Here is a 121,487-nt window from a genome sequence, read left to right on the forward strand (position 1 = left end):
TATTCCCCGCACACCACTACACCTGTCGGTGGGCTATGAAATATTAAACACTCTTGTTCATGTTGTTTACTTTCATCATTAAGGGATAGTCCTTGATAATAGAAAACTTCTCTCCTCTGGATCTGCAGCATAGAGTACCTTGTAAGGGTCTGGCACAGCCTCCACTTCTCCTGCAGGACCAGTTTGTTCTTGTCTAGACCCATGTGTCACGATGAGGTTGACGAGGTGTAAGAGCTTTAAAATAAGAGGGTTTTGAGTCAGCAGTCTTCCAAACCTCCTTCTTAGATTTGGCAGATTCTCAGTTAATAGGCTATGAGTAATGTGTGACAGTGTTTGTGTCTTTTTGAGTCACTGAGATAGACAGTGCATACATTAATGTATAGTTTTTAAAGTTTTGGGTAATTTTATTTGGGCAGTAGGTAAGTCATTAATGTAGGTGTATGCCACTAGAAGGGCATTTGAGTGTTTATAGATGTATAATATTTATCAACAATTATAACTTTTCTTATAAATACATATAATGCAAACTGTGTTTTACTACATGGTCATTCATTATCTTCACCTAAGGGTGCCCACAGGAGGAGTTATAGTTGTCTGTTAATATATTAATCATTATTTATGTCTTCTTACAATTGTGTGTTATAAATCATTTATTAAACATTATATTTCCTGCTTATAAATGCTAGGGTTAAAGTGCTATCAATGAAAGTACAAAAACACACAATTTATTTATTGTTTTAATGCAAAACAGCATGATGTGAAGGTATTATAGTATAAAACGAAAGTGTTAGCTGAACCATTTGATGTTCTTGTCTAATTTATTTATCACTCCATCCATCCATTATCTATACCACTTATCCCGTAGAGGGTTGTAGGATGCTGGAGTCGATCCCAGCTAACATTGGTGAGAGGCTGGGGTACAAGACAGGATGCGTCAGCAGTCTAGCCAGGGTTGACATACTGAGACAATACAAGCATCTGTGCACATACTGCATGCATATACTGTATAGGCCATTTAGGGTCACAACTTAACCTGCATGTCTTTGGACTGTGGGAGGAAGCTCGAGTACCTGAAAGCAACATAGGGACAGGGAGAACATGCTAACTCCACACAGAAAGGCCCTAGTCAACCCTGCCAGGTGCAAACCTGGAACCCTTTTGCTGTGAGGTGACAGTGCTAACCATTTATCTAATTTCTTAATTTTATTTTTCTACATGACATATTGCATTTGAATATAAATTAGTTTCAGTTAAATTTATGTTGTTTTAATGACTTTTGTGCAGATGTGAACTTGACTCACTGCAGAGAAATGAAGAAACAGGCAGCTCCCTGCTGGTCTGGTTGATCTAGCTAGGGACGAAATAGGATTCTGGAGATGGGGGCCAGTTAGCTCGGGGTTAGTTAGGGGTGTCAGAGAGCTGATCGATCTCCAACTGCAGGTGGCCAAGCTAGAGAACACCAGCAAATAATCCAAAACCTGCCCTGACTACCAAGTAAACTGCATACATAGGCACATACACACAAACAAAACAGCACATATGGAAGGACTACATGCTCCAGCAATCACAGGATCAGCCGCATGTACTGACTTGAGAAAATGGTTTGGAGTATGAGAGGTGGGTTCCTCATACAGCAAGTTTTTTAATTTGATGGCCGCCTAGAGCAACAGCTATGAGGAACACTGAACGGTCACATCACACAGTTAAATATATATATGTATATATATATATATATATATCTTATATAATAATATCTGATTTATTTGTCATCGTGTAATAAAAGGCTCAGCAAATTCCCTTGCTTACAAAAAAGATGAACATGAGCATATGTAAGAAACAATGTGGTTGATCATAAGAAACACATTCACCTGCAATACAATAGATAAATCTAATTCTTTCTACATATCCACAAAAGAGTGAATTATCAAGTTATACAGTGAGAGCTGCCCCATCCTCTGCAATTCTTTTTTCATAAAGAAATAGGTTACGCCTTGATGTTCAAATCGCAGGCACAGTGTAAATCTCCTAAAATCCTTTCATGCTTGTAAAGACAAAAGGTTGTTGTTTGGGTACATGGATCATAGTTTATAGTGGCAGCAACTAGATTAGAACCAATATAAGGTGAAGTGGTATACAGTAATAGATGGATGAAAGCAGAAGACAGAACACGGGAGCTAGAGAGTGTCAGACACAAAGAATTAGTGTATTCTACTTTAAAGTTTGTCTACCCTGAGAGCTCTGGCAGCTCTACAGATGTACAAGTTAGCTTAAAATGAGAGAATGATTTAGTGCTTGGGTCCCTGGGGATTGAAACTGTCTGGACATAGTGTGCACTCAATAGCAGATCAATATTGCTACAATATCAAGCAGACCCATCCTGGCTCCCTCCTCCCACTATCCCAAGCACAAACAACATGAAATAAAATTTCTTTTTTTTTGATGTTGCTCTCTGGGCAAATGATTGAAGGTTGCCTTAGGCTAAAGAAGATTTTGGTAGGAAAGGAAAACTTAAATACGTCACCAGTGCTTAATGACTTACTGTATTTACTGATGCTGCAGTGAAGAGCTCAGCCTCGTTCACAAGTATCTTAATTCAGGTCTATTGCTGCTTAGCCTTGACATGTCAATAAAACCTTTTTTATTATAGGGCTGAGCGTTCATGACCAGGAGGCAAAGGGGAGGTTTACTGCCTCTCCAAAATCAAACAAACAAGCTTTATTTCCTACTGATACACAGTGAGATTATTATCCACAGTATGCAGTAGTAAAGAACTGATATTTAAGCAGTGATGAATCCAGTATGTTACAGCTGAGCCTATCAGTCTGAGTGCTTGGTGGAATTGTTAGACCAGAAAGAAGAGAAAATTGGATCCTGCTTGAAACCCCGATTGCTCACTGGATACTTGATGAAAGTCATATCCTCAGAAATATATATTAATGCCCCCCCTCCCCAATCCCCTCCCCCAAAGACTTTATGGAGATTAGGAGAAGATATGTTGCAGTGACTTGAAATGATTCACAGGCTGCAACTGCCACTTCTCAGATAAGAGGTTCTTCCAGTTACATATAACAAATAAAGGCACAGAAAAAGAGGGAAATCATGTAGTTGATTAGAGGAAATGAGTGAAATGTCAAGGACTCTGCTTCATTACCAGAAAGGCCTTCTCAAAACTTTTCTGGATGAATTAGCTCCAGTGAATGGGCTGCAGCATTCACCCACTACTCTATGCAAACAAGCTGTCCAAGTACCACATTGTTTCAAAAGACCTTGTGACACACAAAAAAGTGGGCAATGTCTTGGACACACATGCTATCCCACACTCTTTCATGCCCAGGCTAAACGTTTAGCCACCCTGGCTAATTAACTGTTGTGAAAGACCGTGCATCAAAGGGAGGCGGAATTTGGAGTCTCACTGACCAACACTTGGGTCCAGAGGTCAGCCCTCTCCAAGACAGAAGTTAGAATGTCCTGGCCCTGGACCTCTGGATAGTAACCCTTAACCCCTGCTGGAGCATATCAAAGCTACGGCAGCAGAGGGTTGCACAGACGTCCCCCAACAATAACAGGAGGACATCAAAGGGCTGGTTGGAAAAAGACAAGAGGAAAAAAAAATAAAAGCGAGCCAATATTAAATTCCCTCTTATTCTACAGATATTCCAAAAGATGAATATAATTAATCTTTCCAAGTTGTCATGGGTCTAAAGGGCCCTTGCTGTGCTGCAGCCTCCTTGGGGCACTTGAGGAGAATTATGTGATTAAACAGACCTGTGAATTCTGGACACAGGCGGAGAGAAGAAAGCTTCAGTCCTCTTCATAATGCTCCTAATGAAGTGGCTGGTGGCTCCATCATCCCTGGCTGGGCCTTGTGCAGCCTGTTCACAATCTGTCTAATGACAGAGTGGGGGCTGCCGAGCGCACCAGTGCTTCCCAATGCACCACAAAGGGAGATCACAGGCTCCATTGTGGATAGGCATAGGAGCTTAGCACTCATCAGGCCCAATAAACCTGTCTCTAGTCAGAATAAGACACACCCCTCTGCTGCCAGCCAAGAGCCCCACACAGCACACTCGTTCACTTGTTCACTCTGTCATTATGACATCAGGGTGACATGGCCTTATCACCTGCTGAAATACAACTTACACCCTCTTACACTACTGTTTATATATACATGTTGACACTGGAATAACAAGCCTTTTTTCTTTCTTGGCCACCGTGTCCTCTGCAGTGCAGATAATGTATGGGTATGTATCTGCATACACTGGCTGTTTACTTGCCCACCCTTTTGCCTTCATTTTAAACGGGGCCACTCCTCTTGGCCTGTGCTGCCTCCCAGAGCTCCTGCCAAACGTATGCAAATGAGCGTGTCCACAATGGTGCCCACAGCTGCATGTAGTCGGCCAAAGACAGAGGACAAGGCGGCCGTCTCTTTCATCCGTAACCCCTGATCCCCTCTCAGTGACACGTCATGTTCACCCCGACACTGGTCCCCGCCAAACAACCATGTCGCCTCCCAGTCCAGATACCCACTCCCTACAGCTTTTCACTATACACAAAGATGAGCCTTTGGCCTGCCTCTCACAAGCGTTGGACAGAATGTCCAGAATCTGCTCAGATATTCTGCATTGTGATTCACATACCTCCACCCTTTCCAGTGGTCTTGAACTTCTGTCAGACCTAAGTGAAAAAGGAAATGTAGTGGAAACCACCTTGTACCTCAGTATTTTTGCACAAGTTCTCCTCTGTGGTCATTATTTGGCCTAAAATTACTGTGCCAAGCGGACAAGGACAGAAGGAAGGAGGAGGGAGAAGGAGGAGGGTTATCCAAAAAGAGTGGGGGTAAAGAACCTGATTGCTTTAATCTCAGTGCTCGCGGCGCACCCCTTTTCATAAAGCTCTTTGGCCGTGTGATTCAGACCCAGGCCCCAGTGTTCTGTGCTCCACTATTGTTCTCACATGAAAATCAATTCCCTTGAAGACCCTCCTTAATCCCGTTTTTGGCGTCAACAATGGCCACTTGTGCACGGCCCTGATAGACTAAGAGCTGGGATGATGCGGCTGTCTGCTCTGATTCCAGCCCATTCAGGTAATGGCGGCACGCATCACTTTGTAGTGCCAAGTGCAGGATTCGACAGGAAGACGTTTGCGATCATAATTTCCTGCAGAGCAGAGTCCCAGCCATCCTACACACCCACAAGACTTTTAATTAGGGCAGACAACCACAGAGATTAGAGATCAGCCTGTAACAATGACTGTCCCTTTGAACGGGCTTCAGCTTCTGTCCCCACTGAGCCCATATGGAGCGCATAGTGCCATGATCACGCTAATAACGATCACCTCCGTAATAGCACGCAGCAGTAGTCTCCACACTTGACCACATGTTCTGGAGATCTGCACAGTTCTCTGTATGTAAATATGAATTAGTAACAAAATATAGTAGTGATGTTGGCAGTGAGTCGACTGAATCCTACTCAGCAAAACTTTAATTTGGGTAAAAGTGTAAAAGAAAAGAAAAGAAAAGAAAAATTATTTATTTTTCATCTAAATTTTCCAAGACTGATCAAAGCTTCTTCTGAGGTGTCTTAATGACAACCCAGAATGGGTTCATACAAGAGTCTCTTCATGATTTTGTTTTTGGTTTCAGGTAGATTTTTACTTGAAAACAAAAACAGCCATGTCTTGGCCTGTCAAGCACTGGTTTTCGACAAGTTCTGATGTCCGCTGATCTTTTTTTATTGGATTCACACATCAAAACAGAGCAGTTGCCGTGATTGCTGGACTCCAGATATAAGCTTTGATGCACCCTTCCTCTAACTCTCCAAAGACCAACAGGAAAGGCAGCAGAGAGCAGCAACACAGCAACAATCCCCCTTAATTACAGTCAGAGCTATATCTAAAAATCCTGATGAAGGATACAAAGGCCTAAGTCCACAGAAGAGATTTCATTACTCGTTCCTCTCCTTACCTTTTCTGTGTTTGGCAAAGAAAAGGAACAAAGGAGGAACCCTACTGATTGAAAACTAGCAGAACAGTGAAACAACAGGACACAACTGATCGCTCATGCATGGCTGGGATTAGGATAAAAGTAGAAAGAGCATGAAGAAGAAAGCACACAACAAAAGAAACAGGGGACTAACAAACTTTTTTCTTTTTTTGTGGTGAAAAAAAAGGATGGAATGAAAGATCTGGTCATATGAAAAGATAAAGACAGAACGATTACCAACCAATGCCTCTGTAGCCTCTGTACGCCTCCACTCTCGCTCCTTTTAACCAGCTACATGAAAGATGAAGCTTGGTTCTCTGGTGACCAATATGAGACAAACATACTAGATAAAAATGAATTGTTTATCATGACATTAGTATTAACTCATTCATTATTTGTTTAAAGGCAAGTCAGTTGCATGCCAGCCATCTTCAATGTGAATTTCTAAGCGCACAAGAATGGAACATTGTGATTCCCATTGACCAACTGGCTTGTGAAAGTTGTTCATTACACACTAACTAACAAGACAGCACTCTTTTCAGCCCCTGCCTCCACTAAATGGAGATCATCCAACAATACTTAGAGTGCCTCCCCTGCCTTTGGCCTCAGTTCAAATTGTATTCTATTCTTTATTTATCTCCCTCAACAAAAAAGGAGGGGAAGGCAAGTGATTAGAATTTCTGTCTTTGACTTCTCCTCATTTAAGGGGGTATTTGTAAATGTGGGGAGGTGATGGCTACGCCTCTATTTCACCCTGTTCGTTTTAAGTGGTGAACCACTCATCCTCCCTCAGTTTGGACTAAGGGTCAGGGAGAGGAGGGGGTGGGGGGTCATGTAGTTAACTTGTCTAGAGGTGAATGAGGTTACGATGTGAGTGTGAAGTGGAGCACAAGCTTCCTATATACAGATGTAGGACTTAACTGCTTTTGTGGGCACAGAAGCAAAGACTTAACTCACAACACGTCTTGTTTGTCATTCAGTGAAATGTTTGTATCCAAAATTATTGGGTTAAAATGGTCCATATGGACAAAATGCATCAGATACCTGACTGTTTTTGCATGCTTTTACAGTATTATTACATAGGATACATTTGTTTGTGTGTCACATGTTTTATATTATGTGAAGATGTGCATGAACCAAGAAATATTCATTTTGCATGCCTGAAAGTAATGCAAAGTATTTTACCCTCCAGTTTTTTATGTTTCAGTTAATTTGGATCCTAATTCCCTGTTAAACTGATTGAACTGTAACAAATAAGATCTGGGAATAAATAGTATTAGTACACACATTGCTTCTCACACTGCAGTTCTTCATTTACTATAATAGTGAAAAGCAAAGTTTGGACATGGCTCTGATTAGGGTTATTGGTACGGTGATTGTGGTTCCTACTTCATAAGCTGTAGAATGTTGAATTGCATTCACAGAGCAGTGCACGCTCAAGCCTGTCCCACTATATGTTGATAACATTTTCATCAGGTTGATCAGGATAACGGGAAAATGTAGGACAGCACGGCCTTAGCTGAAAATAATTACAACTGTCCTTTAATTTTATAAGTGTCGCTTGTGAGCACTGATGGATGTGATATAAGGATGTGAAATAAGCCAACAATAGCAGAGAACTAAAACTGTTTGATAGATATTGTGTGCAGCACCATGCCAGTCAGTCTCTAGAGCGCATAGAAGATCCCAGAAATACAGTTCAGCATAAATCAGAGAGATGAGTTTTTAAGTGGTTGCTGCGAGAACATAGTCTGTCTCACTAGCCAGCTGTGCATACACCAAGAAGAATACACAGAGTAGTATGAAAGCTTTTTGTGGTTTGATCAACAAAAAATAACCAGAGGTTTTCACTCTAAGACATTTAGAATCATAAAAACAAATACTAAAATCGTACCTAAGGATTTTTGCTGGTTTATCATGCATTGTCAAACTTTTCATTTTACATTTTACATTTAAAATACGTATTCAAGTGTAAGAATTCATGGAGTAAATAAGCTGTATGCAGGTAGAAATCCTTACATTGTATGAAACTGTTACTACGCAGGGCAAACAGGCAAAGAAGAGCATGGAACACAATCAAAATGCTCCAGATTTTAGTCAACAGCACAGGCATTGTTGCATGTTATTTATATGTTTGCTTGAGTACCTCTTTCCTTTTTCAGGAAGTTCTTTCTATTATCCTGAAATATAAACCACGCATGTCGTCAAAGTGGCTTTTTGGAAGACAATAGTGTCTGTCCTCAAACGCAGGGGTCCATTGGGGATTTGTCTGTGCCACCCCCGATTCTCTCGCATCTTGTAGATGGCTCCTCTAATCGCCATGACTAGCTGACCTTTAGGTTGGTCCCTTTCTGGGATTTACAGCTTTCACTGGCTTGACCTTTGCCATCCAACACTCCTACAGACACTCCCTTCATGTGAATCCAGCCCCGAAGCTGGACAAGAGCCACTGCCGACCAGTGTGCAGGCTTCTACTGCTACCTCAGCATGTCAAAACCTCTCTAGGTGGTATGATTCAGTCAGTGGTTCATTAACCCCCACCTCTGACCACCCCCCTCTACCCCCTTCCTCCATAAAGAAAGTTTCCCCCTTGGCCTGGAGCAAGGTAGACCTGTTTAAAGCTCGGCCTAATGACGTGTGCCATGGTAGAAGAGGCTAAATGCCACCACCACCACATGTGGGGATGATTACAGGAAGTAGTGCAGAGTTGCAGGGGACCTAAGGACTTTGGGGGGTGGGTGTGGCAGACTCAGCTGGGTAACAGAGGCAATGAATTCCCACAGGTCATTGTATGGGGCAACTCAGCAAAAGCCCCATCCTGGCCAGGTCACGCAAATTTAGGAGCTAATGAAATTTATGTCTGATGGGGGGGGGTCGTGCTCTCATAATCTTTAATTAAACAGCCCTCACATTTTGTCTCAGCAGATTACAAAATGTGACCTTCTTTTAATGGTGTCTAAATGCAGTTTTTGAGTGAGTTTTTGAACAAAACCCACTGTGCCTGGTCGCAGGTCGAACTTCTTATTCTACAACACACAGTAGCTAAAGCAATACAGCATTTCCTCTTTTTGGGGGGGAGGGGGGGCAGTTAATCACCCCTGAGCAAACATGTGTATTGGAGCGTGAGGGCACCATTTCTTGCACGCTTCATAATGAACCTTGTTGTACTACATTGCTCCATCCTGGCACACTGGTCAACAAGCTAGACCTCAAGTTGCTCTTCTGCAACTGCATGCAGTCACTGGAAGAGAAAAACACAGCCTGAGTGATGTTATCATACAAGTTATTACGAGACAAATAACAGGTTCGCATTTTGCTGAGCAAACAGTTTCAACAGGCTAGAGGAGTATTTTTGTCAGCTGTTAATTAAACATGTGAAGCTCAATCTTCCCATTTCGAAGTGTCAAAGACTTCAGAGGTCATAAGTTATTATTTATGACCTTGTATGACTGTGGCTAATTAAATCCCCAATGCCTTAATAGAGCAAGTTGGTAACCTCCTACTCAATGAAGTGGTCTTTTCGGTCTTTTCTCACAGACAAACAAAAACAAAACAACAAAGAGAGGCGGTACATAAAGGAGCTTTGGTCAGATGGGTCACATGCTGTCCATTGAATCTCCGGTCCATCAAGACCATTCAGCAGGCTCTATAAAACCGTCAGGCTGCTTAAATACCTGACAGTAAAAAAAGAAACAAAAACAAAGAGAAAGAGGGGGCACAACAGATAAAATAAATAAGACAGCCCCTGTGACTGATGTGTATAGATGGTGCCAGAGAGTCACTGACAATTCAAGAAATGTGGCTCTGGCCACAAAAGGCGGCTGGAAAATACTGAAGGAGCTTGCTGGGCACATTTTTTAGGCCTTTCCCACTTGGACCCCCTTTTGAGTCTTTGTCTGTGCTCTGGGTCTATGAGAAAAGTCAATCACACACACTTGGCTGTAGGTTCTTGGTTGTCCTTTCCTCCAAGCAGTTACTTTTCCAGTATTAAACCAAAACCAAGATACTCTATGTTTACTTAACTAATTAAAGATGGGCATCTCCTTTTCCATGAAACAACAATTTAAGGAAATAGTAGTAATACAGTGCATTTCCTGTCATACCCCGATTAAGATGTTACTCATATTTTAGCCTGAAAATATGGCAACATCAAAAGATGAGTGGAAAAGAAAGATAAATACTGGGCAGTGATTAAAATCCATATTTATGCAGCCCAATTTTCCTTGCAAGGGAATTCACTGTGTTGGTTAGCTGGCTCCATTTGATCTGTGCTGAGAAAAGAGATGTCTGAACCTCGGGGGCCTGTGATCCCAGGCTAATGCATGGGAGAAAACAGTCAATTATATTGTAAATTATGGGGAGAGGGGCGTCAAAATGTTTGAACGGCAGAGTCTTTTTTTTTTTTTTTTTTTTTTTTATAGATTAAGAAAGTCTGCCGAACACAAAAAAACATGAAAATAAACAGGTTGGATCAGTGAGCATTTGGAGATTCGGGTTTATCAACACTGATGTTTAATTATAGCAGGATAATAACACAGTTTGTGCAACAGTGCATCTCTACTCAAGCAGACAAACAAGGAAAAAAAAAGCATGACCTTAAAATACCTCTTAAACTTCACACAGCACACAACAATGACATTGGAATTATTTTGAAGACTTTAAAGAGTAAAGTTTACGTCAGTGCATCGGCAATCTTCTTCTTCTTCTTCTTCTTGGCAGAATGAATAGGCTAAACAGTAAGATGCTGTTTAGATCTTTTATTTCCCAATTCCTGTCAAGTCACAACACCACAACAGCCCCACTTCTTTAACAGAGCCCCGAAAGAATTCAAGCTCCTCCACAACTCTAAGCAAAGATTTCACAGCCTCCAAAATAACAGTTGTGGCAAAGTTTACACTTTCTTTGAATGGGAAGTGTTTTCATGTTCAAGCCAAGGAATAAGTGTAGAATTTCCCCAATGCCCTATTTTTTACTGTGTTTGCGATAAATCAGCATGTATGTGCCCTTGGGCTGTGTGGAGAGCATTTACCTTTAGTGTGTCAGCCTGAAATCCAGCTCAGTCCATGTCTACCCTCATGGTAGTTATGTCTCAGAAGATATCAGTTCTGTAAATAACAAATATTAATTTTATGTTGTAATTCTCTGTCTGCAGACATTTATACACACTGATTAGTCTGACCCGCTAATCCAGATTTCCAGTGTAATATCTCCTTCAATGAGATGTAAAAGCACAGGACTTCATCAATACTGGGCCGTGCATGTGGGATGAGATATTTTGTCTTAGCTGTCATATTGATCAACAAAACTTTGGGCAAAGCAATAAAGTGATCAGTCAAGCTCAGCAGTGATTGATGAATACTAAAAATTAAACAGTGTAATGCTCCAGTCTTTAGTCTCTGTGGTCACTGTCACTAATGTCAGATCAGCTAATTATCACTGTTCTATCTTCAAAACAAAAAGAAATGTCGTTTGTTTTAGATCATTTTCCAAATCCATAAAATGAAGATTTCGATTTCAAAATCTCAACATTTGGAGAGGCGAGATTTCCACTGATATTGTGCTTTAATCGCAAGAACAGCTCACATATTACAGAGGACCAGTCATGGCTAAGATTTTAAACCCAATTGTAACAAGCAATGATCTTCAAGAGTAGGTAAATAAATTCAACACAATCAAGCAAACTAAAATGCAATACAAATGTAAAATAGCGTGTTGAAAAAATGTTCTGCATCTTGCCCACCTACCCATCCTAAGGCAAAGATGACTAATGATGATATGTTCATATTGTCATTGAGCTGTTTTGTTTCCCTTATTCTGGTTTGCTTCACATGTTCATTCCAAAATTGAAATTATACTTTGTCACTGTGACCAGTGGGGAAAAACTAAACACCAGTTAATTCTCTGCTTGAAATAGCATATACATGAGTAATCATCTGTCATAATCTTGGCAACATTTTTCAGTAATGGAATAGATATTATGTTATTTCTTGCATGATGAGATGTGGTCGGCTCTCTCTTTGATCTTGTGCACTCACCAGGAGTAGATTAAAAGGTTCATGAAATGAAAATAAATCCCGAATTGGTTTTTAGTGGGGCGCTTGAATAAAAAAATTAGCTTTATACAAAACATAAGGGGCATGTGCACATGGTGGCAATACAAACAGCTGTCTCATACTCACATAACCTGATATATTTGTGATGTTCTCATTTGAGATGCAGTGCCAGCCAGCTGGGTGCAGTTTTATTGAGGGATCACGTGTAACCTGAAAATCCACACTTGTAGGTTATGCTTTAACATGTGCTCAGAGATCACAGTCTATAAAATAATAAGCATGTCTTTGGTCGTATTGCTCTGTGGTCAGAGTAGTAAAGATGAGGGCTCCTTTTAGTGCAAGGCTGAAGTCAGGGGGGTGACGATTTGAAGTGAGCACAGAGAGCTGAGTCTGATTGGATAAATCTAGGGCTTCACAGAGGAGCTGCCCCTGGTACAGGAGGGGGAGAGTAGATATATTTTTTTCCTGTGGCATTTTTCCCCAAACAAGAAAAAAGATGGGCACTGGAGCTGGGCTGGAACATGATCATAGACCAGCACCAGACCAGAGCGCTCCCCATTAAGGTTCTGGGTTATAAACAGCATCTGTTTCAAATGGGGCTAAGACTAGAGGAGCACTCACTCCCTCTTTCCCTCTGCCTGTACCACAGATCTGGCACAAACTATCAAGTCTCTCTTCGCTCCTCTTGCTTCTCCCATCTCATCTCAGTGATTCTCTATTCTCCCTCCTCTTTAGAGTTTTATACGCCTCCTGCTCATTATGGACATTAAAAAAAGAATTTATTTAGTGCAAAAAGCTCAGCAACAGCACAGGCATACATACTGGGTTGTGTCATGAGTGATGCTGCCTGCAGCATAGAGAGCTTAGAGAGAACATAAACCTCAAAATCACCAGTTTTCTTAACTGGTTTCGGTACCCTTGTCCTTGTTGTTAGTGTTAGCACAAAATAAGGAGGACAAGGTCATTTCAAGCAGAAATGGAAATTACATGTGGCCTACAGAGAAAAATAGTTCTTACAGGTTCTGTGCAAATCTTAGGTAAATAGCCCAATATTACAGGATAAGCAGCTTTACAATTGCCTTAAACTGAAAACAGTCTGCCAGCTGAGGCCAATTCTCTTAGAAAGACTGAAAGAAGCTGCTTCCCTCTGCTGGTCAACACATACAATTATGTCTGTCATTGCAATGAGGTTTAGCTTCACTGGTAGATTGTTCTGGTTGTAGAAATCAACATTTTATTCCATCATTTGTGTTTGTGAATAGTTTTATATTTAATTAAAATGTACATCATTGAGAGGATCATTTACAAACAGCTCATTGTGCCCCTCATTTTCAAATGACACAACAGCATTGTAGTGTTGAGTATTAACACTGAGACCATATAAAGCTTGAGACAGGCTCAAGTAGCTTCTGCTCAGAGTCAACAGGAAGTGTGTTATATTTACACCAAAACCCCACTAATCCTTTCTCTGTGGACTGGTATCATTAGGGACTAGCTGTAGAGTGTTCTTGGCAAGTTGCCTCCTCAAATAACAGCTATTAGGGGGCTGGATCTTGTTTTTATCCAACACCAATGGACATTTGATGTCTTTCTTCAGAAAATGTTTGAACCTTTGCTCATTGGACATTTAGCTTTACTGGTAGAAAAGAAAAAAAAACAGACTTTATTTAAATTTGGTGTGCTTTTGTTGGCAAGTGATAAGGTGGCTGATTTTATGTTGAAAGGCTGAAGAGAAGGTGGAGGTAGGTCTTTGTTCCCAGCTTGCTGAGTGTGTGTGCAGAGCACTAAGCTGCACTTACTTGAACACTATGTATTAAAGTCTATAGCAGCTTGAGGTCCCTGGAGTGAGAGGAGGAGAAGATAGAGGGTGGAGGAGAGAGAGAGAGAAATAAAGAGTTTCCAGAAACAAAGTCGCTGCTTTGTCTATTCAGAAATGACATGACACAAAGTTGCTGCTTTGTTCCTCACCTTTTTACAATGTGACAGCTGAGCTGCAGTAAGAAATGCGTATGGGGGAGTACGTATGTACATTCAACCACTCTCTTTCTGACAACCATGTCAAAATAAGCCAATGCAAGACACATTTTTACCACTTCAGTCTCCTTCCAATCAGCCCAAGGAGAGAAAATGAAAGCATGTCAAATGGACTTTCAAAAGGACTTTCTGGGGAGACAGGGCTACCACAGAGTAATAGATTGGCCCTGATGCTTGGCACGAAAGGTTGGGTGAGGACTGGCTTACACTATCACAGGACACTGTCTGAGACTAAGACTGGCCAACAGATGGTCACCTGGATTAATAGAGCCAATTAATTCATCCCATTATGTAATTAAGGATGGAGTCTGATGCACAGAGGGCCAGTCTAGGCTTCCTAAGATGTTAAGCATCTGATTTATCTCCTAAAAAAGCAAACTGGCACCAGTTATCTATGAAACAGCACTGTGGGTGTGGAAAACAATTGTTCAAAACATGAGTGAAAGCAGGGCACTTGCACTGAGAGAAGCCACCCCTTTTTCAAATGATAAATCTAAATTTCATTTTGTCAAACATTTTTCCTTTATGTGTCATTGGTCCTAAAATATTCTTTTTACTTTGGTAAAAAGGATATAGTAACAGTCAGTGATGACAAACATTGGCTCTCCCTACCTTTCATTCCTTAGAATGGATGCTACTGAATGAGGGTGTTGTAAATAATTTCTTAAGAATGTGAAATGCAAGTAGAAAAAAAACAAGGTCATAGCAGTGTTTGTAAGTGACGTTCCACCTTGTTCATTGCATTACTCTATTTAATGTACACTGACTGAATGAAGCAGCTTTGATCATAATCACCTGTGCTTCTTTGCAGTGTCTGTAGTTTATCCACTAGAGGGAGCTATATTGTTGCACCAGCAGCTCCTTTGTATACATTGACTATTTGGGAGGTGAAGAGTGGATCTAAGGTGAAAATGGTGTTTTGAGGGCACAGCTGATGAAATGTTGGATCACAGTGAGAAAGGGATAACATGAAAGGGTTGATGTCTTACTGTTCGCTCTCTACCTTCCTTCCGTGAGAGCTGTGAGCACGTCTGTTGCATCTGGATTCTGACACAATTAGTAATCTTCAGTATGTGGCTTCCTGTGTTATTGCAGTTCCTTTATCAAGTATGTGCAAGCCTGTCTGTGCGTTTCAATTTGTGCTATTGTATAATAAATGCTGTATGTACTCATCTGGTAAGGATTCATGATGAGCATTACTGCTGCAATAGTCGGTGTGAATGATTTTCTGTCAGTATCAATACATTTGATCTTAAGCTGTCACTACTAACCTCATGTTTCAATTATAAATCTTACTTTCTTTCTGATGAAAGCTCTTTTACAACCTGTTCTGTAATGCAGGATGAAAGCAGAACACAACACTTTATGAAGTGCATGCATGAAAGCTTCACTCCTTTATCTTATTCGCTTTATCAGTTCGGTTAATTTACAACAGAACAAAATGTTTAATAAGCAAAATCAGTGCTCTGCACCAAGGTGCACATATCCTGCATTTAGATTTTAATCATACTATTTATTTGAGTGTATACAAAAGTGACATTGTGTTCATTTGGCTGAAAGGGAAAGATACAGAAAAGCAGTAACCTCCGAGACATGTCCCAATAGGGGGCATGGACTGTGGGGGTTTTGTCCAGCTAAAGACATCTTGTGGGTCTGGGGGTCTCTCTCTCTGTCTCTCTTTCACGCACATACATGCACACACGCACATGCACACACACACACAGATACAAGCATTTTGTAATCTCAGCTACTCCTATTAATTACCACTGTGTAATCTCCCAGGGTTTTCACACATATTAAGAGCTGGCCCTGTGCTCATTTAATTTAATGTAGGTTAGTAAGAGAGGATAAGAGACAGGACAGTTAAGCTGATCTCTCCACACACCCCCACCCCCTTTCCTCAGCATCCCATTTACAATCCATCCAGCTCAGCCAGAAAAGAGGATGCTGTCTTAGACATAACTAATCTTAGTGCAAACTCTTCGTCTAGCCTGTTTGCAAACTGCTAAATGTCTAGAAACAATGTTGCATCTGAATCCACTGATGTGTTTTATTTTTGGCTCAAAAAGACAACTATATTGGACATGATGGATCAGACTGCTTGTTTATGAGTCTGTGGAGCCTCAAGGTCTGAGTGATGCAAGGAAATAGCCTGGCCCTTAGTGTGGCCAGTAGGGTGTGTCTCACTTCCATAGCTGGATTTCATTTGCTACATCAAAGGGCCTTACGTTCTCTCTGCTAATCCTAGAGCACAGCTATCCAGTGTGGAGTTTAGTTCTCACTGGGGAGCATGGGGAAATGATGTTAGTGCAGCCCACTTTAGAGGTTAGAGGGGTAGGGAGGAGAGGAGAGGACAGGAGAGGACAGGAGAAGAGGTGCAATGAGGTGACACCAAATTTGTACGTTTTATTTTTAGCTTACACTGTTCAAAGCTGGTCTATGAGGTGCTGTAATTAAGCCTTTCAAAACTCAGATTCCTCAAATAGAAACATAACTGTGGCATGAAAGCCTTTCCTGAACCTCAGTGGAACAGTTGAAACACAAACCTGTCCTCCTGTTTGTTTTGATCCTAGTGAGATGTGCCTGCTGTGTAGTGTGAGTGGAGACATGCCTTTCAGATGCCAACTCTATATTGACCCTGAGTCTTACTGTGCAAATAAATACTGCACCAGATTAGAGATAAAACACTTCAGATTCAAAATGTAACAACATATTATACTACATTTAAAAACATATGGTAAGACTAATGTGTTTATCTATAGTTCTATGCCTTAACAGTAAGACATTTTTATCTCATCTCCTGTTTGAGATGGGTTTTTTTCAACATAAATCAGTTCCTTGTTTTTTCAGCAGGTGGCAGCATTGCACATAAAATGCAATCCATGGGAAGAGGGGCAGAGTCAGGGTCACAATTAATTCCCTGTATTCCCTTGATGTATTTATATCCACAATATTTTTGTTGTCATCAGATGACAAATGACACAGGTTCTTTTGTGGCAGCCAGATATTTTTTATGTTCATATAGCAATGACAGAATGAAAAAGAACATGTTTTGACATGAGTCTCGTGGGACTGTGACAATGTGCACCTCTGTCTCCTTATCATCCCAGTGTAACATCTTTCTTAGCAGTGGCTGCAAATAGACAAGCTGAAACAATTATGTAAATACATAAATAGAAAGCACTTTTAAAGAAGAAATGTGTTTCATGTCCATGTGTGCATTCAAAACAACAATAACATTGTTGTATATTAGTCAGTTGTCTTGTCTCCAATTATCTTCCCACTTGAATTGAACTGAGTAGTGGTTGAGGCTTGAATCGTCTGCATAGAGCCCTCAAGCCATATAGTTCTTAAGAGCCTTCACTTGCTCTTATGTCTTAGCACACAAAGCTGGTTATTGACCCTTCAGTGTGAAATGGATGAGACTGATAGGCTGTAACTCTACAGGGAACATTTCCATTTGTGAGGGCTAACCTCGGGAGTAATTTGGTGAAAGCACTAATACAGGCTGTGGTTGGTTGTACATGGAGGCCTAATGCACCAAAATGGAAATAGGGGTCAACCAAGTTGGTGCAAAAATGAGATGATGTGATGTGGCTGAAGAGGCGGAGGAGGAGGAGGAGGAGGACGAGGAGGAGGAGGAGGACTGGGTCACCAAGCTACTGGAGGAGCTGAAACACAACTCCAGGGCTTTTTCCCATTCAAAGACCTGTGTAAAGTGAGACTAGCTGGACCACAGGGGGAATTAACACTGAAGTCTCTGGCGTCAGCAGTTGATTGACCTGGGTTAAGTTCAGAGAAAAACATAAGACAGGATGATGGTGGATGGTCATGTATAGTGCTGTTGAATAAACAGGCTCATCTTAGACAACCTGTACATGGCTTTTTGCTTCTTCTTCTAAATAATATGATTCATGTTAGTTTCTGGGATTATATTTGAAAATGAAAAAAGAATGAATGGCTTGTCTTCTTTAACAATGTGAACTTGCTCATACAACAGCAAATAATGAAACCTTCATTAAATGTCAAATATATTACACCTTAAGTCTGTTTTATTTATAAAATAATTTTTCTTTTCAGTTAGACATCACAAACAAAAAGGTTCTGCATGCGTATGTGAATAAAAATGTAATGTGCATGGCCAGACACCTGCACACATGGCTACAAGAACAATACTGATTTGGTCCATTTACTATGTAATGTAAACTGCAAACGACAAGGCTTTCAGCATTCCCTGTGTGTACACTATCCTAATTTCTCCTGTGTCACTATTCATTTTGCTTTGGGGGAAGATGATAGATGTTGGGAAGATGTTGCAATAGCAACATTTGTGGCCAGTAGGAGGATTATACTAAATTCCAGTTAAAAATGTATTTTCTCAACATTTGCAAGCTTCTGAATTTCTATATTCTGACAAATCCATTCACTGTTCAATAGAGAACACAGTGCTATCTCATTCCTGCTTTTCTCTTTCACTGTCAGCAGAAGTTGCCTTGACATATTACCCAGGGCCCTGATCTATTCAACACCCATTCTGTTTGACTCAAATTGATTTTTTTTATATATGACGCCTCCTTCCTCACACCTGCAACCTCAGAAATATTCCAAATGACCAACCTCATTTAGGAGGTGTAGATGTCGCTCAAGTAAGTGCTTTCAGCTTTATAAAAGAGATCTATATCAGCAGCCTGACACCCAATGCTGTCAGCCTCCACAGACCCGACATGCTGTGATTACATAACCAGAATCTGAATATGGGAGAGAAGAAACAGGAAGAAACACACATACTGTACTGATGCTAATTATCTAACACTCCATACTAGCACTATAACAGGCTCTGATAATACTGGCAGTACAATATATCAGAGAGACAGACTTTCTTTAGATTATCTGAAACATGAATAGATCATATCTCTTTTTACAGTGACTTTTAAAATATTGGCTAATCTAATAATGATCTCACTGCAGTTAATAACAAGTATGTAGCCAAGAAATTAAGGGGTAGATCATTTAAATTACAGTACTACGATAACAACTAATTCATTGGTTTGAAACTCACAAAAGATGTCAGTATCAATTACAAAACAAAGACAATTTGAGATGTGACATTGAATAAGAGGAATAAGTATCTTGATGAATCCGATCTTATCAAGCACAGCTATGTATATTTAAAAGCCTCCAAAAAAGGGGGCCTTGTTGATTTCCTGGCCTGGGTTTGCCAGTTTCTTTAAGGAGTGGCAATAGATTTTGGTTTTCTTTTTAATGATTGATGAGAATAATTTTCCAATCTAGCCACCTGCCACCTGGCTAAAGCAAAAATGAGCTTCTTGTGCTGTTGTGGAAGACAATCTTTCTTTGCTGTTTGTGAAAATGCCAGATGTTTATACTGTGTGATGAACTGTCAATGCAAGCTGCTTAAATTAAGTTCTCTCCATGCTCTATAGCTCAAAAGATAAACGTCACGCTTTTAGACTTTTACACAAGGTAGAGTTTATGACACATTTGCTCCTCCACAAGTCACATTTATAGGACTTCAGTAACTGTGTCTGATGTCCTCCTGGGAGTGGTGAGTTTGGGGTTAAGTGCTGTCAAAGGTTAGGTTAGGGTTAAGGCCATGGTTGACATGACTGGCCTTGTAAATCACATGAAGGAAGCAAGGAAGCAATGAGAGGAAAAGAAAGTGAATACCAATCTGTGTGGAAGGAAGTCAAGCATTTTATGCCCCCTCTGCTATGTGTAATTCTATGACCAAAGGCATGCTACAGCAGCTTGGTGGGGTGGATGGACAGGGAGAAGTGAACGACTACCTTCTGATGTGTCAGAGGAGGAAACAACACTGACACAGACCCCTGGTATGTCCCCCTGTGGAACCTCAAAGGCCTCTAAGTCAGCTACGGTGCCATTAATCTCTATCCATAAAGCTGTACCTACGGTAGGTTTCTTGAACAGACTGTGACTTATTGATCAGAGTCAAGTAGTAAGAGGTTAAATTGAAGCCACCACACTTGAACATACCACCATGTAGAAAAAGAGGCCTTCCGGATAGGTTTGTAACAAAAACCTCTAGCAAAAAAACTAATTTTAAAACTTTCCCCCTTGTGGCCTCTAATTTGGATCGCAACAAAAATGCAGTTACGAAGAAAAAGTCCATTTAAAACAGAACAGTAGACATGTTATTAGAGATTTAGAACTCTGCAATGGAAAAGAACAAAAGGTTTCAGGTCATCCACATGATGTCAGACTTTTCTGTGACAAGGGCTGGTTTTAATACTGTGACTAATCCAAAGAGGGCAGCGATAAACTCTCTGCTTAATATTTGCAAGAACACTACTAATCATCTAAAACACCATGATATCATTCAGGTACTAAAACTTAAATAATTCTTTTGTTTTTTGCCACAGTTCTGTGACTAGTCACTTTGTGTCTGTCTGGTCTGTGTTGGAAAATTTTCTTGCTGACCACACCCTAGTCTCAGTCTCCCACTCTCCTTTCAATCTCTCCATTCTGTGCTGCCTGATCCTCCCACAGGATCAGCTCTCTTCTCCGTGTCTCCCACGGTGGCTCCTCAGCTCCTGTGCATGTTGTCCTGGGTGACATGAATTAATGATAACAGCAGAGGCTTCACAGACCAGGCTCATCCATTACATAACCCAGGCAGGTCTGCTGCAGATCCACACAGTTTTTGACACTCAATGCACAGTGGTGTACCGCACCTTCCACAGATGACCCTTTTTATCCTCTTTTCTCATCTCCTCTGTCTTTGCCACTGCACACAACATATGGTGCAGTAGGTATGCAGCCATATGGCAAGTGTCACAAGTATTTGTCCATAACCTGAGCAGTGGAAGTTATATTTTTGAACACCAAAACTCGGCTAATAGAGCACTGCAGCAAAGAAGGAAATAACCTGATTTGATGAGAAGATAATGCAGAAGTTCCGCAATCAGTCATGTAGACAGGGATATACTATAAAGGGGAAAGGTTCAGCTTTGCTACCAATTACATTGTTGGCAAGCTGCAAGTCAGCTCTCCAGTGCCATTAGGAAGCGCAAGGCTGTTATGTGTAATTGTTAATAGAAATTCTTCTGCTTCAACACCCCAGGGAGGCCGGAATACCATGGGTCCCCTGCACACCTGAATGCACCTCATTACCTATATGCTGTAAAACCACATAAGAGATGACTCTTTTTGTTAGGATGCACATCACAACATCTACCATGTTCTTTATAATATTCACCCTTGGGAGGTATTTACCAATGCAGGAGACAAAGTTTTCAACATGAAGAGGGAAGAGTGTATTTGCTAACTCTAAATAATAAATAATGCTCACAGTGTACTCCTGTCTGAAATGATGAACTAAGAATCCCACCTTTTAAAATGAGTGTTTGGAAAGTCTGAATGAGTATGCTTTATGGCAGCTAGTACTGAGGTGTTTAGCATAAATGTTAAAATTATGCCTTGTTTCAAGTCTCTTACTTAAGCACCATCAGCGGTTTGCCCATAAGGACCGTTTCTGTTCATCACACTTGTATATTCTGCACAACAACCTAATGAAATATTGAGTAACTCTGTGAAGAATAACAATCCTACATGTTCCTTGTCCTTGTTTTGTTACACGCTTTCCTTGTTTCTTGCATAATGGACAAAATGAGTGCACTCATATGGAACAAAATCTGTATACTCCTATACTGTGGATTAATAAAAACTAGATTGGATGTTGCAATATCTGCTCTACTATACACAGCTTTAATATCAGTAGACATAGAATCAAGTAAAGACTGGTACTCTTATAGTTTCCCAAGGATGCTTCAGGAAACTGCTGCCTGCCCACAGAAGAAAGCACCATTATATTCTCATAAAATTTTCCTTAAGTGTTTTTACTATTAGAAAATTTTCATCTCAGTGCATGATTTCTGAATGCCATGACATGAGAGTAAACTTTCATCTCATATCTCATCAATTATACAGCAATCTCTAATGAATTTCACAAATAATACAGCAAGCAGTGTCAGTGCTACAGTTCTGATCCAATTTCCCTGGTGATCAGTGAAAAAAACATGAAGTAATGTGCATTTGTTATTGTTTCTTTTTTTTTTATCTGCCTCATGTTGTTTGCAGGAATGTACATTTCTCATATGCGCCCATCCCTGTCTATCTTGACATAGTCTTAGTCTCTGTTTTATCCCTCTAGGTTCATCTGTCTTTCTCCTTCTCTCTCTCTGTTCCCCTCTTCCCCTTACCCGGCGTCACAGTTAAAAACTGCCATTAAAGCTGTGGTGAACCTGTGATAGACCATTAACAATGGATTAGCTGTAACAATTCCATTTCCTCTCTCCTCGTGCATAGTTATCACACAGCCAAATGCTCCAAACCTCTAATTATATACTGTTTGAATCATTGTCTCAGGACAAAGGGCTGGGTTGAATCAAATGAATTCAATTTGCACAACACAAAAGGTACATGTCAGTTATAACTTAATACTGTGTTATTGTGCTGCATATTGTTAAAACTGTTACAGCACCTGAACTGGGTGTACTGCCACTCTTATTTTTTGTTATTTAATTTCTTCCTTTTCTTTTTCTTCATTTGGAGTCCTGGACTCCAGTGTGCAATTCTGCACAGCCCCAAGAAGGCATAGTTTTTAATATACTCACTCACACACACACACATGCACATTTTATTGCCAAAAAGTCACCTTAATCACTTCTGACCTCTCTCTTGATGGCAAGTTTGCATAGCAGTTTTTAAAAAAAGTAGTAAAAGCTTGAAGGAACACTGTGGCTGTAATGGAAGTGTCATAAATAGTTCATAGCAGTGTTCCTGCAGGCAGCAGCACCTTGCAGCTTCTGAATTGTTGCTTGGCTTTACAGTGGGAACTCCTCCAGAATTACATAATGCACCAGAAGTGTGTTTTGTTTGCCAATATGCTGGCACACTATGCAAGCAGTGCAGTTATATTAAATTAGTGATCTCTCTCTCAAAACACTAAGTACATACACAATTTATGTACATTTACAATAACATGTATACCTACAGAAGATATACTGTATATTATATTGTTTCCTTTAATTTCTGCCCTCTTAAGCAATAAATGTAAGATAACATTATCTTCATTTATCTATCCAACAACTCTGCATTTGTGATATACACTAGATTTTTATATGTGTCCCAGCTGAAGTACCCACTTCAATGTAAAAATTCATCCTTCATGTATTCTAGGAAGACATTATGGAAACTACGCTGATTATTCTAAAGGCAACAATTGCTGAATGTAGCAGGGAGCTCAAATGGAGGCAGAGCAAGAGCACGGCTAGTGAGTATGTAACCCTAAATCCCCTGTCCAAATATTTTCATTAAACAAGCCCTTATTTAGACATCCCTTGGGGAGGTGCTTTTGAATGCTTGCCTGAATGTTTATTGTAGAGTTGAATCACAACTGAGCGTGAAAGAAGTTAATTGAAAAGAAGAGGGTTGTTGGGAAATAGACTTCACTGCCTCTGTCACGACTCACTGCTTCCCCCTCTTGCTGTTGCTGCCAACATTGAATGGCCATAAACAGTCAATGGGATGTAGTATAGAAAAAGAGGATAGTAATATGAAACCTGTCCACTCAAGGCTAACCATACTTGAATTAAAGTGACCAATCGAGATTTTTCAAGTGTGACCTTTAGTGAACACTAGGACATTTTCAGTCTAATATATTTCATCGAGCTTGTGAGTTCCTTGAGTTTCTCCAGGAAACACTAGACATAACAAAGGGAAAGGAAACCAGTACACATCAAAGCCAAATTTAATTAGATGGAAGGCAAGATAACAAGCTAAGATAACACATTCAGAGGCCTAATTTATGTCTACACACACGAATGAAAAATGTTTAAATAATGTACTACAAAACAAAACCTTAAGTAGCTTCATGGCTTTAATAGCCTTAAAAACTGTATTGTTTGGTGAAGCTAGCTCTGCATCCCAGCCCCACTAACTCCAAGATCAATAAGACTGTGCCCATAGTTGAAGAACAAGCCAAAGCAAAATTATCTACACTGTAGACCTGTACACTGTTAATTACATAGAACAAAGCAATCAGTGCGTGAGTCTTTAGGTTTCAGAGCTGATTTAAAACACTTATGATTGTCACACACAGCCACAGAGGGCAGATATAGAAAAGCCTAACTGATAAATGAGAGAATAAAAGAAGTTAAAAAGAAATTGACCAATTTCATGTCAGCATTTTCCCTTGAAACAGTCTGGTCATTGATTTCCACATTAAGCAAACCTTTACACTATTCCCAGACACTGCTCAGAGGGTTTATTGATTGTGCTGGACAGCCAGACAGCCCTGGTGCATCCTCAATCACCAATAGCAATATTAAACATGTCCTTATGATAGCTTGAAATCTAATTGTAATTTGAGTTTGGAGGAGGCACAAGCATTACTGTGCTCAGAAACAGAGTGACACAGATGAGAAACATAGATAGATCCACTGACCTCACATTACTAGACAATGGGGTGAATTACTCCTGCATGGAGATAAGCTCTTTCCATGTTGTTGTTTCCTCCATGTAAATGTAAAGCAATGAATAGTCTTTTGAGGCATAGAATTACTGAAAAGAATTTATGATGCTTGAGTTTTTAGTCATTTTCACTGCTCCCCCACACAAATCTGACAGTAGTTCTCTACTAAGTTGCAAGATATAAACATTGGCAGCACGCATTCACAGTATTGTGAAGAATCACTAATGGTGAAGAGGCTGTTGTGATATTTTGCAATGAATCTCTCCATGTTGTCATTTCCTCCATGCTTGAGTAGTTGATTATTGGCTTCATCCGCTCTCCTTGCAGAGATGCATGTCTGTGAGATTAATGCTAATTAAAACAACATTCTTTATTTCTCTTTGGGCGATATGACATAACAGAGCAGCACTCTGTCCTGTACGCTCTGTATATGATTGTATTTGCGTCATCAGACTTCTGTTTCCTTTCCACAATATACATGAACATTATTTAAATGATCTTGAAGCCCTTCATACACATTATGTGGAGACCTTAATTTCATGGTGTCTGTAATCCTTTACATCAAATCTTTTCCATGAGGGGTTGTTGGATTTGTTTCAAAGTTTATGGTGTCCTTTGATATTATTGTATTTATGTACTTGAAATCTACACACATATATATATATATATATATAGTGTAAAAATTCATGGTCTTTGTAAGACCAGCATGGACATCCATCAGACATACTCATTGTTCTTAAGACACAGAATATCAAGACTGAAACAAGCAGTGTGAGAAGTCACCCACAGTCTCCATGACAGCAAGATTTGAAGGTGGGCGTCGAACTATTCACTAGGGACCGTCCCACGCAGTATGACCCCGATCAGAGAAATCAGTGGAACTAAGCTACTTGGTTCTGTTGCCCTGTTCCTGAAGTCAAGCTCTGCGATGCCCGCTCCTCTGCTCCAGTCTATAGCCTTCTCAAAGGCATATTAAGTCTTGGTATGCTTTATAAAGGAAAACAGTTAACACACAATTATATCCTCTTGCATGGTATTTGGTGCAGATCGCAGAAGCAAGTGGGCAGGATGTGTGGGACTGGATCTGCATACTGTACTTAGCTTTCTGTGTGTGAACTGAAAGCTGTGATTAACTGCGATGTGGTTGAAATTGCCACACATATAAAATATGAATTTGTTTGAAAGTAGGTCAGGAAATGAGAAAAAAATTGGCAGTTTTGAAAATGTATGTACTGTACATATGTACTCTATGGGTATGGATACGTACTTATGTACAGTAGTTAAGTGTCTCTTTTTAATGTCTGAAGCTTGCCATGCCAGAATGGTTATCATTGTTGTACATACATGTATGTGTGCATGTATGTGTATATAGGTTTTACCTCCAGAATGTACAGTAACATGTGCAGTCTGTACAACATGTATATATTATTTATATATTACATATATTTGCATACATGTTGTGCAGGGATCACTCTGGCTCTGAGGCACAGTCACGTACCTGGTCTTGATCAGGAATAGTGGCAGAGTATGCTGGGTGGATTGCTTGGCAGCCAGGCTGTTTAATCAAAGTGGGGTGGCCGACAGGGGAGCGTTTCGGTCCCCTGTTGAGACGCAGCAGGGGGGTATGTAAAGGTGAAGTTCTGGGTCTCAGGGCCCACAATGCAGACCCCCCAGGGAGGGTAATCACCATGAGGCAAGCAACAGTCAGCACAGCAGTGGCCCCTTGTCACAAAGAAACTCCTCTCCAGAGACATGGCTGCGCCTTTGTGCTTCCCACACTCTGAGTGTGCCCCACTCCAGGGGGCTTGAGAGGCACCACAGGGTGCCCATTAAACCATTAGGAGCGGAGGACAGCCCTGACAGCCTCATATACAATACATATACACACATTCACTTACAAAACCACATAAGCATTCGAAACTGACGCATGTACTGTAAGTACTCAAATGCCCTAGGATGAGAAAAGAAAAAGTATTGTTCACTTAACATCACTGTCAGCCATTTAGAGCTTGAATGGCAGAGTAAGTCCAATAGTTTGTTGCCATGTCACCCAAGTTGATTGAGATTTGTCTCAGGGCAACTCAGAGAAAACAAACACACAGATTAGAACATCATCACGGTCAAATACACCGTAACAAAATATTAAAGCAGCACGAGATTCCAGAATAATGTTTGCCAAATTGCACTAGTGATAATATTAAACAGATTATACAAGGAGGCTGATTCATATATTAATGTCTTAAAGTGCCGGATGGCTTAAAAATCTCTACACTGAGATGACTGCACATCACGATACTGCATCTTCTGCCTGAAATGTAAAGTAACATATGGCAAACAGCAAACTATAATATTGTCGTTTCAGTATCATATAGTATTTTGGTCTGGTGGCTGTAGAAGTAAGGAAGTGTGAGAACACTTTTAACTGAGAAAACAGGAGTTTTGCCAGATTAGGCACGATTACCAATTTTGACAAGTTATTTTCTATTAGACCAGAAGGTCAGGATGCTGTGACTTGAAGGCCCCTAACAGGGACACTAGTGTTAAACTCAGAACTGAGAACAGAGCTTTAAGCTCTAGAGGAATTAAAGAGATAGTCACTCTTATTTAAACTGATCAAACACAACACTGGAGAGATGTTTAATGTACTAACCAGAACATTTGGCACTTTATTTTATTTTACCTCATTCAAATGATAACCTTAATGCAGGAGCTTTGGGAGGCTAGAGATTCCAATTAAAACTAGTGTAATGATTACACAGCACAGAAGGCTGACTGTAATATCAGTCCTGTAGCCAATGGTGTTTAATTGGGAGTGCATGACTCTTGATTCATATTGTGAGAAAGTATAATAGAGGTTCCCATTAGCAAGACATTAGGAGTGGGTGACGGGTTACACCATCTCCCTTAAAACTGATGAAGAAAGCAGCATTGCAGCTTACCTATAAGCTTAGTCCTCCACTCTAAGATGTCTGCATGCATTGACACTATTGACATCAGTGCCCCGAAGCTTAATCTCTAATATGATTTTGTACCAAGCTCTATGTTTTTTCACAGCCTTTCTGAAATGTGTAGTTTAGATGTTCATACTTTTTTAAAGGTTTTTTAATTCATTCGACAAACCAAACTGACTTTTCTGAACCATGTCTCGCTGTTGCAAAAATAACTTCAGTTAAAATTACAATTTTTGAGAACTGGAGCTGAGAAAATACATTGTTGTTGTCGATATTAATACTGGCCTCTTCATCAGTCCTATAAACTCTAAATATGTCTGTGGAACTGCTCATCAACCCCCTTACCTGCTGTACTAATAAGTATAATACATAAACACAAGCAAATATTATGTTACATTTATAGCATTGGATATGCCAACATGAAAAATGTTTGTGTAAACAAAGCATGTGCTATAGAAAAAGTATATAAACATGCAGTTAAATGATCACTGTCATCTGTGAGTTTATGAGCATCAGTTTAACAAATATTAGATGATTTGTCTTTCAAATATAAATTATCCACTTAATGCCATTAGTTCCTCATTGGATTGGAAATTATTTTTACATAAGTAACATCAATGTTTAATCTTATCCATGTAATAATATGACCAGATTAAATACATTTAGATTGTGATAAACTACAACAGGCAGATTTCACTATGTAATTCCTTCCTAATCCTAACCTATCTAGAGCTAGTTTTCCTTATGAAAGTTGTTTTCTTTTTTATAAAATGCCCTTATTAAAATTTGACATTTTGAGAAGAACCTGGAACCACCAGGTGACCACAGGAAGTGATATTAAGTGCCGCTAATGCGTCCGGTTGCCATATTTGTTCATGTCGCGCAGTCAAAGCGCACCTTGTACAACGGTGACGTTGTTGTTAAAGTGTTTCTGTGGTTTCGATATAACGCTGTTTGAGGATTATGGATACGCAGGGGTGTTTGTTTGACTACGTGTTAAGCGCCATTTGTAAAAGTCAGACCTGTGGATTGAAAACTTGTCGGACTAACTTTTCACTATACTTTTTTTTTTTTCCAAAGAAAGGACCGTTTTTGTAACTGAACAGTTTTTTTTCATCAGCAACAGCTGTGGACAAACGCTTGATATCCGCGAAGGAAAACTGGATCTTTAATTATGGAAATATCCTACACTTGGCCTTTTCAAGAGTTGCTGAGCTGACAGGGTCCTGTATCTAAAAGTCACCACGTGGATTTAATCCCGACGTAAATCTACAAACAGTAAGTGTTGTATTTTCCTGTTTTTGTGCCTTGTTTATTTTATTTGTCTTGATGGTCGCCGTGCCATCCCTTCATTGCGTTGTGACCTTTGTTTTGTTGTACGTTGTTTTGTTTTTAGACACTGTGTTTGCCAGACAAACCTACTTGAAACTTTTGCCTATCAGACAATCACTGAGGCTGGTTTGAGATTGGTTTATTGCTAAGCAAAGGCTGACTTATGGCATACTAAATAAACTTAGTTACTGGCATTTAATGTCGAATCACAGACTTTGTCAAGCACAAATCAATTAATGAATTAGTCACTAGAAAAGGTCAACATGAATAGCTCTATAATGATTCCATGGTTGTTTTAAGCTATTTCTTTGGGCCTTTGCACAATAGCAATGTGGGGGAAATCCTAGACTAAACACTGAAAGTTGTTGCCAGGTTCAAATGCTGAGCTGAAGTGGAATTAGTCTTTAAGGCCCATAGCTACAGACTTTATAACAACTCTCACAGCAGTTAAGATAAGACCATCTCTCTCCTTAACGTTTCATTTCTCTTTAGTCATACACACTCTTGCCTTCATTAACATGCACATGCCTGAACGTGCACAACAAACACCCAGTAGATGCTCTGTAACTATATCCTAGATAAGATAAGATCAAACTTTACTGATCCCACAGTGGAGAAATTCAGTTAACACACTGTGCACTTCTATCGCAGACTTACTCAGTTCACCAAGTATTGTTGCTGTAGTTGTATAGTTGAATTTTATGCTAGTGTCAGAAAATGCATATGCTCTTGTTAGAAAATGTGTTTCACAGTGTTTTAAGATGAAAGAAATTAATTTAAGAATTGTGTGAAAGCAACTGAGGAAAAAATGTCGAAGTTGGCCAACCTGGATAATCCATTTAATTGCACAAAAGTCTTGATTGTAGTCATAGTCACTGTTTTGTGGGTGTTTTATAATGCACAAGTTGAGTGTTTTCATATCAGTGAATGGATTATGCTGTGTTCTGTCAGTCTTCTGACACCCACAGGAAAAACAGAATTGTGCTTCTTTCAAAACAGCCTGCCATATTATTGTCACAATGGTGTGGTCTTATTTTGGCCTTTAAATAGCAGCTAAAGCAGAATTTAAGAATATAAGCACTAACAAATGCCATAATGTAATGTGTAATCAGTCAGAGGCTGTGATCTCTTTTTGTTTCGTAATAAATCTGTGCAGCAATGAACAGTGAATGATGGTCATGTGCTGGCCAGACCTGTGTTGTTGTGTATACTGCTGGCAGGAACATCTGTTGGCCAGTTAGCATTGGTGTGCATGCGTATGTGGTGTACGTGCGTGTGTTTGCATTCCAATATGTGATGGGTGTGGCCTGTCACACTGTGGCTCATAGCATATACACATGATCTTGCTTGGCACATGCTTGGGCTATGTGAGTTTTTTTTTTTTTTTGTGTGTGTGAAGACGTTTACCTGATTGTATTATGATTACAGTGACACTGAACTCACTAAATGCCACAAGAAGGTAATTAAGTCCAGCTGAGTGGAACATGAAGCGCATTATCTATTCAGACGTGTCATTTTAAATAAATACACAACAAAGGCACATGTTGAAATACTGCATGGTAATTACAGCATGTGGTTAAAAAAAAAAAAAAGTTGTTTGTTTTGTAACACACACTAAAACATGGGTGTGAATCAATACTTATGAACTTATTATGTCAGAGAGTATTCTTTGTGATGCAAGTAAATCCTCTGGGGACAATTACAATGATTTATAGCTTTGTAGGGAATGCATAGCACTCTATAGATATGATGAATTGCCTGTAGTGTCCATGGGAGTGAATCAATACATTGAGTTCATATATTGGTGTCATAGTGCACTACACATATTCAATATAAGTGCATAGGTTTTGCATATACCTATTTTTCTTAAAGAGCCTGTCTGTATGCAGCACAATGTTTTTGTGCCTCTGTTTACCGTTTACATTGGTAAAGTGTAGTAGCATATATCCTAGCAACAGCAGGAGCTTGTGGCAATTTTTTTCTGCTTAATTTTTCTGGTCTCTTCCATCTCTGTCAATGGAGGGCTGTTTTTGGACCTGGCTATCACATTATTAATAACACTGATACATTACCATTTAGCCCACCAGGGGAAATGAATTATTCTAATGGGGAGAATTACACTGTCGCTCCAATTCCCCCTGTTAAGCATGCAGGGCAAGATGGATGAGATGTGTGATTGAGTGGAACGGTGACATGGATGCGGTGATTAAATGTTCTGAAGCTGAGCCGTGAGCATGACTGAAGGTTCTGTATGTGCTGCGCAGGAAAGCACTGGCACACAAGCAACGTTTTCATCAAAGCAATGGCAAACCGACGGATGGTGTTGGTGGAGATGGTTCTGCTCAATAAGTAATCAAGTCATACTGTAATGAATATTAATTAGGTGATTAACAGGGTCTCCTCTGGCCAAGTGATCTTTCAACTGTTCACTCCTCTGTGGGAGGTCAGCCAAGCCGGTGCTGTCCAAACATGAGTAAAAGCTGTTTGTTTATAGTGAGTGATTGCTCCATTTCCCAAATCACACTTGCCATCCAGTTCTATGGTATGTTCACCTCTCTTTGTCTGTAGTGTATCTGCTCTCTCTGTAGATTTTTCAGTCAGTGTTTTGGTTCAGGAGAACTTCTACACCCAAATTTGATGAATGTGCTTTCGGCGATGTATAATAAAACCCACCAGCCAACTGGCACTGGTCAATTTGGTACAGAGCCATGCTTTAATTGGAAAGTGTGCCATCATGCTGGACTCTAATTATGGTTTCCATAGTAACCGCACAAAAAGACTTCTTCAGTCGAGTCGTGATGGAAAATTTTGAAGAGCATGTTAGGGTATATTCTCATCTGTTCTTTTCCTGCTGTCATACCTTTAGCGCCTGGTGAGTTTACATCCAGTCTGTATTAATGACTTGTTGCCATCCTGCCTAGGTACATAGCAGAATTGTAGTAGTAGTGGATGGTTGAAGCTAATCTGTTTATTTTGTATTTCATGCAGCCTTGCTATGTTTAGATCTATCTTGCCCTGGGTGTGAGCACAGGTCTGTGAAGTTGTTAAAGTTCAAAGTCGTGGGTTCAGTGATTCTCTGCTTATTGTTTTCGGCAGCCTCCTCTGCTTATCTCTCTATTTCAACTTTAAAAATAACACCATGCACAAAGATGCACACAAGCACATGGTAACATGCACACATCCTAGTTATACATGTACATATATATGTAGTGGCAACAGCCAAAATGTTCTAGTGCTAGCCTACCCTAAAACACTACGTGTGTTCATGCACATCTGTTTTTTGTTTTTTTTTTAAGCTTAGATATAGTTTGAGAACATTTTTAAAATTCCTGTGCTATTCTGCAAAATCTTCATGAGCTTCAGAAATGACTAGATATAGATCAGGCATCCAAACAAAATCACTTATAACTCAACAGTAACAGGTTTTGAGAATTCCTTTTAAAGACAAGCCCAAATAGTGTGTATACTTTTAATAATCTGTCCACGTGGGGATGTGTGGTGTTTGTTTCATTCTTCTCGTTTGCTTAGACTTTAACACTGTTTCTCATACATTTGAAACCCAGTGGCAGTATTCTAAGTCTCTACGTAATGATGGCTGACATCATGGTGCTTTGTTCTGTGTATCCTGGTGGTGAGAAGGCTGCCACATAGAAGGCTAAAAGCAAAGCTGGGTCATAGCTCCCCACTGAGTAGTCTGATGTGTGTGTGTGTATGTGTGTATGTGTGGATAGGAAAATGATGACGGGAATGCTATGACACGTGTAGGCGAGGGACAGTGCCTGTGTGACAGTGTCTTCTTGGAAACCTGCGTTGCTCCATCTGCTGCTGTTAGGCAACCAGCTGTCTGCCTCCCATCGGCCCAGCAACACCAGCCACAACTACTCTGAAGCCATGGCAACTGGCTGTCTCCTGTGGGCTGTCCAGAATGACTAACCCCCCTCCTTTTCCTGCTTCTGCTCGTCTCATCCTCTTTTTGTAAATAACGTCAAGGGTGTCATTTCTAAGATGAATAGTGAGCTCTTGCTCATCCTGTTCAACATCTGCATTTCAAATGTTGCAAAGAGAAATGACATCTATTACTGTACTGTGCAGTGCAGTGCAGCATAGTCACAGAAAACATATGCTCTGTGTCAGTACAGTGTGGCACTGGTAATGAACATTCTTTAACTAAGTGCACCCACATTACACACCTACAGATATATCAGTGTCCCATTTGCTCACAAGCTCACTCATCTGCAGACACAATTGCAGCCATATGCTAAGGCACATTAACTTTGAGCCAAACTATCATCCTGTCTCCTGCCACCTCAAGCAAACTCAGTGAGAGTTCTGGGATTCAGTAGAGGAGTGTTTACATTATAAGACAGAGAAACACAATAAAACAGCTCTAAGCATTGCTGACATGAAAAGATTAAGGTGCATTTAATAAGATAAATTTAAAAAATGAGCTAATCATCATTAATTCTCAGTGACTGGAGAACCTGGTAGTAATATATTTGTTCAGTGTAGACGTCGATAGCAGGCAATGAATTATAATAGGTCATGACACACTGTACACACACACACTTCCCCTTCCCACACAGTAATATCGGGTATTACATGACAGGTTTCAGTATTGAGGTTTCAATACAGCATGTTCACATACAACCACCAGCACCCATTTCTCAAATACATCTGTCACCCTTTTTTAATTACATCTATTGTGTGCCCAGTTGCTTGTTTGTGAATTTAGGTTAAAAAGAAAAAAGAGCCTTTGCAAACACATTTACTAATTTGAATTAGGTCTATGTGATGATTAATGGGGACTGAACCTGCTCTGCTGCAGAGACAGAGGTGCTTGATGTCAAACAAACATACCGAAAAGGATGTCAGAAAGGGAAAACCACAACTGGAGAACTAAATGGTAGCACTACATGATTATCAGCTTTTTGTCCACAGCTTTCATTTTCTATCTCACTTTGGCCTTTTCTGGTTATACCATTCCTCCTTGCAATATAGCTTGATCATTTTTGACTGAAGAATATCTCTATATGGCAGAAATATTTGAACGGACTTTGGTCAATGATACCAGGACAACTTTTCCCCAACAAATGTCTGTTACTAGTGATTGGGATTTAGCTGGAATTGCATTATGTTTAAGATTTTAAATCCAAAGCATGGACTGCAGCAAAGTTTCTTTTGCCATATGTGACTCACTGTTTTAATTGTTCTCTTTAGCACTTTAAAACAACAAAAGAAACTTTATCAACTTGGCAGAGCAATATAACTGAATTACATCTACCTAGAGAAATAAATGTTCTAAATGACATATTACTGGAGATGTTGGGCAGTCTTGTTTTGTGTGGGCCAGTATTTGCAAATCTTTGTGCGCAAATGTACATATGTGTTGCTGTTTAACCGTGGGCAGCAAAGATGCCTTCTTTCTGCCAGCTCACCCACCGAGGCTGGCAGACAGTACTGGGTCTTGGTGAAACAAGCTCAACTCTCTGTTTCCCAATGTAAACACTCTGTAAACACTCTGGAGTTATGTTAATACAGGATCACCCATCTCGGCGGACATTAGCAGTCCGATACACTATAACAGTTGGATTATGCTTTCTAGCAAACTTAACTGGGTATGTTTGCAGGTGAAAATCAACAGTTATGTTTCTGATAAACACTGGATGTCTTTAACATTATACTGCAAATGACAGTAGACAGAAGTAATATAATTCTGTACAGTGGGAAATGATTGGCAGCCGTTTTTCATTGACATACAGCAGTAATAACAGTTCTGTGAGTTTTAGTGAATACGCATACTTTTGGTACATGTCTCTCTGGGCTGCTGGCTCCATCTTCACTAAGAAAGTTGATGGACAGTTGTGCAAGATATTGATATCCAGGTTCATTAGAGCTTAGAGGCTGGGCTTTTAATGGGAATTTAAGCCGCAGAACTCTAACCATGTGCATTATTCGTCCTAACCACAAGTCCCACTATTGATAAGTGGAATCAACACCAAATTATCAGAAAGAGCAAGGGCTAGATGTACTTTGTGAAATCGATGTCTGCAACAGTATACTACTTGTATAGGACACAGACAACAGTCACTCAGTTAGAAATTAACTAAGACAATAATATGACATACAAGTAAAGAGCTTTAAAAAAAACTGCAGCCAGAGGGAGATACAGAGTGACTGTGAACAGGAGATAAGAGCAGGAGACAGAACAGAGAGAGCTGTGAGAGAGTGTGTTGGAAGAGGAGGGGAAACAGTCTGGTAGAGGGGGAGATAGAGAGAGATAAGAGAGTTCTGAATGGAGACCTGCAGCATTGTGTGGAAAAATACACAAACATAATGATCGCTGAACCGATCAGACCAAGATGGAATGAGTCTGTTTTTATTCTGACCTTACTGCTTGACTGTAGTTACTGTTGACATTTAAGATAAAGGATACAGGATTTAAAGCTAAAAGGTGCACTAATTGATGTTCTGTTAAAGACATTTAGTAATTTGTATTCTGTTCTAGTCACTACCAATGATAACAATTATAATTTTATTGTTTATTTATATAAATATGACCAAAATCTGTTTTCTCACAGGAGTTTAAACACAGCATAAAAAGACCACATGGTGCATCGACAGTTGAGAAATTAATTGATTAAAATATTCACTGCAGTCTTAGCAATGAAATGCCATAAGATAAGAATTACTGGGCCTGATTTACACCCTCAAGGAATAAAAGCTGTACATTGAACTGCATTGCACAAATTAGAAGACATTGTATTCTCCTTCCCTATAATATCAATAAATGGAAATAAGATGCTGGTGTATTTCATAAGGCTCAACATTTGGATGAAAACAATACAATGCCTGTACATTTTTTTAAAAATGGCAGAAATACAGGAGCATTTTCCTTCTTGCCAAACTATTTACAGTAGTAGCATGTTTCATCCATGAATCCTCAATGCCTGGGAGGTACGTGGAGGGTGAAATGGCCTTCACAAACTGATGTCAGTCATGTTTTCTCAACATAGCAAATTGCTTTCCTCAGATATCAGATCAGAAAATCACATCATTTCACCAATATGATGAATGTTGGTGTTATTGAATAAATCCCTAGAACTTGGCTTGTGGCAGTCGATCCAGCAGGATATTAAAGCTGCTGTTGTTGTTTTGAAAGGGACAGACATCATAGATTGCATCTTTTACACCTTCTTTCTTGGTGTTGATCTTTACCAGTGATACATATTCAATGTAATATCAAAACATTATGACAAACATTTCATTATGTAATCTCAGTTACTGATTTCATAACATATTCTATCCACTCTCACATCTGTTGGCTCAGTTCTGCACGTATTTTCTGGTTTGACAGGCAGTGATCTGAGTTCTCACTGATGTTCCCTCAGGCTCTCTTGTATCCCTGTAAGTATACAGTACTGCAGGAATGAATGATGCAGCATGGAGGACTGGAGGCAAAATGTTTTCTCCACACAGCCATTTACCAAGTGCTGTCTACTGTACTGCAGATTGGCAGGGGAAGAATGCATTTATGCAGCAGAGGCTTCATAAATATTGGATGTGGCCCCTGCCTGCCTCTTGCTGCCTGCCTTATGGCTTGACTAGCAGAGGTGAGTGCTGGTTGTCTGCTTCATTGGCTCACACTTACGTAATAACTGACCTCATCCACTGTAGTGAGGCAAGAGTTGGGATTCCCTCTTGCACATGGAAACAAGCGTGGCGGGGAGCTGCAGCGTCAACGACAGAATGTTAACTAAATATGCCTTTGGAGTACATATAATGGGGATATGATACACAATGACCAGAATTGACTAAGATCACATTCTTACCTTTGCAGTGCAAATGATGTTCACTGTTTAAGAGGCTGATTAACGTAAACAGGAATGGGCGATTCACTGTGCCGGTGATAACACAGTGAGTGTGTTAGTCAGGAAAGGGAAATGAGGGAGTAGTACACCAAGTGTTCCTTCTCTCCTGAGGGAATGATTTGGCTTTGCACGACTGAGATTTGAAAAAGCTGAGGTTAAAAGTACTGAAGCAACTCCAGCTGGAACATGCTTAGAAGTAATGAAACAAAAAATGGAAGTATTGAAATGTACTGCAGTTGCATAACACTCCATGCTGGTTGTTTGGACATCTTTTGAAGGAGTCTAATTTCAAATAGATTTTCACTAAGCGAAAGTAATTGCTGTTGTCTCTATCTGTATGAGCTTAAGACATTTATTTATATAGAAATTTGGATTATATGGTTTTGAAATCTGTAGAGAATACATACCAAAGTTACTAAGAATAGAATATAGAAATTTGTTAGTTTTTTACAGACTACTGTCACCTAAAGACATTAAAAACACCACACTAAAACATCTAGGTCAGTGTGTGGTATACAGAGTTTGGGTCCTATCAAAAGCCAGCCTACCATAGACAATATCACATACAGTAAAAATGTGTTAGAAGAGCTACAATTGACATTAATTCCCAACTTAGAACATGATTCATGTTGTTAGGCCACTTTTCGGCTCGTGTTAATATATTTTTAGCTTTTAGGAAAGTGCAGGGCACAGAGTTGGCACATCTCACCAATGTCGGGTAGGACTCTCTGAGCTGACTTTGTAGTTTTGAAGTGCTTGTGTCTGCAGAGACCACTATATATGTAATTGTCATATTTTTTAAAAGAGGGTTACACTAAGTGCAGCTTATATACAGTACTGCACTAGATATTAAAGTAACTGTAGCATCCCATGTGGATACCCCCAATCTCCATCTCAGTAACAAGCAAGCCTGTCCAGAGTTTACATGAAACAATACGACTACAGCTGGTGCCTTTTATGTATGTATTTATTTATTTATTTATTTTAATAGTCAGGGCCATTCAGATATTTATTTGATTTGATTTGATTTATTTACTTTTTGGGTTGTGCAATACATAAAAACTATAATGAGAACAGCTGCCATATATGCAGAAGAGAAAATATTCCTTGTTTCCTCCTTACATTACCTATTATTCCTATCCAAAGCTGCTCTTCCACATTAACTGAGGATTATTCATTAAATTAATGGGTTGTTCTCTTTGTCTGGATTATAATAATGTTAATCTGACCTTCCTGGCTGGGAGTAGGCTATGTGATCACTCACTGGTCACTTTGTGATATTGCATCGACCATATTCCCCCCCCCCCCCCCCCCCCTTATATAATTTTGACATCATAATGTGTCTTGTGGAAAACCATCACTACATGCCCAGATGAAACATTTAGACCAGATGTGGACCAGATCTGACATATGGCAGGTGTGTGAATTAATATGTCGTTAGTGGGATTTAGCAAATGTGGCTCAGACCAGGCAAAAGTCTTTCAATAATGGATTTTTTGTCAGCTTTTTTTGGAACTTGTTATATTGTGTGGTCTAAATCTGTTATCTAATCCAGAGCGAATAGTGTTATGCTGGAACTAACAGCTTCCATAAGGATCCATTTTTCTTGTCTAGCCAGAGGTCCTTGGATGTCCCAAGTTTTTCAAGCTAAATAAACAAAAAAATAAATCAGCATCTGTGGTTTTCTCTCTGGAGAAGTGTGATACTTTATTTAAATGAGAGTTCTGCAGCATTATAACTAATGTCAACCCACTCACGGCATTGTACTCTGAATGCACAAGGATTCATTTGCAATAAATTTGAAATGTTCTCTATGTACAGTACATTTTCTGTACGTGTCCTTAATGGTAGATTAGATAGATATTCATTAATGGTCGATCCACTACTTTGGTCCAGACGCTGTAATATTTTGACATCATCCCCATAGAATGACTTCCACCAATTTCACTTTCTTCTGTTAAATGTTTCAATATCTGTGAGATGGATTGGCATTTTTCTAGACATTCATGAATCTTTGAGGATGAAGCCTAATTATTTTGATTGCCTGACATTTCCTCTAGGGCCTCCATGAAGTTGCCGTTTTGATTTTAGAGTGAAATGTCTCAGCAACTATTACATGTTACATGTTTTGGTGCAGACATTCATGTCCTCATCAGGGTGAATTGGTGACCCCTTGATTTTTCATCTAGTGCCATTATTAGGTCAAATTTGCTTTGTCCAGTACCTTTATTGGCAAATATCTGCAAAACTTAGACATTCTCATGACAAACCCATCACTCTAGTGTTTCTGTGCTAATTATCAAAGGTTAATATGTTAGCAAACTAAATTAGGAGGGTATATATGGTAAACATTATATCTGCTAATCATCACAATGTTAGGACGCTACCATTAACAGCACAGTGCTACCAGCAAGACTACAGACTTTTTCTTTGCCTGGTTGAAACTTGTGTTTGATGCAAATCATGGATTAAAGTCAGCACTTTAACCTGATAGTCATTTGTTTTCATTCATTTACATGTGTAATGTTGTGGAGTGCAGCCACAATACAACAAAACAAATCATAAATTTTATAACTTCTGTGTACAGTATTCTCTTTTAGTGTCTCCCTCAGTAATCAGCGTGTTGAGTCCCCTTCCCTCATAAACAGTCCATGTTAAATCCAAGTATAGCCTGAAGAATAAGCAGGAGATAACACCCCAGTTATACTGTGCCTATAATGGAGGAGGCAGAGATGTCTGCTGCTATTTGTGGTGGATGTTATCAGTGTGTATTCTCTGGGCAGTGTGTCTTACCCATCTTTTCTGCCTGTACCTGCTTCTCTGATTTGCTGGTAGCACTGATAAGCAGAAGTGTGAGACACTCTCGCCTGTAGATAATCTGTTGAGAATGAAGCTACTGCCGTTTCAGTGCCAGCCAGGGGCACATGGGGAGGATGATGGATGAGGGGCTGTGAGAAAGACAAACAGCAGTGGACTATTTGGATTCTTGCCCCTCAGAGGGCACTGGGGTGTTGAGGGGCTGAGATGCCTGGCACTTTCAGGATTAGCAGTGGTGCATTTCATTCAATTTCATCAGTTTCTCCACCTGACAATTTTCCCTTGAAAGAGCCGAAGGTGGGCCGAATGGCAGTCAGCTTGTGTCTTTGACTGCTGTCACCTGATAGGCTTATATTTTGGGGTTGCTTTGTCATGTGGCATATATGCCAGGTCTGTACACTGTTTTTACACAATAATTAAACTCAGATTCCACTCAGTTCGGGTGTTTTCACCCCAGGAGGTGTTATGCTCAGCTGTGCTTCCTAACACTAGCTGGCTGGGTGACTATTTATCTCCCTGTTAAGCCCCTCTATCCCATTTTTTTGTCTTCTATCACATTTTCTTTGCCCCCACTACTTCCCATTTTCTCTTGGTATGTCTCCAGGGTTTAGAACCATATAGTTTGGAGTTTATAGTTAGCCCATTAGCTTCAGTTTCTCTGCTCTGATTGTTTGGTCATTTTCAACTATTGTGACCTGTGAAAACTGATGATAAAGCTTCATGTTCAGACAGTTTCTTTCTTGGACAACATATAATTTTCATTTCCTCATTTCATTTGCAGCTAATATTTAAATGTGTAAAGGAAAATATTTGTGAATTGCTTAAAACTCACAAGGAAGGTTGAAATGAAGCAGAGGAAGAGAAGTAAATGAGAGCTGCAGCTGCCTCTCGTGGGAGGTTTCTACATCAGCCAGTCAATTAAATTCAGTTGTCAATATTTCGTGGAAGCTGCACTTAACTCAGTTTGCTGTACATTAAATTGTGTGCAAAATGAAATCAAATCATTTTAGCTTGTTTCATAATTAGAGTAGTTTCATGCATTGACCTCTTGACTGGCAGGTGGAAAATTATTTTCTCTGTAAATCTTCTCTTGTGACAACACCAAGAAAATATTGCAAGAGGCAACAAGACACATTTGTAACATCATCATTGGTAGTGAGTAAGAATTTCCAAATCAATATATAATAACAAAGAAACTGAATTGTTTGTGATTGGAAAAGCAAATGATTGATACATATGCAAATTATCTGTGAATTTGTTATACATTTATTAAAAGTTAGCGTACTGTATTTCAAATTTTGTTGATTTGTAAAGTTTTGATGAATAATTTTGTAATCTTTAAAACAGTTAAAAACAAACATTGTGAATTGGAGATCATGCTGTAAGATTTGCCATTCGCTTGTCCATAAGAATCATTAGAAACGCTGTAGGTCATGTTTGTGCATGTGAAGACTGTTGCAGTGAATAATAACAGCCGTGCAGTTGTGAAAGAGACGACAGAGACACAGACAGAAAGGGAGTACGAAATTAAACCAGTCAGCTTGTGCTGGTAGTGACAAAGGGTAATGAGTTATAGCGTTCACAGGTACACAGTGCTCACATATATCACAGCTCCATCAGCAGCGTCTGACTCGTGACAGCTTATTGCAGACTGATCTCACTCAAGATCTTGAATCCTTACACTCTGGCAATAATTTTGCTTGACGTGTGTCTGTGTGTGTGTACATGCATGAAACACACCCTTGGGATTTAAAATTGCTCTTTTTGAGGGGCTCCATGAAGACCTATTAGTCTGGGCAAGTGAGGGGCAAGATAACTGATTGGTCAGTGAGTGGAAGAGAAAGGAGAAGGAGATTTCACAGAGGGAAAGTGGCTGCTCCTCACAGCAGCATCTCTGAACAAGGCTGGCTGCCTCTGTTAATGAATTGGACTGTCCCATGCTAATGAATGAAGTCTCGAGATGGGCAAAAGGAAATGAAGGGAGTTAGGGGGATGTCAAACTACATGAATGATGAAGTAGCTCATATCAGGGCCTATATTACAGAGACCTATTAGTTCTCCTGTCTCTGCTGGCAATGGGCGTAATGAGGCAGTCTCCAAAGACCAAATTGATGCCTTCTCTATCTCATATTCCAAGGATGAAGATTGAGGTTATTGTAGTGTTGTACAATAGGCTGTAGTAACCAGCAAAGTCTTCCTTTATCTTCTGTTACTATGCAATAACTCAAACTTATATCTATAGACCAGTGTAAGGACTTTGCTATAGTATTTGTCAAATTCCTATTCAGAACACTAACCATCGAATGTCCAACACATTGCAGTCTCTGTTTTTTTTTTGTTTTTTTTTTCTTTTTTTGGCCTTATAATTGTCAAAGATCTAATGATCACTGTCTGTTTATCAATGGCATACTGGACAGAAGATCAGACTTCTGCTGTAAAGTGTCTTTTGCACTTCTGCTGACAGAAGACTGAGTGTGAGCTCCATGGTGCTTGAAGACCTCTTGGATCATTTGCTTTGAGTAGGAAATGCATGTAGATTAGTAACTTGTTTTCATGACTTCTGGTAGCCTAATTATAAAGAGATACACATTACATAATGTACAGCACTACAAGTTTTCAACTGTCACCATACTGTGGAGTTTTAAGCAAAATCTAGGAGCTTAATTACTAAACCAAAAACATTTAGTATTCTTCATGCATTGTCCTCAAGTACAATTTGCTGCCAATTTAAATTTTTCCTATTGGATCACATTTTGTCACTCTTTGCCCTTATCATTCCTGACATGTACTTTTGGCGACAATCAGAGCAGAGCGATCGTGGACAGAACCCCTCATTAAAGAAAGTGCTTCCACCCGAGATGATGGAGTCTGTGAGGGAGAGGGCCACGATCTTATTAACAAACCCTAGTACATTAAAACTGTGTCGTGTCGTCACTCAGATCATTCTTCCCCACCTCGTCTCAGCAGTGACGGACTTGCCAGGCAATTACTACCTCATGTCACATCCAATCTGTGGATTTGAAGACACTATAGAGCTGAAGTGTTGTAATTTTACCATTCAACAAAAGATTGGTGGTTTTTTTTTTTTTTTTTTTTTTTTGTGTTATCTAACTAAGCAAAGACTTGCCTGCAGTCCCACTCACTAAGAAGAAACCCTGTGGCTGTTGGATCGAGATGTGTGATCTTGGCCCAAACATGATTTATTCTCTGGGAAGAGAAGATTTGTATTATTTTTTTTACTAAAACTAATTTCGGCTTTTCGAGAAAAAAAGAAGTGTAAACGTTATTTTGCTTAATTATTGATGGCACAGAATCAAGCCAACAATCATACAGACAGGGAAAGAGCCACAACAGTAGAGCAGTTTCTAGATATCTAGTGGTCAAAAGACATTGGTTTATTAGATAGAATGAGACCTATAGGCCTGTCCAGGCACAGCTCTGAGGCAATTAAAGGCACCCCCCCCCCAAATCTCCCAAATCTACAAAACAGCAATCATTACAGATCCTACCAACTAAAATATGACTCCCACAATCCCGTCTTCTCTGTAATTGCAATGGCTGGTCAGTGAAATAAATAAGGACAAAGAAGAATGTCTGACACATTTTAAAAGTATATCTTAATATAAACATTTTATTCAGTGCATTTTTGTGTATACAACAAATAATAAACAACTGGAAGTTATCAGACAAGCCACAATGCCTGCCTGTATATGTTGTTTAATCAGATTTAGCCTGGTAGTTTGGAACACGATCCAACATGGGTTAATACACATAGCCTACATCATGCAGTTCTAGACCAGAATTTCCCTGCTTTCTCCCATGCAACAGATAGGTTCACCTAATACAAACCATCTCCAGAGGAAACCAAGAAAGGAAAGCCTCCCAGAAGCATGTACCAGAAAGAAGTTTATATAGCTGAAAGGAAGAGTACATACCGTAGCCCACAAAAAGGGTCATTTTTGTCCATAATGGTGTTTGTACATGCCCTGTGCAAGAAAGGGAAGATGTTCGTCTTTGTATTGTTTTCTTTTTTTTTTTTTCACTTTTACAAATATGACGTGTCCTATAAAATATTAAGCCACCTAAAAGTCCACAGTATTCTTTTTTTTTTTTTTTTTTTTTTTTTTTTTTAAATATAGAAAATATTGTCACCACAATAAGTTACTCAAACACATAACAAGCATCCTGGGAAGGGGCTTGCACCATGTAACTATGGTGAACTGCTTCAGTCAATAGAAGTCGACAAAAAAGGATGGCAGGGGGTCGAAGAATGACACAATCACAGAGGGAAGAAACATATCACGAGGACAAGAGACAGAGACGTGAACACAGTGGTAACAGAAGGGAATGAGGACAGAGTAATCATTTCATACCTTTGTCATCAAGCATATCTGCAAAAAGTACAACATCAAGCACATTGCCACGCTTCCAAAGTGTTAAAAATCACTTCCTTTGTCCATTGTTTCTTTTCCCTTAAAACCTTTGCTTTCTTTCATCAGAAATGTACAATGAAAAAAAAATTCCAGCTTTGCCTTTTACTGGCTTGGTTTTCAGCAGCTTAAAGGGACGCTCTTTCATTCTGTCTTTGGTTTGCCGGAACCTTTTCAGTGATGAAATGGTAACAAAAATATGAATACTGAACAATGGCAAGGGAAGAGAACAAGAGGGAGCATAAACAAGACTATTTATCAAATAAAAAGCTCTCAGCTAATTCAGAAAATTAGCAAAAAAAAAAAAATGCACGGTGCAGCTGTGGCATCTCTGAAAAAGAAAACCAACAAGAGAGCCACACTGTCCGTTATATTTCAGGTCAGTTGAACATAGGCTTCATTTTCCCATGCTAGAGAGCTCAGTCTCTGAGCGTGTGCACTAGGACGCAGGAGAGCTACCGTCTGGCTGGCCACTGTCCCAGCAGCACTAGGCAGAGCCACACCAGAGAGTTTATAGGCTTTGTATTCACAGAAGCATGGATGAGACAGAGATCAGGGCTTGTACTGTACCACTGCAGCTTTGTCGATTAACAAATCACTGGCTGCACTAAACGCCCACACGTCTGTATTCCCATCCCTGTCCGACATATGCACGAGTGCTTGGTGTCTACATGACCTAAGAAAAGTTACTGTCCAAGGGAACTAAAAATAAAAGTAAAATGAGTTAAAGATGAGCTAAGGTAATAATGAAATCTCAAGCCTAAAACAAAATGGTTCGTTTGTTTTTAAATCCAGGATGGTTTTACGTGCTGTTACATTTCTTACTTTTGATGCTGTTTTTAAGAGAGAAACAATGATTGACAAGGATGGTGCCTGTTTCTATTGGTGGTGTCTGGGTGTTTTTGTATGGTTTGTTGTCGTAGCTAGTCCTGAACCGCTGATCAGTAAGAGAGGTCTGCTAGGATTCACACTCTGCTGGAGGTAAGGTCTTGTGGTTCAGCCCCAGGCCAGGGTTTTGGCTACAGGGCTACGTCGACTCATTCTGGCTCACGGCTTTGCCTCCATTGAGCACAGCGGAGGCACTCCGACTTTTGGTGGGTGTACCACTGCCAGAGCGGGAGAACTCTGTCAAGTCATGGAGGGATGGCTCTCTGTACATTGCCACTGTGGAAACATAAGACAAGTGCAATTCAGACAAGGTGACATTATTTATACATTAGACATCAACAGATTTTATAGTATATGGATGGAAAAAAAAACATTTGCTGTCACTATCAAGTCATGAGCTGCAGTCCATGCAGGATAGGTGCTGTGATGGTATAACATGAAACTTTACTTATAGTTCCCTGCAAACTGCTGAATCAAGAGATCACAGCATACCAGGTTGGTGCTGAAGTAAAAGAAAAATCCTATATTCACAGCATGACATTATAAATTCAGGAGGTGCTAGTGCTTTAGCTTTGCTGTGTATGCAGCATTGGGCCAATCTGCATCTCAGCAGTTGCTTTTCAGAAGAAATATCAGTAATCTGAGGTTCACAGTCTTTGGTTTCAGGATGTTGTCAACATCCTTCTGCCTAGAATGCTATTTGATGTTCATTCCTAAGGGAGACTGTGGCTGAAACAGCAAACGCAGTCCTTCAGACACTTCACTGAGACCAGCACTTTTTGTTACAGCAGCACAACAGAGACCATCTTTGTATATACATGTTAATCAATGACCAGGCTTTACTTGAAACTGCTGATGATTGGTACTAGACTTGATAGTGACAGTATGATTATAATATTGGGCGACGGACCTTAGGATTACAGAATCACCTCAACAGCACAGTTGCTATTCATTTTTTAGCATAATTCCCCAGTAACAAACACCCTTCTTGTCATTTTTTTCCACATTCTTTCATATAAATCCCCCCCATGTTTTGTGATGGATAGCACTTGACAGACACTTCTGATAAAGGCAGCTTTTTTGTGTCTTGCGTGAAGACTTTCTGGAAGAATTGTAAGAGGATTTTACTGTTTGGATTTGATTGACATGAGCTAAACCTGCTTCATACAGAGTAAGACAGAATGATAGGCTGTGGGCTGAGATGCACAGACCGGAACCAGAAGAGTAGTGAGTAATGACTGGAGGGGATGCCACTTCCAGTGCAGAGACAGCTTCTTAATTGGCACCCTGTATCACCACTCTCTTTGAATATGAGCTGCTGGAACAAATTCTCCTTCATTCCTCTCTCTTTTGCAAAACTCTTTCCAAACTAACAGCTGCATGTGGAATTTAAATTATGTAAAAGATTTAGTAAATATTGTGCATTACTGGATCATTTGTGTAAAAGATGGGGAATGTATTTATTTTTTATGACAACAAAGTATATGTTGAATTTATTTTCCCCATTTTGAATTTGCTGTTGGTCCTCAAAATGTCTGTTTTTAGATAACCTCAAAAGGCAGCTGAGGGTAGTAGCTTTGGGAAGCGGTTAGAATTACTGTCTCATTCACTTATGATTTATCTCTGAGTAAAGCAAGGCCGTCATTCTCTGGCTATTGTTCTTAAGCGTGTTTGAAACCCCCTGGATGGCCCAGTAAATGGAAGTGAAAAGCTATTCCAGTGATCTCACAGGGAAGACATGCATTCCTAATGAGACTGGCTGAGGGAGCACCATCCAAGACCCACAAAGGGGCAGCACCACACTGAATTTATTTCCAAACTGAAATACCCAGCAATGAAATCAATGCTCAATTTCTGAATGAAATCTCTAGAATAATACTAAGTGTTCACACAGATGTATTACTACACATCTACAACTGTTGATCTCTATTGTTCCTCTCTGCAGAAGAGACTGTTTGCTTAAATTAAAGAATTTTTAACAATCACATCATTTGTGTTTTAGGTCCACTCAAAATTTTAATTACTGTAAGATGTAGATGCTAGTATGAGTCAATACACTGTATGCAGTGTACATAGTATAGTAGATTATGCAACAACTCACTTTAAGATGTACACTGATATCACAGTACCTACTCTTGAAACATCACCTTGTCCTGTACAGTTCTATGACAGAAGGCTGTGTCTGGAGATTACTATTTACTTATCATTTCATCCACTCAGACACCAGTAATAACTCTAGCAGGCATGCTAAAGTGCGGCACACAAATGAATGTAATGAAGCTGTAAAAATGACAGCCATGACAGATCCAAATTGAGCCATCCAAAAAAAAAAGTCTGCTTTTTATCATTGTTCGAGTATTTTTTACTCTAAGCCTTTCATTTCTTACTTGGAAAAAAAAGCGAATAAAAATCTCTTCTTTTATCTTACTGAAGTGAAATCAAACTCCCTCTCTGTTGACAGGTAAGTCTGTCTTGTTGAAGATGAAAGGACTGTGGCCTTTTCAACAGAGAGAACAGAACCGTTTCTCCTGCTCTCCTGTGTTTTCCACGCTACCACACACATTGTACTACTTTACAGTAAAGTCAGAGAGAACCCCACATATCCAGGCTGTCATTTGTGTTACTGTTCAAAGTATTGAGACATAATGTTCCTTCTATCTCTGCTTCTGCTCACAGACAATGGCTCTGTCTTGTTTTGCACTCAATCTGCAGCAGAGTGTAACCATCTAGTGGAAGCTGCTGACCAGGTCCATGGCGGCATTTCTAAGGAGAATGCTAAATGTCATTTACTCTTTAGTAAAAGAATATCTACATGTTCTGAAACTATGGGCTAAAATGGTATCGTGTAAAACAACCTCCGCCAACTAGAAAGGTTAGATTTATTATTACTGGTCCATAGCATTGTCCTGTTGTTGTCAGTGATCAAACCTTCACAACCACTGTGATTAGCCAGCTGTGTGAGGGTGAGAAAGGAAGGAACTTCTCTCTCCAGATGTTACACTTTTTTTTTTTTTTTTTTCATTTTAATAACAACAATTTCTGCCACTCCTTATATCAACAGCCAACTGCAACACACTGAATGCCTTCCAGGAGAGTCTGGAAATGTGTGTCATTGTCATATTTAAATCATGATGTATCTACATTGGCCCTACACTCCACCTTTAACTGTTTTTGCATGGTCTTTTGTACAAACCAGTTTTGGTCAAGCAAAACCTGAGCCTTAATTGAGAAGTAAAATGTAAAAGAGAATCTGAGCAGATTTACCTTTTAGAGGTTTAGGAAGGAAGTGGGCTGCTGGCTTGTTCTTCTTGACATGATTCCCCTTCATGATTTCTCCTTCCTTGTTCAGACCGAGGTACCAGCCCCTGCCCGACTGCTGCTGCCGGTATATCATGGAGGAGTATGTCACATAATAATTCTCGAACACTGACTCCTTGAATTTGCACTCCGGTGTAAAGTGTTCCTAGTGGGGAAAAGGAGAAGTAGAGTATAGTGTATCATAGTTGTTGGATAGTAATTCACAAGGTCTCAAGAGTTTTTGACATCATATTATGAAGAGAAGAAGCTGAAACGTAATAGTTAATTACTTGAGAGAAACTTGATAAGGGTACATTGCATTGCATGACACACAGTCAGGCATGAAAAGATTGAAGGAGCTATTTCAAGGCTCAAGCCACTGCTATAAGATTTTTGTCTCTTGAGAATCTTCTCAATCTATTCAGTCCATTTACTGTAGTGAATAATGTAGCACTTCATAGAGTAGATAACAGTGATATGATGGATACAGCTTATTAATCAAGAGTATTAATAAAACATACAGGCAAATTGAAGAGTATATTCTAATTTTGCTCCTAGCTGTTAATTATGTATAGGCAGTTCATTGTCTTTAATAGTATTGGCTGCTGTATTTAAGATTTTGTTAGACATGATGATTTATTACTGGCATTTGAATTAATATACTACATATTTAAACGTGAAATACTTCCACATTGAGTTTTAGTTCAGGTATCTGTTTCTCCACCTTCCTTAGCTCATTCACGAATGAACGGAGTGTCAAAAGACTCCTTAAAGACTTGCAATCCTCTGGCCTGTGTTGCATGTGTTCTCGCTCCCCTTGTTTTTTTTTTTTTTTGGTTTAGAGCTCTGTGACTACAGGGGCTTTAAAAAGTATTCAAATCCCTATTTTGGGCACTTTATTGTGTTGTAGATTTCATCAGTCTACACAGAGTAATCCATAATAAGAATAATAACACTTTACTGTGACACTCCAAATTGAGGTCAGGTGCATCCTTTCCACCACTGGAAAGTTGATTGGAGTTTCGAAAGGAACCCACCTATAATGTCATAATTCACACTTTGCATGTCAAGACAAAAACCAAGCCATGAAGTCCAGTGAACTCTCTGCGATAACATTGGTGCCAAGCATAGATAAGGGCAAGGGTATAAAAAACCTTTCTAAACCTCTGACTGTTCCCAGAAGCACAGTGGCCTCAATAATTATGAATTGTAAAAAGTCTGGAACCACAAAGGCTCTTCCTACAGTTATCTGTCCAGCCTGAGTAACATAATAAAGTATGCAAAAAACGAAGGGGTCTGAATACTTTCTGAAGCCACTGTGTATATAGGATTTGGCCATTAGTGCTACAACTGACTGGCTGAGGTTTATTTCCCCAAAGGCAAAACCTAGTGTGTACGTGGGCACATGTGTATATTTCTGAGTGCTTGGGTGTATGAGTATGTGTGTGTCCAATTTGTAGGGCTGCTTGTGCAGTGAGTCTGCAAAACAGAGTTTAATCAGTTAGAAAAAAAAATTCCCCTGAGAGAAATTGAGGAACAGTGCATGAAGGAAAAGGCAACTAAAGACAAGTGAAGCTAGAGAGCAGTGAATTGGTCATGCTGTGCATTTTTGTCTTAGAACACTATGACTGTGAGTGAAAACACATACACTATATTCAAACCACCATAACACAGTTGAAATAGCCAGTGGGTCAAACCTGCAAAAATAGGTAGTGAGATTTCTTAGAAAGAGAAGGATGGATCCCTCTTTCAGACTGTAGCAGGTTGACCACGTTATTTCTATCCCAGTAAAAAAAAAATTAAAAAATAAAACATTATTATGGTGGGTGGCATTGATAAGAGTGATGACGTATCCCTGGGGCCAAAGACCCACTGTGAGATCATGACAAACAACATGTCACTACCAGAAGACAGGGAGTCATCTATAACAGCACTGTGTGTTTTTTAACAGATCAACAGCGTCACTCTTGATGTGCAGCTTTAACAGGACTTCAAAGACTGAACATGTTGTGAATCCAGTGATGTGCTTTGCTCTGCAAGTGAAGCTGTTCTATATAAAAAAGCTAGAACACACAAAATATATGAAATGTAAAGGCAGTGAACTGTAATGGATCAGAAAATATCCATTTGTTGAACTTGGTAAAAGAGTAGCCCGTAGTACTGTATTGTATTGTGCTTTTGCTCACACCTAACCAGACTCCATTCAAGATACAAAACCCAGACCTACCTACAGTAATTGCTCATCATTGCTCACTGATCTATCTTTCACAGACCCACACCAGGGAAAACAGAAACAAAGCTAATGTCACAGGAAACTGGTGACATATCGCCTCAATGGGATGCATCCTGTTGGCTCTGCTTTAGTTCTCGGTTAAGCTGCAACATCACAGGGGTACCGAACAGTCCATTTGAATAAATGTGAAGCCTGCCAGGAGGGCTGAAGAACCAGCTGGGAGCTTACAGTGTCATGGCTCAGTAAGAAATTAAAAAAAGATCCAAGTGTAAAATAACAACACATATTCCCATGTACTTGGTTTTCAGTAGCGGGGGCTTGGAGATGTTGCGGTAGAAGTCAGTATCTGTTAGAGGCCGTGTCTGCACTGAGTTCTGCACTTTGATCTCAGCATCAGTCCTAGACAAGATGCAAATCTACAGTTGATGCTTTTGTGTCTCAGGTCTGTCTTTTCTGCTCGGAGCCTTTCAGCATAGCTCAACATTTTTTCAAGTCTTAATTTAAAAAATATTTGCATGTCCATATGTGTACTCAACAAGTTACTGTATTGGATGCTGCAGCTATTCTTCTCAGAGACCCGTTCCTAAAAATATTTCCGATGTAAGTAATGGAGGACAATGTTCACATTCCACACTATGTGCATAATGCATTCCTCAGTTCCCCTGAAGCTAATATGAGGTGGCAGCAGTCTCAAAAAGCCAAATTAATCTTCTCAGAGCAAAATACACTTTACATTTACAGTGAAAACTCTTTAGGAAGGGACCTGTACAGAGGGGAGGAAGGACTACTTTAGCCAGCAACTCTTTCAGTTTATATAAAGGCATGTTAGTGTTGATTTAAGACAGATTTAAAAAGTGTCAGCCTATTCTTTAACTGTCTCTATTCTGTATACAGTGATTCTGTTGTTGCGTGATAGTGATAGTGTGCAAATGCTTGGGTCTCAAATCAGTTTCAATGTACTGTTCATTATATTCTGCATACAAAATAAACACTTGAGCTGTCAGCATGTTAATACTGTACAGTACAATTGTTATAACCACATTTGGTGTGGTTGTAATACATTCCCAGTGTCTTTTTATCTTGTTAACAGAAGCAGAATATTCCTGTTTGCTGACCTTATAGTCAGTTGGGCTGTCAGCCTGTCATCTAACATTCAAAAACCTAAAATTATTTTGACAACTGCTGACTATTTTTCGCTGAAAGTTTAATAATCAGTATTTATTCTTATACATATTATGACTGATACTCCAATCAAAGGAGATTGCCGTAACACTGTGCTTCCAAAGGCATGAAATATTTCATTGACCATCAGTGTTTTCTATCTTAATACCATCCAGATACACATGACACGTGATTTAAACCTCACTGCGGTCTAAATTGGCATAATATTTAAAGAAACACTAGTTTATTGTGAAATACATTTCATGTCAATCAGAACTTAAGGACTGTAGTCCAGCTTGTGTAGGTACGAGCTATTTAAGGTGTTATGCAAAGCCATAAGCCAAAAAGTAACTGAATAGGTCAATTACTGAAAAATTTCTGTTGTTGTAAAACTAGATCTTGGAAGGGATGCAAGTCATTTCCATGACAGACAGCAGCAGCATCAATGTCTCCAAACTGTTCACAGCTCCAGGAGTAGTTCCAGCACAGACCCAGTGTTTTTGATCAGTGTGTTTAGTTTGTTTGCACTGATACTCTGATGCTTCTGCACCAGCAGATTGCCACAATATTACACTCACAACAACAGAGCGGTAAAAGATTTGCAACATCATGTTCATATTCACATAAATAAGCTTCCTTCAAAATGTAATAATGAAAATGTGTTTCTCAAATAATGGCATTCAAAGAAAATAAGTCATACAGTCTGTCTATAGTACTGATGGTTAGCTACAGTACTGTACAGTATAGCAGTATTCTTCACTACATATACTGAAGTTAATTTGTGCAAACAAACATGCATACTACAAGGAGTAGGGAGACAAAGTATAAACAGTAACGAGGAGTGTAAAGTAAATGATGATGTGCTTCTTGGCCAACAGTCTTGGATCAGGGCTTTTATCTGCATTGTTAAATGTAGCTTAGATTGTCTGCTAACTTCATGACGTAGGCAAAATTTTGTAAAGTATTACTTTTCATTGCTTTCTTAATCCTTTTGCATATTAGCTCTTTACCGTTGACCTCCTCCAGTACCCCAGTGTTTCTTTCTTCCCTGCTCTGACTCCTTCAGTCTGATTAGTGACAACAGCCTTAGAAAGGCAGAGCAGCATCCATCTCAGTTATGCATGAGCAGCAATTGGAAGCCAAACAATGGGCTGCTCAGCTCTTGAGCCAGAAGTTCTGTTCTTCGTCTAATAATGAGCTTATGTGGATTTGGCTGATTACACTCACCTTGGAGAAGAGTCTAGTGATAAACAGACGCATACAGATAGATAGAAGCACATTCAGAGCCAAGCTGGAGGAGAGGCTGCTGGCCGGCACTGCTGTGGGACTGACACAAGGAGGGGCCAAAATGGCAGGGGATCCCCATTTCTATTCTAACACAACTCTGATAGACAAGATTTTTTTGAATGGGTTCCAGTAGCATCTCCTCAGTCAATAGTATATCTATTGTCCACCAAAATCAATCTCTTAGTGAAAAAACTCTCTCATCACTTTAATCATAAGTCCAGTGCCAGATGGAGAGAGGGTAAATCACTTTAAAAACAAAAAGCAGGAAACTAGTATCTGCATATACGGCCAAGTCATCTCCCTCCCCCATGTCTCTGTGGTTTGGCTACATAGACTTTTAATGATCCCATTACACCATATTGAATTTTCCTTGACTTATGCAACAATAACAAGTGTCTGTATAAATAATGCCCAACTATCAACCTCACTTACACAATGTCCAGGCAGGCATTTCTGTAAAAAACAAACAAACAAACTAAACATAAATTATTTTAGCATTGTCTTACTTATATATAATGATGTTTGGAGCTGAGACATCCCACCCCTCCGCACGCACGCACGCACGCACGCACGCACGCACACACACACACACACCATGTAGGCTGAAGGAACATGAGCTAAAAGGCTTTGGTGTGCTTGATACAATAAAGATCTAGATGAGCTGCATACATGCCCCTATTGTATAACTCTGTCAGCTCATCCTTGCCCTCTCGCCTATTTCTGTAGCAATGAGAAAATTTGTTCAATAGTTGTGTTCCTGGGAGCTCTGTGATACATTTTTCCATGTTATAGAAGTAGGCAAAATTCATAGTCCTTCCGTTTTCATTTCTCTTTTCTACAACCCCAGTGTGGGGGTTGAGCAATGTTTTTATTTGACTTTATAGACCTCTGTGTCTTAAAGTGCTGTTGCACTTGCCTGGTAGATGGGATCAAGAAAGTGAGCAAAAGGAAAGAATATTGAAATCTTTAGGGTTTTCTATTCATGTGCCATACCATTTGTAAAATTATACAGATCCAACAGTGACACCTGCTTTTAGTGTCTTTTTTCAGTCTTATACAGGGCCAGCCATTTATTTTAGATCAAAATGGCAACAATAGTCATACAGTGCATACTTAATTTGAGCAAATTCATTAGCAAAATATGCTAACAGTTAAAAACAGAATTTATCATATTGTCTTATGAATCACTGCTTTACATTGAACTAATTTGCAAACACAAAAACTTTGCCTGAAAAGGCCTTTTGTCCTTTCCTGCCATCATGGCTTTGTTTTTTAAAATCTGTAGTGACAAGCATCCAAATCTCTCTTCAGTTCAGTGTCTATTCACTGCACATGTAAACGCACTGGATAAAATAATGATATTTGTTATGTGAATATAGAAATACACAGATTAATTTACTCTTGTCTTTTTGCCTAAATGAAGTGAAAAAGGACAGTGAGAGGCAGAAATGATTCACATGGGGGAATCCCAGCTGAAGTACTGGCAGTGTTTCCTGAGCCCTTTACAGTCCAATAACTGCCTAGAGGGAAGAGACATTTAAGCAGGGTACAAGTATCGAGTATAATGTACTTAATGATGTTTCCCTGCTGTTTGTAATTTGCACAAATTTAAAACACACTCGATCACAGGTGCTGCCCCTCTGGGAAACCTCTTGTACTCCAACAGTTGTAGAGGTAACTAAAATGAATATTCCATTAGCAAAGCGATCATGTCAAGAAAACACTATCAATTATGATGCACTCTGAAAAGCATTCTGTTGGCTTCAGGAGAGTGTTTTCATCCCTGTAATGTTTTCGTGATTCAGTCAGCTTGAGAAGAAATAGTGGCATAATGGATCTGATCTCCTGTGTCATGATATTGGCCAGATTTTTTCACAAGATAAGCCAAATGAATTTTGCACACTGCCCTACATCTATTCAGCTGCCATATAGAAGCTGAAATGACACCAATTATGCTGATGGAATTAGGGCTGAGTGCTGTTCTGGTTGCTTTGCAGCCACATCAAAGCTTGTCAGACACACAAAAGCTAATGCTACTGTATGGCTGGGCGGCGAAAAGAAATTGTGCTAAATCCATCTTTTCAACGTCCCTGTCTTTTCAGTTGAGTGGAAGTGGATTAAGGAGCACCTTTTTCTTTAGCTAAAGATAAAGTCCACTTTTAGTGTTCATCTGTTTGTGAATAAATGGGAGAGCTTTAAGCTGCTGCAGAAGACCCTCACAGATATACATAGACACACCCATACAGGGTACATGTTCAAGCCAGTAGCAGACACAAAACAAACTAGTTAATGACACAGCTCAGTGGAGTGAAAAGAGTGGGTATTTACCAAAGGCACTGTCCTTGCTAAATGGTTGAATGGGTGTAAACCAACTAAAGTATATAAGGGGTATATTAAAATACAAATACATGATGTACAAGCATAACAACATACACACCTCTTTTATACCTATCTCTCTGTATTTGCTACTCTGCAAACAATGACAATATTTTTTTGTTATCGTCTCAAGAATAACAATGCTCTTACAAACCCTTTGCATCTCTTGCACAAGGCTTTAGTGATGGTCTAAAGCATTATAAATATTATTATTATCTTTTAGCTGGCACATAATGCCCATCAACAATGCCTGTATAAATGAGTGAGAATGTGATGGGTTTAATGTCCTATGCAGAAACTCTTTTACAGGATGATGATCAGTCAGCTGGTGTGATTCTTTTGGTCCACAGAGCTTGTAAAACTGTGCTATTCTGATAAATAGTTCCACCCAAAGAGCCGTGAACTATCCATTTTATACACACTCATACCAAGCAGCCAGACGAGACTCAAGTGGAGTTGGAAATTAATAATGCCACTAGAAATATGTGGATATCAGTTATGCATCCCAAATATACTCACAGATCTGAAAACATCTCAACTTGTTCAAATTATTATACCTTTTTCAGATTCAGTAGAAATATTCTCTACATTGCTATGTATACATAAAGGTTTTTGGGTTGGTAACTGTATGTTTTTGTAAATTATTTTAAATCATAACACATTTTTCTGGTCTAATAAGACATTTCTGCTGTTCTTGTGCAAAACTTGCTCTGCTACTTTTATCAAAAGTAGAGGTGCAAACAGGAATATAGAAGATAATAAATACATATTAATTGGTTCTTTCTCTCCCACACATTGACGCTGATGAATATATCTTCACTGGTGCATTCTGCCTCACCCACACACGTGCACTCTTTTTCTTACTCCTCATTTCTGTCTCTCCCTCTTTTATTCTTAGTGTATGTTGTCTGCACTCATACATACAGAACACACAGTGTCTAAACAGGGTCACATACCAGATCATCAGTAGTAAAGCTGTATATTTATCTATTTATAGTGTCCAAATGTAAATTGACTTGGCATGTAAATGACATGAATCCCAATCATTATATGGCAAACACTCACTCACCATCCATTCACTTTTCCATTCATGCATATGCGTAAGTACACATTTGTAGAACAATGGGACAATAAGAGACAGACAAATCCCTGCAGCAGCACTCCATACGTCATTGTTTTCTCTACACTGTTGATTGGGAATCTCCCCCCACTGTCTCCACTGCTGACTTGCTATTGGCTGGTTTGATGTGTGGCTTCAAGGATGCATTTTGGTATAGTAGCAATCCCAGCAAGACAAGGATTACTAGGCGGCTAGTTAATTTCCTTTTCTAACTTAGTTATAACAGAAACCTGTAATAACCCACCCCAAAATTCATTCTTCCAATTTAACATACAAGATGTACTGTATTTTGAATGAGGTCTGATATTTAAAATAAAATACACTGTTGGCAACCTGCAGTATTCCTTCTAGACAGTAGCGATTATGGTCTTCACCTTTTGAACTGAAATCACTTATGCAAAGCATTAAAGGTTCGATGCGTAATATTTAGAGTAACTGTTCATATAGAAGTCAGGCTAAAATAACATTATGCACATCTAAGGTAGTTGCAAGTTGTCCAGCATCCACGTTTTTCCTAAAACTTTGGCAAAAAATGGCAGTTTAGAAATAGGCTAATACCTTTACTGCTGCATCTCTCTGCCTGTAGAACATTAAATCAGTCCTAAAGCTTGCTGCATATGCTCAATTACTGATAGCCAAGCTCATATCATTAAAATCACTCACTGGGAGCCCTGGACTCCTGGGGAGCAATGTAAGTACAGTACATAAATTTATGTGCCAAAGGATTGAAAGAGGATGTTTCATTTAAATTATTCCTGTGAATTCCCTTCAGGCTTGCTTAGCTTTGGTAATCCCCCTTGCATATGTTGTCAAACAATTGCTAGCACTCATTAAAATGCCATTACAGGCAGACCAGAGAACATTTGCTAAAGGACTTGGCTCTTGTCGTTCGTTTGATCTTACAATTACTACATTGAATGAGATCTTTGTCTCGAAACATAACATTCACTAGAAATTAGATATTTATTTAGTTTTGGTTAATGAAAACAGATTAGATCTCCATAAACAGCAGCTTTACTGGTTGTACCTATAAACACTGAATGACAGGTGACCTCTGCTGATTAGCTGTCAGGTTTCTGGTGAGAGCCAATCATTTTTATAAAGATGTATAAGCCAGCGTTTACATCTTGACATTTCCGTTATTCTGCTGATGTCTTTATAAAGCTGTCTGTAGCACCTCAATCTTTTCACCTCACAGCAGAATTGTGTTTTAGGGGGATTAGTTTTTTCTGGCAGAATCCTTGCTGCTTCTTGGATTCTCTGAGAATCAGGGCAGAGCCTCTTGCCAAATACATATGCAGTACAATCATATACAGTTCCTAAATGTAAGTGTCTGACTGAGCAAACACTTGTTGAGAGCTACCACATTAGCCCTGTTTGTTACTGTGATTGTGCGTATGAGAGGGTGAAATCGGGAGAGAGAGAGCGAGAGAGAGAGAGAGACCAGTTTACCTTCTTTATTCATCACATTACTGTCTAAGTATTTCATAGATTATTTGTCAGCAGCAGCTGCAGAACAAAAAGCTACAAGATCATTAGGTTTTCTTTGCTGTTTCTGGGCTGGTTTCTATCAATCACCATTGTTCTGTCTACTGAGACCTTTACTATACAGAACAATCTTTACTAATTTGACTATGAGGATTGTCTGTCAACGCTGTGTGTGTCTGCGTGTCCTCTAGTTACACTTCTAACCAACCTGTCAGTCTTCTCATTGACACCTGCCACACAATAAGACGGTGGCATTTGGGAGGAAGATGAACAGGAACATTGTTCAGCACACAACTGAATTATTCATAACCTTGCACATTTAATCAAATGATGAAGAACCAGCTGCCACTATCGGATATGTCACTGCTTTGCCTGCTTACACAATCCTTGAACTTTTTACTGACTCTAAATTATATCAGAAAATGATCCTGCTCTTTCATCAGGCTTAGAATGATGATAGGCTTGAGTGGGCAGTGAGAGCGAGCATCCCTTTCCACAAACAAGGTAAATAAAAAGATCTTCTCAAGTATAAACACTTAGGGCAAAATATCTGGTATTCTGTTAAAGTATCACATGTTTTTCTAGTATTTTTTCCATTCGCTCATGTCACCATAGTAACTCAGATGTCTCTGACCCAAAATTCTTTCTGCATCGTGCTGGACTAGAGGTTTGATGAATAGAGGCCAGGACTTAATCCTATACACGCATGCACACAGACACTCATGTATGCTTATAAGTGAGACACCTACTGATGTGTACAGGTAGCCCTCACTGTTCATAGCCAGATAGAGTTTGGTCTGCACCCCCTGGATGGCCACCACTCGCAATCCCACCGGAATAAGGTTGAACATGGCTGAAAAAAAGATGGACAGCAAACACAAAGAATAAACAAAGCATGTACATTAGTCTGCAATTCATGTGGTAGAATTAAAAAAGATAATGAATGATGCAGCTACTTTAGATTGCTATAATTCACCAAAATCCTTGAGAGCAACTGAGGAATAATTTAGCAGTGCTCAGGACAGGGCAGTTTGTGTTAACATAGTTGATATAGTTGATGCAAGATCAATAAAATGGATATACACAGTACAAAAGAGAAATATCACCAAAAGGAATCCCCAAATTTCAGTGCAAACTAAAGAAGTAGTGAGCTCCACCTGGATAATTATGTAGTGTTCACTATTTGGGAACACCAATAACTACTTAACCCCTGTCTCTTTCTGAATGTTAGTGAGTTGTCAAAACCAAACCACAAATAGAAGCACAACATAAGCCCTGGGACTCAGCCACTCTCTCCCATGGGTGTTTCAAAACACAAATGAAGAAAATCAGAAACAAAAGACAGAAACAGAGAGGAACAGAAAATTGCAGAAATAGCACAGCAGCTCACAATGTTGTGTATTCACACACAAGAACTGAAAGCATAAAGCATTACAAAGACAATACGTACAATCCTTTGAGAAAGATCAAATATGCAAACAAATTGTGTAGCCTAATTTAAATCTATGATGACAGTGCAGTTATTTAATAATGCTGCTCTCTCCTTATCTACTGTAGCAGTGGTCACTATGGCCCAGATGTGATGCTGCATTGCACAAGAGCAGGTGAACATCTCTTACAGACCTATGAGACATATAAAGTACTTCATGCTTACACTTAAACACACATAAATAAAGCTGCTCCTGTGACCAGCAGGAGCAACTCAGCTGGTCGATTAGGTTTATCTATCCCTAATTAATGTCTGCTTGCACTGTATCCTTATGTGTGTGTGTGCGTGTGCGTGTGCGTGTGCGTGCGCGTGCGCGTGTGCGCGTGCGTGCGTGTATATGTGTGTTTCATAAGATGCTGGCAGGGAACCCACAGGCTGAATAGAGGAAAGCACATGCACATTCACCTGAAAGTCTGTAGTCGTGCTTCTATTCCCAAAAAAGGAAACTTCTCGCCTGTTGTTCAGACTATTGTTGGACATACACTCCCAAACAGCGATGCCATCATGACTGCTGTGGATTTTAGTATTGCCGTCTTGATAATACCAAGTACAGTAGATAACATCCAGAACAGAATCGTAACATTTATCTCAAGTGACTGCCTTGATTGTTAAGACTGCCACAATACGGGTAGGGACTGTCAGGTTTAAAGACAAGTGAAGTAAACTTCATTCTCATAGCTGTGAGTCAGTGTGCTCTTACTGTGCTGTAGGTCCTCTTGTCAACCACTTAGTAGGTCCCTATCTGTGGACTCCTTTGAGCAAAGTGCACTGTAGAGGCTTTTTGATGGGCTATTTCATCTGCTTTTATCGCTTTAACATTGCAGACCTGCTTCTCTCTGTGCTCTCATTGTAAACAGCCATAGGAACGTGTAATGTATTTACTGGGTGGAGCAAACAGGCATTGCCAGCATTTGCTTTGTTTAGTAGAAAAACATTTAAGGCCCAGAAATACCCCCTAAGTGGATTTTCGTCTTCCCTTTCTCTCTTCATCCCTCTCTCTGTCTATCTCTCTCCCTCAGTCTTTCTTTACCTCTCTTTCTTGTTTCTTCATGTGAAAGGTCTTTCTTAGTTTATACTCATCTGTTTTATATCCCCAGTGACATCTTTGAAATAACACAATGGCCAGAGTACACAAACAATAACAACAAAAGAATGTCATGGTTTTGGACAGATTAAGAACCGGGAGTACATTTGCCTGGCCTTTTACGTATGACGGATCCCTAGTCACAAGCCTACTGTACAGTGTTTAAGTCTAGTTTGTAGAATAAAGCTGAACTTCCCCATGTTTTAAAAATGTTCTTTATATTTTTTCTCTCCAAATATTCCTTATTTAATTAGAACTTCTGTCAATTTCTTCTGAAACTGACATTCCCTTAGTGATACTGATGCACAGTGTGGGATTGTCTGTGCGTCTTTCATTCTCAATTATATTCTCAGGTTGAGTTACTTTGCTAACTAAATTAAGCTGATCTTTGATCTTTGGTGATGCCTGCTGTGGAAACTAAGTACAGTAGGTGCTTCCTTAAAATGTATACTTAAAACAATAAGACCTACAATTTACAATGCAATATATACAGTATTTTTGAATGTAAGGTTGATCTGTCTTGGCTTTGCTGTATAATGGGCTAGAGGATGTGAGTTAGTATTTTCATATTTTCACTCCTATGGCAAACTGGCAAAATAAATTCAACAATGTGGATCTGTAGATACAGTTTTTATCCATTTTGTCATGTATGTAGCATAATGTTAGGTGTGATGATTTTTGATTTCTTTCCTCTAGTGAATCATATTGCTATGTGAGCAGTTCTTGTCTTTATAATTGCACCTTTCTGAATCTGCGTCTTTCACCCAGTTTCCTTCCTTCGTACTCCCACCACGACACACACGTACACATCTGCTGTCCACACTTCATTTCAGAAGGATTACCAGCCGGTGTGCTGATAGAGATTTTCAAGAGGGGAAACTCAATTACTTCCTGGCTCCTAGAAACACCTGAGTACACTGAAGAGGATGACAGGCCTGCCACCCACTCACAGACCTTTCCTTGGTGGAATAAGAAGGGCGAGGAGGCCTGAGGGACAGGTTTCATGAAGCGTTCCAAGCTGTGTCTTTGTCTGACTTTCATTAACTAGCAGTCTAGGACTCATGACCTATTCAGTGTGATGATAATCTTGAAGGTTCCCAGAAATGACCAGTCACATTTTAAACATTTATCCTGTCTTACTCATTTTGGGAGAAGCAAACCTGCAATCAGAGCAGCCTGAATATGACACAAGAGGACTGGAGCTAAAAAGTAAGCTGTCACGACAATCTTACACAGCTTTTCTGTGATCTAATTGCTGTTTAGCTGCAGTGGCATTTTGGTTGCAGAAAACTGGGTTACTTAAAGAATACTGTAAGGCAGAGCTATGTAAATAATTTAAGACTCAGCAGTTAAATCAGTAAAATTGGTTTAATTACATACCTTCACAGAAACCTCAGTTTCTTTACCTGATTCTGGGATCTACTGTATCTCCAATTTTGCTGACAACAAATTGTATGTGAATTTTGTTTCATTGGATACCCAGTAGGTTTGTGATGCAACACACTGTATAAAATGGAAGTTGAATCACTGGTATACATGAGACCTGGATTTTTTTTATTTCATTGCCATCCTAATTAAAATGTCATAGAAATGTCAAATATCTTTTTCACCACAGCCAAAGAGCCAGAGTGTATCCTCTCACCAAGCTGCGGTGGTAAAGATCAAATCCTTGATTTGTGTGTGCGTGCGCGTGTCTGTATTTGAGTAGGTCCTCTCCCACCATCACAAGACACCAGTAGCTCCAAGAGGACTGCGCTCTCCATCACCATGGAAACGAGCGCACCCAGCTCCTAACAACGCTATTTTTGGAGCAGTGCAAAGAGCTTCACTCTTTCTCCTTTTCCTTTTCACAGTACTCTTTAATTTTCTCTTCAAAAACTATTTTGGGGCCAGGGCAGACCGTTTGTTACGCAAGTTGACTGAAATGTGAGAGCATGCAGATATGACAGGTGGAGTAGTCAGTATGTGTTGGGAAGAATTATACTGCAAGATGTCTGTGTTTCATTGTCTTTGTTTCTACTACTGCACATGATCTGCACTGTGTAGTATTTAAACTTGCTACGACTTTAATTAGAAAACAGATTCTATAAAATTACAAGGTGTTCTGGTTAGACAACATCCCACTTGCTCAGAGCTGCTATTTATATGTAGGATACACGTCATCTCCGCCAAGAGACTAATTGAATACAGAGGTACTAATTCAGAGGCTCTAGAAGTGTTTACATCCACTTACTGTTGGGATTACAAAATAGGTATTACAGCAGAGCTGTTTCAGTGTGCCATGCAGAGCTTTTTTTCAATGATGTTGTTTTTAAATGGGGGCAAAGTAGGTTTCACATAGGCCAGTAACCACTCCACTACTCTAATCTTTAAAAGCATGTGTTGTTCACTGCCCTGTATAATTATACAGTGGTTTGTTTCTGCTGTATTGTTGCCAGACAAGTGGTTGTGCTTTTACTCTTCCATTGATCTCCTCTTTAATCTGTCTATTGAAAACAAAGAGCTAGTGGGTGTAATAGTAATGATTAGGGATGCATACATAGTATAAGACAAAACTGTCTCTCACCAGAGGCAACGTGTGACAGACTATAAACCCAATCATCATCTGTGCTCAGGTTGCTATAGGACATTGAAACAGCTACTCAACATTGCTTCAGTTAAATACTGTTGACAAAGAATTATGTATGTTGTTCTTAAAAAACTAACATTGTTCATTCACAGGAATGAACAAGCAGCAATAAGTTGAATGTTGTTCCAACCTAAAATTCATGAATTCACAAAGAAGTGGCATCTAACATCAAAAAGTAAAGCTAAACATATTTCTTAAGCTTAAATTCATTTGATGTTGAATTTGACATTGTACTCCATTAGATAGCTCATGCAGTCCTGACTGTAGTACACAGAACAAATAGTAGAAAGGTTAAATTGACCACATCTTTGACAAGCCATGCATCATGCCAATAATATATAAAAATCAGGATAAACCAAATATTGAAGTTGAACTTACTGTAACCATTGTCCTCCTCTTTCGTTCCATCAATGGTTCCATCTGCCTGCAGCTGCAGGTGGAATCCTTGTCGACTGTACAGCTTCGTCACAATCCCCTTCAGCTGGGGCTCTGGAAGCATAAAGGAAACGGAGACAGGAAGACGAGAATTAAACCTCACAATGTAGAAAAACATGAATGTGTCAATGTGATGTCTCGTGTAGCCTTGTAATGGGAAAATTTAGTTACGCTTTACCCGTCAATGTCATTTTGGATGTTACTAGAGGCACAAAATCCAATTTTGTCAAAGGGTATTAAACCTGAGTGGGCCTTAGGTGAGACAGAAAGGTTCAGTTACCAGGGCTGACTGTGATAGGTTGAGACACCTTTCAGTCAAGGAGATACGACCCATGATCACCACCAAAAACATGTCAGAAGACGTAAATTCAACTACTTAGATCTGACAATCTGCAGAAAAGAACTAGAGATGTTTTTAATGGAATCCAGTGTTGGATAATTTTGGAGCCTCAATCGGGCAGCAATTACGGGAGCTGCAGTTTAAGACACTTAACTGTTCAGTTGTGTTAGAGGTTACTTTATAAAACGAGAGGACTGATAAAGGCTTTGGACTTGTTTATGTCATATACACAGACTCCTGCTGATCCTGTAGCCACTTTATAAGGGCCATTTAGTTTTATTGTGCAGTAAGTAAATAAGCAAAGCAAGACATCTGATGAAATGATTTCAATAACTTTTTTGTTTTATGGAATTGAAACATGAAACAGAGAAATTTGTTACTAGTATTTAAATGGAAAACAGTTAACGAATTTAATCTGAGTTTCTGTCTCCATAACCCATGTGATGTGATGTGACCACAGAAAATAAGATCATAGATTGACAAACACAAATAGAATAAATTGTAAAAATGGTTTTGGGGGTGTGTGGTGGCTCGTCTAAGGTGGCAGAGTAAATTCTCATGTCAGCTCTCTTTGTCTATCCACGCTTCCTGTCACTTTCAGTGTGATCTGTTCAGAACAGGTAAAATGTGACAAATGCCATAAAGACAAAATATAGGATGTAGACTAATAAAGTAGTGCTGCTGTTTTTTTTTTTTTATTCAAATAAAAGCCCTACACAACATAAGCCTCAATGGGTTATAAAAGACAATAAGTTTAAGTAGCAGAGCATTTACTTTTGAAGCGAGTGGGGTAGCTTGTCTCTGTAACATCACTGTAAAGTCTGATAAGAACTAAGTGCTCTCCACTTCCAGGTTACTGTCCCTGGTGGAGTGTCCCTTACTGTGGTTTACCACACCTTTCATCTACTGTATCCTTTCATCTCACTTTCCTTTCAGCACTGCCATTTCTAGTCTTACTAAGCTTAGTTTTGCTGTGAAGAAGGTTTAAAGTGTGCACAAGGAACATTGTAATGATTTTCCAGCAAAACTATTCTTTTTGTTTTTCAAGTTAGGGCACCTGAAAATAAGGAGTAAGATACGAAGTTGGAGGATTTTCACACATTGACGTTCACTGAGAGATCTACAAATGTCAACATATGCTGTAAACACAGGAGAACATGACCGTGTACACACCACATTACCAGACAATACACCAAACTAGATCCAGTTTGTATTTCTCAAAGATGCTAGGCCTTTGTGGTGAGGCACAATGTGTAAGTCACACACACAGACAACGCCGCCTTCTTGGCATTCATTGTTTCCTCCACAGAACAGAAATGGAAATTGAAAGCCAGAGGGTTGCAGAAAAAGTAGGATAGTTGTTGCATAAGTGAGTATTGTATACATTATAAAACATTTTGGACATGAAGATAGAACTAAGACAGCACAGAGTTGAATCTTGTGAGGCCTTGCAGTCCTAATGTCGTCAACCATGGAGGAAATGACACAGCTGACAAAAGGTGTGATTTGGGCCTGAGCAGGATGTGATCAGGTCAGTTATGCAGCTGTGGTCATTGCTGCTCTGGAATTTTAAGGGAGTGGGTGTTTTAGGCTGCAAACACACTTCTGCCACTGCAATAACACCAGTGCTTTAATAAGATCTGGGTTCATTCTCCCAGGGATACACTAGACTTTACAGGACTTTTTGAGCACAAAGAACTTAATAGAATACACAATATAATGTTTGAGTTTAAAACTCTAAATTAAAGGTAGTACCTGCTTGTTTGAATATGTGTTGATTTGTCTTTTCGTCTTATCTGATATTTATCAAATGTATTGTATATTCATTGTAGGTATGAATCCATTTTGAGGTTAATAATGCTTTCTTAAGTGCCCATGATGACCTGTTGACACAGTTTAACATGAACAGTGAGAACTGGCTCATAGTGACAGTCAAATCTGTCCTGACTCGCAAAATCTACGTTTACATTCCTGGTCCATTGTGGACACAATAAGTAGAAGGCATCGTCTGAGTTTCCAAAGGTCTCTGTGGACGTACTTCATAACGAAGCTTTGACAAAGTCATTCATATTCTGGATTTTATATATAGACATGGAGTCGTAGTTAGTCTGGTCTATCTTTAGATAGAACTGTGGCCTGCTATATTAGATGAAGCGATGAGTGGAGTGATGAGGATAATGGCCTGATGAAGCTGCACAACAGACCTGGTCGTCTCCTTCGCCTCTTCTTGGAGCCAAAGAGTTTGACCCGGGAGAAAACGTTCAGTCGACTGGGTTTTTCACAGCTTCCTTTGGTTTTACTGGGGCTGCTAACGCAGCGGCAGGCGTTCGACTTCTCCCGCTCCCTCGCCTGCCTTTTCTGCCTTATGAGGGAGCTGGCGATCGCTGCAGCCATGGCCAGTTTGGCTGCGTTCTGGAGAAAAAACTTCCAGAGAAATAATCACCCTATGTTTGAATCCAGAAAACTGGATTCTGGAGGGAAGCGTCCAGGCGCAGTGGTAACAATCTGAGGTAACAACGATTTGTTAGTTAAAAAAATAAAATAAAGTGTACTATGAAGAATATACAATAAAATAGTCCCCGTAGAGCAGTGAAGCCAGTTAGATAACGTCCAACTGAATCATGTTTTCTTGCACCTGGGCGTTATTCAGGACCTGTCCGTTTTGTATCCGGGAAAAAAGTGAAACTTAAGAAACCACACGTTCCACCGCGGAGCTGGACAAAGACTTTCACCACAGCACATCGCATGTTCCTCCAACTGTATCATTCAACACATAATACGCACAAACACGGTCTCTGTAAGCGGTTTTGCATCTTCTCACTAACTACACGGGCGCGCACATGGCGCTCGGGTAGGCAGACAGGCGTAAATGAAGCTGAGTGCGCAGCCACAGGATGGAAACACCTGTTTGCAGAGTGTTTTCACTGCTCTTACTCTGGTTTCTCTAATCCCTTGTTGCTGTCGGGAAAAGACTTAACACCGCGTTTTGTAAAGCAAGCGCACACGATGTGAACGAAGCGGTAAAAAAAAAGTCCCCATTTATTTTTCTCTCTTTTCTTGAACCGAACCAAGGCAGACTAACGGCAGGAGGCGCCTCATCCTGGATGCTGCGTATGAGCCCAGCGCAAAGCACAGACTCAGCTGTGCTGCTCAGAGCATCCCACCTACAACCTGGACATCGAGCAGTGGGGAGGAGAGAGAGAGAGGACAGGGAAACACAGACCCCGTCAGTGTGCACAGAAAATGAATGTCTCCATGTTGACCGTCGTATGGGACGATTCATATTACATATTAAAAGAGACAGGGGCGTACATGGCGTGGGCGCGGGTAGGAGGCAAATACAAGAGCAGAGAATTCCACAAATTTTCTGCGTTTTATTAGACCTGTTTGGACTGGAAGTCGCGAAAAAAAAAAAAAAAAAAAGAAACTGGAGGAGACCAAATGACGAATTTCACAAATCAAATCCACTATTTCAAACTTGAGCCTTCAACCTAGTAGACCACAGAAATCTCATACACGATTAACTATATGAACCACAATAGTTAACTATAATAAAGTGCATAAAGAAAACATTCCTTATTAACTAGTGTCCTTGCTGGATTTAGTGTGCAGGGATACAAGAGCATGTAGTCATTTGCTATAAGACGAACATAGTGGAATAACCAGAGTGTATAACACGGCACCACAAGTTCCTATATAATAAATATGAACTTTTATTTCAAGACAAAAACCGAAATCCTCATTCTTTTACACCTTAAAAATGTCTCTCCTCATAAAACTGTTATAATAGGCTATTACTGGCAAATTATAAATTTACATAATGAACATACCAGCTGAAAGAAAATGTAGTCAACATTATTGTAGTAACTCCAATTGAAACTGCATGTTCTGTCTCTTTTATTACCACGGCTGCACGCCCGCCTCATCACTCCCTTGCTTTTCCTCAGCTCCAGACTGAGCACAATTTACAGCCTAACCGATGGTGCCATCTACAGTCCTCAGCTAAAACTGTCTTATATGCTTATTTGATTTCCTCTGATTTAAAAAGAGACTCCAGTAACACACAAAAGTAGCCTATGTATTTTGCGCTGATAAAATGTGAGGCGTCGCATAATTACCTGAAATAAAAGTAGAGCAAGTAGAGTAAATAACTCAATAAACTGAAACTAAAGACCAGGAGTAAAATCTAAACAAGGATAAACACGCTGTCAAAGCTCTAACCAAGTCCAGAGCAAAAACAGTGAAGCGCAAAGTGGCTGCACTTCAGCACCACGGACAGCTCCAAGGCGGTTATCAACACTCATCAATAACACCGATAAACACTGATGGTAGCATTTTAAAAACAGCAAACACTTTTAATTTGAGATTATTTGGGACGTTTTCTCATTTCGTCAGTTGAAGTTAAAAACACTAAACGAAAGCAGCGTAGATTCAGAAAGAACAGCCGCCTACCTGAGACAGACTTTCTCAAGGGAAAAGTCATGATTCTTAACAGCTGGAGACAAAACAGTGACTTGGATACTTGCAGTCCTAAAGCAGTGAAGTGAGGGCGAGTAGTCTACATTCAGCAAAGTTCAAACCATTGTCAGACAACTGTCAGAGACGTAGTGGAAGAAAAAGCATCGAGGCGTGGCCATCAACAGGAAGATCATTACAGGACATTAGCGACATGCCATTATGACTTCTAAAATGCTCATTAAACATTCATTTAGAGGTCTTCTTGATCCGGCAAACACGGGCGGGTGTGTTCACTGTATTGCTGCGCTCGACTGGGCCAGATTGAAAGAAAAGTGATCGAAAATGTAGGCTGGGATTGTACTTCCTTATTGGCGCAGAGAAGACTTTCCTCTCATATTACAAAAAAACGATGTAAAATGATCCGATAATGCATTGACTAAACCGGTTATACAGGCCTGTCCACTTTGGACTGCAAAATATCGATGTACAATCAACCGAGACAACAATATGCATTAGGCCAAGTGTTTTTACAAAGACAACCCTCTGTTCTGTAGAGGCAGTTTTCACAGATCACCCAGCTAATACTCAATGTGACGTGTGATTATTTAGCACATAAATGAATGGCAGCACAATGTATGAAGCCTGGCTTCTTGTTTTGCCTGTATAGTTATTCTTGCATTACTTATATAAGGCGTGTGAGTAATTGCGATGTATGGTTCTTTATAGACGTGATGTAAGTGAAGAAGCATAAGCTGATTTACTGACGCACTGTATGTAATGATGGACTGAACAATGAGCTCTGATTTATAGAGCCTTAGAAACTTCTCGGGGTCAGTGTTCTCCATTGTGCCCACCGGCTATGCGCGCTTTTGAACACTAGATGGAGCAAGTGGACTGACTATTATTCTCTATGTATTCTCCCTAAAGGGGAAATGCACAAAAACAAAACTCAGGTCATTTTTAATATTAAGATAAGACAAGAGGAGCAGCAGAATTTGAATTAGTTCTTTAATTGTATATTTTAAAGCTGGTCTCTTCATCTTAAATCAGCATCTTCAAGCTTCCAAACATCTTAAATTGTGAAGTTTTAATGTAGAACTTGTAGTTGTGAATCTGTAAAACTTTAAATTCACAGACTAGAACAGCAGATAGTATTTAAGGTGTGTGTACACATATTGTATTATATTATATTATATTATAGACAGCCATACAGAGTAATTTCCGGCTCTTACAAACGGGTATTTTATTTTTGTTGGTTATGTGTTCAAAGTGGGAGTCACTCGATAGGAATATAATACCAGTATATTGATTTACAAAGGGTGTGGTTTAAACGATAAGGTATGATAAGCATTTGCCTTCCCCTTCCACTGTCACTGTCTAACCTTAAACTCCATACACTCTATGGAAAGATGGCTGCCAAAAGTTGTTTCAAGGTTGAACCTGACATTAGAATCATAATTACCTGATGAAAAGCTGACAACTAAATATATGGTAGCAGTAATAGTGGTAGTTTTTTCTGTGATGAAGAGTAAAAGAGAGCAGGGAAAAAAATGTACTTCCACATTGATGATTAATGAGAAAACAGTCTAAGCAGTTTACTTTGCTTCACTCAAGTGATTGTAATTTAGACTTTAGATGAGGAAATGTCTTCAAGGCATATAGTGGTTAAAACCTAAATTTAAAAAAAACTACCAGCATCATAGTTTTTAGAGAGGGTGCACAGTCATGGGTGCCATATACCTTAGCCACAATTCTTAATGCAGCACTTTGTAAAATGTGACCTTTCTCAGAGCAGCATAGCAAGAGCTGAGGCTGTAACTAGTGTAAGCAAAATATGTTTCTGTTCTTAGCTATATGTTATTGCTATATTCTGGAAAAAGTGCACAATGAACCTCTAGAGAACCTGATTTGCACTGCAGCACTGTTCACCTAATGCCTCTGATTGTGCCATGAGCAAATCCAGACTGAGATCTCCCCATTAACAGAAGCAGATGCCAGGTTTTGCTTCTGTCGACCCACTACTGATAAACCGGGGCCATCTCTCAAGCACACATTGTGATCCTTCAGGAGGATGGCTGGATTTATCACTGACAGTAAGGAGAACAGAGGAAGATGATGAGTCAGGCTACACTTTACCACAGCACCAATAATCAAACACTAAGATAAAACTAAAGAAAGTACAAATATGTATAGGCTGGATAATTTCTAGTCAGCTCTTAGTGCTTTTCTTAGCAGTAGCCAAATTATGATGGGGAAGGAAAAATATCATACAATGACACAGGCGGAGATAAAGTTACCAATCAGATTTAATAGCATAAGTTCATTTCCGGCTTATAGCATTTGCATTTTGTGATTACTATTTGTTAAAGCATTTGTTCAGTGTCTTCTGAATTCCGTAGTCTCTGACGAAACTCTGGCCACAGTCCAACTAACTTCTATACAGGCAAAACAACTGTCTTCTATAAACTAGTGAACACTCTAAACTCTAAGTCTAAGAAAGTCACGCAAGAATATACATGCAGACACACTCACACACTCTCTCTCTCTCTCTCTCTCTCTCTCTCTCTCTCTCTCTCTCTGTCTCTCTCTCTCTTTGCTTGTGTAGCAATGTGCCATGGGTGTATTAATTACTGTACTGTCCCAGAATGCCAGTCTACCTTGGCCTCCCAGAGGCACCATCAGTGTACTGTACTCACACACACAGACATACACACAGACACTGTGGAGAAGTTAGATAATGCAATTTCAGTATATCTAATGTGTGCAATATACATCCTAAGTACATGCTGAATAGTTTTGATTTCAATACACTAAAATGTTTTTTGTCAAAGGGTCCCAGCACCCTGCTGCTCTTCCTATGTCTGCCCACTAGGGAGCAGAACTCCAGGGACAAAAGAGAGACAGGCCTGTGTGCTGCCAAGGTTGAACACTGTGTTGACCTTTTGTATTATTGAATATAACCAAACAATTAAAGCTATCTCTTTTTATTAATAACCCAAGGCTGTCATGATAGAGAATTTAATTAATTTTTTATATTCTTAGGGAAAAGTGGCCTCTAAGGGCAAATGCTGTGTAAATGGGGATGTTAACCTTGCTTGTTGTGTTTAATACAGGGTAAGCAATGTACCAGGATTGTGCTACACATTATATCGAGATATGTCCAACTAAATCAATATCTTCACATACCAATATTATAGCAGGGCTTTTGCTTTGACCTCTTGGTGCAGAGTGAGGGGATAAAGTGCATAAAAAAGGGAAAAAAGGAATGATCTCTGATCAGCTCAAACCGTTCAGCCTGTTGGCAGCATTGTGCTGGCTGTCTGCTCTGTGTGCACACTGGTACAGTAAATCCACTACAACAGCAGCTTTCAGCATGCTAGGCCACCAGTGCCATAGTGACACCACACGTTGCCATGGAGACTGCACATACGTAAGAGGGTGTATATGAAAGTTCGAGACAGAGAGAGAGAGAGAGAGAGAGAGAGAGAGAGAGAGAGAAGGGGGGTTGGGTACTACAGATCAAGAAACCATCAGTCACTCAATGTTCCAGTGCAGGATGCAACTATATTGCAGTCATAGCTGACTGGCAGACCCATGGCAATGATTGTGTGATCTGTTCCACCCCTTTGGAAACAGAGGACTATGTTGAGCGCATGAAAGCGAGGAGTCATATCATATGTGAGCTGTGTTATTCTGCTTCTCAATAAATCACCACCACTTATTTCTTTATGTCATTTTAAAACTCTAAAACTAATTAGAAGCAGAGAGAATGCCTTGCACCTCTCACCTTTTATATAACAACTGGCTTCAAAGTTTTTGTCTGCTGATTAGCGCTGCTATATTTTCTCTCACAGAGGGAATAACTGCAGAGTTTTTTTGTTACCCAATCCAAAGGAACACACTTCTATTTTATACATCAGTAAAAGCTAAATATGGCACTGAAACATAGAACTGAAGCAGTTTCTGGAGGTGAGGATCTGCCAGACATGTTGTGACTGTTTCTCTGATAATGATACAAATTACTGAGAAGGTGCACTGCTGAATAATTTTCATCCAGTAGATGTCTATTTTCAGTCTGCACCTTCACAGTTAAATGCAAGAGTCACAAAGTGGAAGAACGGTGATTATCATCCCAAAAAGGTGACATTTCAGTTAATGCTCATTCATCTTTGCCTCAGAATGTTGCCCAATATACTAATCACAAAATGCTTCTGCAGTTAATTATGTAAATATATAACATTAACTAATACCCACAGGAATTTCTGCTGAAAGACACAGCACAAGGACATAAGAAAGTATAACATAGCATGAGCTACTGGTACATCATTCTGCTTTAATAAAGTCATTTGATTGTTTTATTTGTGGACAAGAGAATTCTTCTAAAATGAACTGCATGTGAAGTACAATTAAACTTAGAAGTATACTGTGAGCTTTCATACAGCTGCTAGCCTTGACTGATTCGGTAAAACGATATGTTTTCATTACTCTGATACATATGGTACAAGTACGTAAAACACTGTAAAACTACAGGACACAGACACTCTTGTCCACTAACCAGCTGGCCTTAACTTCAGACAAAAGATGGGAATGGTTAACAATACTTAAATTTAAAGCTCCAGGCCACATGACCTGAAGACCCCAGAGCTGACTGATTTTAAAAAAAGCTACAGTGTCTGACAATACCCTGTTTGATCAACTCATGTCCTGGACAGGAATATGAAAAAGAAGCAGGTTTATTTAACTTGTGAGGTCGGGTATGAAACGTCAATGAGATGATGTCAGCAGGCTGCGGTTTTGTTTAGTCCAGTAATGGAAAATGAAATGTAATATCTGTGTGTGTGTGGTACAAACACATATTTGTGCAGTGTGTGTGGTTGTTTCTGCCAACTACATGACCCCACCGCTCTCCGCTCCCCTGGGGCATTGTGGGTGAATCATAACCAATGTTGTTGTAAGCTGGAGAAAGGTGGCTAAAAGCCCCTGTGACTGATTGCTGTGAAGGGAGCACTAGACCATGTAAATACTTCAAAGAGCAGCAGGTCTTACAGAACTAAAGCCATAGTATAATGTTGATTCAATAGATGAGAATCAGTTAAGATTGTATAGAAAGTAGTTCAGTAGTACAGAAGACTTAAGTTAGACCATCTCCCAGGCCCACAGTAATGAAATTTGGTATATAATATACCAGCCACAATAAGCTTGGTGCCCAAATCATGTCTATGCACTTATCCACTTGTGTATATAGATGATTTAATAAGCAATTATACATGTACATGCATACTGTACATTACAGATATGTACATGTACACACAGATAGCCATTCCCCCAAATCTAATGAGATCTTGATAAGCCTGTTGTCACCACATCTAGTGTCTGTCATTGCCAGCATCACAACAGGAGGTAACTGAAGAAGGAAATCAAGTATAGGAGATACTCCTCTGCCAAAATGAACGACTGAACAGTAACATGTGTGAATCATAGGGAGCAAGTTAATGAAAGTCCTTTGGCAATATCCGTCAAGGGAGGGGCAACTACATAGAGATGGCATTTAGGAGCTGAAAGACCATAAATAACAAAATCACTTTCATTCTCTTTCAAGTTAATCCTCCCCCATTAACCAGAATACACCCAGGAAATAGGCTCGCGTCGCAGTGAAGAGGGACATCTGGTATCAAAAAGAAATCAAGGAAGTGTGCTGCAGCCAAAATAAAGATGCTCAGACTTTCTGAAAGTTTGTATTAATAACTCCATGCTAATTATACCCCGTCTAGCAAGAGCAGTCTTAGTCCCAGAATACAGTAAGTGAAGTGATGTCGTCCTACATATCCCTTCTAGTATGACACATCAAGGAAGGCCGTGGAGTGAGAATAAAGGCACCATCTCAGACACGAGCTGCCTTAAACTGTCTGTTTACTGATGGAGACACAAAGGAAGTTTTAAGACTGGGAAAACAGCACAAGGTCACACTTACTTCTTTTTTAAGAGGTGCTAACTTAAGACTCATTGTTGTCTTAGCTGATAGACAGAAGCACAAACTGCTCTATTCTTGAAATTAATACTATATTTATAATTGTGAAATGGCAAGATAACAAAGTAATGCAGATGCAAACATTTTGCCTCTCTTAGGGCGAAGAAACTCTGACTCCTGTCATCTTTCTAAGAAGTGAAATGGGCTTTCTTCTTGGCCATTAATAAGATCTTTGTCAACAGGATAACTCCATCACATCCCTTGTCTGGCATCAGGAATAACATAAAATATTATGTGGTGAGGTCAAAATGTGCAGTGCAGCAAGCTGAATATAAACATTAAAGTTTATTTTAGTCTGACCTTATGCACTGGGATTTCTCTGCCACTGATGCATTTTCTGAAGGAAAGTGTCAGAGGTTTGATTGTTCTGGTGTTGATGTAATGACTGCAGATTAGAGAGACAGTGAAGATACATAGAGTTAAATGCTACGTCAGCTGACGTATAGTAAGTGTTGAATGGTTGTGCATGGATTTCAAACCTATGGTGCTACGCTTGAGTTTAGATGATTCTGAATATGTATACATATGCCAGTGTGACTGCATGGTTCAGACTGGCATGGATTATTTCAGTACACCTAAAAGCCCAACGTGTTAGGTGGAACAGATCGTCTAAGCTGGAAGTGACACGATAGGAGACATGACTCAACTGATGGGAGTGGGTGGGTAAATAGGTCATGTTCCCTACCCAACAGAGAGCATCCCACTTTTCACTTTCACTCCCTGTGGTTGTTAGTGAAGTCGGCACACAGAGAAATCAATGGAAACCTAATGACAATAGATGGTAGTGGACCAGTGTTTGGAACATAACAGGTGGGAGGAGCTGTGCAAAGCTGATAGAGAAACCTACAGAGGTTTGAAAAAGTAGGCCAGAACACAGCAGTAAAGCAGTAATGACTCTCTGTGGTCCTTAGCAGGCAGATAATATGAAGTGCAACACAGTTACAGAAAAGCATTGGACTTGTAAAACCATAATGAAGCCTGTAGTCATAACATATTGTGATCTAATCCCTTTGCCTACATTACATTATACTAAGACATTAACACCAGCTACCAGACAAATGCTTGGTAAATTACTAACCCCCCAAAAAACTAAACTCCATGTTTCTTGGTCCTGGGCCTTATAGAGACACTGCAGTCCCCACCGAGATATATATATATATATATATATATATATATATATATATATATATATACTAGAAAAGTCATACCATCCTTCTCTGTGTGCATGGACCCTAAATTCATACCCATCTATAAACAAGCGTCATGAACTGAATAAATACTGTATGTTTATACAGGCAGGCATTAGATAGCTGAAAATAGTATATAACAATGGAAACTGTAATTCAAAAGAAAAAGTCAAACCAAAGCCCCAACTGCTGTCCACAACAAAGACACAAGTAACACAAGAAACATTTTTGACTCACTTATGGCAAATGTTGGAATCCTTTAAGAGTGTTGCAGTTGTACCTCTTTGTATATACTTACTAAGTACAATCCCCCTGCCACTGTTGCAGACTGATTCCTCACATCGAAAATCAGACTATTCTCAAAAGCAGAGCGGCATCTTTTATTCTCCTTTGATTTGTGTTGCAAACAGCTAAAGAGAAATGAACCATGTGCAGTTTTCATGCATTCTTTCAATCCCGCTGTCTTTATAAACTCATCAAAAAGGATGAAGAGGGATCCAGAAGATCCAAAGGCAGCACAGCAGACACCCTGCTGCAGTGCATGCTGTGTGTGTATGCAGCCCTGTTGAGAGACTGGGTCTGGGGATATGAGGTACTTCTACTTTTATCTCTGTAGCAGTTTCTCGCCTAACTCTCCAGTCCTGCATGTCTTTAGGCAGAATGGAAAATTGGTTGTATAGTATGTTATGTACATTATGTGTCTGTGTGTGCTTAGAGTCCACAAGAACTTCATTCCAGTTCCTGCCTGTCTAGAGTAGCACAGACCAGAACACGTGGAACTCCTTATCTCTCTAAGGTTTAATGTGGCTTAATACCTGAGAGGGCTGTAATATCACAATGGCCTTTGTTTTTATTTTTTCTAGGCTCTTCCTAGTAACAGGCCTTACAAATCAGATCATGCTTTAACATGGTTGAATGATGGCACTGATCCCTCTGTTGTAGATTGATCAGTGTAAATGACTGGAGCCTTAGAGCTGCGTCCTTCAAACAGCTGTGGTATTCTACCAGTTTACAAAAGCAGCTACCACAAATTGTACTCATATTCAACATGTCCGAACAAATCTTAGTACTGCTCACTTCCTACCACAGAGTGTAGGAAAAGAACCATTCCTGAATCTCTAGGCATGACCTGGATGCACACCATCATCCAGAGTCAGTGTGTGTGTTTGCAATTGAGGAGATAACATGGGGAGATTAGGACATATTAACCAATGCTGCTGGCAGTCAGGAGACAGATTAGAGATGGGAGGCTGTGTGGCCTGTTGTGATCATCAGTATGGCTGAGGCACTGCTACCCTCTCTGATTGCTACCTATTACATCATAGTGAACATGTAGTTAAAACCTGTGACATCCAATTCACACACACCAACAGAACAGAGCCAAGGGCAGGTTCCTAGTATTCATCATTACACTAAAGAGACACTCAATTAACTACAACATGCAAGTAACATGCCTTTTTTTGGTTGACAGTTCAGTACTTGGCCTATCATAACCTTTTGAACTTGGGATGCTTTTTTTGGCCTTTGTTCTTTCTTTCCTCCTGCGTGTGTGAGGGGAAAAAAGGGACAACTGTCATTTTATGCTGGCGGGGCCTGACAAGATGTGCAATGTCTAATTATCTCCTCTAGCCAGTGGATTAGTGAGCTAACACTACTGGCTGCCATGAGGCTGTGGGTTCTAGAGAACACAAACATGCCAATCTCAGATGAGATGGACAACTGCAACCAGATAATTATCCTAATATAAAGAGGGTTTTTAGTACTTAAAATCTGGGCTTGTTGATTTTATGAAAGAAGGAGTGAGAGGTTATTGAGGAAACAGTGGGATTGTGTTGCCTGGACAATGCATGATTTTCTGAAAAGTATAGAATATTTGGTAAATATGTAGTCTGCCTTCATTGGTTTGCATGTCTGTATATATTTATTTGTTTGTGTGTGAACATCCTTCCCCGTCTCACCAGTACCTGCCAGCTGAGGCTCAGAACAGCCACACAGATGCAACACCTCTATGTTGTTGTATTTTCAGTCCAGTGCACCGGCCTTTCTCGCTTGGTCGCTTGTATGTGTGTTGTAAAATTAGATTTGAGTGTACAATAATGATTCACGGGCCTCCTGCTTGCAGCATACTAATGCAAGACACCCAACAGAGGGTGTGCATTTGTGTCTGTGTGTAGTGAAGATGATGAGAAGGTATAAGGCTGTACAACTAAAGGAGCTCTACGCACTGCCGGAGCTTGTTCCAGGTAAAGGGCACGTCATACAGGCCAATTGAGTTACTTACATCGGGGCTCATTTGACAAACACCTACAGAGGGTAATGGAGAAGCACTGTACATTGTAGTGAACAGAAATGCGTGCTGGAGCAAGCTGATGAAGGGAAGGGGAGGGCTGCCCACTGGGGAAGCAGGAGCTAGCAGTGCTTGACAGTTGAAGAATTATCATTTCATAAACGCTATGCATTATTTATGTCTTATCCATCCATTGTCTTGGCACTTGCATTTACAGTACAGTAACCTTGAGAGATGACACTGGGCTACTAATGATGGAGAGAATATGATATAATGCTTGAAAAGATTGCTCTTCATTTAAGTATTATTACACACAGGGTTTTTTCCCCCCTAACTATTAGTGTTTCCTGTTTAATATACATCTTTTCTGACAGGCCTTACCATTATTACTGTATTATTTGTGTTGTCACTCAGATGTACAAAGCTGTAGAGGGGTAAAGTTAAGCAAACAGATCAGAGGTGAAAACAATATATAACTAAGATGCTTTTTTTTTTGTTGTTTTTTTTTTTTTCAAAGCTGGGGAAGAGATTGCACAGCACACACATCACTGAGTCTGCATTAAATTGGCTAAGGCAACTGTGGAATACCCTGGATACTTTCCAGACATTTAACCACCATTGAGGAGGAAGTAAACAATCTGTCTCCAATGCAGAACACAGAAATACAACCAAGTCAGGGAGACGGGGGAAGAAGACAGAAACCCTCTCTGGCTGGCACATTTAGCACAGCTGGTACTACAATTATGATGATCGTAACGGGCATGTAGCAACCTTTTCTATACACTCTGGTAGTATCAGTATACACTGTATACTCGGTATATGGAAGACAGCATAACTTTACTCGTCCTTATATAATCTGGGTCTTGTCATTTTCCCTGAAAGAGCCAAGCCATCTCAGTGCTGGCAGATGACACGATGGGAGAAATTGGGTGTCTGTATGAATCCTAACCAACATGAGCCCTGCCCAGCAGGCTAGTGCATTACTTGGTGCCCCCTGAGATGAAACAGGCAAGAGCTTTACATAACCCTGGCAGCATCCAAGATAATCCTCAAATTTTGTCTATGTGGCAGAGCCAAAGTGCCTGCTTTTGTTGTTATTCCTTGCTCTCTTGTTCTCATGTACAGCATGAGCAAACAATTTTGTGCAATTGGACACTTAACACTGGATATTAAATAATTGTGAGAATGTTATGCATAGAGGGGTACATAAACATTTTGTTTTCTGCTGCCCCAAGTACATACTGTAATGGAAACTCTAAATTACCTCAGTCAATATTTGGCATATCTTGACAAACACAAGTAATGGATTGCCAGAGAAATAAAACCAATATGCAAATAGCTGAATTTGCCCAGGCAATATGGTGTCCATTTGTCTATCGAAGACTGTCAGATAGAAGTATCTAATGCAGCTGTAAAAAGTCATTAAGATGATAACTCTAACAAAAGCAATCAGTACAAGCTTTGAGTTGTGGCCTTTTTTTGTCTCACGTACTGTACAATACACATACATTTGTTTAAGCCTCATGAGTAAACAACAAAAGAAAAGGGAGCACAGAGCATAGTGGGAATAGTAGCTACCACTGAATATCTGTGTTTTGACTTAGAGAGAGAACCAGGCTGATGAATAACTAGCAGAGGCATGCTGCAGTGTTGGCAATGGACCAAGTACTGTACACACTGTGCAGCCTGTTGACTTCAGTAGTGTTTATGTGGGTTTTAGATCAAACTGGACAGTATGAATTAAATGTCTTCAAGGCTATCACTATAGAAGGCCAACTGGAACAAAACTCAAGTTTAAGATTCTTTAATAATGTAAAAAAAAGTGATCCATAAAGGCTTGAGGGGTGCCCATTTTGGGAACTGGAACTCCTGGACCATGCAAACTTCTGAAATAAGGATCCACTCTTAGAAAAAAACACTCAGGATTTATTGGAAAGTTTACATATTATATCTGTGCTTTAATGTCTCCCCAGCGAATTTGCATGTGCATAGTCTGTACTATGGCAGCTGTCAGGAGCCACATTTCTAGCCTTCTGTTAATGTGGTGTTGACTCAGCAGTTTGCCTCATTGCTCCGATTAAATAGCTTAATTCTTGTTTACTCTGGAGGAAACATACACCCTGCTTCTTTCCCACTTACTATAACCTGACTACTGACTGTTTCTGCTTAGCTGAGATTTAGAGCTGCCCTGTTGTTAAACATGAACTTTTATGGAATAAAACTATAAAACAGTGAGTCCATTAGTGAAATAAACCCAGATTTGATTGTCAGGCTGGGTGAAGGTTTGTTAAATTTGAATAATCTGGACAATAGAGGAGAAATGCACATGCTGCATTTGGTTATTTGGAATATAAAACAACATATTCTTTCATGGTCTATTAACACAATGCAAATGTCGGCATTAATTAAAGTTAGCATGCAATATAAAAATGGTACTTATAATAGTCTGATTCAAAAGATGTGAATTGCTGAGATTAAGCCTCTTGATCAACTACTGCATTCAGCTTCTGTAAAGTCTGTTGCCATTCTCACTAATGGACAATGACAAGCGGTCTGCTTGTCAGCTGACAAGCTCCATGCAAATGGTGGAAAAGCTAGAAAAACACTGTGGTAAGAGAAAAAAGATGCAGCAAAAGATGTAGGTACTATATTTATCTGAAGCACTGCAAGTTAAGGCCAGCCTTTTTAAATTTGTTTTTAAAAATGCAGCATGGGACAAAGTTTATCACATCTCATCTCAAAGACAGTGATGGTTCAGGACCACATTTTTCCTATAGTGGCTGGTGCAGTGCATATTCAGTGTATAAGTACTGTGCCATGCTCTGCATACGGTATATTAAAGCAGATGTGTACATTTATTAATACTTATAACAAACCAGTCGAGTTCTCAACTTAAATGGTTCTAGTCATTTGCTTCTTTAATTGATTCTGTTTGGCTGTGACTGGCTGTGAAGGTGAATAAGAGAGAAGTGCTAATTAAATACTCATTGATAAAATGTAATAGACTTGACAACTTTTCTCTGCCTCACTTTTCCACTGGTCTCCAGACTAGTTTTTCGTTAATGTTGTCATACACACCCACTCCTGCTGTTCGTGCCTTTAGATTAAACTCCAGAGGAACCCTAACACTGAGGAAATAAGTCTGTAAAAAATGTGTGTGGTTGCAGGAACTGTTACAGATTAAAAAAAAAAAAAGTAATTTAATTTAATTTACAGTTTATGCTGGGCTACTAAAACAATACTCTTTCATACATGGCAGCTTATTGGACATACACAAAGTCTTACTGTGGCTTACTATTATCAACAATACACATGCACTCACTGTCAATGTAGACAGGCCTGAAGACACATCATCAAAATGTTAATATTAATGCAAATTGCATATTTAAGCTCCTACATGTGACCAGAGAGGTCTGGATAAGCACAACAGAACTTACAGTGTTGATCTAAAGGTTGAGTCATGGCAACTGGACTTTCAGTTTTTTTTAACTCGAAATATTTCAACACCCATCCAAGTGGCTTCATCAGTCTGATGTGACATTGACACACTTCTGCCAATCTGCTCTCTCCAGGGACCAAATCACATTATCGTCCACATTTTTTATTCATGCATAGTCTATTTATGTATCGACTTAGAGGAAGACTTGTTGCTTTTATTCAGAAAGACAGACTGCAATGGGAAGAAGGAAAATTAAGCAGAACCATTACTGTAGGATCAGTGCATCCGCAGGCTGCATGTTTGTCTCTTGTTAACATTGCAGAATAATGTAGAGAACTCGGTGAGACACTGCGGTGGCATACTGTTATCAGGAGCGACACTGGCCCCCTGAACTGTAATTGTGCTGTGTTGATTGTGGTGAATCACCACCACACATTTTGCATTAGGTGTGGGGAATGGACAGGGCTACTACTCATTCCTCTTGCGCTTCTGCTTACATTTTCTTGGCTGAGTGAGCAGCAGATTAGTTGTAGTTTGTCAATAAAGCTGAAACAGATTAGATAGTGGCCTGAATGTTGAGCAGCACAGGTGCTGGATCTCATTACCCTGTCTGTAAAAGACATACCACATTAACGATTTCATTACATTGCTTTAGATAATCTTAGAGCTGCTTACAGTTTCTTAAGAGGGTAATTGGTTATTTTATGGATGTGATTAGTTTATGTTGATGTAGCTTTTTAAAACAAAGTCTCATATTGCCCTAGTTGGACTTTTTTAGTTGAGTCACAAAATGTTTATGCGTCTCCCTATAGTGGGCCTGTACTTTCATAACTATACTCAATCATGGCTGAATGCAGTTTTCAAAACAGTCCTTGTTCACAACTTCACAACCATACAAAACAACTTCACAACTTCACAACCATACAAAACATAAGCATATTGAAAAAGCAGTGTAAAAATTCAATATGAAGGAATACCAATCCTGAGCAAGTTTCAAAAATCTGCAAGCTGTAGTGACAGGAGGATGCAACATACTTATCTAAATAATGTGTTTCAAGTCTTTTTGTCAGGCTGTCATGTAAATTACTCTTGTATGAGTCATCTAACATCTAAGTCACAGCATTTCCAACAAAAAAAAAAAAGTTTAACTTCTTATCGGGTTTATCTCACACAAGTGAAAACATACACTTAATCTTCACACCCTGTACTTCTGCATTTACGTCTCTGCTGTACATGGATATCTGGCTGTCTGTGTATATACTGCATAGTCTGGAAGTATAAACACAAAGTCTTGCAGTCCTCTGAATTATATATGGGATATTTACACAGATCTGCCCCATAGGCACAATCTTTTGTTTCTGCTGTGGAGCAATAGAACAAAGCAAAAAGACGCAAAGGAGATTTGAAGATGAAGCAGAAGAGGAATCAAGAGGTGGTGACAGACTGATCTAAGGAGAGGAAGATGGAGAACAAACTTAGTGACAGGAGGGAGCGCACACAGGCTCCAGGATGGAGGAAGGAAGACCACTGCTTTCTGTACACTGTTCACTGCAGTGCTGTAGTGATGAGCTGATATGATTTGTACTCATACTCTTGAGTGCCACAGTCCAACTATCCATGCTGTTGATGCATTGTTGTGTCAAGCATATGTCTGGTGACATGTGAAGCTGGTGTCCTGGTCACTCCAGTGTAGGTGATATTCATTGGAGCTGTGTGTGTAGGCTACTGACGCTGTAAAAGCCTTGTTAAACCTTAATTTAATGTTTATACCTTTGAGAACATTTTTCATTGTCAGCGAGTCACCTACAGCAGACACACTCTAGTGTCCCAAATAGACAAACATCAATAAAACCTTTAATGACCTCCATGAACACAGATCTCTATCTGCAGGCCTTAAAAATTACTGAATGCCTTGAAGACCTAGAAGCTATTAAAGCCTTAAATTTGATTATGTTATGTAATATTTTGTCTTGCTTAGCATAGACAGTAATATTAGTTATAAATTTGTGAGGTTGGGGAAACCAGGAAGCTCATTTAGTCCTAATGGATTGAAGTGTTTGATTTTAGCAAAAACTTAAATTAGTATATTAATCCATACTTCAGTTTTTCTGCCAGTTATTTTGGACCAGACAAAAATGGATAGAATGTGAGGCATAGAGGCGCCACTCCTCCTCCATATGAGACAATATATAGGACTCTTTGTGATCATTTTTCATTTCGTTGCCGTGGTTTTGTCTTGTCTTGACAGTTTTTTTTCTGTCTTTGTCCTGCATAGTGACATTCAATAAAAATATATACCAGTATTGGCCTTGTGCCCTCTACACCTGTTCCACACGTGAGTCTAGGTCATATCAGTTGACTAATTATTGCTAGGAAACATATGCATATACAGTTGGGAAGTACTGATAAAGTAATATGTCAATTAAAGGCCTTATTGTTTGTTTTTTGTCCTTTGATATATATATATATATATATATATATATATATATATATACTTTTTGTTGTTATTAAAATAGTCTTAAACTGCAGTAACCCTACTAGAAACACTGTCTTTTACGTTTGCTTTTTATGCATACAGTATAATAGCTGTCATTAATTATTCAGTATCACCCAACTATATAGTGAAAATGAACAACCAACCAGAGCTCCTAGTGGAATAGCATGTGCTGCAGTCTGCTGTGACTACAAATGCTGTTTAACATGTAGCTAAATGTTAGGTTAGGGGTCTAGAAACTAGGAAAATCCATAAAAATCATTAACACGTGTAACACAAAGCAGTTGGTATGCTGTTGCCATGGTAACAACAGGGCAAGGCTGACTTCCCTTCTCAGATTGTTCAAAACATACAACCTTCCTGCGTTTTTCTTTTCAAATGCTATTTCCCAAATCTATCAAAATACACAGCTAGTGTATTGCTGCTTCTGCGTTATTAATACTGTTTGGTAAGAATTTTAGCAGCTCTCTTTTGTAGACTGTTGTTTTGTGTGTCTGTGTAGCCTGCTCTGCTCATTTAGCGGTTTGCATCTGCATCATGCATCAACATTATTGACGTCCTCATGAGCAGCTTGCGTAATAGCTGTAGTCTCCCCTCGTTCCTTTGTAAATTCAGTCACGTCCAACTAGAGCTGCAGCCAAACTGAATAATACATCTGTACTTCTCTGGCAAGACCTCCACGAGTATTCCACTTCTTTATCGCTCTCTCACTTTTTCATAAGGATATGTGTGTGTGCTCGAGTCCTACAGGATTCACACAGACGACCTTCAACAGGTTAACGGATATCTGAGTGCAAAAAATACTGCACCAAACAGAAGACAGAGCAATACATATCAGAGAACATATCAGTAGTAAAATCATTCACATCTTACCTATCAGGCAGTCTGCAAAGAAAAGCAATTTCTACAATCTTAGCACTCTATTTATGGATAAGTGATAAATGAAGCAGTCCACGAGCCTGAGTGCCAGACAGTGCAGGTTATGGTAACATGCTTGGAGCTCAAAGAGATTTTGATTTATTTTATGTTTAACTTTACTGCGTGTCCTAAAACTGTACAAGGGTTGATAACATATACAGCAAGCAGGCATATACTCATGCTGCTGCAAGCACTTAAGAAGGAAAAAAACAGAGGTAGAGGAAAAGGTGAACAAGGTTGTGGAAGGAGAAAAGTAATTTTTAGAAAGGAAGGAAGGAAGGCAGCAGGCAAGAGGGTAGGCTGCAGCCACTAAGACCAGACAGCCGCAGAAGCATAGGAAGCACCGGGAAGAGTGGGGAGGGGGGACTGGTTGATGTGCAGTCTGTAGCCTAATACATCACTATTTAATCATGAATATGAAACATTTCAATCTTACATATTCAGAAAAGGAAGATAAGAGTTTCACCTTTTTTTTTTTTTTTTGTTCAGTGAGGCCATTTGAAGTAGAAGCACAAACTGAAATTGTCTAGTCATTGAGCTCATTAGGGCAGCAGCTGCTTCCATCTACTGTATAACCCCTTTATTTTTTGCACTTTGTTTTGGTCTGTGCATGCGCCTCAGGGTGGCATTGACCGAGTTAATGGTTCAGGATAGGGAGGGGTGAGCAGGAGCTACAGATGCCATGCTCCTTAGTCCATGATAAGGGGTGTGCTGGGAGACACACATTCTCACACACACACACACACACACACACACACACACACACACTGACAAAGACATCGCACCAGGCGGAGCAGAGTGGCCCAGAGAGAGATGCCTTCCTACAGGTTTTCTGCAAGCAAACATACTCTAAACATTCAGTCCTTTACTATGCTTAAGCACACACATGTGCACACCCACGTACACACATTTGTGCAAAACAAACACATGCTGGAAAGGGGCTGAAGCGCACTAAATGCTCTCAGTAAAATGAAAGAAAATTTTCTAACGATGGAGAATATGAGAGAGAAGGGGGGGAAACGAGACGGGAGTGGGCAGGGGAGATGAGGAGCATCAGCAAATCAAAACAAGGAGGGGGTGTGAACAAACCTTCGGGCTCTGCGCTCTCTTTGTGGACGACTTGCTTCAGGGGGCAGCAGAAGATTTCGTGACACTTAGCACGAAAGGGGGACCCTTTACTCCTTATATCCGCAGAGTGGATGGAGTCCTGCCGTAACATAATGTACTCCTGGGTACCTGGGGCAGCGTCATCCTGGACTGTGGTGGTGCCGTAACAGAATGAACTGGGGTTAGAAAGCTCACCACACAACAAAACAAAAGAAAACAACAACAACAGTAAAAACACAAGGCAGAAACACAGGCAAATAAAAAGACATCAAACATTAGCAACAGCAATATCTTTAAATAACAGTACTATAGCACAAGGGAGAGAGGGACACTAGAATAAGAAAGCAATAGGCCTACTGTAGATCAAGAACACCATGCTCACAAAATAACTCAAATTAAACACAATCGTATAACAGTGGGGGTTCATTAAAGATATTCTCAGTCGCTGAAAAGGAAAAGTGGTAACAAACAGGGATAATGCAAAAGGGACAGACCAGTTTGATGTTCAGAATCAGTGTTATGGCAGGATTTTGGCAGGCACTGAACCAGGAGCGGCGGCACTTGAATAAGGTAATTATAGGGCTGGTGGATGGGTACAACAAGGCTGTGGCATTGCAAGGCAACCATGCAGTGTGCTACTGTATGTGTGGAATCAGCATCACTTACACTGAGGTGAGGTGGTGGGTGATTATGATCCCCTGTTTACTACAAAACCACCCCAATCATTGTATGAGTAGGCAAGCAGATGCATTAAGGCATGCGCAGTCCACAGGTTACACTGCAGCTTTCATGACTTCATGCATACTATAAGCGAGCTTCTATGACATCACAGTCCATTATGGGTCTATAGGAATTCTGTACTGGGATCCTGTGAAAGTCCTGTGAAAAGCTGTTCTGGCTCTGTGTTTGGACCCATCCTCTTTTGGGTACAGTCCCTGCTTGGCTTCGATCTCTGACCTATTTTCTCTGTGTTGATGGATTTGCAACTGTATGAGGAAATCGGCACAAACAAATTATACCTTCTTCATAGATTTGAGTGTTGTGCCTTTCTGACACAGGCAGAATTAGAATATACTAAACACTAGAGTGCACACTCCAATTGTATAGAAAAAGCTGTTGGATAAAAAGCACTTTAGAGGAAAAGTGAATGAAGACATGACCTCACACTATGTCAGAGCCTAATGAGAATGCAGAAGCGAAGGTTTGTGTGGTGTATGTAGAAATAATTATATGAATTAATCTGCAAACTATTTGAATAACAAGTAATCAGACCTGTGTGGGTGTGATGTTAACAGCAACAACCTACAGAACAGGAAATAAAGAGCTAAAGGCATTTACTATTGATAGCTGGCCATATGGGTACTTTTATTCATAAAACCCTTTTAGACACATAACATATTTCATTGAACCGAACTGTTCTCCAATTGAATACAATATGCCACGGGGGTCATTTAATGGCAGTAAAAGAGGCCTGTTATTGATTTCAGGTGTTGGCTTTTATGTACGATTTTTCAAACCAAAAGTGAGTGAAACAAACTGAAAAACATGGAGCCTGTTCTAACTGACCTCACTTTCTGAGTTGCACGTGTCTTTCAAAACAAACTTTTAGCAGTAAGCCACAAATTCTGAAGATGGGTCCAAATCTGAACTCTCATGTGCAAGATAAGAAAAGGCTCACTCTATCCAGAAGGCCAGCTATTGTTTGGCACAAGCCTAACTCATGTGTTGCTCCAAAAAAGACAAATACTGACAGGCAGCAGATAATTCACTTATATGCCAAATGCACTGCATCACCACAGGCCTTTTCTCCTATGGGACTTATCAGTATTTTAGTGTGTCCTTCAGGCTCCTGGATAACCTGCTACACTAACACCTACACATCAGCAAAAGGTTCCAAAAACTCCACAGATGCTATCCATGCCAGACCCTCAGTGCGAAAACTGCAGCGCTGCTGAAACTTTAATGGTTCTTTGGAATAACAGAGAGATGAGGTCTATGTTTCCTTTCAGGAAAATGACCCCATTCTCTGCTCCCAAGACACGGAAGTGCTGCTGCTGTGCCCGAGCCAATAGTCACTGAGCTATGCTAAGATAATCTACCCGTTTATAATACCCCAACTGTCCACAGAGAGATAAAAAACAACATTGCTGAGGAACAAAAAGTTTCCCTCTCCCCTTAAACCAGTGATATGCTGATAATCTCCACATTGTCCTTTCAGATTCTTTTCTCCCCAGACAAATGAAGGAAATAATACAGGGTTTGTGTCCTCTGCACGAGACAGGTATTAAGGTTAGCTGGCAGAGGTCCAGCTCCAAAAGTGCCTACTGCTACAAACAGTAATGCACAGTGCAGTTGCTTTCTTTCTGGCTGTTTATATCTAAATGCTCCTAACAGAGATCATAGCTGAGGTAGAAAATGTGTGTATGTGACAGGGACAGTAGACTCTGGGGAGCTTCAACAAACGTCTAATTCAAACCGGCATTTATTAATGAGCCCTGTAACTGCTGGCTCATCAGAGGTAATAAAAATGAGTGACGGAGGGGCTAAGAGGAGGAACAGGCGAGGAGGTGGACACCATCTTTTACAGCCTGTCTTCTTCATCCTTGCCCCAGCCTTGATGAAGAGTGCATATTGGTATTGAAGGATGCCTGATGGATGGCACAACAGAGCCTGGGATCTCACACTCTATCAGACCAGCCATTCAAAGTGAGCTGTCACCCAGGTTCATGATAGTCTGTGATCTACAGGCACCAGTACTGCCACTCTGGACCTTCAACAGACTGCAATAGATGTCCTTGCACCTCTGACAGGAATAAATCTCAGAGTAAGGAGAAATGCGTACAAATAGGAAGAGGGAGGGAGGTGAGATGTGTCTTGCTTCGGTTAGTTGCTCATCTATTTAAAGTCCCTTATGAATGACGGGGCATGTTCAGGTTTTATGGCAGCAATATGGTAGATGTGCTGTCTGTGTGGGCAGTATTTATTGTATGGAGTATAAAGTTAGTCAATGACTGTGCTGTGCATATGTTCACTTGTATACATCTATTGGAGAGAAGAGCAGGCTTAATTTGATGAAGCATCATGCTCACACATGCCACCTGTGTCTCCCTGTTCAAATAGGGCTCAAGGACGTGTGTAATCAAACTGAAGCCCTGTCAGGTCCAGAGAAATGAACTATACTACTTTATATGTGGTGCAATGACTCAAGTCATCAAAAAGGTGGAGCACATTCATCATGACTTGACAAAGGACATTCTGACTAAATTAGAATCAGAATTAAGCACAGAAGCTGGTGCGTATCCTGAGGTTTGTAATTCGAAAATAGCCTGGCCTCAATGTAGTTTTACAAGAAGCAGAATCTAGCACATTGTCTTCTGGGATGCCTTCAGTTCAGTGTGAGTTCCATCTCAAGAAAGAATAGTTTTATTTTGGCTGTAAGTCACCTTGCAGGCAGTAGAGAAAGTGAGTCGAGTTGAACCTGGGGTTTTCTTTGAAACGCAGAATGAGCTTGCATTTTTATTCATACTGTTTCATCTATCTCAGCTTGTTTGTCCCTCTATCTCCTTCTTTGTCTCTTTCTCCCATTTGTTTTTTTGTTTGTTGTTGTTGTTATTCCATTTTCTTTTATAAACAGAGGCTCTACATCTTGAGAAGCTAGCTCGGGATGTATGTCATATGTCTCATTAGTGTAAAGAAGCATAAACAGTGCAATTCCCACTAATGCTATCAGTAAATCAAATGCAAAACAATATGATCATGGCTCCTCCATGCCAAAGCACTCCATCTGTAGCAATGTACAGTATGTAAACAGTATGAACACCCACCATGTTCATTATGATACTGTGTCCCAGAAAAGGACCTGTAAACTACCTTAAATTATGACTAAACTTAAATAAAGTATATAGTCAGGTAAATGTGCTTTTTTAGAACCTGGCATATATCTAGACATATGGAGCTGATCTTTGAGGCACCTACAGGTTGTGTATGATGAGGAGATACCATGAAGCCCCACATGGAGCATGTTGATTATTCTGACCTCTACTCTGACTGACAGACTTTCACATACAGTACAGCTTAAGCCCCATAAAGTTTGGTGGTTATGAATACCTGTGTCTGTGTGCGCTTGCAGAAGGGGGGGTTGAGTGGGTTGGGGGGAGATCAAGAGTGATACTACTGCCTGCCAATATGGCATGTCTGCAGAGATGAATGTGATGAAACTGCTGCTGGAATACTCCTAACCCATATGAAAAAGTATTGATCCAGTATCTTACAGAGACACCAGTTTGCCTCATTCTGATAGCTTCTTTAGCTTCAGGGTTAGTAGTGTTAGTAGTACTCATGCAGTTCCCATTTGATGAGTCAGATATGTGTCATATGCTATCTGTTTATGAACATCATTGTGTGTCATGTTGGTGTTAGATGCTAGACTGAAACCATAGAGAATACCTAGTATTTTAACATCAAATAACGGCTATGTCAAACTGACAGTTTACAGACAGAATGACTCAATCAGCTTCTAGTTCAATGGGTCACATGTTACCATTAATATCCAGTAGCATATCTAAAAACAGTGATCAGTTAACATCTTCAAAGACTCTCAAGTACATACGAAGAGTCTAAGACTTAGGGGAGGATATTTTAGGAATTGTTATATAATTACCACCTGAATACTTGTATATTGTTTGATTCAAATGATGCAACTACATTAGAAATAACAGCTCCTCTTTCCTTTCTGTTCATACAGACACTGACCTCTGAACTCAAATCTGTTGTAACTATCCTTGTTACCTTTTCACCCTGAAACTATTTTTTGCACCAAATAGTTTTATATCAGTAATTTAAGTCCCTGGAATGCATCAGCTGGGTTAAAAATATACCAAGTAGAAAAAAAGAGTGCATGTTAGTCCGAACTCATTCACTCTACTATTCTACTAACCTTTTTGTATTAGACTAATATGCTGCTTAGGACCTTAATTGCAGAGTGTCGGGAGATGTGATTCATCACATAAAAAAACATGCAGATACATAGAAACTAATGAACAAGTCTAGCTCAATGTGATGTTTTGCTGGGACATAGCTATAGCAGGAGAATAAAATGCAAGTGAGCAAATGAGCACATGACACAGAACCTTTTGTCCCTGTCACATATTCAAATGTTTCATGGTTATCGTGTCAACAGACATGGATCAAAACACACACTCCTGCTAAAGCGGATTAATGCTAAGGATCCCTTTCATGGCAATTAGTAGCTGACAAGAGCAAATGGGATTGTAAAGCACACACTAGTGCCTGTCGATCACTAGGCCCCTGAGATCAGGAATACTGAAACATTGTGGGAGGAGGTTCAAGTATAATAGGATCAACAAAGCCTGAGCAGCAAGTGACACCAAGTAGCTTATGATATTTCGTAGGTTAAATCTGCTTGAAAGTTACATGATCCATATATGCTCTGTTCACATTGACTCTGGGCTTGCTGTCAGTTGTCACAAAATAGGGTTATACAGATGGAAGGATAAGTTGCTTGTACATCTTGCTGTGGTTTGTTGAGAGGAAAAAGTGTGTTTAGTGAGGTGCAGTTCATCTCCAGTCAAGGATTTTAATTGGAAACATCTGTCTTCTTTTATGTATAAGACGATTAGCACAGTGTCGACTACCTCCTCTACAAAATTATCATGAACTACTCCGACTAGTCTGTCATTCAAGTTATGCAGTTTGTTTTCTCCCTTTAAAATATTTTTCCTCAGTTGCAGCTGGTAGCAGCTGAGTGGTTCTGCACTTAAAGGTGCAATGTGTAAAATCTGAAAGATTTAGTGACATCTACTGATGAGATTGCAGAATGCAAGCTTCTGAGCACCCTTCACACCTCCATCCCCTGTTGCCAGGTGCAAGGGAGGGTACAGTGGCTTTTACTTTTAAAACAACACACCCATATACACAATTCTGTGTTTAGGGCCAATGTTTTTTTTTTTTTGTATGCTACTGTAGAAACATGGTGGCGCATCAGCTGCCTCCACAAAAGGAGACCCGTTCACTATATAAATTTAAAATGCTCATTCTGAATTAATAAAATGCAATGGTTAGTAGTTTCTGGCAATTACACACTGATGTGTTTATTCATGAATACTAAGGTCCATTTTCCATATTACAAATTGAACCTTTAACAGCCCATTTATTGCTTTATGCTAGAAATCACATATGTCATATACACAGCCAGATAAAGTGGAATTGACTTCTCAGGTATAAGGAGGGAAACATTTGAGTCACTATGGGCTTACAACAGACTGGAAAGATGTTGATCTATGTATTCAATAAAACTGGCCTCTGCCTTTATGCAAGCACACCTGACCACATGAGAAGTACACAGGCAACAGAGAGAGCAAAGGGAGAAATTTAATAATGTTCCTTTACACTTCACATAAAACCTGCACTCAATTAATGTATAAACCACGTCAAAGTCACGTGGCTTCCTTTAGTCCAGTGGTAGGGAGTGGCTGTAAATGCTCAACACATACACAAAAAAAGCTTTCTGCCAACAGAGCGCTGTCGTCTAGCGAGTTGCATAACAGGAGGCAATCTCAGTGTGAGACCTGCAGCTCAGAGCAGGAATGATGTAGAGCACAGGCTGCTGGATCATGAAACCCATCATAACTCTGCCACATCTGCTGACATATTACACGCTATGGGCTAACATCAAAAATAAGACATGAATCATGTTAAATCAATTATTTTAACCCCCTGAGTCCTCTGTTAAATGTATACTTTGATAATGTCACAACAAGTAGCATTATATAATGGTGTAATTGGTTCCTGCTGTTTATCTAGCAGGAGCAGCACTGACTGTCCTCTACTGTCTGTTCTGTTACAACCTTCATTGCACGTACGTACAATATGTCTCAATGCACCACTGACTAAGTGCACTGGTCCATTCCATTTTGATCCACTGCTACAAGTTAATGTGGGGTCAACCTGCCCCGACTCAGTTCTCAGTAACACCTCCGCTCTGTCAGACACTGATAATGTGAATGATTTATCTTTTACTTAAAAACTTACAACCTGATCCTTTTCTCTCAGCAGCTTTTAATTCTAGGTCTTAGCCTGAGTTGACAAAACACTGTGAGCCTCAAATTAAATTTAACAACGGAGACACTAAACATATAGCAATTCCATATATTACATCACTAAATTCAATGAAATGGTTTGAACAGTTATGTAATTGGCTGTGAGCACCATATGATCATATCACCACTAAGCCCTCACAAGTTGTGACAAGCCTCTTTATTAATTACTTTAACCAAAAAAAGTCCTTGATCCATGTCTCTCTGCCAAGAACACAGTCTTTGGAATAGTGGATACAAAGGGCAGCACATTCTCTGCCCTCTGCCAACCAGACCAGATCCCAGATGGGCATTGAAACCACACACTTCCAGTTTATTAATGCACATTTACAGCCTGTCCTTTTTCTTAGAGGAGGAAAGGTAGCAGAGGGAGAGGGGGTGGAGAATTAAAGAGGAGGCATGAAGGCATGTGTACAGTTTTTTAGAAGGTTTAAGAGCTGGAGCAGGGAAAAGGAGGTGGCTCTCAAAAGTGTGTGATTATTAGCACTGCAGAGATTTTCAGTTTATGCAAACACAAATGCTGCGCTGTCTTAAAATCTGTATTAATGACAATGAGGCGGGGTGAGAGATGGTCACGTTTGTTCTGCAGCTGTTTAATACAGCTGGATTAAATTTTTCACTTTGGCATTACAGTATTAAAGTTACCATGACATCAAGATGCATGCTTTTTTTTTTTTTTTTTTTTTTTAGAATGAGGGTGGTATGGTGCAATTTCCTCCGAGGTCTAAAGACATGCAGGTTGGGTTTAGGCCATTTGTTGACTCTAAAACTGCCAGTAGGTGTGAGTGCTGAGTACTGTAATATTGTAATATATCTATGCTTCCAGAATGGAGATTAATTTATAAACAATAAGAAAAAAACACCAATAAAACTCTAGATAAACATAAATATGAATGTTTGGATCACAGAAAGTGTGTTTTTATAGAAGAGTTAATTTTATAGTTATTTTGTTACAGTACAAAAGTTACAGTAAAGAGTTTTCCATATGTCACCTGGGATTAACATGGACTGTTAAAACACTGTAGATAATGCTACTAATTTGCAGTTGTTGACAGGAAGTTACTTTATGATGAAATTAGCTCACAGAAGATAAAAATTAATCAGGCATTGATCAAGTACAGTATATCTGCTGGACACTAATTGCAACGTTTAATGTGATGATTTGTCAATGTTTTAATTATGTCTTCGTCGTCGTAATTACTTTATCTATACAAGGCAATCTGTTCCTGTCTAAACAAAATCAGATAAAAGATTCTTATGGGAATGTAGTGGACTGGCTCAGATTAAAATGACTGTCTAAATAAATTAAATATCTATAATAATGTCAGAGAAAAGATTATGTTGATAGGAAGGGCAACCCTTCAACCATGTTAAGTGATGAACACACTGTCGACTCCAGTTGACCCAAGAGTCCCGACTAGCTTGGCCTTGATGCAGGATTACATAAAGGATTCAAATCCAGGCATTCAGAGAGAGGAGATTTAGGAACAACAAACACCAACGCTATGTGAATCATCAAATATATGGGATTAGTGTTTGATGGCTCAGTTTCCTGATGATGCATTTTAAGAGGGACAAAATCCATAACACGCATACAGACACGCACACCTAATTGCTGTGCCTGTGTCAAGTTGGGAAAATATCCAGGCATTTGTTACTCTTTGTGGTGGAAACTGTAGCAAGACACTGTATTAAAAAAACACAAGATTAAAACCAAAAAAAAAAAAGAAGAACCAAGTTCTGTTTTCCTGTCTTGGGTCTGAGTCATGTTGAACTGGAACAAACAAGGTTATTCCAGAACAGGAGTCATTGAGACAGGGGGGCCCACAGGGGGAGCCCACAGATCAGATAATCTTTTTATCTGATCAGATAATCTTTTTCTCCATTTCTTCACTACTCACATCAACCTTTCTCACAAGACCTTTTAGAAAGGAAGATGCTATGCCTTCTTACATTTTTACAAATTTACTTTTACTCTAACATGGAAAATTGGCAGATTTCAAGCAAAGGCTTGTTGACTTGCAGCTGTTCCCCAGCCTGAACTTTCCCTGTCTCATCAGCCAAGTCATCCCAGCTGTTAACCAATCATATGCTCCAACACGTTCTAAACACGCACAAATGTCAAATGGTCATGCAGAAGAAAGGTTGATGGGGACAGAGGAGGTGGTGCTGATGGCAGTCATCAGTGATAGTAATGCCAGAGTAGTTGTACACCATCCAAAGAGAGAGGTCTGGAAGTCCCACCCCAAATGCAGCATGGAGATGAGCCATGTCAGCCATGATGACAGAACATTGCTCTACATATAAATTACACTTCCCTGTTGCATTGCAGACACACGTAGGATGCTTGCATGTATGTTTTTTGTGAAATTTTGACTAACTTGATTTTTAGAATTTATAGATCCAGATTACTTATGATCCAGTTTGTATTTAAATGACAGTTAACCAGTCAGATTTCTGTCTGAAGCTAAATGTTTTGCTGAGTTTCAGTCAAACCCTCATGACTTTTGTATGCATGAATCTTTTAGTAAAAAAACAGAAGTTGTCCATAGAAAAGGTGACTCCCTTGCTACACAGCCCTTGAAAAGAGTCTGCCTGCATAATGAAAACAACAACCTGTTCTGTGAGCTCTGTCGCTTTGAAGAAATCAAACCTGAGCTGTAGCACGTAACACCCGCGTCACGGCACGACAGCAGTGACCACAATATCTGCCCACTGCTTATGGTGAGGTCATGATCTCCTGTCGTCTTGCTTTTCTTTCTCAGAACGGACTCGCGCAAATGCATGTGTGTGTGGTGTGCATGTAAATATGTGTATAATAAATATCACAGTGCAGTGTGTGTAGGCGAGCATGTCCATCTGTTCAAAGGGCCTCAGGATGTCTGGAGACCATGCATGTACGTATGTGCATGTGTTTCTGTGTGCATCTAAATGCCCATATGCAGGTCACAAAAAGCCACTGTCCAGAATTTATGGTATCATGATCTGTAGATTGAAATGATTATAACTAAAGAATCAGTCATGATATTTTAATAGATTAAGTTATATGAGGTAATGATGACATTGGTGAGACATGAGTAAGAGGATTTAACTAAAAGCCACCAAAAAACAGCTGACAAAAGAAACCATCAGAGTGCTGTTTTATATTCCTTTACTTTGTGCAGCTGGATCTTTAAGTGTCTGCACAATAAAAGCAGGATAACAGCCTAATCTTGGCACTTGCATGTGGAGAGGTAATTCTATTTTTAGCTCAAGTGAGTTTGTGTCTGAAACATCACAACTACTTAATGTTACTTGTTTCTGTATCGCTAAATTTAGCTCTTACTGCCAAAGGCCAAAATGTGAGTTTCTTGTGAAATATTGTTAGCCTCTGTGCATGGGCATGAACATGGCTGTGTGCATACCCGAGTGTGCACATTAAATGTTTGTGTGTACTATTCTCTGGGTAATGCACGTGTATATTTGTGTGTTTTTTTTTTTTTTTTAACCTTTCCCCTGTGAGCCCCCCAGTGAGACGTGGTTTGAGCTGGTCTCATCCCAAGCCGCACACTCTCAGACCTAACACTAATTCACACACGCTGTCAAAACACATGCAAACACAAGCCTGTACACTGCCAACCTAAAGGCACAAATCTCACTTCTTTACTTATTTCTGGCTTCAGCTAATAGTTCTACAGTAGATGTTAATTGATTATGTGTCCCTCAAGAATGACTGCAGGACAACAGGCACATAAATTAAACAATTCTCTTGAAGGATGCGACTGTAGGAAAACTAATATTATCCCTTTAAGCAAAATCTTAAAGTGAACAAATGTGTGGACTAAAGGATGGTGAGATAAATAAAGTATGGCTACACAGAACTGCAACTCTGAGTTGAGTGCAGTTCTGGTTCTGGGGGTACGGAGGACAGCAGTTGGTGCTACCAGTGTTTTATGACTACACTGAACCCATTACACAGTTGAGCAGTACAGCAGAGGGAGAAGGAGAGAGGGGAGAGTGTAGGATTTAGCGCTACACCAAGCCATGAATTATGCAGTCGTGCCATCCAGACATGTAGCTGTGTATCCTTCATAAATGCCTTACAGAGGCAAAGCAAGTTTAGCCAACACTTTGTCCTGCCACTCAGGGCAGCAAACAGAGAGAGAGGACTATAGAGAGGATGAAGAGAAAGGGTATCTCAGCAGAAGCTTCTGGAACCACCCGTGATAAAAGCTGACATCTGAGAGCAACGCAGCAAGAAGAATTCATTCCATCCATCTTACGCAGGCACTGCACTTGACGGATTTAAAAATGAAACATGGAGTAGAGTTCTCCCTCCCTCCCATTTTGATCCTGAGTGAGGATTTTTATAAGACTCGCACTTGCTCATAAGCATAAATAGGGCAAGGGGCACCATCTGTGTGGATCTGGGATGAATGAAGGGGGGTCATGATGTTAAGCCCTGCAAATGGTTACCAATCAAAAACAAGTGCTGTAAGTGGCCACTCATTTTTGAAAGTATTACACTGTGATTTTAAGGACAATTCACATGAGAGCTGCACTGAGCAGCAGGAGGGTTCTGTGTCTGTGCGCAGTCATTTCTAGTTCCAGGCATCTTTGTACTGGAATGCAAGTGAATGTATGTGAACAAAAAAGAACAAGAAAAGGAAAAAGGGTGCATGTGTGTCCAACACTGAGTGGAGCTCCAGGCTAGCTTTACTTTCTGGTATTTACAGAGAGCCTGATCAGAGGGATTACAATTACACAGGAACTGCTTAATACAGCTGCTTTACTCAGCGTTATCAACCCACCCACACTTGCCACACGCTGACACCCGACAACACATGCATAACAAGCGGTAAATAGAAATCTACACCATTCCTGGTATTTATGGGCACTTATACTAGCAACAGGTGACTAAATCAGAGGACTGGGAGTTTTATTGACAACACTTCTGTAGACATGACATCCAGATATTTCAAACGGAGTATTTTTCAGTAACAGTCTCTATCCCCATCTGAAAGTTTTAGCCCAGAATTCCTGTTTTTGAGGAGATGCAGCTATGGCGTACCTGTGGCAATGTATGTAGAGTACCTACTATATACCATAACTCATGTACTCACAACTATAAATCCATCTTAAATCCAGCTTAATCCCTTAATTTACAATTGTAGAACAAGGGAAAGTGACAGATTAACAGTGGCACTTGGGTTTCCAAAAATGTGAAGCATTGTTTGGCACCAAAGCCTAGGCTCTTTGGCTGAAGTTTTGAAAATGTAAATTTAATTAGTATCCTGATTGCCAAATGCACCAGCTCAATCTAAAACCCAATGTAAAATATATGGCTATTTTCATTTTGACAGATTCTTATCAAGTGCTGTAAATCACTTTTGGTTTGATCTGGCACAAGATAAGGAAAATCTGTTTAGACCCAAACCACTGGGGAAAAGCTGGTGATAATGAGGAACAGCAGAATAAATCTAGATCAGTGGGGTTTGTTTGTCCCAGCAACTATCCTTAACACAATACAAACTCAATTCTCACCAAGACAAGAGCTGCCAAAATATTTATCCATACCATGTGAGAGTGAACGACAGATACGTGATGGCACAGCGTGAGGTGAAGTAAAGCACCATTTGTTGATGATCTCCGTGTGAAAGTGCTTCTGTAACTAAAAACCACTTGTTAACTTGCCACGCTATTCCAGAACAGTCTAGACCACGAGGCCTGCAGGGGAGCTGCTGGAGGGGTGGGCTGAAATGCTCTGTCTCAGGTTTAGCCCGTTTCACTTATTATATGACTTTCATGGATTTATTCATTACTGATTGCTAATGGATGAATGGACAGCTGGAATGAAAACACCTAGTCAGTGCTCACATCCTCTCACACCTGCAGAAGCTACAAAACACTAAACTCTTTAGTGTTGCAGATAATTTCCATGACAATATCCACAGCTTGAAAGGAGAAAGGAGATAGACCGTCTGGAGTGGAAACACCGCAGTGTTACAGAAATCTAACAAATGAGGCAGTTTTTTCCCATGGGATGTGGGCTATTAGTGTGGTCGATACTTGTTTAATGAGGAACAATTGTAACAGTTAAGCATTAATTGCTACATCATAGTTATCAGCTCTGCTGCCTACGTTTGTTGAGTGGAATGTGAGTGGGCTTCACCTGCTGTTTCATGTCAGAGTTGTTTGTCTTCAAAATGCTTCCACCATCATTCAAAGCAAGTCGTGAATTGTTAAGATTCATATGCTGCCAGCATGAGTAAACCATATGTTCTTGAGAATACTGCTAATTTGAATTTTGCACTGTTGTATTCTAAGCAGCACCTACTGTAGACGTGACTTCAGGAAAAACTCCTGAAACAAGACATGTTTGTCTTCTGGTCCTTTGCAGTAGAAATACTTGTCATCTGCAGTACAGTATCTTAAATATTTGATGGATGTATATGTGCAGAGAAAGGCCATTTGCAGCAACGTTAGCTTTGACTGAATCTCTGCAAAGAATATTTGTGCTGACTGTTTGCATTAGCTTTAGGGCACTACCAGCAGAAATATGCATTACTGCTTCTTTTAAAAATATTGGTAATTTTGCATTGGCCTACAGTTCATATGCTAAAACTCGGGATCCTGTAAAACCATATTGCTTGGTTGCTTTTTAATACAGACTATGATTTCGTGGCCAGTCTAAAAGCTGTGCATTTCCTATAAACTGATGGCACTGACATTATGTATCTATGCAGCCATTTGGCTGAGATAATGAGCTTGCTCGTCAGTTTCATAGGTCATTTTGTGCTAACAGTGCTGCCCTTTTGTTTTGACACAAAACCATGCAACACACTGGAAACCACTGCCACACTGGGCTACTGAAAATGGCACTGAGAGAGAGATTCTTGATACAGCATCCATTTCCTCATGTTATTATGGTTGTATTGCTACAGGGCCAGATGTCCTTTTTATCTGAGATGAAGAGATACTAAGAATAAGCCCAATATCCTTATTGCCTAATAATATTACAGCACAGGAAGACATTTGGAGCACAGCATTTATCATCATTTACAACTGCTCACATCACATGTGAGGACTAATACCAGAATGCTCTGTCTTGATTCATTCATGACACTTGAACTTGGAGTTTTTTTTTTTGTTTTGTTTTGTTTTTTAAGTCCAAGCCCAAGTTGAGATCAGAAAGAAATTACTCTGTTTTCCCAAACTGAGTAGTACTCCTCAGTGCCCCTTTATCATATTTTTGAACCTCAAGGCTGAAATTTGTCCCGTGTGGATTTCTGTGAATTTCCCACAGAAAGGAAGTCCATGTTCCTTCAGACACATAATGTGTCACCATTGCATCATAATAGTCACAGTGCATCCGTTTTCCAAATTACTTTTGTAGCAGTTTTTATGCTTTTCCTGTGCACAGGCTTTTGTATTACAGCCCTAATTATGTCAGAGCAGTAGACCCTAGCCAGCATGAACGCACCACCACCAGTGACAGTATGTTTACAGCTGTACACACCATGCTCGCAGACTTAGACTGTGGAGAAAGCAGCAGTTGTATCAGGTTTAAATCTAATGCACACTGGATTAGCTTTTGTCCTTCATATGACCTAACCACAAACACTCCATTATGGCTTGAGGCCATAAAACCCAGAGGGACCATAGTTCAGTACATAAAACACCTCTGGTCCTGCTCAATTCCCTTAACTGAACTTTTCCAGCATAACTCTGATTACCAGGGTACGTCAAAAAGCCATTAGGGCCAAGTAACCATTCTATGCACTGAGCTTTTTGTGAGCTTCTCATTCTCTCTGGTTCATAGAAAAAATCACTAATAGTCTTTTTCTAGAAACACCTGAAAATTACACTGAGGTAAAGCGGATTATTTTTCATATATCATGTATGACATTACAGGGCAAGCTACACAGCAACATGTAAGTTAGCAGGAAGTAATCAACAAAGTGAGCAGCAGTTGCTTTCCATGACCTTCACTGTTGCTGGCTTGCAGTTTCACTATCCACAGGGTATTGTGGGTAAAATAGATAGATATTATCAGAGGTATCCTTCCATTCTAGGTAAGAGGAAACACTCTGAAAAAGGCAAATAGATTTTCTTTTGGTTTATGCAAATTACACTTTTCTAAATCCGTGTCACATTCACCTAAAAGTAACGTATTTACTGCTGCCAAATTCAGGCCATATTCCCTACAAACAAATGATCTCTAGCTGTAAAAGAGTACTAAATATAGTGCAGTGGGGTTATATAACCTCAACGACCTTATTCCTTTTCTGCCAACTTGTAGAACCCACTTCTTTTTCCTTCCACCTGTCACACCCCAGCACCTCAGGGGTCACCCTGAAAAAGAATGCACCATGATTGAAAGATAAAGCAAATAGTAGAGGAGCCATTAGCACCACATCCCACCATTCATCATCATTCTCCTCGTCCTCGGCATGTCTTCCAGCCTTCTCAGAGCCCTGCCCCCTGACCTGAGCCATAAACAGGTGTAATGACACTCTGCAGGAACCAAACTGTGAACATGGCACTCCAAGGCTGTGAGCATGATGACAGCTTAGTGACCAATCAATGCCTTAAATAAATCTGGTTCTGCAGAACAACAACTTACCACTACCTTGGGTTTGACAACTATACAATTAGACTTCTGACCTTGCAAAAATGTTAATTTATGTGCAGGAACATAAAAGAAGGGTATAGTGAATGTAATGCTGATTTTCAAAGCTGCAGCATATGAAAATCACAAACTTACTAAGCCAAAAATATTTTTTTATTCAAGATTATTATGTATTTCACTTGTTCCCTTACTTTTCCAGATATGTCTGTTTGTCCGCTTTGATTCACAGCTGGAATTATTATGTCCACTTCCTCTACTATCATCAGAGACGTAAAAACCAATATGAGCAGGCTTTGGTCCATGGTCATCCATGCATCCATGGTCATCACTTATTCAAAATATGCATTTTTTTTTTTTTTTTTTTTACTGGAACTGGACTAGAATCAATAACATAGGCAACAGTGGCCACAAAAATAAGTTTAGCTTAAATTTTGTTTTAAATTGATCAAAGAACAAAACACACTCAAAATGAAAAGTAATGTGTTTTAAAGGGATTGCTTTTTTAAAAAAGATTTAAATGCAGCTCTCCAGAAATTGCTTGTTGTCAGCTCCAACCTGTGTAGCTCTCACTCATGAATAATTCTTCAAAACATTTACAGGTGAGAATGAGCTCTTCCACGTGCTCTTACAGTACAGTATCAGAGGCAACAGAGATACTGAAAAAATAACACGCAGAGCATAGTCATATACCTAAATGACCTGTATCTGCATGACATCAAACATAAGCACTCACACCATGTCTGCTACATCACATATGTTAAATACACAGAGACAGCAGGCCACTTCATGCCGATCCCTCATTTACAAACTGACATGCTGTATGTTACTTAGAATATACTCTACATATGCTAGCCTATAGCCTACATTATGACCTAGATGGGAGAAAGGGGGGCAGGAAGGAGACTTAAACACTTTTCTCTGTCGGCTCTCTCAGTGGAAGTGTAAGGCCGTCTTTCTCCGACACACTTAGCCACTTAATGGGATGTCGTTGGGGTATTTGTGTGTGCAAGAGAGAGACACTGTTAATCCTACCTCCTCTGTCACCAGCATCATCACCTCTCCAGTTACATTAGGCAGAGAGCATGAAGTCAGCTGCCCAAGATGTTAGCTTGTGATTTGGCAAAATTCAGGACATCATGGGAAACTGCCTGCTGCAATCAGGTCATTATAAAATGGGCTGAGCAGGGCAGGTTTCTGGGTAGAGAGAGGATGAGACCTGCCATCGTGCATTAGGGCTGAATAACTTCTTCACTGTATAATAAAAGTAATTTTTATGTTAACTTGACCAGTTTAAGCTTAAGTGGACTGAGTAACTGGGCTAGTCTGATCTGGCCTAATCTGGGCCGGGTTGTTCTGGGTCTGTCTGTTGACTGTCCCCAGCTCAGCTCTCCTAGTCTGTACCCAGAGGGGCTGTTATTTTGGGAGCTCAGCTGAGAAGAGATGACAACATCATGGACTGTTTAAGCTGCTTACATTTCCTCAAGCACTCTGAGTGTACACTGGGATCTACACCCTTGTGTTCCGACTGTCACTGTTTCTCCAAATTCATTGATCACAAGTTAACAGGCACTGTGTTGTATGCGCATGCTCAAATTACTCAGATCTACGTAGGCATTCACATAAAGAGAAAAATATTCTTTTTTTGGATAACAGTCATGTGGAGTGATGTCACAGGGAAGCATGTGACTACCTAGTGAATATGTGGGGATCATACAGAGCGCAAAGCATGAGGACACGTTAGTGAACCCTGAAGATGGAACCTAGACCACTATATAGAGGAATGGGATGGGGTGATGCAGCTTAGAGGTGTGTGTGTTTATGTGTGCAGGGTTGCAGGTTATATACAGGGGTCTCTGATGACTGACAGCCTAACTTATCTCTAGTGACTGCTGCAGAAGCTCTTTTCCAAATGCTGTACGTTGACAGTTTGCATAATAATCATCAAAAAATGCTATCTAGTCACATAGCTTTTTGTGTTTCTCTTACTTGAATGGGTTGTGCTATTTTATTCATCTGCTCAACTGTGTTGACTACTGCATTACTCATTCTAACTGCACAGTTCTTCAGTATGTTGCAAACAATGCTGTAGCTGCTCTTGCTCTCCTGCTCTTGTGCCAAATTGTCTTCTAAGTTATCACGGGGGAAAATGCCAGTAATAAATGGCAAGTGATGTATACTTTGATAATTCCCTGGTAGAATCGATGGTTACTGATGGTTCACAATCATTAGATCATAAGCATTCAAAATCCCCAGTCACTACGATGCTTCCTGCCTCGTTCCTTTTAATCCTAGTAGTTAGGGGTATCATTTGAGCAAAAACAAGCAATAGAGAAAGAAAATGATGTAATATGAAAAGGCAGATCAAGAAGAAGAGGACCAGCAATTCCATGGTACCCAAACTGGATGATGCCATGTATAACTTTTTTTTTCTAATGGGGGACACATTTTGAAAGAAATAGAAACTCTATATATTTAAATGCTTTCCATGACCTTGGCTCTGTCACTACAGTGTTAGTTGAAAATCACTATAAACATTAGCAGATATTTTCTAGAATATTTGCTAATGTTATGTAGTGGCAGTAACTGGGTAACAGGGGTCATGATGTGAACTGTCAGTACAGTCCCTCTCATTATGTGAGCGGATATTTTAACAGCAGGTATAATGCCCTCATGCCAGACACAGTTATCACTGTTCGACCTGCACTCACCCAGGCCGGATGCACACACACACACACACACACACACACACACACACACAGCAATGTAAAACCTCTGACCTGTGGCATAAAATCTGACAACATGGAAAGTGTTGCTGAGGGGAGAAAGAGGAGTTGAGCAGAGTGTTAGTCTCTTAAGATTGGACTAGAACAGACAGAAATACTTTAGTCTTTTCAAAAAAGTAAGAACTAATGTGCTGCTAGAAGTAGTTTGGAGTGATGAAAAAGAAGTAAATGGTGTGAAGTGAAAGGAAAGTTGAGGACAGTGTTGAGATGTGGGCTGTTACTGAAGGATTTTAGATAACATCATTGAGCAGGGTAATATAAGTGATCATTTTTCATCTATCAATAGACCATCACTGGAAAACAAATGCCCCTAACTACAGAAACTCATTTACCAAAACTCCCTGCTCTCAATTGCTACGTAAACGTATATAAACCTCAGTCACCCTGCTAATTCTGTAAACGTCAATTTATTCTCTTTTTTATGTGCTTGGGTACACAAAGGTTACATTTGAGGGGAGGCAGACAGTGAGATCAGTCACAGGTTATCTATGCAGACATTCATCAGCATTCAGATTGCTGCCGGCTGAGACGGCATCCTACAGCACAGCGTGCTTCAAAGCGGGTGAGACAGCGAGAAGTGAGAGGAGACAAAAAGAGGAGCAGAGAGAAACCCTGCAGCCAGAGGAGTCACATAAAGTAATCTTGCAAGTGCATGCATGCATTGGGCTGTGTCATGTAAAGTCAGTTCATACTTGCGTTAAAGGTTACACAACTTGCACAGGAGGATAATGAGAATGTCTGCATTTTACCTTGTACCAAAATAAATTTATTGTGTGTTTCAGTGTTAAGGGAGATTTCAGGTTTGGTGATCACTTTGAGTTTGTCACTGATTATTTAATATAACTGTGAACACCCTGCTGTCCTGTATTTACTGACTTCATTTTTAGATTTGAGAGATGAGCATGTGGAGATTGTTCTGCATGTTACCAAATTCTGTGAATTCATTCATGTTTCAGTATTCACACTACAACAGATGCATGCATCTGCTCACAAATATACATTTATGGTCTCAGACATTAATGTGCATACAGACACACAGAGTTTCCTTATTCAATTATGGACTCAATCACAGTCACACTTTGTTTCCAAGTGTGCTAAAATTACCGAACTGCTCTGCCTCCATGCTGTGTATTACATGACATGGAGAAGCGCAGCACCCCATAGCAGACCAACACTGTGCAGACACAGCAGATGGGAAAACCATTAGATCTGTACTTCACACAACTCATGCCTCTGAGAGTTCCCTTTTACAGTCTGGGATGTGGATTCTGAGGCTGATCTTTCAAAATAAAAGCTGCTACTTTACTTTTCTCTGCTGTTATATTTTGCCTAAACACATGACAAATCTTTAGCTGTTCCTTCTACCTCTTGCCATAAATAAACACCCCTGATACCAGAGTGGCAAGCAGTCAGTTAACAAGTTATACCCTGTGTAGAGTACCCATAGTTCATTTTGATTTTGGAAAAACTCAAGGCATCCTATAACACTAGAATACTCTTCGCCAGTATAACCATATTCTTTCAGTGCCAGCTTGAGACTGGTGCTTCAAAGCATATCTTTAACCAAAATCTTTTCCCGTTTGAATATGAAGCACAGACTGAGTAGACTTTACTGCTGGCTTTACACTTCAAGCACACTTAATCTGTGGCTGTGGCACATTTGAGTTCACTCGAATAGATTCCAAAGTTGGCAAGTGATAGAGTAGAAATGTGTAAACAGATCCATAGAAAAGTAATAAACCACTTCTCCTGCATAATCCACTTTTCCACTGTCCATCTGTGTACCCAGTATGTTCCAACCACTATTTTCCCAAACCATGAGTAAATACAGCTTTCATGTTGCTTTATTGGTTTTGTCAAGCCCCACCAGTATTTAGCCATATTTCGGTAAAACAATGAGCTCTTGCAAATTGAGCAAATAGATGAACAGCTCAAACTTTTAATGATGTTATGATTATTTTTCCACTTGCTGCCACTTGAATGAATTCTAACAGGCATGACTCTAAGCTAGACATAGTCACGCTTCTTGAAGCTGTGAACTTTTTTAAGGCACTCAAATGAAGTCGAAAGATTTTTTTCACAGGTGTAGTTTCTAATATTTGTATAATTCTAATGAATAAGAGTCCAGTGTGCGGCAACATAGATCATTTTCTCCTTTTACTTCACCGCTTCTCAATTGAAATAAACCTGTGCTGTCTATAACCTCCACATGAACCATCAGAGCACCCACACAACTGCCTGTTAACAAGCCCAAACTGGTGCGATTCAGCGGCATGTACAACTGCCTCAGCACTAGTTGGAAAATCTGCCAACATTGGGTCATTTTTCTTCCGTTTTTTTTGCTTTCATCTCCCCTTCAGTCAGCAGGCAGGGTGCCGTGACACAACTACTTATTAGCAAGCAGCAGTGGGCAGGCGGGATCGGTTTGTGAAGACAAACAACTTAATTAGTGGCGGCCCAGCTTTAATAAGTTCTGCTCAAAATAGTTTGAAAAAGCGAGTGAGAAACATAACATCACCAGCACCGTAATTATGTCTGGGCTAGATTTGGATTTCACATTTAAAGAGGAGGGCACAATTATTAATTATTGTGGCTGAAATTTACTGAAGCTTTTACTGTATTGTCTGTATTCTCCTGAATGTGGTGACAAAAAAGCCAACATGTGTTGTAACTATTTGTAATATAATAACATGCAGTTCATGAACCTTCAATAATGTGAAATCCATCTGAGAGTGTGTACACACAGATCAACCCTGTTACTTCTGTGAGCAATGATTTACTTTATCTTAGACATTTGTGTATGTGTGTGTGTTCATGCTCAGACTGTAAGGAGCAAAGACAAAAGTGCTGTGTTTTCTGTACCTTTCCAGCTTTTTATCTGACTCAAAATCTGCTACAAAGGAAAGACAGACAACAGATGATTGAATAAAAACATTTCTGTTACCCAACAAACACACAGGAACACTCACACCCTTAGACATACTCAGTCGCCCAATCCACCACAAGCTGGGGATACATTAACCTGTTATCATTGCACTGTCTCTACACTGTAAATTGTAGATCACTAGAGCTAGATTTACACAGGGCAAATTTGCACTTTCTCTGTCATTTGTTTTGTGCTGGTAATTAGTGCGTTATTATTAAGGTACTGGCTAATTACACAATCTGGGACTGGGACTGCCTTTTATTGCACAGTTCACTGTGGTGAATTTGTCTGAGAATAGCAAATACAGAGGAGAAATGATAAAACATAAATGTTGAAATTAGTATTTTCATGCAGCATGACTAAGAGCCACAGAGAGCTGCTCGAGAAGAAAACATATAGCATTTATATTTATAGTAAATAATGCAACATGAGCCAAGAAATAAACATTAAATGATGAAACTGAAATATGGAAAATTAAAATGAGGATAATAAGCAACAAATCAAAACCTTATACATTGTACTACTATAATGACACAGTATATGAATGTGAACCTCTTCAGAAAAGTTTTGCTTGAAGTTTTTTGCATCTATTAGTGAGTTGGTTTGGAATCTAGCATGGGTCAAGTCACTTGCATCAGTAGGGATAGTGGTTTATGCTGCAGGGTAATTGATACCCAGATACTTCCAAATGTGGACGGGTGTGTGTACTACATAGATGGGTGTGTATTACTGTGGTGCCTCAGCCAAGACAGGATGGAGACCCAGAGCCAAAGACAAGACTTGTAGAGCAGCTCACAACACAGCTGAGTAGCCATCTGTCCTGTGAGCTTTGCAGTGAGGAGCCCTGAACATTCATCCACACAAACACTGTACACACACATATTGTACATATACTATACACAATCAACATGAAGCTGGTGGAGGGATTTGTAAGTATCATGCTTAAACACTTTAAGACCAGAATCGGTCCCTGCACCGTGTCCTGCGCTGAACATGAGCATCCCCATGAATTCATGAATGAATGAAAGCATGAATGGGATGCATGATTGTTGAATTGATATGATAGCTTGCTAAGGAAAAGTATCATACTCTCAATAATTATTTTTTTCTTCCTTCTCTGTAAGATTAAACAAGAAACTAGAAGAAATACACCGTGAATGAAATTCAGTGCATCTGTCTCACAGCTAAGAAGCCATGCATGTGCTGTTTTAATGGCTGTGACTGATTATTTAGAACAAGTGTGAGGACTGCCTCCACAGTGTTAGCAACACATTTTGTTCATCGCACCAAAATGCCCACACTCCCCACCCCACCCCCCATGCACACACACAGTCATACATAAATGTTGAATATATGCACAGTGCAGCACACAGAACAAAAGGACAAAAAGAATAAATGTATAAACCAACGAAAAAATAAATCCTGGGCTGAAAGCAAACAGCAGATGCCTTCCATTCTGATCTACAGCAGACAGCCAAATACAGAGATGTGTGCAAAATCCTGAGATAACACTGGCAGAGTACACTGAAAGACACACACACAAACACACGTACATACAGACCATCATGTGAAAACAAGAGACATCTCAGCCTCTGCTGCTTGGAGGTTGCTTTATATTACCTTCACTATCAGATATGCTCTTAAGGTTACTGTGATACAAAGATCTTTGTGCTATTAATAGTGCAATAAAGATTGACAAAAAAAAGATATAAAGAATGTGTCAATTGTGTAAGGTCACTGAGGATAACTGATCACTTGATTGCACAGCACACCAAACACAAGGCCACGGCATAAGGGTCAGAAATACAAGGACTGGCTACTAACAACCATTAAGTAGTACTTTATTTAGAACTGGTGCAGTGAATCTGATATGCTCTTCTAGCTTTTGCTGAAGAGCAGAATAGAATCAAACAGGAATCAGAAATTAAACTGCTACAGTTACTATAGAAGCTTTTGCTCAAGAAACCAAGTGAAGGAACAGAAGCAATTTAACATTGTCCTGTCCTAATTTTCCTCTGTAGCCTTTACGCAAAGCTGAAGCATTTAGTTATTATTTCATGTAACCTTTTCATCTCGCCTACGGCACAGTTCATCATCTTTATGGTAGCCAGTTCGGCTGTTATGGATTACTGTTAGATCACTGACTGCCATCTCTCAGCTCACCCCCTCTCACACTCCCTCTCTTTGTCCCTGTGCTTCTCCCTCCATCTCTTTATCTTTCTCTCTCTGTACTGCAGTGTAGGCAGAGACTTGTCTCTTCTAATTACATTGACAATGATGTGATCATTCACCACAGAGAATCTTTGATGACAACTGACAAAACTGAAACACAGTGCAGTCTAACTAAAGGTCTGTTGACTGGGAGGTTAAATAAAGTAAAATAAACTACAGGAACAGTGTATATTTTGTACTACTCCTACAATATAAAGTGTTCATTGCAAACACTATTAGTAAAATAGGGTTCTGTGAGGCAAATATTTTTAATTCTACAGTTATCTGAGATGTTTGGAAATGAAAGATAATGCTAATAGGTAGCAGAGCTAATATAATGAGGTTTATTGTTCTGACTGTCAAGGCTGGGACCTGCTTCTCCAGGCAGTTGGTTTGTAGATGTTTGTATCTGTGGCATCCTATTTCTACACCTTTTTTTTTTCCTTCTGTGGTTAAATCAGAGTAATCGTGAATGTTCATGCCTACATAAGCTACGGGAAAAAAAAATCTCTGAAATATGAGAAAGGTGACAGGAAGTGGCCCCACCAGTAAGTGAAAGCCAGTGGATAACACACAGTTGATATTTCAAGTTGTGAGACTATAAAAACAATGAACTAGTGGTAAAACTTCAAATGTATATACCAGCATGCACCAAAGCGTACAAATACACAGATAACACTGTATGATGTGCATACCATGTTCACAGTGCCCATCCCATACACACAGACACACACCTCCAACCCATCCACCAACACCACCCCAGAGGAGCGCTCATTTACTGTTGCCTTCCTACCCTTTATTGTCTAATCAAATGTGCCTCTCCATGTGGACTCTGTCTCTCGGGCTCACAGTGAATCTGTGTGCGCATGTGTGATAGCGTTCACAGCGCTGCAGCCTCCACTGCCACAAAAGCGCATGTTAGGAAGGCACCTTGGTATCCACCCCCCATGACTGACGACTCCCATGCTTACTGGGGCTTTGTTGCCGTGGCAGCGTCTCATTATGTAAATGATGTCTCCCTGATGAGAAGGAGGCAGGCGCAGCCATGATGTTCACTGTTCCAGACTGTGTAAAATTGGCTTCAGGGACCAGTGAAGGATCGCTGCTATATTTAGAAGTCATCTTAACATTGTCTTTCTCCCCCATTCTTTCTCACGTCCTCGAAACAGTGGGCCCACTTACATTTAACACTCGCTTCATCATTTTCACAAAGTGAGTTCTAAAATATTACTGAACACACAGACACATACAAAGGCACACACCCACATTTCTCATTTGAGAATTTGACATTTACCACTTCAGGGTTTCATATACTGTGATTTTAACTGTCCACCATTTTATCTGAATTTCTTTTATCATCTTCTCCCTGCTAAATATTTCATTCTAACTGTATCACCCGTACATCCTATGTCCTAATCAATGCTGAATGAAAGAGCTTTCTCTGAGGAATAGTAATACTAATGGGTTTCTGTTATATATCATTTTTCATATTACAGCTCAACAGAAGTCAATACTAATTGCCTTGGTTATTTCAGGCATTAAATATCCCCCAAGGACATGAATGTATACAGTACATGTATATGTGACTTTAAATTAGGTGGAGTTATTTATTTTGGCCCCATCTCACTATGTATATAGTAGTCATAATTTCAGCTGTATCAAAAGATGTCAGTGATTATGTCTGCCTTTATTAGAGACCTAATCCACACCAGGATTTTAGTTGTGTTGACCCCTCCTCCTGTAAAGACACCTGGAAGTCACCTCCTTTTCTTACCTCGCCTTAGTTGCCTTTATCATTTTCACCAACTTTAATTAAGTCATGTCCAGAGCAACTAGAATCTTGAGCGTGATTTCAATATAGAATCTAGCAGGCCATAAAACCTTTGAACACTAATGTACATGGTTTTGAGGCCTTGAATTGGCTCAGAAATGTTTCACTGGTGTCGCTCTGACCAGAAAATGCCTCTCTCTTCAAATTTTATCTGACAGTAATTTTATTTGAGGCTGCTCTAATCCCACAAGGCTTTTTGCTGGTTGTGTGAGATGACGACAGCGACTCATGGTTTCTACAGTAACCTTGGGATATGATAATTGCTTCTGTGACCTCTTTGTGCCCCCAGAAGCTACCGTAGCTCTACAGTGTAACACAATACTTTTCTAGTGGCATTTATAATGTAGTTATACATGAAAAACTAACCATTAAGTGTGCAGTGTACTGACCATTAAGTATAAGTCTGTGTTCCACTTATGTGTTTACAATATGTTTTGCAAAAGCAGAGGATTCTAGTGTGAAGCAAATGTCATTTCCTAGAAGGACGTGCTGCAGTTAGAACTGCACGTCTTCACAATAAACACCCAGCTGAAGTTTTTCAGACCTTCAGTGGTTCCTTGTTTTGAGATAAATGAAGACATCTGTGGCATTCAGCTGCAAATCGGCATGTGGCACATACTGTAGACTGCACAATCTGAAAGTGAGCTCAGGGTGGTGTGAAGGCTTAGAGACAAAAATGAGTCAGTGCTGCCACATGCTCAGCTGAACAGATGAGCTCTTTCCTTCATCTCAGATGGGCTAAGAGCATTTGATATGCGGCGAGCCCATTAGCACTTTGACTTCGATTGTTACACACCTGGCAAAGGTATTATACAGGGACAAATTGATTTTCTTTGCCATTTGTCATCTCCTTTTTTACACTCATTGTAAAAAAGGAGATGACAAAGTAGACAATGACTTTAAAGTGCATGCTCTTAGGAACCAGGCCATATAAAGATATATGTAAGAACTAATTTCTGCTAATGTCATCGTTGTCTAATTTAGCAGTTAAACCATTAGAAAAAACTCCTATTAAGGTTTTGCACCAAGAATAAGACTGTTAACCTTGACTTGGCCTCTAGGTATTAGCATTTATAGGAAAGGGTTCTTAGGTTCTGTATATTTGATGTCGTTGTAAAGCCTTATGTGACATAGTTTTAAACATGTAGTGACAAACACAGTTATTCCAGTGTTCTAACCCTTTGGACGGACATCATTTGTTGTTATCAGGCCAGTTTGACACACATAACCACAATTATGGGGGATTATCTTTAGATGGGATTAACTACTGTAGCATGGAGTGCATTTCTGAAAGTAAAATTGCAGTAATCCAAAATCCACAGGTAGTAGATTGCTCCACACCTGCTTGTCATTTCTGATCCGCACTGTTATTTTGATGAATCATGTAGAAATTAGATAATCATGAGCCATGTTCAACATCAGTGGCCCACACAAAGATTTAAAGCAGGTCATAGAGAGAATTATTTTAATTAGTGTTTATCCTTAGTAATTTCTAGTTCAGTGCTTAACAATTAACAATTTACTACCTACCCACTTTGATAAAATGCAATTTCATATGCAGTACAATTATTTTTAAGAATACTATTCACTTCATAAAAATCAGTTACTCCTGCTTGTCCCTCACACTTAAAATGTCACTAATTTAATAATTTCAGTAACAGTTTGGTGGTTTGTGACATTAATAGATAACCACACCTGCTCCTGTGTCTGCATATTCCAGTGTTTGGTGAAAAAGCACTGAGATTCAGCAGAGAGCCAGATGTTTTCACATTCACGGCCATTTTGTTAACGAGGATTAAAACTGTTGTGTGACAATGTTTAGAGAGGGAGCCAGATGACAACAACTCAGTGTTGGCGAAGAGGAGTGTTACCATGTCAAGAAATGACAAGGAAAAAGAAGATGACTAATAATAACACTGAGAAGAAGTGAGATGAGATGAATACAAACAAGATATGCGGGATTAACAATAACATGTTTTCGCTGGTAAATTATAACCAGGCATGTTCCATTAGGCAGTGAGGCACAGCTCCCAAAGCCTTTCACCTCAGAAGACATGCAGCCCTGTGGATTACCAGCAGCAAGCTGCTAATGGACCAGAGGAGTCAGGTATTTAGAGATTTTAAGGGCAGAGCACTTCTAGTAGTGATGATCTAAGACACAACATTATTTCATTTCAAAGTCAAGAGAAATTAGTGAAAAGTGTGTTATGCCCGGACATGTTGCAGATTTATTTCAGCACTAATTGATCAATAACTAACCACTTAAACCTCCAACGACATGCTTGGCATCATTTAAAAGCATGCAACTTTTTTCTGAAAGGAACAAGTTGTACAGAATCCCAGACAACACAACCGTTTGGATAGTACAAGCCAATGCACCAGTCAAGCCGTGCCATGCCGCTCAGAAACCTAAGCTGACAGAGGAACTGTCTCTCAACATTCCCAAACAGCACAAATCAGCGATGGAGAGTGACAGATCTCTGATGTGAGGCGAGCCAGTTTCCTCCAGGCAGTGGGGCCGGATCTGCGTCAGTACCAGGAAAGCATCCGACAGGGAACAACTCTGACACCACAGAAATATCCAGCAGAACATGTCCACACCATCCCTATTGTTTACATGTGCCAAACACACTTTGCTGTGTTGGCTATATTTAAGGGATACAGTATTGATCTTTACTGTAATTGACTATTGAACTTTGAGACATTTACCTCTATTCAAAGACCAAAAGAGGTAAATTATTTCAGACATTGATCACATATTAATTTGTGCTACTGCCAATGTTTTGAAGCCACTTCAGTTTTCCAGTTGTTACTGAAATTAATGTAGTTTACTGTAATGTCACAATGTACACTGAAATTAAGTGTCAAACAAATAAACTTTTGGAGATAAAACTGAATCATGGATCTTCCAATTTACCTGTGGCATTCTTTCTACACTTGAAATCAAATATTGTTTGGATAAGTAGCACTATGGCAAAGTTCCCACAAATGTGTAGGTTTATTTCCTTTCACTCCTCACCTGGACAGTGTGGAGACCTTGTTGTCATATCACATAACTTCAAACTGATCATCTTTCCATCCATCCATTTCCATCCATCCATCCATTTTCTATACTCGCTTATTCCTTAACCAGGGTCACAGGGATCTGCTGGAGCCTATCCCAGCTCTCTTTGGGTGAAAGGCAGGGGTACACCCTGGACAGGTCACCAGTCCATCACAGGGCCACATATAGACAAATAACCTCACACACTCACACTCACTCCTATGGACAATTTAGAGTCACCAATCAACCTGACATACATGTTTTTGGACTGTTTGAGGAAACCGGAGTACCTGGAGAAAACCCACGCAAGCACAGGGCGAACATGCAAACTTCACACAGAAAGGGCAGGTTGCGAACCCACGACCTTCTTGCTGTGCTAACAGCTAACAGTGCTAACCACTCAGCCACCATGCTGCCCAGAATCCATTATTTGGTCTTTTAAATTCACATTACAATTGTTAGTGATGCCCTGGCAGTGAGCTGACTTGAACTACTGGAATGTCAACAGCAACATTAGTAGTATATATTGTGCAAAGACTGGTACAGGTTCCTTGAACCTGTCAACAAGCTATTCTGAAAAGTGGTAGTTCAAAGTGTTGGCAAACTAAGATGCTGTGAAAAGAAAACCAAGCTAGACTGAATTTTGCATTAGTATGTCAGAGAAAAAAAGATTTTAAGCTGACCCTGTCAAATAGCAGAAAATCCTGTGAGCTTATGGTTCAAGATTTATTTGGAATCATTTTCTAAAGTCTGGGATTAGAATATGAGAACCCCCTCATGAAAATCTCCTCCACTACCAGTTGAGATCACACACACTAATATGAGTGTGAAAACTGCACACTCTGTACTGTTGCTGTAAACTGTCAGTGTATGCACAGTACAATGCAAACCCTGCTGATCACAGCTAAAAAAGCCAGAGACTTATTAATGCTGCACTCTTTCAGCCACAGCACATACCTTTCAACCATTCAGTGAGAGCTGACAATGAAGATACTGACTACAACACTTATAACGTCAAAGTAATTAAACAATGGCTAAATCCACCCTTTGCTACATGCCATTCAAGCCAGCCATTAGATCATGTGGTTATGCCTGTGATATTAGAGCAGGTGTCACTGTTGTGGAGGACAGAGTTGTCTACGTTGTGATTAATGAAGCTCCTCCAAACTCCTCTCTGGGTATCTATTGATTCAGTTCTGTGGCTGGCCTTGCACTGAATTAATCTGCATGTAAATATGTAAGATTTATGTCTTCTGCTCCTCTCGATTCTGCAATTTGAGGCAGTAGTTCAGGACCCAGAGGGAGAGTCTGAGTATCAATGGTTTACTGAGGTGAAGTCTGAAAAGAGTGAGAAAAGTGCAAAGTTTTTGAACAAATGTGGGATTTCAACACCATCTTCAGGAGATACAAAGAGGAAAAACGGATCATAACACGATACGTGTTGGCTTTCCTAAACTGAAAATATAAAATGTGACAGAGACTCTGAGATTAGAGTGTATTACATAAGGTCAAATGGGCTGGTTGGAAGTGTGTGCATATTTAATGCACATTGCTTCAATGTAAACCAGAGTTCATGTAGCTGAGTCCTCCAGCTCTGGAAAGTTGTAAAGTTGAGATAGTGTGTATGTCGCGCTCTGACACATCACTGTCTGGGAAACTTAGGTTCACAAGGACAGGGGGAAACTAACATACCGTGATTCACTGGTGTTCTGGTGTTGATATTGGAGCTCACACCGCCGCCTCCTACCCCATAACACCCCTCTCTCTCTCTCTCTCTCCATCTCTCCATCTATCTCTCCATCTCTCTGTCACTGCATACTTTTTGTTCCCACATGTTGTTTTCACTACAGCATGAACTATGGCCTTTCTGACTAAGCAACAAAACAGATTACTGTCACAAAACCTATACCAGCCAACCACAAGAAAACAGCAGGAACAGAGGAAATATATTTGTTCAGTTTACCTTTATTTGGGCAGAAGTTTATTCTTTATCTCTCTGTTTTTCTATCATTACAGAGTTATATTGTAACTCAAGTTCCAAGATATGCATGTTGTAGTTATTCATTATGTATCAATAATTAGCTTTAAGTGGTTGAACTTGAAATGGGACAATTGAAGTCTAATTAACCCACATATATACAACTAACACTGTAATGTTTAGATAATGTACTAACTGTAAGTAAGTAGAAATAACTGAGACACTCTGGAGTGAGTCCAAAAAAAGTGTTTTTAAAATGATGAGAGCAGATCAATTGAAACGGGGGTGTCGCTTTTGCTCTAAAAAAGCAGGGCAGTCAGAAGCTTCTTTAGGCCAACAGCTTGCAGAAAAAAAGCTGTGGAGGTGGCAGGTCGTTCCAGCTTTAATGGACTGTTTCCCTGAAATAATTTGTTGGACAGGTGGTTGCCAATGTTGGCAGGGTCACTGCTGATTTTCTCTGTGCTTTTCCCTGCTCTTGTGCCATTCAAGTCTCAGATGGAGGGCAGCTGGCACCAAGTGACCCTCTCAGAGATGTGGACAGTGGACTGCATTTATTTCTTTTGTTTTTTTGTTTTGTTTTGTTTTTTTCCCTAAAATTGGAAGGCAGCAATGCCACACGAGCTATTGGTTTTTGGCTGTGCATCTATAACGGTAGACAGAGCTCTTTTGAGCATTCTTAGTTGAGGTGAAGACATTTCTATCTCATTTGAGAATTTTGGAGGTGGTGCTGCCCTAGCACTTAAATGAGTCAGCCATTCACACATGGTGTTGATGTCTGGAGAGCGATGAGAGAAAGGTGGTGCAGAGGTTAATCTTGTAATCATTTCTTTGGTGCATATTTTGCTCGGTTTATTCTGCAAAACATGCCAGGCTATTTCTATCCTGTAACTGGAGTTTTGTTTTATTTTAGTTTGACATAGTTATCTTACATTTATTTGTCTGGCCCTGCAAACAAAAACTTTAATCACAAACAAAAAGAAGGTACCAGATTTCTGCAGTCTCAGGATAAGACAAAACACTTGCCGTTTCCTCTAAAACTGATTCATTTGATAGAGATGTTCTTGTTAATGAACCACTATTGCACAGTATGCACCATCATTACATAAAACACTGGCCTATTATGTAATCAGAACTTCAAATTAACTAAAAGACATGACTAAAACAAGCAGGAAATTAAACTGAAAAATACTTTTTTTTTTAAAAGGCTGTTCCTGCATTTCAACTAATTATGTAGACCGGCTGAGCAGTGAGACTCCTCTTCAAGATATAGTAGCTTTTGAAAAGGTTAAAATATTGTTTCCTTGCTATTTTTTTTTTAATTGGCCTAGAATCTGCTTGTTCCAACAGGTTATATTTAATCTGTATAGTTCAGTTATTGCCAAAATAAGCCAATTAGGTTTATTGATTTGTTGGGAAAACCTTGAACAGAGTCAGAGATCCAGGTGGATTCCTGTACTCTTAAAGTAAAACGGGAGACTATATGGCTACAGGTTTATTAGTTGTGTTTGTATATTGGGCTGAAAAATACAGAAACCCATTCATGTTGATTATAACAGCTACAATGAAAATACACAACATGGTGTGATGGTTTTTGGTGTTGCCTCTGGGTTACGTGTGGAAACATTTACTGACGCAGTAAAATTGTTTTCTTTGTTAACCACCATGGGATTTATTTGTGCATTTGCGCATTGTCTTATGTTTTAATAGAAAACCGAGCACAAAGACAAAGGTGCAGTTATGTGTGTGCCCGTGCGTAAAGTGTCGTGCACATCCCCAGTGTGGATGGAGCGTTTACCATGATTAGTCCAGCCAGGTTTCTCTGGCAACCCTGTCTCCGCTCTGTCTCCATGGCAATGGACACGCAGTTTACTTCTCTTTCTTAGGAGGCAAAGGGCCTTATTTTAACGCCATAGGGTCATAAACTCCGGCTACGCGACCAAAAAGGCTCCGCGCTTCATTCTCGTACAGCTGTGCTGAGGATGTGCGGCTCACTATGCGGATAAGGTGCCAGCGAGAAACACAAAGGGACATTTCAACAGGATGCCAGTGACACATTCGGATATCACTGGCATCGCTTCAGCGTTGTAATGTTTACCTTTCATATGAAATCATAGTGCGCACAGTGTGTGACACTGTAGCCTACAGGTCTGCAACATTACGGCTCTTTAGCTTGATCCAGTTGGCTCTGTTTTTGACGAGGCAATGGAAGCAAAGCATGTGATCTCAAACCATCGCGTCGTGCAGCAGATAGGCCTACAGTAGCAACTGCTCTGATCTAAAACAGCTATTTCCACATGCACCGTGCTGGGGATGGCTCAACATCCAGTGGCTGCTGTTGTTGTTCCCAGTCAAAGCTCAGAGGTCGATCTCTAGCACCATGCAGGGAAGGAATGGGTGCATGGCCGCGTTCAAACCTGTGGTTTCGGGTTAAAGCAATCTGTGCAAGGAAAGACTCGCATCTTACCCTTGGAAGCATCCTTGTCTTCTTTAGGCTTCGCCACTTTTCCACTCATAGATCCCAGTTTGGATGTGTAATTCCCGATTTAGACAAGTATCGTAATCCTTTTAATTGCTGCCTGTCCCCAATGAAATCCGTAGCAAAGGTTGCAGGTGCTGAGATAAGGGCTCTGTGGAGAGAGAAACATTCATCAAATCACATTTTTCTTTCATAACACAGCAGCAGCGCTCGGCGTTACAGCGGGGCCGTGTTATGAGACAATGGACCGTGTGGGGCTACTCGAGCTGCAAGGTATTTACAAACTGGTTATCAATGAATACATCCAACTATTGATTTTCTCTGAACACACTCACAAGACAGGAACCCTCGGTTTCAGTACACACACACACACACACACACACACTGAGAATCCGCCTGTTTGCTTGTCTGTATTGGCACAGCCTGTCCAGTGTTTTAGACCCGCGCGTTGACCTACCTTATCTCTTCCACGTTTTCTGCTACATCAATGCACATTGATGAAAGAAAACGCTTCCAGCATCAATCCTGTTATGTTGCATACAAAAAAACCCCGACCTGATTGACTGTGGCAAAATAATAGAAGCAAAAAAAAAAAAAAAAAAAAAAAAAAAACAGAGACCGGGGCGCAGGTTTTCCCCTGAGATCTCCAGTCAGCGTAGAAAAACAATAGAAGTCACTGGTCGTCCTATTTACAAAAAAATCCCCGGGGCTTCTGTGACCAGGTCTGTTTCTGTGAAGCTTTTCCTACTGACGAGCTCTGCTCCTCTAAACGCTCGGCAGGCAGAATCAACAGGATACACAGCGTGAGAGCGCTCCCCCCGATCCAGCACCGAGTCACACCGTGCACGTTTGCTTTTCGACTTAAGTGTCACTGCCGAGATGAAAACGAGCCGTTCCATCCAGAAATGCAGCCAATGCGCACGTCGTGCTGTCGAGGTGCTGATGAATTAAAGCAGGGGGTCGTGCTGCATGCTGCACACCATCTCACTGTTGCTCTCATTCAGCTGTCAGAGCTCTGCCTTGCCCCATTCACACAAAGCCTGCGCATTTTCTACATACTCTCTAAGACCCGCCGTCTTTTCTTTGACTTTTATCATCATCTCAACAATAATTATGCTCCATGCATTCATTTATTTATATGCAAATAACAATTATGCAACTAAATCATCTTTGTAAAAGTGATACAATGGTTTTAAGAAAATACTGAGCCAGATTTGTCCAAAAATCGACAATAAATCCAAGCAGGTGAGTTTGTTCTCTGTATGGTGCAGCATTAACACAATAAAACTGTTTCAGCACGGGAACTGCTTATGGCTGCTGCAGAAAGTTTGTTTTGTTTAAGAAAATACACTAGCACTAGGATTTCATAACATCTAGTAGTAGTAGAGGGCCAGTGGCTCCAATGCACTACAGAGAAACAGTCTGCTTGAGAATGTCTCACAGCACATTCTGCCAATTATCTTAAACTGAAGTAACTGTGAAGCAAAGTTTAGGAATAATAAAAAGGATCTGTCCCTGCTGTATGGAAAAGCTATGCACCACACAGTATTTCTTCATTGATTCATTTTTTATTACTGACTAATAATGAAAGAGCATGTTAGTGTTTAGAAATGTACTTAGTGAAACCTGAACAATGTGAGGTCCTTACCTCAAAGAGCTGTAAAGACGAAGCCTACAAGTTGAGACTCATCCTTCATTTGGACTCTCATGAAACCATCCAGGTCCAAATGGAAAATGAGCCACACTGACATCAAAATCCACTTTTAATGTCTGTAGTTATTATATCAGTATAACTTTAATCAGCTGTAATTCTGGTGTTCTGCTCCAGTCCCAGTCCGATCTTTGCAGGCTTTTTATCATAGCTCTTGTCCCTGCACGTCTGTTAGAACTCAATAACAGCAGAGGAACAAGACCTGTGGGTTGGGGGTTACAAGATCTCTATGGTTACTATTTTTAGAAGAAACTGGACTCCTTTCAAACTTTCTTCACATGCACAAAATCTTCCTGAGGCATTTTAAGCTGCCCTGTTTGGCCTGTTTCGATAAGTGTCTGTTCCTCAAATGGTGAAATCATTACAGCATTTACTCTGAGTTAAGGCATGTGTAGTGGCACCATGCTTTGGAGTATCTAATATGGTCATCTGACTGTTGAAATGCAGCTTCAGTATAAGCTACAGTATTTTTCATCTTCTGGTCATGAGCCACATTGCAGCCTACATTATTAACAAAGCTAATAGACAGCAGTATTTTACTGCTCAGTTCATTTTTATTTAGTTATTTAGTTTTTTTGGAGAAAACCTATTGATTTATTTCTTTCTTTAATCATGAGATGTGACTGTTCATTAGCATTCAGTGGCAGTGAGGGGATGCCTGTTTGTTATTTATGATAGCAGCTATTTCAGCACCCAACCAGAATCAAATAGACCATGAATCAATTGCTGACCAATCAGTCTGTGAGGGCTCAAAGAGGTTACACTGGGGGAGGGAGGGATTAGTATTACGTCACAGATACATACAACACATGAATAAAAAATTTAGTTTTATTGTTTTTTGTAATGGAGAGAGATTTGTTGTATTGTTATCTCCAGTTTTTCAGTGCAGAATTGGGGTAATTTCACAGGACGCATACCACAATGTGACAAGAGATGAAAGTATGTAGCACACATATAATGCACCAGCAGGGCAATGCTGCCAAAGTTCATGAAGCAGCAGTAATGGAAGAGATGGTTGTGTGGTGTGGTCAGGATATATTTTAAATAACACAATCATACCAGAATATGCAGCAAGTAAT

The 121,487-nt window shown here is 39.9% G+C and overlaps 1 protein-coding gene across 3 annotated transcripts; it reads right to left on the reverse strand.

The window, feature by feature from the left end:
• Positions 1–43,649: 43,649 nt before the first annotated feature.
• fgf13a (fibroblast growth factor 13a) lies at positions 43,650–120,580 on the reverse strand. Of its 3 annotated transcripts, none has more exons than XM_026331100.1 (7): positions 120,346–120,580; positions 118,686–118,848; positions 85,706–85,873; positions 63,409–63,519; positions 58,578–58,681; positions 48,131–48,329; positions 43,650–45,142 (listed from the first exon to the last, which is right to left on the reverse strand). In XM_026331100.1, the coding sequence occupies exons 2-7, from the start codon at positions 118,732–118,734 to the stop codon at positions 45,006–45,008; spliced, it is 768 nt and encodes a 255-aa protein (XP_026186885.1). In that variant the 5' UTR covers positions 118,735–118,848; positions 120,346–120,580; the 3' UTR covers positions 43,650–45,005. The 3 variants fall into 3 exon arrangements, with proteins under 3 accessions (XP_026186885.1, XP_026186886.1, XP_026186888.1); XM_026331101.1 differs by lacking the exon at positions 120,346–120,580 and adding an exon at positions 119,155–119,287; XM_026331103.1 differs by lacking the exons at positions 85,706–85,873; positions 118,686–118,848; positions 120,346–120,580 and adding an exon at positions 66,010–66,565.
• Between the last annotated feature and the right edge of the window lie 907 nt (positions 120,581–121,487).

The sequence above is a fragment of the Mastacembelus armatus genome, chromosome 10 (assembly GCF_900324485.2).
Source record: "Mastacembelus armatus chromosome 10, fMasArm1.2, whole genome shotgun sequence".
Lineage (NCBI taxonomy): Eukaryota > Metazoa > Chordata > Actinopteri > Synbranchiformes > Mastacembelidae > Mastacembelus > Mastacembelus armatus.

Coding starts and splice junctions, on each gene's coding strand:
- fgf13a (XM_026331100.1), bottom strand. CDS start 118,734: ATGAGTGGAAAAGTGGCGAAGCCTAAAGAAGACAAGGATGCTTCCAAG. Junction 63,520..85,705: donor AGAGAGCGCAGAGCCCGAAG/GTTTGTTCACAC, acceptor TTATGCTTCCAG/AGCCCCAGCTGAAGGGGATT. Junction 58,682..63,408: donor AGAGGAGGACAATGGTTACA/GTAAGTTCAACT, acceptor TCTTTTTTTCAG/CCATGTTCAACCTTATTCCG.